This window comes from Paramormyrops kingsleyae, chromosome 21, assembly GCF_048594095.1.
Source record: "Paramormyrops kingsleyae isolate MSU_618 chromosome 21, PKINGS_0.4, whole genome shotgun sequence".
Taxonomy (NCBI): Eukaryota; Metazoa; Chordata; class Actinopteri; order Osteoglossiformes; family Mormyridae; genus Paramormyrops; species Paramormyrops kingsleyae.
This window is the reverse complement of record NC_132817.1, coordinates 16,993,346-17,115,241: the sequence shown is the minus strand read 5'-3', so window position 1 is coordinate 17,115,241 and position 121,896 is coordinate 16,993,346. Positions and strand designations below refer to the sequence as shown.

Below are 121,896 nucleotides of genomic sequence, written 5' to 3'. Positions count from 1 at the left end.
GCAGGAACTCTGGTGATGACCGACTGGTAGAACAACAAGAAAAGTGGAGCATGAATTGGGGTTCATTTTCTCCTCAATTTTACACCTTTTTGCATTCTAGTGCGAAACAATTTTCAGCATGTTAAATTGCAGCGCTTAATTCACCGTTTACTTAATTTGTACTAAATTGCAATCTATTTTTTCATTATGTCACTTAGCCTTGCAGTTACAGCCAACCTAACCCCCGAACATAATCGAGTTTGGCAGCGGTGATTTCGAGGGATTCATTATTTGAAAGGGATCGGAGTGGGGGTCAACCATTGGGTCTGGGGGACTTTGAATTCTCCGGGGGGCTCTTAGGGGAGGTCGCACGTTATCAGCTGTCAGAGCCTCTAAGAGTGCGCCGGCTCCAACTGCGCATGCGTAGGAAGAGGTGGCGGAGGAGAGCGAGGGAGAGAGAGGGGAAGAAGGAGGCTGATAATTACAAACATGGTAAATACAAAACATTTATGTTTCATTTTTTTGTGTTTCGTAAGTTTACATTTAGGCACTACACCTAGCGTCTTAAGCCCGTTATATAGACGTTCAACATGAGCGCCGTGTTTTGCAGGGGGTAGGTTGAAGTTCCTTGCAGCTGGCTTCCTCGTATGAATTCATTGAGCTAGCGCGTTAGCCACCGCTGCTAGCCGGGTAGTTGAAGTCGAAATAAGGCAGGAGCCGGTAGCTATGAGGGCTCGCAGCATCGGCGCTCAGGGGGTACCGGCCGCGGCAGGCATGCGCACTGCGAGACCGCGGATTGACGCGGCCTACGTGCGCCTCGCCGGGAAGCGGCTCTGGAGCGGACGCACCACGTACGGTTACATTGTAACGCAGCGCCGTAGCTGTTAGTCAGTTATTTAGATATTGTTTGCCGGTGGGTCTTTTATTTGACGTTGACATCCGTAAGAAGAGCTACTGCAGCTGTCAGTGTTTTCTTCCTTAAAATGTAATTGACTGGTTAACAATATAAAAATGCAATGGCCAGCAATACTCCTTTACTGACAGTAAAACGTCAGCCGGGATCTCGGCCGACTGCTGGGATCCACATTGATTTAAAGAGCTGATGACAAGCAGATGCGCTGCGAGAGGAGCCCTTTAACTAACCGGTGGCCTGTACTACGAAGCGGGGTTACTGGCTTTTCGGGGTAACTTGTCGGATTTAAGGTACCACAGTTTAAATGGACTTCATATTCATTCACTTACATTTTGCCCAGACTACCTTAAATTCGACAAGTTACCCCGATAAGCCAGTAACCCTGCTTCGTAGTACAGGCCACAGGTATAATGGCCTGGATACTGGCCGGCGTCTGTCATAATGCCTGACAGCTGCCTTCTTGCCTTTTATGCAGTCTGTCCAGCTTTTTGTAGCAACTGTCTGTAGACTTTGGACTAATGTGGGCAGTTTTGAATTCACTCAACAATATTGCACTTCCAGATTAAATGGCAACATTTCTAGATTTGTGGATGATTCTGCATATACTGGGTGGAGTGTGGACTGAATTCTTCCACTTGTGTGTCCCCTGCAGAACAAGCTGAAATCCTCACAGAAGGATAAAGTTCGCCAGTTCATGATCTTCACACAGTCCACTGAAAAGACAGCTTTGAGTTGCCTGTCGCAGAATGACTGGAAATTAGATGTTGCCACAGACAATTTTTTCCAAAACCCAGAACTGTACTTACAAAGTCTAAAGGGGGTTTTGGATAGAAAAAAGTTAGAACAGCTCTACAACAGATACAGAGGTAAGTAAGTGACACAGGTGACCAAACAACCTGCCATTCAGCAAGCCTAATTCAGACATAATCTTACTACATGAACTTACTCAAATATACAAATGGCTGGAATTGGTCCAGTGCTGTATAATACAGTCAAGTCATGTTTACTTGATATGATTCTCTACTGAACCTAGTGATTATTAATTTACAATGCAAAGGTGTCCTCTTCACAGAAGGAAAGCATTTGGGTTTATTTCAGGAGGAAGCATCCATCCATCTTTTAATCATTTACCCCGGTCAGGGTTTGGGGGGGTGTGGGCTGGGGGGTTGGAGCCTATCCGAGGTAGCATAAGGCACAGTGCTGGAGTGTGCCCTAGAAGGGATGCCAGTCCTTCACAGGGCACATACCCACTCATATACTGTGGGCCATTTAGGGATACGGATTAGCCTATCGGCATGTTTGTGGGTTGCGGGAGGAAGCCTGCGCCTTAGTGTGGGGGGAGGGGGGCAGGCATGTAACGTCCACACACAGCCAAGGCAGGATTTGAAACCCCCAAGCTTGGAGGTGTGAGGCCGCCAATGCTACCCACTGTGCCACAACAAGGAAATGGCTCCTTCCAGATTGTCAGCAAATGCTTCACGCCAGGGCCGTGCAAAATTCAGAGGTTATGAATTGTGTCGCATTATATTCATGACCTGGAATCATAATTTGAATTGAACTGGCCACACTACACATGATTTTGAATTGGAATGACAGGAGGAAAAATGTAATTCATTTAAATTCAATATGATCAAATAACACAGGAATGTCATTTAATCCAGCAAAACACAATTAATTATATAATAGATTTATGTTGTTGTGGGTATATAGTATATACTGACCTTGTGGATGTACATGTGGGTAAAGCGTACTTATGTTCGCACAAACAAGTGAGAAAATTTACATATAACTTCAAGCCTATTCTATAAATATACATTTGGTTTCTGTTGGCCTGCTTAGTCATTTTCCATAGGCACATATCTATCGTTTATGCATATTTCACTGCTTGTGTGTGTTAGCATTTGTGAGAAGTCTGTAGTAGTTTTTCTTTTGAGTGTTCGTTGGGTTGTCAGATGGATAGGGCGGTGACCGGGTTACTCCGACGGCTGTACTTTCACATACCTGTAGTGTTCGGTGAGTTGGCAGATGGATAGGGCGGTGACCGGGTTACTCCGACGGCTGTACTTTCACATACCTGTAGTGTTCGGTGGGTTGTCAGATGGATAGGGTGGTGACAGGGTTACTCCGACGGCTGTACTTTCACATACCTGTAGTGTTCGGTGGGTTGTCAGATGGATAGGGCGGTGACCGGGTTACTCCGACGGCTGTACTTTCACATACCTGTAGTGTTCGGTGAGTTGGCAGATGGATAGGGCGGTGACCGGGTTACTCCGACGGCTGTACTTTCACATACCTGTAGTGTTCGGTGGGTTGTCAGATGGATAGGGTGGTGACAGGGTTACTCCGACGGCTGTACTTTCACATACCTGTAGTGTTTGAATCAAGTATGAAATGTTTCATCTTTTGTTATTGCTTGCTGATTAAGTGAATTTTTTAACATTGAAAACAAATGACCACACACAGCTGTCAAAAATATTTCATTTCACACACTTTATATTTATTTTCGTATGTGTAGAACAGTCTTTCTATTCAATCTTAGCACTATCACAAAATGCAAAACAGTGCTTCACACCCACTTTCAGATGACTGCTGTCTATCTGGTGTATGGGGGTACTGTGCATGGCTTAGCACGTAGTGCCTATGATCAGAAGGTGGCTGGACTAAATCCCTGAGCTGGCAGAGTGATTTCATTGTGGGGCCACTGTCGGGCCCTTGAGCAAGGCCCCCAGTAGTTCCAGGGACCTCACATACTGTCTCTCTGCTGGCAGACCCTCACGACGACAATAAGATCGGGATTGACGGCATCCAGCAGTTCTGCGACGACCTGGGCCTAGACCCGGCGAGTATCAGCGTGCTCCTCATCGCCTGGAAGTTCCGGGCGGCTACACAGTGCGAGTTTTCTAAGCAGGAGTTCATAGACGGCATGGCTGGCCAGGGGTGAGCACACAGTAGAATGAGATCGGCCATGTTAAACTGAATGCCAAATGTTGTTGCCACATTGTTGCCAAGTGTTTACTTGTGCAAGGCTTTGCATTGTGACATCACAAAAGGTACATTACTTCCCTTTATAAAAGTATGTTGGTGTTCTCAGTTTATTGTACATAATGAAGCACTGGCAATTTTTTTTTTTAACCCAGGTGTGACAGTATAGAGAAATTAAAAGCACAATTGCCAAAAATGGAACAAGAGCTGAAAGACCAAGGGAAATTTAAAGATTTTTACCAGTTTACATTTAACTTTGCAAAGAATCCAGGACAGAAAGGTCTAGGTATGTACAGGTTTACTGCTCTGTCATCTTGCGATTTTCAAGAATTTTGAGGGCTTAGACCTCTAAGTGGATTTAACTGATGAATATATTTTTTACCCATGACTAGTAAGTGGTCAGAAAATGGTTGGATAGTATATATTTGTAGGGACACTTTCCTAATGCTCATATGTTTTGCAGATTTAGAAATGGCAATTGCATATTGGAATTTAGTACTGGCTGGAAGGTTCAAATTCCTAGACCTTTGGAACACATTTTTATTGGTAAGTCTATTTTTATAGAGTTTGAAGCATTTTCTGCATTGTTGTCAAGCACCGGAGAATTAACCATGTTATGAATTTCCCTGATTGCTAATTTGCAATCCAGTTTAGTTGAATATCATTTTGGTTTTGATGATCATTAATAAAATAGACTCATATGTGATTTATTTTCCTGAAGGATTTCACAGTGAATATTCCTTTTAATATTTTTTAAACATATAAACATACTAGAATGTCTTAGCATGAGTGTTGTGAAACTATGTTTTGTTGTTCCACAGTATTTTCCTTTCGACTTACGGATGTTCTGAATCGCTGGAAATAAAAACTTTGTTTCATGTTCCCTTTCTACCCAGGAACACCATAAACGATCCATACCGAAAGATACCTGGAACCTTCTGTTAGATTTCAGCACAATGATAACTGATGACATGTCCAATTATGATGAGGAAGGTGTGTTTTTTTTGTCAGCTGTTCTCATTTACCTTGTTCATTTTTCCCCATTGCATATAACTGGAATGTGGTTACAACATAAAATGTGATGCTGAACATAACAACAGAATGGGATTGTACCAAACTGAGCACTCAGGCATGTAGCTGGTTAATGTTCTCTAGTGCGGCGTTTCCATACTCAGTCTTTGGGGACCCCCAGAGAGTCCGCATTTTTGCTCCTTCCGAGCTCCCAGCCAATCAAGACACACCTCTACCAAGTATTCAGTAGTCTTGATTGGCTGAGAGCTGGGAGAGATCAACAATATGCACTGGCTGGGGGTCTCCAAGGACTTGTTTCAAAAACACTGCTCTAGTGTATTCTGAAGACAGTTAAACAGGATTACTTTAAAGTCTTCCAGGAGCTGGCTACAGACCACGTCTGGCTGTAACCGGCACTCTCCCCGTCCCTTCCAGGAGCGTGGCCTGTCCTTATCGACGATTTTGTGGAGTTTGCACGGCCGCAGGTCGGGACAAAAAGCACGACGGTGTAGCGCTGCCACATCCTTCAAGAACACTGTACATACTTTGTACAAATAATAATAATAATAAAAAAAAAAAAGAAACCGCCGCAGAGAAGCTGGTGAGTGATTGGCTGGGGACCGGAAGGCACAACCAGCGATCCCATCTTACAGACTGCCGAGATCAAGATGGGTTGTGAACACGACGCAGAGGACGTGTCTTCAGTTACCTGGGGCAGTCCGGACGTTTAGACTTTAGGGCATTCTTTCCTGGTCTCTCCAGTTGTGTGGGGGGCCACAGCCTGTGGTGGAACACTCCCATCCCAGTGTTGCGGTCATGCCCACGTATGAACAGCAGTGGGGGGGGGGGTCTGTTAAAGAATGTCAGCGTAGTTTCTTTTTAATACTCAGAGTACGTTCCTGCTTTCCCTTTCTTGTGTTTTAATAAACCTTTTGGGTGACAGGCCAGTACGGAATATCGATTTGTAATATTGTTTGAAACTTGTCATTCCAAATTGACATGAAGAATCGTGAGTCTGAGGCATTCAGTTTTAATTTGACATATCTAAAAGTGACGTTATGGCTGTGTTTGTCGCTGTACCATAATTTGTGCTCGTCTGAACCCTAAGTTTTTGTAAACGCTTTCGTAACTAAAGGTAGTATCGTGTTTCAGTTTAACTTACTTGGTATGTACAAAAAAAATGAATTTGTATCTATTAGGATATCAAGTCTACTAAAGATGACATCAGCATACTGTTTTAATACAGCGTCTGCTGTTAAATGCACAAAACTGAAATACCGCCTATGGATCAGAAGCAGTGCATCGGGCCGTCTAAGGCCAGCGTGTCCACACGAGACGGCGCGAACATGCTGGTTTTAAGTTCTTTTTAAATGTTTTTCAAGTTTTATGAAAGATGAATAAAACTTGGTTAAGTCGATTCTTTGTTTCAGTTTGTGCTAATGACGACTAGCTAATTCAAAGGACTGGGATCCGTTTCTTCACTTAGCGATTTGTGCCCCAATCAACATGCGCATCAGTACCATAGGTAAAGGTTTGGTTATTTAAACCGGTGCACGTTTCCCTGCTGTTAATCTGATGTTAATTTTTCTCCCCCTTGTACCAGAGAGGTATGTCAAACAGCAGCAGAAATGGACTTTATACTTTAAATCATCATAATTAGACTCATCTTCTTCAACTTTTTATTCTGTAAATAGCATAGTCCTCACACATAAGCAAAAAATGCCTTTGTTGACAAAAGGAATACAGTAAACAGACAAAAATAAGATTTATTTGAAAAACAACACAGAAATAAAGTCGATGCAACAAAAACGATGTCTGAGGTCCTTTTGGGGTGTTATTGCTAATGCGTCACGAGTTCTGCCACTACGTAGAACAATTAGGGTCTAAAGCTCACTGTTTGGGACGGACGGACGCTGCCGCAGGGCAGTAAAAATACATCTGAAATATCACAGGAGACCAAAAGTACATTCAGAGGACCAAAAACCAGGAGAAAAGCAAACCACAAGCAACTCCATGACGGTCCACAGTTCCCAGTCTGGACCTGCAGCTATCTCCATCGCACAGCTTAAAAACCTCTAAAATTCCCCGTTCACGTAACTGGCGATGTGACGACGAAGGGGGTAGAAGAGAAATCACAGCTGGGGCAGCATTGTCATGTATCTTCATGTCTACGCTGTGGAATCCAGGTATCTTCACGAGTTAGGAGATCAAGTCCAGCCCATTTGCAGTTATCCTGGAGGGCAAGCTTCTGCAGGATATGTCCTTCTGGGATACTCGTCTCCCCCAAATATCCTTTGAGAAGCATTCACGTCTCGCAGCGGTAAGTTTAAAACGGTTGTCTTGTTTACCCCCTAACCCCTGCCCTAACGATAGGAATGCAGGTCATCGCTGCCGGCCAAGTGATATGCGTGGGCTACCACATTCACTTGCCCGGTGCTGGAAACACGCATCATGTCACAAACCAAGCAGTTAGTAGCAACATAAATGACGGCACACAGCAACGAGGACGATTACGTGAACGTCAATGACATGCTGGTGCGAAGGTGACGGACGGCATGTAGAAAAAAAAAACCAAGATGATGGTACACAAGACTTCAAACGAGTGAAAACGGTCATCTTGAAACCATTTTCGACATTCCAGGAATTCTTCAATAACTTCTTTGTTAAGCTAAGCAGACCATTCCAGACATTTATGCGTAATGATTTTGGGAAAGGGGAGGAGAGGTATCCAGTCATTCAATAGACATAAGTACCGATTCAATGTAATTCCTTAAATATCAGGTGCACCAAAAAAAAAAGAAGGGATATGGCTTAAAAAGGACACCTGTTTTCCTCAGGAAATACAGGCCCTCCAAAACAGTCTTAAGGTAAAGCAGCAGATATCTACCAGAGCAAAGCAGACTATTCTGTACTAAGTGAAGCCTGACAAAATCCATCACTGGACTGCTCATCTTTGGTGTAACTAAACCTTTATTTACAGAGGAAACGCGAGTTAGGCGGGTCCCGGGCCAACCGGCTCCGCGTTCCTCCCCGTGGTGGCACTAAAAGCAGGGCGGGGGGTGGGGGGGGCTGCTTCTGGGTGTTTGCAAGCGCCTCTCCGGCACCCTAGCAACGTGTGGCCTCCACTGTGGAGTGTGTCAGGATGCTCCGGTCATTGGAACAGAAGGGATCCGAGTCTCTCCACCATCTGCATGCAGCAAGAACAATGGATAAGAATAGGGATTGGCTGTCTGGAAGACTGGGAGACCATGACTGAGCTAGACAGACCCCGCCCCAGTCCCGCCCACCACCACAAACCCCGCCCACCACACTAACCCCACCCCCACACCTTTCAACATCCACCTACCATCTAGCAGCAGAGGACCTGCACCGCGCTGGGAGCTGCGCAGTTGCTGCAGTCCTGCTAGACTATACCACCTGAACATCTGGACATGACTTAACACAGCCGTCGCACACAGACAGGCAGGAGAGCAGCCATGCAGGACTGGATGAGGTGCGGCAGATGTTAGTACCAGATGACTCACGTGACGCACACAAGAGGCAGCAAAAACCTACAGTTTCCTCATTCTCAAGCTATTGCACATTTTTGAATACACCACACATGTACAACTTTAGTGTTACGTTTAGTAGTATATTTGTTACCTGCCTTTAAATGCAATCACCCAAAATCACTTAAATATCAAACTGTACAGAAAAGAAACAAAAAATAAAATAAAATATGGCTTCTCTTGATTTAACGAATCTACCCAGCGTAAAAAAATATGTAGCATTCCTATTGAGCATTAATAGGAGCCCTTGAAATACGAGAAATCTTTACACTGTGGGAAAGGCACACGGGCCTTGGTCTACAGTACCACTAGAGGGCGCATGTGTATGCCACAACGCGATTCACATACCTGTTTACCTTCTCATTCTCAGTTCACATTTTGACACATTCCATTACACAGATATATGAAAATATTCTACTTAGCTAATTATACTTTATACTCAAATAGATATTTTTAGATAACTGAAGTATTACATTTTAACAGACTTTTAAAGCGCTTTGTCATAAAATGTTCGGATGCTCCAACAGACAACCGTTTTAAGATCTTGCCAAAAAAGCAACGCATATCCAACCACACAAACAGAAACAGTCACCGCTCAAATTCCAGCTATTCCTGTCGGTTAGACAAAGTGTCTCACCTGCAACTAATATGGTTGACAATTTAGGAAAAACACAGACCGGTACATTAATATTTGGATGAACATCACATCACTGTGAAATACCATCCCCAGATATCTCACAGCAACGATAGATATACTTGGGCAATCTGGAAACATCTTTTCCTCCTATCTTGTGTGGCCCCCCCAAAAAAAAATACAAAGAATTTTCAGCTACTGAGGAAGAAAGGACCTTCAGACAAACTCAGAGAAAACTAAAAATCTTCTGCAATATACGGCGTTTTCAAATAAAATATCAAAGGCAGTTCCCATGCGATTGAGACTTTCCTCAATAAGGCTTCATGTTTAAGGTAAGAGTCACTAAATATGCAGTAGTACTTTTTGAAACGCGGCGGTTTCCAGATCATCGCTTTTGGTCCCGTGACTAGGCCGCCGGATAAAGCCTTCAGCAGCCCGAGGTGGTGACCCACTGTCGGAGGGGGCGGAGTCTCGGACATTCAGCGTTTCCTGCCCTCTCCCTATTGGTGGCAGTGCTGTTGCATTAAGACGTAGGCGACTAGCAGTCCGGGTTTCATGCATTATTTTTTTTTCTTTAAGGGAGATTTGGGGGAGATTTAACTTCCCCAGTTTAGGACAGTAACAGCCAAGGTGTAAAGAATTGACAGTGGAGGTGAAGACAAGGAAAGGGACTCGATACAGCATCACAGACGCATGCTACCATTCCTTTTTCCACTGAAACAAAACACTTCGGCATGTCAAATGTCAAAAAGAAGTACAAAACAAGGCCTGGACGTTACAAAAAGGTATATCCTAATAAATACAAATCTAAGATATCTGTCAGAAGGGAAACGGGTTCACAACAAGTTCACAAGTTTGCTGTATATAAAACCGAGGAAAACAAAAAAAGATTAACCCTGAAGAGAGGGATACAGCATAGGACAGAGTCTGTGCGGATGCCCCACAGGGCGGCCGTCAAGACCAGGCCACCATGACCAACTCTGCTCAGCTCCTCAATGCAATTACATCAGAGAGCAGACAATGAAATTAGTCTCCACCATCAGAAGAGAGTAGGCTGGTTGGTGTGGGGGGAGGAGAGCTAATGAGATTTGCAAAGATCTGATTAATTGACTTGCGCTCGTCAAAATAACCGAAGGCGTATACCATTAGTGAAGGCAATCTGGAGAAATAACATGTATCCCAGCAACCGTGACACACACAAATACCAGACGATGTTTCCAGGGAAAAAGGCGACCAAGACCAGCAAATGCTACTCCTGCCTCCTGCATTTTTATCTTGGAGATCCAGGTATGAGGTTTCCATTCTTCTAGCTGCCCTACTCACACACACAGACCTTCCTACCACCTCCTCACGCAATACGGCAGGCTGATCCACCCTCAGCCCATGGGAGATGTGGCGGCGGCGGCGTCAGAGGCCCCGGGGGGGGACAGTGTCGCACCTGGTGACCCGGCCGGGCCCGTAGCGGCTCATCACTCGCTCCACCAGCTGGCCCAGCCGCTCCCGCCCGTCCTTCCTGCCGGAGAAGCAGCAGGCCGAGTCCATGCAGCTGGTGCCCGGGTAGGTCTCAATAAGCTATGGAGAGGGGGTGAGGACAGAAAGAGAGAGAGAGCGGGAGAGCGAGGCAGGGGTTAGGGAGAGAAGGAGAGCGAGAGGGGTTAGGGAGAGAGCGAGAGAGAGAGCGAGAGAGAGAGAGGGGTTAGGGAGAGAGCGAGAGAGAGAGGGGTTAGGGAGAGAGCGAGAGAGAGAGAGGGGTTAGGGAGAAAGCGAGAGAGAGAGAGAGAGAGGAGTTAGGGAGAGAGCGAGAGAGGGGTTAGGGAGAGAGCGAGCGAGGGATTAGGGAGAGAGAGAGCGAGCGAGCGAGAGAGAGAGAGAGAGAGAGAGAGAGAGAGGGGTTAGGGACAGAGTGAGAGAGAGAGGGGTTAGGGACAGAGTGAGAGAGAGAGGGGTTAGGGACAGAGTGAGAGAGAGAGGGGTTAGGGACAGAGCGAGAGAGAGAGGGGTTAGGGACAGAGCGAGAGAGAGAGGTTAGGGACAGAGCGAGAGAGAGAGAGGGGTTAGGGACAGAGCGAGAGAGAGAGAGGGGTTAGGGAGAGAGAGAGAGAGGGGTTAGGGAGAGAGAGAGAGAGAGAGAGAGAGAGAGGGGTTAGGGACAGAGCGAGACAGATAGGGGTTAGGGACAGAGCAAGAAAGCAAGAGGGATAGAGTGAAAGGGAAAGGTGGGGAGAGGGAACGAGGGGCAAGGAAGGATGTTAGATCACAGCTGACTTAAGGAGGGCATGCTCCCCCCAGGAAATGATGTCACAAGACCAGGGAGAGACACTGAGTCCACTTTATGTTCGCGAGCAACATGAAGTGTGCGACTATGCATGGTACCTGACACACACAATGAGGTGGAGAAGCTCGGGGGGGTGGGGGGTGGGTGGAGGAAACGGTGACTGACCACGCGGTTTCCCGCAAGGTGAGCCCCCTCAGTCCCCCCCCTTTGTGGAAGACGGGGTGGGGCTCAGATACCCAATGAACTAATGGCTGCAGCAAACCTTCAGTTTGTCAGGACACTGTCTGCCTCTAGAGGAGGGGGGGTGCATCATGAAGTCAGCTTGGCATAAATAATGAACTATGGAGTCATAATGGGGGGGGTGGTGGTGGCTGAAAATCATTAACCTGAGACAGTGACAAAGAACAGGATGTTTAAAATATTTAAATAAAAGTGGGGGTGTTCAAAAAAAATCATAAACCCTCAGTTACGAACACATCGATTTTTATAACCCCTGTACCATCCTACCGTAGCAATTCAGTAGATTTTGCCAAGATAAACAGAGTTTTTAAATAGATACAGAAATCCAGTGGTTAAATTTCACACTCTTTAATACCTTTTTTTAATACTTTCTTAATACTTTTTAAAACCCGCACGGCATTGAGTTGCAACCGTTTTTAAACAAGTTTCAAACTGATTTAAAGATTTATAATGTTACACAATTTTGGCCTGTACTACAGAATTTAAATAGGGAACATGGGTCAACAGAATAAATTTAGTGACTATGATTTTGAAAACATCTTGCATTTAACTTCTTCAGTCACAAGTCCATATCTTTATCCACTAGGCTATTCATGGCAAGTGCCTTAATTGTTTGGCTTTTTCTTCAATGAGTTTGTCGATTTGCACCAGTTGACTAACTGCTCTCATCCATGCATTCCTGATTTATGGAGTTGTGCATCGCATATGCGACCAGAGAGCGCTAACCCCCATCCAGGTGATATTTATGTTTTTTTTTTGCAAACCGATCAGTAACCCTCTCGATATTTTCCTGCTACCGGCCTTAGCCAGTCTTTAAACGCCGGGTCCTCTAACCACTTGTGTGCAAATTTGCACTTACCCATGATGACTATGACTTAGCTTTTCTGAGTGTAAGCAGCCAACACGTACTTCAGCGTGCAAACTGTTTAAGATGTCGCTCGACCACCGAATATGACGTCAGCATCACAGAGATCATCTATGAATGAAGGAATGAGCCTAATCCACATTTAAAATAATTTGCGAGAAATTTAGCATATAAACTTTAAAACACAAATGGACAATTTGTAGTTTAAATTTTTTTTTTTCTAAAATTGAATACCTAAATTTGCGTGTAATACCTTTTAATACTTTTTAATGGCTTTAATTTTTGCTTATGTGATTTACTACCTTTTAATACTTTTTAAAACCCCGCGGACAATACTGAATCTCACCTTGAGCTACAGAGCAAAGACAACAGAAAAAAAAAAAACCCATGCCAAATGCAATTCAATCTGTGGACTTGCAAAGCAGTGGGGGGTCATACTAACTACTGACAGTCTGTGCTAAAGGAAGAAGCAGAGCAGGACTACAAAGGCTCAGAAATGAGACCGTTTATCAGAGGGGAGCCGGGCCTGTGTTTACGACACAGCAGTAACGGTTTAGCATGTGGTTGACACAGTTCAGTAGGGAGCCACTCTCCACGTCTGGGAATCAGACCCGGCGATAAACAGAGTCTACATGCTGGAACAAAGGGCCGACTCCATCGTTTCTTGGCTTGATTCGTGGGGGATGGCAGAGAAGCTAACAGGACTTACCACACTATGCTCTCTGCTAATTGAGACTTAGCATCACGTTAAGCTCATGGAAGTTTTACTTACACGTGTTCTGAGGACAGAAGGAAAAATGATTGGTTCAGAGACATAACCAATCAGATTATAGAGGAGGTGGGCCCAAGCAACTAGAGCAGGCTGGACCAACCAATCAGATATCTTGGTCCTGCCTCCTCTGGTTGCTTGGACCCACCTCCTCTACAATCTGATTGACTGACTGGTTTAGTATAATGACCATTTTTCCTTTGCCCTCAGAACATTTTTGTGCAAGTTAAACTCCCATGAGCTCACACTAAGGCTTAGCTGCTTTACAAAGGTAAATGCTGAGACATTCGACAGCGCTTCACCTCAAAGGGGTCCCAATAGTTCTTGAGGGTTAAAGCGCTACCCTGTCCAGGCGTGTGGAGCACAATACGGGGGCCGCGTGAAGGAGTACCTCACTGAGTGAGCTCATGCGTAAATAAGGGTTCTTGACATCCCTCCCCATGAGACTGCCCCCCCCCCCCCCCAGGGCCATACTCACTCAGAACTTCCCAAAAGTGAGAATGACAGTTCGTTCGGAATAAAACATGCACACCAGTCTCTGCCAATGGCAGTGTCTACATCAAACAGTATGGTACATATGATTACAAAAATATATTGTATGAAATTACACACATATACATCGTACTCATGTATGGCACACATTTCATACATATATATTTCAGAGCATTGGCAGAAAACAGCACAGAGAAATTAAGGAAAAGCAACAGTGAATTATAAAAAAATGACAGTCCCGTTGGAAGTGGAATGGTGAACTCACTGTTTGTGTGTGTGTGTGTGTATATATATATACACACACACACACACACACACACACACACACACACAAATCTAAGATATCAAACAGACTGTTCTGATACGATGAGGCAGAACTTAAAAGACCATTTGTGAATAAAATAAGTCTTTATTCAAAATATCAGTGAACAGAAGGAACAGCACAAGCAGCAATACTGAATGACTTAGAAAAAATTGTGTAATGTGTATTGTAGCAAAATAGAGATTCTCGTAAAATTTCAGACTTTATAGAAAACTAGTGTTATGTTCACACGCATGCATCGCCAAAGCTAAGCTAGAAGTTATGCCAGTCAACGTAGACCAATTAGCATTTTAACCCCTCCCTCTTATTCTACAGGTTGACAGCAAAGGTGGGCGGGCTTAACGAGAAAGCGACACCGACTGAAGCTTCAGCAGTCCAGCCCAATAGATGCATTACACAGGAGAGTTTCCTGATGTATGCGTGTGAATTCAGCACGGAGGGCCTCGTGCTGAAAATGAACATGAACGAGGAAAACAAACGAACAGGTTTGGCACAAAATAGTTCGGATGTGCAGGCAAATGGCTGGCCATGAACGATATCATGGAGGGGGTGGGGGGCTGTGATTTAGTTGAGGGTGAAACTGTAGTGGGGTGCGGGGGGGGTTCACGAGAAAAACACAGCCCAGTGTTCTCCGACGGCTGTGGAAAAGGCCGCCTAATTACCTCGGGCTATGTGGGAATGGGTGTGGGGGTGAAAGTGACGGGTGAGCGGGGGGGATTAAGACAGTCCTGGCGTGGGGGGGGTGGGGATACTACCTAGCGGTCAACAGGCCTGCCCCACGGGTGAGGAACAAGCACCTAGCAGCTGCCAATTATCCTCCCCTCTGCGCCTGCTTTGAGCAGAGTCATATCGTGAGCTGACTGAAACCTTTTCCTCTTCCATCTGGAAGGATAAAATACCAGTAAGTCTCCGGAATGAGGAGGGAGGGGGGGTGGGGGGGTGGGGAGAAAAAGAACAGATTTTTGTCTGCATAAGGAGGAATACAGAAAGCTCTCAGCGCCGGAGTACATTTACCATTTCCTTCAACGAGGCATATAGGCCAACCGGCTTGCCAAGACAAGCTCGGCGACTAGTGATCGAAAATGATTTACCAGGGCTTTTAGAAATGAATATGAATCAAACTGTGCTGGGCGTTGGATTAAATGGATTGGAATTGTGACCCGCCCGTCTTAGCAACTCGCACGCTAACGAGAACCAGCACCACGGCTTGCGGGTCTTTGGGACGGCAAAAGCCGGGCGATGGGAGCTGAGGATGCTTTCTGAATGCTTCTTAGTGCTTCGAGTAACGATCGATTTTCGGACGCCGTCAGGCATGCTGGTAACGGTCCGGGACGGCGCCGACACACGCATGCATCTCACGAGCACGACACGGACGGCACTGCGAGACGGCTGGAATGAGTGATGCGGCGGTGAAGAGACGGCAGGCAGGCGGGGCGGGCGGGCGAGCGGGTGGGGGCCGCAGCCGGACGGGACGAGCACGGTCCACGGTGTTAGTCAGAATGCCAGTGACACCGGACGGTGACCGTGTGGGACAGAGAGGGTGGAATGGGAAGGAATTCGGAGCAGCGTGCAGACCAGCATGGGAGGCGGTGAGGCTGCATAGGAGGGTGGACATAGAGATACGTGCCAGAGGAGGGGCAGCATGCTGCGACAGTGGGCAGGGCATTGCTCATGCACTGGCCCTGGGTCCACAGTGTGCCCCCCTCCCCTCTTAAAGGTTAGTCTGCCCTCGACATGCAGGGCCGGCTGCGCGCGTCGCTTTGTCCTACTCTACCTAATTCTGCCCAGCTGGTTCTTGGCTCTGGACAGTGGCTGCAGAGCGATGAAGTCGTCGCCTATAACGACCCTGTTGGTATACATCTACAGAGCAAACGGGGAGGGGGGGTCAGAAGACACACGAGCTGTCAGTTGGGTGGGGGACACACACACACACACAAACACACACATGCCTGCACACAGACGCACACACACACACACAGACACACAAACACACACGTGCGTGCACACAGACGCACACACACAGACAGACACACAAACACACACGTGCGTGCACACAGACGCACACACACAGACAGACACACAAACACACACGTGCGTGCACACAGACGCACACACACAGACAGACAGACACAAACACACACGTGCGTGCACACAGACGCGCACACACACACACAGACACACAAACACACACGTGCGTGCACACAGACAGACACACACAGACAGACACACACAGACAGACACACAGACAGACACACAGACAGACACACAGACAGACACACACGCACCCACGCAGACGCACACACACCCTTCAGGAGAACGGACAGTGGGAAGGAGCAGCTGGAGAAGGATGACAAGCTCTTCTTCAGTGAGAGGCAGGAGAAATGTTCCACAGGAAAGATAAGCACTCAGAGGACTAACACTCACCAAGAAGTCAAACTATGGTCGACTTTCCACCTGACTACAGACAAAACAAAGAACCTACTGCATCCACCAACATGTCAACAGAATACATCTCCCAACCTTTAACCTTTATAGACTTAAGTTCACAGGAGTTTCATCAACATTAATTTCAAGAAGCTCAAGTATGTTTTGAGACACGGGTATGAAAACATTCCCAGCACAATCGCCGGAGCCTGCAGATTAGCGGCAGAGCGCCTTGAACGGCAGCATGACCACCATTAGATGTGAAGGACTATGACACATCCCACACAGCTTGTTACAAATCCTGCTCACTCACACACACCAGGAGGGCGGCGGCAGGGTCAGGCTAATGAATATTAATTGATCCATACATTTTATCCAATGAAATTAAGTCTTCACACACAATACATTTAGTAATAAGTAAATTACAGCTCAAACCAACCAAGAACCAAAACCAATTCTTCACTACATTGTGGTCTGATCTTAGCACATTGTCCGGTTTCTCTGCTATCTACGGCACCTACCAGCTGACACGTCAAATCAATTTTCCTGAAATAGAAGGCTAAAGACATCTTCCAGGATTCTTAATCTTAAGTATGGTGGCTCTCTTTGGGGGTATGGAGACCTTTGTTCGTTCACACGCCGTTAAGTAAGCAGGTTAGCAGCTGCTAGGTCATGGCATACAGTGAGTGTGAGAGACATGCAGCTCTTCAATGGCTTTAGTGAAGCCAAAAGCATCTCTGTGGGACTCGGCTGCACGGATGACGTCCCGCAGAAGCAGTGCTTCAGCCATCGTATCCATCGTGCGGTTAGATTCCATCTCAGCTGACAGCCCGTTAAAAGGCGGCAAGGCGTGGCTTCATTCCAGCTTCGTGACGGCATAGAGAGGCCCTGCCGGGTGACCTACCTGGGATTTCTGGGTGCTGGTGGGCCGCAGGTGTCGGTAGAAAACCTTCTTGACCATGTCCGGGAACAGGCACGTGATGACGACGATGATTATGGCGAACCAGGCTGAGCCGCTGGAAAGCAGCTGTACGAAGACGAAGTACATGTCCTGCGTGTGCAGGAACGGCCTGGGGGGGGGGGGAATCAGACAATCAGCCTTTCTACCGCATCCCACAAAGCCCAAAGACACCCCGAAGGCCGGCTGGAATCAAAGGCTGTGGGATATGTGCAGTTCTGTAATGAAATGCCCTGTAAACTCTGCAGAGGAGAATCCCAACACTTTTAAATGGATGAAAAGGTCATTAAAACACACATTTAATATACGGCGGCGCTATAAAGTTAATTGGAAAAACAGCGCACGGGACCTTTGCGGAATCAATCGATTCTGTTCATTCAAGCTACACGCTTCCGTTCATCTGTCACTGCAGCGTGCCATTTATCCTTCAGAATTAATACAAACAACGTTAGCCTTCAGTACCGGCGGCAGCGGCCATTCCTGCAACACCACACAGACTCACCATATGATTCCCCCGTAGAAGAGAGAGAAGATGAAGTAGAAAGCGATGGAGCCCCAGGTCACAAAGTGATTCATCCACGTCCAGAAATGAGTCTCCAAAGCCAGCTGCAAGGGGGACGGCAACAGGAGTGAATGGACAGATAAAAGAAAAGGTGAAATAAGAGCAGACTGTCGTTTCTCGTCGTCGTAGCAGGAATAGCAAAAAAGGGAAGGTTTTATTATCCATATCTCAACGATAGACTCTTTCTAAAATTAAATGCGAGATAAACATCACTTTCTCTACTCCATATACCATATCTTAGCTACAAATCAAACCACAACTGCACCTTTAGAATAAGACAGAACTTTACTGATCCCCGTGAGGAGATGGTGAAAGACAATCTTGCTCTCCATGAGACACACAGACATATATACAGGTGAGAGACGGTTTGTGGGTCACAGCACAAGGTCGGCTGGCGTTTAAACAATGTAATATATTCACACATTGCACAGCTTTTGTCAGGCTATTTGAAATGCCTCACTGATATAATAAAATAGTTCCCATGAATACTAAAGACAACTTGGCATATATTTTATTTTAAACACCCAGAGTTTTACTCTCTGCCGCTGAAACATTCTTGGGTGTGTGTGGTGATATTTGGCACGATATACTTACAATACACAGGCTAATCAGTGTCCCCACGATACACAGGCTAATCAGTGTCCCCACCACGACACACACTGCTTTTCTGTATGTGATGGATAAGTTGAAATGCGCTTACCTTCAGCGTAACAGTAATGACCATCACAGTGAACACGAGGGTGCCAAATGTCCAGTTTCCAAACATCTAAAAACATAAACACACATTGCTCCATTCAGCGTAACTGTGCTGAGGCCAAGTACAGTGAAGACGTATGCACGCACGCATTCTTTGTGGGGACCATCTAATTTCCGCGGGAAAAACCCTAATCACAACCTTAACCCGTACCCAGCCCTAACCTTAATCATAAGTACCCAAACAAAAAAATAGGTGTTTTGACTGCAATTACAGATTTTTATAAAACTGAGTTTCCCCTTGTGGGGACCGAAAAAAATGGTCCCCACAATATCAAAATTATCATCACATTGTGGGGACCCAAATGTCCCCACAATGTAATATATACACATTACACACACACACACACACACACGTGACAGAAGTGGACACCTAATAAAGCTCTTGAATAATGTCAGTCAGTTAACAGAGACTAAGACAGAGCACTTGGTAGTCAAATATTGTCCCCTACTTTCAAGTATAATTAAACAACTGGCTGCAGAGAAAAATTAATATCAAACTAATACTGCACAGAGTACAATATAAGAAAACAGTAGAATAAAACAGGATAGAATAAAACAAGACAGAAAAGATTAAAGATATGATGTCAGGTAATAGACCCAGACCATATATCTAATCTAACACAGTCAACTCTTACCAGTTGCCTGTTGGCTCTCAAAATCTGCAGGCATGCACAGCGTGAAGAGGAGGAGAAATGAAAAAAAAATAACAAAAAGAAAAAAAAAATACAAAAATCAAAAGAACAGACGAGAGGCATGAAACAGTGAGTGCCTGAACACAGCCTTAACACACCCTGAACACAAGATTCAGCCAGCACAACCCAGGGGAAGATCTCCCAGCAGGAGCTACCCTTTAAACTGGGATTAAAAATGTATAAAAACACATGCACCCGTACACACACACACACACACACACACACACACGCACAGCACTCATCCAGAAAACTCTGCAAATGCTACCTTCCAAACAGGTGGATTAGCTCATGCGCATCTGCCACTCAGGTCAGCTGCGATTCACCTGGTTCTACAGCACAAAATCCGACAGTCAGCGGCTGGGGGGATGAGGCCATCGGCTGGGGAGATGAGGCCTCCACCAGAGGCTTTAGCACCCTTACAGCAGATCATCATCGCCCTGCTCACTGCGAGTTCTACAGCCTCGCTTTTTACAATCCCTGCGACTCTTCCAGGTTCACTTTTATAGAACATAACCATGAATCATCATTTTAGGGGACTGCCGCGATTTGAATCATAAGGCTTAAGTTACAGGCATCTCAGTGTCCCACCAGAAGAGATAAATACGGGGGGGGGGGGGTTATATATATATATACATACACTGGGAATGCCTGGACTGCAGTCCTGCCCACAATGAACAAGGCACCAACTCAGGCTAAGTGCTTTAAACACTAGGCAAGCCCTGTCAATCCTGCTCATCCTGGTGAATATAGTTATTCTCTTCCTGGACAGAACTACTGTATCATAGGGGGCGCCCTGTCCGGCTGTCAGCCTAACTGATGGAGGCCTCGGAGCAGATGCACAGGGAGCCATAACATCCCAGAGTCACCAACTATTAAGCTGCTACAAGGAGTTCATCAATCCACAGAGCACACAGGAGACTGCTGTTGGGTGGGGACTTCGAATGCAGTTGAGCACACCCCCCCCCCCCCCCCCAACTTGACATGGTATGCCCCGTACGCACCTGCCCGTTGCCCATGAGGGAGGTGTCCTCGCCCATTAGGATGTAGGAGCCAAAAAAGAAAACAAAGGCGTGAAAAAACCCCAGCAGTGTCCAGTACAGGAAGGTTCTGAAGGACAGGAGGGAATTTTTACTGATGTCTCTGTCGGTGGGGGAGGAGGAAAATGAAGAGTGTTAGTTACTCACTTTTATGCAAAATGACACAAAACTTTACAAATGACAAGCTCTGAATGTAGCAATTCAGCTTAAATACAATAACAGCACAAGAACGAAACAGCTATTAAGTTACAGTCTGGTGCCGAAACGTCAATGCTGCTAGCTAGCCCTGTCTGAGAAACCATTTTACCCACATTCATATAATATAAGGGCCGATAAATACGTGAAGAGCAGATGATATTTTCTGTTGCATACCAATTTCTGCGCAAGGTCTTCATCACATGCCTATTAGTGAGATATTACATTTAGTGTCCCCTATGGTGGGGGCAGGGGAACGGCTTGTCTTACCTGTACAGACCTGGCTTGTTCTGCAGCACGTGTGGGTGAACCAGCTGCTCAAAGAGGCTGTACACCAGGACGGGCAGAGACGTGAAGCAGATATTGTACAGGGTCAGATAAACACTGTCGTACAGCGTCTGAGGATCGGAGACAGGAAGGGCTTGTCAGTCGCTGTGGCGACATGAGAAACCAATAGCATCACTGACGACCGTGACATATGACACGACGGAGGGAAGTCCCAACTCCTAGCCAAGCCCACAATCAAATGATTCCAAGTGAAAGTGAATGTTGAGCCTCTTTTCCATTCACAGACCTTACACCCAATGGTGGCATTCATAGCTGGGGATCAGGGGTCTACAGTCAGCAATTAACAGCTCACACAGAAACAGGACAGCGAACAGAAACAGCAGACGGAACAGACACAACTTACTTGTTGTGAAAACAGACAGAAGAACTGGTACAAAAACTGGGGAGTGATAAAACACACATTCTAAAAGAAAGACAAAAAAAGATGAATTGACATTTACTCAGGTAAAGAATATACATATTCAGTGCTGAGAACAAATTTTTTAAATCATCATCAACGTGAGAAGTTTCTTGAACTTACCTTGTAGAAAAAGTACTGTACAAGGGTTGCTATTCTAATATAGTAGAAGTGGCCGTGGACCAGGAGTAATTTGGCAAGGAACCTAAACCTCGCTATTGCATAGTCACTGTTTCGCACAGCTTGTCTCCCCTCTTTGCCCATGATGCCTGAAAAGAATTTAATTCAATAGATCAATTCTTGAAACTCAGCCAGACACTGTCGCAATATTAACCCTCTTAGTAGATGCATGAGGCCCAACTCCGCTGTTCTGACCCCAATAAGAGGTGTCAATGGCAGAAGGTAATCACTCAAAATGTACATTTTGAACCCGTATATGAAAAACAACATTACAAACTTGAGTATTTTTTTTCCCCCTCAATAGCCCAGAACGTTACGATAAAACACTCATCTGAATCAAGGTATATGTAGGGAAGCAAACGATAAATAAATTAATTCAAGACACAAGATAAGACAGGAGGTGAAATGAGACCGTTAATAGTGAACATTTACCTATAGCTGCACTGAAACGCACACTAGTGTGACATACAAACTTAACAAAAATTATCATTATATATTTATTTGTATTTAAAACAGGTCTCTGATTTTAGAGCCCTTCAGAAATAAATTTGCAACGGTTATGTCTAAAAATATGCACCGACAAACTAAAAAGACGCATCACAGGTTATAAAAATGAGTAACACACTAATAAAGTTAGAAGTAAATTTTTAATAGATTGTTGAAGACACTTAGTGCTCCTATATTATTCTGATGTTGAACAAGTGGGATGGAATGATTACTTCAGATTTTGGTCAGATCCCTTGACATAATTATCATCACTGCAATCCCAAAACTCATTTCTGCATGCTGCAACAGGTCCACTAAATGCCACCTTTAAAAGGACATCTGGTCTCAAAGAGTAAAAATAAATCAGATTTGGACATGGAGTTCTTTCATATTAAAGCAGAAATGGAAGGCAATAAACCTTAAACACAGACGTTCAAAGGAAGCCGTTAATTTCATTTGGTTCTGTGGTTACCGATGCCGACGTTGGCCTCCTGAATCATGCTGACATCATTGGCTCCGTCTCCGACGGCTAACGTGATGGGCTTCTCTGGGCAGGTCTTTATCAGCCGCACGACCTGTCAAATTAATAGCGACAGCTGTTAGCCTTAGCGTCCGCTCGAACCCTTCTAAAGGCCGCCATAACTCACCAGGCTAAATGGCACAGGGGAGACATCAGCCGTCCCTAAATGGCACTACGGCAAAATACGATTATATTTACATGCTGTAATGCGTTTAGCGTCCTATTCGTTACAGTGCAGGAGAATTTAAACTAGGGAGCACTATGGGGAGGATTTGGTGTGGAGTTTAAGATTAAAGGGAAGAGACTGGGTAGTGGTAGATTGTAGGTTCGAGGCCCTTTAGCTGTAAGTGCAGTACCAGAATTGTCAGTGAAAAAGCTTTATTGATGTGAAGTAGTATCAGTAAAAGCAATCCCTAAATGATGAGTGTCTTCAGTAGAGTGTAGGAGGGCGGCCTCACCTTGGCTTTCTGCAGGGGTGCCATGCGGCAGCAGAGTACAGCCGAGCAGCTGCGGCACACGTCCATGAAGAGGCGCTCGTGCTGCCGTAGAGCCAGCGACAGGCTGGCGCCATCCACAACCAGGCCGTGTTGAATCACGTGGTCTTCCCGGATCCTGTGGAAAGGGGGGGGGGGGGGGGCACTTTACTGACGGGTGTGTACGCGTTTGCGTGCAGGCGTGCGGGGGAGGGGCCGCGCTCAGGTTTCACCGGGGGTCGGTCGATTCCTCAAAGTCGTCGACTCATGGGCTTCCTCCACATAAAATTCTGTCGCAGGTCCGATCGGGTCGATGGCCCATGTTTTATTCAGATGGTGCGTCGCTATCCCAGCACCGACGACGGACGCCATTGCTGGCAGAGCTCGCGTTCCCCATCGAACACGACACGTTTAGCGTTCAGCTTTCAGCAGGATGTTAAGGTGATGCCGTTTGGCATGATGAAGGCCAACGGCAAAAAGCTTATGATAAAGACCTCTTATTTGCGGTGTTACAAATATACAAATATTTTGTACATACATCTGTGGAAAAACTTTACCACTCTGTATTTTAACCAAATCTGCATTTTTAAATCCTGGTTTAATCCTGGTTCTGCTGGCTCAAGGCTACGCTGATTTCAAACTGGTTCAAAATTTCTAAGACAGCAGCACAAGAATAAGGTGAAGCAGGAGACACTGGGAACGACCAGAAACCAGCCAGGTAAAGGGGCGGCGGAAGCAACTTTCTAATGCCAGAGATGACCGTTAACCTATCTGACAGTTTCTCATGAACTGAAGTCACCTTTAAAAGGAGTGAGAAACATTAAATGCCGGTATGAAGTGCTCTGCTAGGACAGTTCGTATAAGTCCCACAAAGCAAGGAAGGAGTCCTTCATTAATGAGAAACAGAGAAGAACCAGGCTGAAGTTTGCAAAAAAAAATTATTCAGATGCACACCCATGAATTGAGAAATGATTGAAATAAAAAATCGTGCTGTGGTCTCAATTTTTTCTGCTGTGTGTATGTATATACGGGTATGTAGGTGTGTCTATATATATACACATAATTTAGTATGAAGGACTGCAAAGATCAAACTAAATTTTCCCAGCAATACTGTAAATAAATATATTTTTATTTCACAGTTTGTCTCAGTATTTCTATTCTGGCCCTACATCAAATTATATGGTCCTTTACTGTATAAAGCACATTTTTAGATCAGTTTTTGCCCACCCAAAGGAATGAGGGCAATCCCAATATCCAAATATCCATAACATACCATCCTAATAGAAGAATTCTGACCATCTTCCCTGGAGTATAGGATATGCATCATTTAACTTGCAAAGTTTGAGCAAAGCTGTGAGGCAATTATTTATTTATTTGTAGTTTTTGGCTATTTTCCCACACTGGTGGCGATAGCCTTCGAGTCCTGCAGCTGACTTAACTGAAGTTGGGAGGGTAGAGCAAGGGGGGGGGGGCCTTGGCCCTTGGCCTACCTCCTGGCCAGCTGCCGCAGCTGCTCCGCGCATTCACTGTCCGACTTCTGCTGCACCAGTTCCAGGATGTTCATGGTTCTGTGAAAGTGTCCGCAGGAGAGGCTGACGCTCACCGCAGTCTCATGTTTGTCTCCAGTCAACACCCACACCTTGATGCCAGCCAGTCGCAGTGCCTCGATAGTCTCCTGCACCTTCTCCTGTAGCCTGCAGTGGGTGCGGTGACACTCAGCATGACGTCGCATACCCCCCCCCCCCCCCCCGGAGGTCAGCCAAGTCAACAACTCATTAACCCCTTTCTCAGGAAGCCCTCGGTTTCACAGTTCAATAAACACAGTGGTTTCATCTGGAAATGGCCCCCGCCCAGAGACGACTCCAGCGAGACACTGGCCACCTCAAAACGAAAGAGTTACCCCCCGCCCCCAACCCCTGCTCTAAAGAGCAACCTCGGAAAATGTGCTTTGGATCGACCTCAAAAGAAAGACGAAACACAGGAAGACGCAGTGCACTTGGTCTATGAAGTCGCAGGCCATCAAGGCCAAGAAAAGAAAACAGGAAGATACGCGTACATGAAGGGGATTAATGCTGTTCCATATTTGGGGGTGAAGGGTGGGGAGTGGGTTTAAGTTCACGCCCCACCCCCAAGCACCGACTCATGAGTGCTTCTCTGCAGTCTTTCACAGCAAGCCACCAGCCAATCAAGAACGATGACTCACACCGGTGACCCAAAGTGGATTATCGGCGAAGGGTTCAGAGTGGACAAGCCACCCAGGGAGCTGAAATGACTCAGTCCCTGCTGTCAGATCCAGTGCACCACTGGGGATGATCTCATCTCCTGACCTGGAGTCGGGGGGCCAGTCTTGGCAGCGTCCAGACCACGGCCAGGGTGAGTGAGAGGGGGAGGTTTCACTAAACCTAATTCTGTGTCAGTTGACGGCCCACAATGCACCACATGCCAAAGCCTTAAATGTCACATGGCACTACAACGGAAAAAAAAAAATTGAGCAATAACCAGCTATCAGTCACTGCGAAGCGATTACTCAGAAGGGGAACGATGTCAGCTACACCCTGTCAGACGGCTGGTGACACAGGCGAGGCTCAAACAGCAGTAAATAAAGGAAATAACGTTCTTGCCGTTTCAGGCAGACTGCGCTCTATTGCATCAAGCTACTCTACGTGTGAGGATGCAGCTGGAGCATCGCGGTGCTGACTGTGCAGCCACGTCGCACAGGACGTCGCACAGGACGTCGCGCAGCTTCGCCGCGCAGCTTCGCCGCGCAGCTTCGCGTCAACCTACTTGTCCTCTACGCCGGTGGCCCCCAGCAGCTCGAGGTCCTTCTCGATGAAGCTGAAGACCTCGGCCAGGCGCTCCTCGCGCTGCTGCAGCGCCGTGCGGGCCTCGTGGAGGCGCCGGTCCACTTCCTCATACTCGGCGGCGCTGAAGCGCCGGCAGGCCACCACCAGGGTCCTCAGGCCTTTCTGAGAACACAGACCAGAAGGCACATGAGGGATTTGGGCTCATTTGGACAGAGAGTAGCCAAGCACAGCATGTCAGAACCTCCAGCAATTGGGAATTTCATTTATAACAACCAGTATGCATGCATCCACCCACCCACGCACGCATGCATCCACCCACCCACGCACGCACGCACGCATGCATCCACCCACCCATCTTCCAGTAATTTATCTAGTACAGGGTCACAGTGACCATAAATCCTTTTGTAGTCCTACACTGACGATGTACCTATTTTTAGTGACATGCCAGTCCATCACAGGACACTCATATGCACACAATATGAACATTTCAGAGATGCAATTCCCTAGTAATAGGGAAATAAATTTACCAAACACGACACAGACTACAGCATGGTTCTCGGGGATGATGAGTGAAAAGCACAGACAGTGGAAACCGCTTACAGTAATCCTGTCTGTCTGGGCAAAATTGATCACTATATGCAGATGATCATTATAACTGATTTTTTTTTTTCTTCTTTATGTTTCAGGCAGATATAAGATATAAGATAATAAAATGGACAGTGCCGCTACTTAATTTTCTTAATTTCAAAATACGCTACAGCTGTTTCAAAACGACAGTACTGTACAAATGAAATTATTGAACTCAGTATACTTCATATACGGTATAATACAGCACAGTACTGTACATGAAATGTAGCTTATTGTAGATTCGCTGCTGCATTTCGGTGTCTCGTTTTTGGCAGTTTATCATAAGCTTCAATGAGTCTATATTTGTCATTGAGGGAAATCTTTTTCCTGTTGTTTTCTGTGCACAAAGCATTAGCCTCAGGTAGCCTAACTAGCCAGAAGCGGATGGGTTACCGTAAGGCAAAGTAGGGCTATCAAAGTAAAAAAAATAAATAAATAAAAAATAAAAATGCAGCAGCAATTCCATATGATGTCATGTTTAAAAAGATCGCTAATGAACAATGTAAGCGGACTACTTGATTACTATAAGCTAATTATTTAAACAGTATTTGTACAAGAATGATTCTGTCCCAAGCTTCTTGATCCATACAAGAAGTTGATTAATATAAGCGGTTTTCACTGCACTTGCATAACTTTGCAAGGAAGCTCAGGGTTATCAGAAAGTCAGGGTGTTCCTGGGGGAGCGACTGGATGTGCGGGGACGTGACAGAAGCAGATCGGGATGAGGCCCCCCCACCCCCGACTCACCAGAGCGAACTCGTCTACGTGCAGACGGGTCTTGTCCACCTCGCCGGATTTGGCGTGAGGGAAGATGGACGACTCGGCTCCTTTAGTAAACAGCACCTTCTCGCCTGAAAGAGCGAGTCGCCAGGTAAGGAAAGAGAGCCGCCCCCGGTTAGACGGATGCAGAGTAAGAAAAAGAGGCTCGCTCCGAATCCCCTTTACCTGTCGGCGTCTGTAATATGACGCTCATCCTCCTTCGGTTTGCGTCAAACTCTAAAACGTGCAGCAGCTTATATCTGCAATTTAAGAGGGATTCTAATTTCTAAAAGGTACATTCTTGTCATTTAAGTCACACAGAGACATTACAGACCTGTTTGAGGAGGAGTTAGCCTCAATCTAGACCCATGTAGCTGTGACCCTGTGTGATCTTGTTGAGTGGTACACTATTTTCTTCCTTTATTATTCCATTGTTCTGTATTTCAATTGTTGTTTTCTAAACTTTTCTCTTATTCAAAAGTTCTTGAAAAATACCAGAATCACGGTAAAAACTCAGGTATACATTAACCAGAAACATTCAACATATGTACCTTTCAGGAAAGGGGCTGCAAGAATACACCCCATAACAAATTAATGTGGGGGGGGGCATACCTCTCTGATTTACCAAACGTCTTGATTTCCATGATTTCCCCATTGTTCCCAGTGAAGGCAACGCCCATTCTGTGGTGGTAAACCGAACAAATGCAGTCAGACTGTGATTAAGCTATTAATAAATGAATGAGTCATGACCCTGCTTGTGGAATCACGCTACGTGATTAATTAACACTGACCTATTAAAAGGACTGTTATTACATACTGTACCCATTTCCGTGCTTCTATTATAACTGTGAGGACTGAGAGGATATCACCATCAATCCTGGTCTGGGTAACTCTAAGCGACAGATGGAGTGAATGAACCTCCAGTATTTTTCCTAGATGTTCATCTTAACACATCTGCACTCTGCAGTTTACGGCAGGTAAGGTCTTTAATTTCGGAGAATTGCTGTAGCCTCAAACTGAAGGGATGATTTATAGGCTAGCCAGGCTTCAAGGTACGTGGGAAGAGGGGCGTGGCTATTTTTGGTTGCCAGGCAACAGGGGCGTGGCCTGCAGGTGCAGCCCCACCTCTTCATGGCCTCCACCAGCGCCTTCTCGTCTGGGGATGAGGCGTAGTACTCCATCTGCAACGAGACACCATTGGCGTGGTGGAAGGAGTCGCGGACACAATCCGGCTCTTCGTAGTTGATCTGCACCGTGTGACAGAGTGACACGGCCTTCAGGAAAAGCTCCTCCTCTGTGCTCTGCAGAGGGCGAGGGGTCGGGAACCAAGACAGAGAAAGGGTTTGCCAACTAGGTAAATGGGAACGGATTTATTAAATAAACACAGGCTTCCAACATAACATAAACAAAGTGACATATGATTCACAGGCTCTAATGTTACTTTCCCCTGCATCCTGAGATGAGCTCATCCAACTGTATACAGTGAAATAAGCCAGGACAACACAGAACGGCCTAAGGAAAAACACCAAAACACAGGCTGCGGAGTTTACAGATTTCTAGTATTTCTGTATTTTTACGATATATTTAATGTCATTTGGCTGGTTTTCCCTTAAAATTTAATTTTAAATGTGGATCTGAGAAGCCCCCTTCACGCACAAAACGTGCGTGACCTTTTACGGCAGAGATCGCTAATGTTTTGGAAACACTGGCTAATCAGTATGCATCAGCATCGACCTCAATGGCCTGCTGCACTAAAACACACTAAACTGGTACCGTGACACATGTAAAGTCAGGTGTCTTTTTGCACAAAGGACATTTACCTTGATGCCCTGGGATTCAGGCCAAAAGGCATCAGGTTCAGGAGTGAGGCTTGATGGATAAGCTTCCCAGGCAATTCCCAGCCCTTGATTAGCTACTTGATCACTATCAGTAAATATGTACCTGATAATGTGCACTGATGAGGAAATTTTGACCAAAACTAATAACCGAAATATCTTTATCCAATATCACACATATCGATAACTGGCTAACAGTGTTGGCCATTTCAGGTCAAGAAACTACAAATTGTTGATAGAAACAGAATCTTGGTCTGGATTTTTACTTTCTGGACCTGAAATGCCCAACACTGCTAGCTAACCCTCGAGCCCGAGTCCTTTTACAAGCGGTGAATAAGCCAATGAAATCGCTCATCCTCCACGACAGAAAATGGCTAATCGTCCAATGCAATCATCTATATTACTTAGGCAGTTGCTTCTTATGGTCCGGTGCTGCAAAGTTTGAATACTGACTAAAGTCTAAATATTGCCCCGTAACATTGACCAAGATTGATTTTTATCAAATATTGGCCACTATTGATATGTTAACGAAAACATCGTGCATATCTGCCTACAATAACGTTAAACTAGTAACTTGGGGTTAAAGTCACTGCAAAGATAAATGCAAAATCAGAGTTGGGGGAGAGGATTCCTCCTACCAGGAGTGGCATACAGCCGTCTGGGGCATCGTCTGTCATTCCCTCTGGTACCAGCTTGCCATTAATCTCCTGGAACTTGACCCCGTTGATGGAGCACTCCCGGAAGTGCATCTCGTTCTCGGTCAGGGTGCCCGTCTTGTCCGTAAAAACGTACTCCACCTGCAGCACACAGAGTGCCATCAAGCGGCGCCCGTCTACACCCGCAGAAGGTGCCACACCGAAACACGCCGCCCCCACCTGGCCCAGCTCCTCGTTGAGGTCTGAGGTGTTGACCTGGGCCTTCTGGTCGCTCTCCATGTGGTAAAGGTCCAGATCCCAGCCAATGAAAAAAGAACCTAGGAACTTCTGCATCTCCACAGTCACATACAGTGAGATGGGGATGATGAAATTGTAGAGCACCAGGAAAGCGAGGAAATCAGAGATGAACTTCAGGATCTGAAATGGAAAAAAAGAGCACAAAATATCAAGATTCCAAGTTGGATGCCATTTCAAGCTTCTTCTCAGATTCTACCTTTAAAGCTGAAAAAAAGAGAAACCAACATTTAAAGTCTACAGAAGGTCCTTGTGATGGCCAGCAGAGGTCTCCTAGTTACCTGGCTGCTGTTCCTCTCCTGCTCCGTCTTCCTGTTGTAGAAGGGCTCATCCCACTTGAGCTCAGACTGCCAAGCGTACTTCAGGATAGTGCTGAGAATGGCCTCGAACAGCAGGATGCCCAAGTAGATGATCAGGAAGGTATTCATCGACCTGAAGCGAGATGGATGATGACCTTGGTAAAACGGCGAATACCGAGCTAACAACAGGCCATCTAGATGCCAGACGTACTTCTCCACAGCCGAGCGTTTTTGCGATTTGCACTTGTAGTTCAGAGCCATCTTGGACTCCATCCCCGTGTAAACAGCCACTCCTGTAGGAATATAACACGACCATAAACGCTTAAGACAGCAGACAGGAGAACTGGTAAAGAGGGTTTGCAGGTGCAAGTCCAGTGTATCTTCAGTCTTGTCTCTTCCGGCAAATTTTCAATTCTATTTCAATTAATTTTTAAATAGCGCCTTTCACAGATCGCCTCAAGGTGCTTTATATTGGTGTAATAAATTAGTACATTATTTGTACACAATAATTCAAAAACAGGGAAAATTTAAAGAGAAACAAATAGAGAGCGAGAGAGAGAGAGAGAGAAAGAACCAAAAACTCCCAAGTGGGGAGAAAAACAGACCTCTGGGGGTCCAAGGTTAACTAGCTGCCCCCCCCCCCCCCGACATGCTAACATTACTGAAAGGGTGCTGTAGGTGTAAACCATTATGGCAAAACCGCATGAGTCGATTTGCATGAAACACCAGCTAAGCAACTGTGTCATTAAGGGGAGACATTTTAAATTAATAAAACAATATGACAATCAAGAATACAGACACAAGAAGGAAAAACACACAAGAAAGACTGAGAGACAGAACCCTACCAAAAATTTCCTTGGTGTTTTTCAGTCTCGCCCCACGAAGCAGAAGGTTTTCTGGTCCTAAGGGTCTAAGACAATCAGTAGAAGTCAAAAGAGGGCAAATATTTTGACAATCCAGTCCCCTCCAATTAAGCATCATCCCCAAGAGTGCTACGGTCCATTTGTGCATTTCCATTCAACGCCGCTATTGAGATACACGTGCCTCTCAAAACAAACAGATAAGACAGCAGGTGAATGGAAGAGTCTTTGTGCTCAGAAAGGCCCAGAGCTGAATTTAAGCACCGCTCACAAGCAGCGGCTGACACACGATGCCGATCCACGGGCGAGCTTAACCGGGCAAGCGATTCAGCAGGACGACAAAAGGCAGACTATTACCTTACGATCTCTTCCCCCTGCTGCGACACAGTGATCCGGCCAACGAACCTGAAAGGAGAGAAGGCCCCGGTGAGGGACGGGCAGGCTGACGGGGGGCCTGAAACACGACTAAAAATATAACCGATTCCAGCAAGCTGCAAGGCACCGCCAGCACTTAGTCTCAGTACCTGTACAGGTCCGGCTCTGGCTGCTGGCACTCTACCACGGATTGGAGGGCCTCCAGTTTGGACACGGTCTGGGATACAGCCGTCTCTGGGACTGCAAAATGTGTCTGTAGCGAGGGAAGGGGTGAGGTACACAGGTTCTCTCACATACCATGTTGTACAAGTGAGTACAAGTGGTCCTGACAAATGCCAAAAACTCAAACCTTAAGCTTCACAAATTTATTAAAACAAGGTCATATAAAAATAATAATAATAAAAACCTAGGTAGCATTATTAGGATCTACCAGTTCCCAGAATTCCCAGGGAGTGTTTTGGTATCACCCAGAATATGGTTTACTGCGTCCTTTAATGGGGACTCTCGGCATGGAAACTGGCTGGGGGGGGATCCTGCATTGCTAGCGCCACACTGTCGCTACTAAAACACAGCAAAACATGCAGCTTTACACTAACACAGGTCAAAATGGAAATCACTGCTGCTGACATCAGCGGCCAAAATGCTTCCTGAAAACAAAGGGATACTTTTATTTCCCGGTAATATAATTTCCCTCAGACATGTACGACACTGTCTGGCGACGGCGGAAAACAGAATTTAATTTTTGGGTGGAATTCCCCCCCTTTAAAAAGGGCAGCCAACGATCAGTGGTCGCATTTGCCGCATGCCGTCTGATTACCCTTTCAGAGTATAGAGGATAATCGAAAACACGAGGCTCGCTCTCTGACAGGCGAAGCAGAGTGACGGTAAGGTGAAGAGACACCAGGAACAAGGGGCCATGCATCCTACCCATCCTTAAAGGTTAAAGCCCTCCATCCTACAATGTCAAACTTTCCATAATTCTGTGTCAAATAAGATCACCCCGATTCTGAAATGGGGGTGTACAATGATGTCAGAGATTTGCAGTGCACCAGGTGCACACGCACACCCCCCACCCACTCGGGAAGGTTCACTGGTAATCCGTTTAGCTGTGGCAGTCAGAAGCCATTAAAAGCCCACCTTCAGATTGGTCTCCCCATCCAGGCTGGCGGTAGTGATGTGACACGTCCCCTCTTCTCTGTCAGATGACAGGAGGACCAGATCAGCCGGGAAGGTCTCATCCTTGGCCACTCGCACGATGTCGCCCACCTGAGGGTGAGAAATTGCATAGGTTCCCCTGTCAAGATGCCGTAAGCGTGCAGAAAGCATGCAGTGTTATATACACCGTGAAACGGCAACCTCAAACGGCCACAGCTGGTGACCAATCATGGCAGCCAGCTGCATCCTCTTTCAGGCCCTCAGCCTGTGCTCAAAAGCAGAACGAGGCGGCGGCAATAAAGCAAAAGGAAACTGCAAACTGGTCTTCCTATAGCACATGGTGTGCCAGGACCCCATCTAGGAGCCCAGCACACTGCCTGATTTTTGAACACTTCTTTGTTTCCTTTTGGGCTTAATAAATCATCTCCCATCTGATCAGAATCTCATTTCACCACAAAACCACCTGATATCAGCTCTGGTGACCAGCTGGGGCGAAACAAACCTGTTTGTTGAGATGTTTATCGGCTTGCTTTTACTAACACACACCGCAGAGCACAGAGCGAATAAATGAGCACCACTTAAGAGTTAGTGTTTCACCCCTCAGGCTGGTGAAGCCTCAGAGATAAGAGGGCTGCCACCAGCTCCTATAGTAGGGTACAAAAATCTTAGGCAGTCAAAGAAGACAATGTTGGTGTAAAACTACAATGTAACATCTATCAATGTGTGTCAAAGCTTAACCATTTCCAAACCTCTCCTAGTTGCCCTAGTATTTGCAGCAGCCGTTCAAAACACCCATGTATTTTCTGACTCGACTACCACCCACCTTGTTTGGCTAATCAATATTTCAGTGAGTCATTTAATTAAGAATTAATTAATTAAGTGAGCTGGTCGTAAAATGTAACAAATACATGGAACGGCTGGGGTGCCCCTGAGGAGAGGTGTAGGAACTGAACTGTGTCCTTCAAGCTGTCCAACAAGATATCAGTAACTTTTCGGAGAACAGGAGAAATTATTGTTCGTTTTTATCATGTTAGTGTTAATTTGCATATCGTCTATTGCAGGGACGGCGAACCTGACCTATAAAGAGCCAGTGCGGGTTTTTGGCATGACCTCTCAATCAGCCAATAATAAAGCAGAGGTTCTCAGCTCCAGTCCTGGGGACCCACTGTTATTGGCTGATCCCAAACACTCACCCCCACACCGGCCCTCCATGGATCATGTTCCCCAGCCCTGGTCTAATGTGAATTTCTTCATAGCAGATATACCCTTAGTACCCAAGTAAATAGCGAAACATTTTCTTTGACTGCCTAAGACTTTTGCACAGTGCCGTACATCACCCCCCTTACATCACCCCCTTGAGACTCTGTAGCCCTCCATGCACCCCCTCCAAACCTCCTTCCCCTGCTCTGGCCCCCATCCCCCCCCGTAAGGACCCCAGCCACTCACCCGGATGTTCTTGGAGCGCGTCTGCACCAGGCTGCCACTCCGCACCACGAACACAGGTGCCCCGTTCACCTCGTTGTCGGCCTTGTGTCTCAGCCAGTCCTCATAGCCCTGCCGCGGGAAGGGGAGGGGTGACGGCGGCAGGTTAGATTAGGAAGCATGGGACTGCCCCCCCCCCCCAAGCTTAGTGTGGATCGGGCGGCCCGCCAAGATCAACATTTACAAGTGAGGGCTGAAGGTTCGAGGAAAGAGGCACTACGTTTCTGCTGAGTTAAAAGGCAAACCAACTGAGGCGTGGCGTGTTGGACTCAACTTAATCACGTTACAGTTTAAAAAGCTTTTTAAACACGACAAATTCTCTAGTTCGTCACTCAGGCTATGGCCTTATTTTGATCTATTCAGAAAACAATGACTGATGTCTCCAGGGTGGCGGTTCAGGGGCTTAGAGAGAATTTCCTTTCTGGGCTCTTATCAAAGGCAGCAACCACAGCTGGGGATGTGGTTTGTTAGTGACGTGGAGAGAGTGGGCAGGCTGCTCCGCTCTGGGGGCCTTACCTGCTTAATGGCCGTTACAGTGATTACAAAGAAGAGGGGAAGTCCGCTGGTCACAGGAGAAGTGGGAGTGTCTATCATCAGCTGAATGACAAAGGGGGGTAGGGCGGACTTGTTACACCAGCTTGTAGCATCGACACGTAAACGACACCCTAAACAACCAGTGGGTTTAAACTGTACCCCCCGAGGACAAACAGCATAAATAAAAAAAAATAATTTCACAGGTGGGGGGCAAAATTTCCCAGCACGAGTTAGGTTCTGGGCAAAGAACTGGAGGAGCGGGTAACGTTATCTAGTTAGCGGCAGAGGAGGCGGGCCGTTAGCGGCAGGCAGAGGCTGGTGAAGTGGGAAATCAGAGCCAGGTGAGTCAGAGCCAGGTGAGTCAGAGCCAGGTGAGTCCAATAGCTAGCGACATGCACGGCGAGGCCTTACACACAACCCTCACAAGCAGGCTGAAGAAGCCCACTTACCTGCACCAGGAAAATGATAAGAAAATAAAAATTGGCTATTCTTCTAAATTGCTCAAATAAATTCTTCGGAACGAAATTCCAAATAGTGTACTGAAAAACAGAAGAGAGAGAGGGAAAAATGTATATTTTTACAATCACTTCTTTAGGGCAGTGCACACACATTTACTAGAGAACAGAAAATTAGAACTGAAAATTCCGGTCCTGGAGAGCTACTATCCAGTAGGTTTTCTATCCTACCATGAGCCACATCTGGCCCTGGTATTTACCTGAGAACAGGTGTGGCTCATCAGAAGCCGGGTATGATAGAAAACCTACTGGACAGTAGCTCTGCAGGACCGGAGTTGGAGACCCCTGCTCTATCCTGTAGAGAGAGAGCCCATGATCTAGCCCCAGAATCTGACATTACCTTGGACGATATGATTCTGTTGTCGGCAAACTTCTGGGGGGTGTAGTGACCATGCTGGGGAAACCGGTTGGCTATATAGACTGTTCTAGTGTCACTCTGATGAGGCGGGTCGAAACCCTAGGGGACAAGTTGGCGGGGGCAGAGAGGTCAGGCGGATAATCTGTCACGGGTGCCAGACAAAACATGTGCTACTGACTGAAGCTGTCAAGTGTGAAAAAGATTAACAAAGAACAATCAACAGCCATACAAGGTACTAACCTGTGCATTATTTAACCAGGTTTTTATACACCAAATCCATTCCACAACAAAATCTCCCTGCACAGTATGACAACAGCTGTCCAGCTTCCCTCCTGCTTATCACATGCTGAGCTATACAACAAAGGCTAAACATTTAAAGGTAAATTAAAAATGCTAGATTTCATAAACTGTAGAAGCCAAGCGCATACAAAAAAAATCCAGTAAACAGGCAAAAAAAGTGGATTATTCCCCTCAATGGCAACAACTAACAAAGTCTGAAGAAAATACAAGAACTCTAATGATTCTTAATAGTGATGCCAGGCTTACAAACCCTAGTTTTGGCCTCGTGGATACGGCTTGTTAACTCGATCATTAGCTTGATCGTGATTGAGAAAATCAGAACTGTAGCAATTGCAGAAAACAAATGCAGTTGTTCTTTCCATGCTGCCCTACCATAGTTGTGGGTGCTTCCAATTACAAAGTGCTCTCTGCCAAAGAGTCATTTACTCTGCGGTTGGGAACATCAAACACATAACTGCCCTGCATCATATATTGACCTTCAAGGTCAATCGACAGTAACCGTCACTAGGTGTTAACAGAGGGCCCAAATACCCTCAACATTCTGTGTTTCACATTATACCACCAACAAATGATAAATATCGAATAATTTAGATAATGATCAGTTTGTTTAATTGCTTGATTCAGGTGTGCTAGTGGTGGCAGAGAATATGGCAAGGCAGAACGTCCCTCAAATAATCTAATAATGAAATAAATTGGTTCTTTAATATCATTAATGCAGTCTGACCCCTTACCCCATTGTGAAAATTATATTTTTCAAGGGTCTCAGTTCCTCTCTGTGGCCACAATGTGAGACTGTGCTGAAACAGCACGAAAAAGACACTAAAAACCAAGAACCCAGAGCATCTCAACCCAAATCCCACACTCACAGAATGCACAGGAATCGGCTCAAGCGTAATCAAACACCAGCACGGTAAAGCCACATGATCGCAGTAAACAACACTAATCTGGCATCGGCATGTTTTATGAGCCAACAGACAGCAGTTATCAGACAGCCATCTCTCGCAGCGCTGGCAAACACTTCCCCCTGCATTTCAAAAACCGACTTTCATCACTGATGCAGTTGCCTTGATTCTGCCAACAGCTGGAGGTTGCCAGTGGGTCTGGGTTCGTAGCCTAGCTTAACTGGTGAGACAACGAGGCTGGGGAGATCTTACATTTCAACACTAATTCCCCAATGTTTTCAGCCAAAGCCATGCAGGTGCGCTAGGCTGGAGCCCACCGCACAAAATAGGCAGCGAGATGTTTATTTACTACAGATTATTCAGCGTATGAGTCACCACAATACTCCTTTCACATCCTTGCACTTCAAGGGTCGGCATTTCCAACCCTTTCAGGAGTATAAACACAATTCAGCAGCCACTTTACACCTTGAAACGCCTCCTTCCTCTCCAAACAACAACACGGTAATTAATAGCTGGGGTCAAATGAACGAAAACAGCACAGAAACGTTCTCTCTAGGGGTAGAGGTTCCAATCCCTGTGCTCTAGGGAACCAAAATTACACTTAAAAGGGTGGGAAAAAGGTCCTATCAGGTAAGCAAATCAAGAATCCCAAGCATTGGTGTTTCCCAATTTCCTGCTCCTCAACGTTGCACAGGTATTTCAGGCACAACCAGTATCTGACAAGATAAACACGGGCTGCCTAAGAACCAGGGAACAATGAGATGACTTTCTAAGTGCAACACCTAATCATATTATGTTCCAAGTCTGCAGGCAGCATTCAGGACAATAAACCTTTAACGTGAACAAAGAAATATAAACAAGTGTACTAGGATACAAATGATTCAAAGCGGAGGTCATACAATGTGAACCGTTACCTAATACACCAAAGGCAGCCAAGCGGTCTACGGTAAGTTTGTGACAGGGCTCGCTTGAATTTACAAGGTCTAGCTGTTGACATGAGACCATATTAGATAACCCCTGTCACTTTTGTGGACCTACCTCAATTCCCGGGGGAGGGTTCGTGAGTAAAATGACAATAAGGGAACAGAAAACTCCAAAATGGGGAATCTACGGTCCCACAAAGCACAACAGGCTGTCGCACAACGGCATTAAGCGCACCATCTGTTAACAATATGTGGACCTCTGGCAGCAATTTCAGACCCACCTCCCCATGGAAAAAATAAGAGCGTAAATCAAACAAGGCCCTATTCAGCCAAGCTTTCACATTCCAAGCTTCCAACAAGTAAAATCCTCCTTGCACTACACAGATCTGGGGGGGAAAAAAAAAACAAACTTCATGAATGAATGACTTTACTAGACCCCACACCCAAGCCGCCTTCTGGATCCAAGAGGAGGGTACCTAGGTGTCATTCTGGTTTCCCAGAAACACCCTGCGCTCCCACAACCCTAACCTCCATAACACATTCCTAAGCGAGAGCGTCACCGAAGAGTAAAACACCACTTCGGCTGCAGAAAACAAAACTCCTGAAGATGACATTTTTAGCCCCCGAATTTGAGTTGTCAAAATCTGCCACTGTACATCAAAAGGACAGTAGCTGAGATCACATCTCTCTGCTACTGGTTCGAAACAGGTCAGCACATGCCAATAGACTTAGAATTCATTTACACCTTTACATGGCTTAGTTCTTCAAAACTAGAGACCATCTTTTGACTCAGGGCTCACCGATGCCATTTTAAAAAATCACCTCGTACCAAAGACATGTAGGAAACAAGAGCATCTTTTAAAAATCTTAATACTAAATAGATAGGCGCAATCATGTTAATGCACTATACCTACAGACATGATTTAATATGACTGTAGATTGTAAACAAAGCTGCAGTTTCTGAGAAGCCATTGCCATCCCAGAATCACCATTTTGAGCCACATATTGATACTTTCGAATAAACTTTTTAGGTTACGTTAAAAAAAAAAAACCGCAGGAACCCAAAAATACAAAGAGCTTAAGCGAGCGACAAACGAATGCACTTTATTTCCATTAACCGGATTTAAACTTAATGGTGTTTACAGTATTCACAATACCTTTATCAGCTAAGACAACACAATAATCAGAGGATTCAAGTACTCTTTGCAGTTACTATTTTATAAAATCCAAATTATAGAAAAACACAGGGAATATTTATAGTGAAGCTATTTTGTAGTTTAATTTTGAGACATCTAGCCCGCTTTGACACGTGTCCAAATACCACATCAGAACACTGTGTGGTATTTGTGTGAGGGGAGTGGAGACTATAATATGCGATATTCTTTTTTCTTTCCTGTGTGTTATTCCCGGATATATATTTTTATTTTAACTGAAATTCTCCCGGAAAGCTGGCGGCAGTACGGCGCACACAGCGCACGACCAGCCGGCTTACGGGAGGAGAGGAGCCCCTTCCGATCGGCCCGACGGCGGGCAGGAAGACGGCATCATCCCGGTTGTGCTCCGCAATGCCACGTTACGCCGCCGAGTCTCCCCCGGTCACGGAGTCCTCGACGCCACGGGGAAAGCCGTGCACTACCGGGTGCCCTTAAAACTAACTACCCAGCCAACTAACCGCGTCGCTGGCACAACTTTTCCAGAATGTCGCACAATGCGCAGAGGCGAATTACTGCTAAGAAAAACAAACAAACAAAAAAAAAACTAACAACAAAAAAAACCGAAGAGGCCTAATGAGTTTCACAGACACGGAGGCCAGGCGCCGGGCTCCATGCATAAAAGGCACCAGACCCGGACGCCGTCGGAAACCCCCCCGCCCGCCTGTAGTATGTCGCCGGGACTCACGTCCACAGCGAGAAGCCAGTGGAGCCCAGCGCTCGGCCGCTTACCAGCTGCTGTCGTATCCAGCGCAGCATCCCGGCGGTCGCGCTCAACTTCACAAAAACATACACGACGCCCCCCCACCCCCCCGCAGCAGTCCAGCGGCTGACCCCCGCGGTGAAGCTACCCCCTGTCTACTTTATTTTTTTCTTTCTTTTTTCCCCCCTCCCTGTTCAGGTTCTCCTCTTCTTTCTCATAACTGCGTGAAAAGGATCCCGCAGGCCCGTGGTCGGCAGCGTCGGTCTCAGACTCGCTCCCTCCGCCCCCGACCTCCCCTGCCTTCGTCTGCTGCCCTCATCGCCCGTTAGCCGCAGACTGACAGAGCGCCGGAAGTGACGACGCCGCCTCCCCTGCATTCGTCCCAAGAGGGTCTAGCTGCCCTCATCGCCCGTTAGCTGCAGACTGGCAGGGCGCCGGAAGTGACGCCGCCGCTTCCCCGTGCTCATAGATATATCTATCTGCTTCCTCTCGCAGTAAAAAAAAACCCCACGGGGGACTCTGCCCGGGCACCCACGAAATAGAAATTATAATAACAACAAACTTTGACGGATGTGATGCGAAGCCAGGAATGACAACGGGAAAAGCAGAAGGAATCTGTTATTGAATAAGACCGAATGACTGCTTCTGTTGCAATTTGTGATGCAACCGATAGGTGACGCAATGAAGCCATTACAAAGTTGAGATGAGCCAATCTGACATCCAAAAATACTACATTTATCATATGTGACCATTATAAGATTAGTTAGCTATACAAAGAAAAGCGAAATCCTCTGTTAGATGTAGGATGTATTCCTCATAACTACTATGGCAATAACCACTAAAACTTGCCGAAGAATTTACATCGTTAATTTCAATGTAAACTATCCTCTTTCCAGTACACGTAACATTTGAAAGTATGTCTTTTGAAAATGCTGGACATCAGCGAAGGCATTAGAGGTTGTATTCGTGTGTATTTGACAGGTAAATGATATTTGAGTTGCTGAGTCAGCCATCCATCCGGAATGGAGCTTTGGTTCTGGAGCATGTCATGCAGATAGTTTACTGAAAGAAGATCAATTTGTGACAATGTGGCTTTTGTTAGATGTTCAATGTTCACTGTTTGTGTTGTATGTGAGAACTATTTTTGAGTTATATTCTGTGAGATCTGTATTCCACAGCATCAAGACTATTGGCCTCATCTTACATTTCATTCCTGAGAACTGTAATTAGTTTTTTTTTCTTTCTGTGACCATAATTACAAATGTACATTTGCATTTTTACCAGATCATGCTCTCTCTCTACTTTGAAAAAGAAGAAGTGGAAGTGAATTTTCACTGTGAGCAGAGTTGTTTAAATTGCTACACTTCGCATCGGATGTGAGCAAGAACCAAGAATCGATAGTGGGGAAAAAATACATTACGGAGCTACTTTTTGTTGTCTGAATTGCGATTCTCCAGATTTGATCGGTTAGATAACATGCAGATTAAAAAAACTACGGCTGAGTTTCCATAGTTATATTAGGCTACTATAGTCACCATGGCCTTAATTGTCACGTTGGTGAACTACAAAGCACTTATAGAAATTTGGGCTGTTATGCGATAATAGTATGATACTCCACTGCGTGGTGAAGCCGGGCTAATCCGCTGGAGTAAAGGTTGCGTAAAACTGGCACTGTGTTCTTATCTTCTGAGCCTGTTAGATCCTTCGGATGAAGGACCATTTACAGGGTCTTGGAATCAGGCTGGTTGATACACCGTCCAGGGAGGGGGATTAAATGTTTGTTTAGTTTCCTGAACATCTGGGAGTTGTGCCGCTTGCAAAAAGTGTCCCACAGGAAGAGGAGACTCAAGATTAGGCTGCGGGAGGCTGTGCCGCCTGTTCCGCAGCCGATTTGGGTGGGACAGATACCTGTAAATGAGGAACTTTTTTCAGGTTTCTGTGTATGAATTTTTATTTTTATAATGGAAATATTCCACGCATTTTACCATCACCCTGTACTGGAAAAGCAGTTGGAAGATGGACGGGTGAAATTTTAAAATGTACGTTTATTATTATTATTATTATTAATAATAATAATAATAATAATAATCTGCTGTTTTAGTTTAAATTAATATAAACTGTATATCAGATTTACATTTTTATATAGCCTAAAATTATGTAGGCCTAGGCCTATTTAAAATATCCTATTAATTGGTACCTGTAACATATTGTTTTTCTGTATCTGTCAAAGTATTCAAATTGGTTACCTAATTGAAATGATATTTTAAAATGTATTTTATTTAGGTTTGCATGCAAGCTGTATATATCCTTAATGCGATCGCATGTATTTTTTTTGCATTTTGATTTAGCATGGAGAGCAAGAAAACTCCACTGCCGTCTGGTACATTAATTTAGGCCTGGGCCTACCATAAAATAAAAAAAGATGACAGTTAAGTGCTGAAGGGTTTTATTATAGTATGTGACGGGACAGTACACCTCTCAAAACGATGCACTGGATTCCGGGTGTATTCACGACCGATTTCTAAAACTGAAATAAGGGCTCTTTTATTGGGCCTGAATCACGTCGTGATGTGGATGGATATAATCTCTGATCTAATATAGGAGCTATTCGATCTGTTTAACCAAATGCGATCCTTGACTTGGTAGTTGGGGCAGGGTGACTCTCTCCGAGGTGAAGCGATTAAAAGAGAGTCCTACGGGCGCCATGTCTCGACGCGACCGGCAAGCTGAATTAGCGTTAACATCCGTAGCACGGGACGGTTCCCGGCTGCTAACCCGCGCCGCGGGAGCCCTGGGATTTATGCAGCTATCTATCCACTGCCCTTGGGTCCCGATCGATGCAAACCACATATGTACTGGACACATATCCCCCTTGTTTTACATTTTTAAATATAAATAAACTGAAAGTTTATATTAGGAGACAAAACAGTAACCACAATTGAAGTAAAATTATAAAATTATATAGGCCTATCTGGGTCGGTACTTTTCATTACTGTTAAGTATTTCCCATTGTAACATACATAATTATTAGCAATGCATGATCATATTTAAAAATAATATTTAATTCACTGTGCAGTACAATTTTTTCAACAAAATCAGAGTTGCAAAAAAGAATGATGCAATGTGGCAATGTGAAGGCTTTTAAACGTATTTTTCATCTTCACATTAAAACAACTTTAAAATTGTTTGGCTGCAACGCTGGAAAAGGGTAAAAAAAAATAACTTTCATAACAATAAATAATTATAGAGTTTAAGCTTTGTTGCATTGACTAGAATAAAAGTCGGTTGAGAGCGAATTATGTAGGCCCAGTCTTGCAGCGAGGGTACGTTGGTGCGTAGTTTCATAGCAGGGTAATTCTTGTCGGTGATGTCCCTCTTGTGGATAAAAAGGGAAATGCATAAACAAAATATAGTAGGTTCGCGTTCTACCCGAGTTAAAAAACGTCGTATGCGGTTCTTTTAATTACGTGGCGAGACTCACACGAGTCGTATATTTTAATAAGGGAAATGATAAAAAAATGTTACCAGAACGCAATTCGCTTATCATCAGAATCAAAGCCATCACGTGAAAATATGATAGTGCTAATGCCATATTTAACTATTCATAAGTTTTATCAGTAAAATTAAATTATACACTCTAGCCAGGGGTTAAATCAGAATCGGAGAAGAGGGGGTGGCCTGTCAGGTGCAGAACGGGGGAGAGATCCTGTTAGATCCGCTTTTTATATTTGTTTAGTAGTTATACATATTTATGAGCACAGTCTTAAAGATACAGTACGTTCATTTGTCGGCATGTTGTCGCCACTTTAAAGCGATATAAAATAAACTAAAATGTGATTGAAAGGTTATTTTTATTTGGTATGGGTATCGTTCATAACATAACACAACATGTAAATGAAACTTTTGAGAAAAAGGTCTGAAGTAGTCTTTGTCACAAGTTGCAGTTTTAATCCACCCAATGGCCGTTGCTATGTACAGTCTGTGTTGCCATATGCTAATTAAATGCATTACAGTGTCACTGGATTCAGTTAATGTCACCTCACATGCTTTTCTTGACAGGAGCACTTTAATGATATAGACAGCGTTGGTTGTATTCACTTTGTGTGGTGCAGGCAAAAATGTTATTTTGTTATTTAATACATAAATATTAATAGGTTTTTCACAGTATACAATACAAACATCTTACATAGGGTTCTGTCTAGGTGGACACTGGGTAATCATGTAGGATGTGTCTCTTTTTCTAAGTGGTTAAAGCTCAATATAGTATTCCTGTCTGACGGAAACCATGTATGTCCACATTTTTGATGATTGTGACCTTTTTTCTAAGATGGAATATGCCCGTTTTCCACTGTCTACTGATGGTGTTTAATTGACCAATGAAACAATGTTTTACGAAGTCATATACTTCCCCTCCAGTCAGCCTTGCCCCCCAGTTACCCTTCTGGGGGGTTTATTAGTCTCATAACTTGTCCCTGCCCCCTAGTTAAATGCTCCCTAGTCCTGTGCTGGCTAGTCTGGTCATGGTTGGTTGTCTGTGCTTCTGCTGTCTTCATGAATAAAGTCCCCTACATGGGGCTTTACCTGCAAAGTGTTGCATTGTGGGTCGTCTCTTGTGACATTATGTTTGTAGTAATTATCAATTATTTTCATGATGGTCACTGGTATGGATTGCTTTATATCACCGATTTTAACAAATTAACTTTGATAAGTCGTTATTATCATTGTTAATTATGAATATATAGAGATTAGTTTGTATCTTGTTGACAGTGACATATTTGCCTAGCTGACAACAATCTGCATAAGTCCATTTAAAACATTAAACCATTCACTGATGGGTGTGTAAAGACATTTGTGGTGCAAACGTCTGTAGGAATTAATAGCTCAAATAAATTTTAATATTCTCCACCAATATGTTTGAATTAATTAAAGTTTAATTAATTATTATTTAATGCTGATTATTAATCAATTGTTATGCCGAATGGTCGGCTCCTCCAAACTCAATTGCGGTATCCCTGTGAGTCTGTTAATGTGAGACCTAAATGGGATTCACTAATTACCAGTATCGCTCAGTAACCTGGGTTAGAAGGCTCGTCCAGCGAGCTGCATCATCAGGTAATGTAAACAATTGGTAGCGAAGCTCCCCTCACGGCCGATGAGAGAGAGTCTCGCGATGTTTCCGGTGAGTTTGAGGTTCAGAGCGTGTAGCAAGATCGCACAATGGCAGGAACTTATTATGAGACACACAATGACGGAGGCTAAAGTTGTGTAAAAGACATGCATTTATTCCTAACTAACACTACAACTAACATAAGACAGACATTACACCTAACACAAACAACAAACACGAAATAACGGAATAAAACAAACAATGTAATTATGAAAATGCAATGACCGGATTTAAATGAGTAACCTTAAATGGGAAATACTGTTCTGCAAAGCAAGCATAGTTTGTGGAAACACGACCCTAAAGTCTTATAGCAGGTTAAACAGAACAGCTTAAGTTGTTAGAATGAAAGGAAGTTGGTTTACTTGGTTGAAGAGTGGGGGGGGGGGGGGTCTTGGCAGTTGATGGCTGAGCTGATGGCTGAGGGCACTCAGGAAGGCGCGGCGTTTGGAGCAGTGGAGTGGAGTCCCTTTTAGATTCTCTCTCCTGGTGAAGCTTTGTCTTGGGTGCTGTTCTCTGTTCAGCTGGGCCTTCACCGGAGGGCTTCTTGTGGGTTTCTCTTCTCCCGGGCTGATGTTCTCCTTCGGGCGGATGGTTTTCTCTGCGCCGGCTGGCGGTTGTTCTGCTCTGCTGCTGGTTGTTCTCTGCTCCCCTTTGTTCTGAGGTGCTAGATTTTTATGGTCTAAAGTTCATGAATAGGGATGACCAGGAATTCGACTCCTGGCCCAATGGCTGGCCATCCATTTGGCGGGCTTTCGGAAGGGGGTCTGTTTCAGTCCTTTTGGGATTTATGGCCCGCCAGATTCTACCTTTACTGATGATTTTCATTAAGCTGTTATAACTTTTGATACATCCACTTTTATGGTAATCACTGACCAGATTTGGAATCAGGGGTGATTAACAATCAGTTTGATACCAAATATGCCATACCAGCTTCACAGGTACATACCTCATACCATCTGCATTAATTGATTAAACAATTAATTATTGTATCTATGTGACTGATTCATATCAGTATAGGATACAGGGGTTTTGGGTTGCACCTCAACAGATGTTACACTTTGTGCGGATATTACATCGAATATTCCTATTACAAACAGCACATCTTATCCATAGATAGGCGTGGCCGTTAGTTTGTGGTAATATCAATAGAAGTTGCACATCTGGAAACAACATATTTTGTTTGGTGTGGCTTGTGCCAATTCATCTTCTCCAGAATGGATAAGATACACCTTAATTCAGTTCTTTTAACATAGCATGGTAGAAACAAAGAAACTTGGTGAGGTCCACCAAGATCAGATAAGGACCACAAAGGAATGTTGGAAGAGAAGGGGGGGTTTTTAACACAGAAGACTCTCTAAAAGTTAGGACACATACAAACATAACGTATCTGTATATTGAGACTAGTAGTCGTGAGTAAATCAATATACAGGGTATACAAAAGCCAAACTTAAATGAAACTTCCTTTAGGGTGTTTGTCTGTTGGGTGAGTGAAATGTAAGGCAGAGTGTATGTGGAGGGGGTTGGGTGCCAAGTCGAGGGACCCCTGTCCGGGAAGTCCACTCTGCTTGTCTGTAGGTCCCTAAATCTTTGGGCAATAAAAGTTGGAGTGCTAGCCTCCCTGGTTATCTGTGTGTGTGTGTTTGTGTATGTAACCCCCCTTTGGTGCCTCTCGTACCAGGCTCGGCCTTGTCTCAGGCCACCTGGAATTTAGGCCCTGTGATATGTGCATGTGTGATCCTACATATCCCCCCTTTCGGCTGATGATGGCATTGCCATCATTCAGGCGACGGAAGTTGAAACAGGATCACCACCATGCAACGAGGCATTGTTGACATCCCATTGTTTGGCACTCTGGGTGGCACAGTGACAGGATGGACAGGGAGGAGGCGCAAGGGCTGGCGCCTGGCTTCTGGGACCGCGAGGAGTGGTGAATCCTATGGCGAACAGGGTGCCAACGGCTGCTGCAGCTCCCAGCCGGGTGCTCAGGAGCCTCTTGGGCCATCGATTGGACTCAGCTTGGGTCACGGTCGTTGGGTTACTGCTCCAACCTGTGGGTAGTGTCAGCGGCAGCATGATGCAGGGCCTCCTGAGTCCATCTGACACCTGTCCCACTAGTTTGGGGTCTCTCGTGCAGGTAATGGGCTCGGTTGACATCGTCAGACGAATACTCTTTCTGTGTGGGTACAACAGTTGGTAGTCACGAGACCGGGCTGTCCCCGGAAGATGGTGCCAGGTGGAGGCCCAGGGAACGCCGTGTCAGACTGGAGCCTCAGCCTCCTAGGCAGAGTAATGCTAATAGCGGGGGCAGCATCATCCTAGTAATAGGGGGTAGAAAATAAAGACCAAATTAGGATTGAGGGGGTGAGTCGAGACTCTGAATGTTTTGCACACCGGTGCAAAAGGAAACAGGAGAAAGAAATAGTGGGCAACAATTCTCGGCCAGAGAACAATTGCAAAGAAACAAACAGGACAAAGAAAATTGCAAAACCGGATCCTCTTCAGTAATTTCCCGGGCACGCGTGAGCCACCCCAGGTCCTTACCAAAAACAACAACCAAAATAAAATGAAAAGCTATCAAAAGAAAGAAACAGATAAGTACAGCAAAACTGAAAAGGTCACCCAGATATCAGTAGTCAGGCCCACCACCTTAATCTACCCTATCTGTGACCATCCTTCCTCCCCTTTCTCTTTGGTCTTTCTTGTTGAGGTTTTGGAGGAGATTTCGGCTGGAAAAGTTGTCTTTCTTTTGGTTGGAATGTGGTTTATTCCAAGCTGCTGGCTTCGTCTTGAGAAGACTGGTTGGTGGGTGTTTCAGGCTTTCTCTGGGCTTGGTGTTTCTTGATTTGATTCCGATGAACCCACTTGAGGCATGTTTCGTGGGTGCCTTTGTCGGTTCGGATTCAGTAAGCCACAGGTGACAGTTTGTCCACGATCTCATGTGGTCCCGACCAGCGTGGTAGAAGCTTCCTGGAAAGTCTTTGTGCTGAGTTTGGTTGCACAAACCTATAGTACCAGATTTTGTCTCCCACTTGGAGTTCATCTTGTGAGGTTTTCTGGTCATAGTAGGCTTTCCTGCCCTCTGCGGTTCTTTGCAGGTTTTGTTGGGCGAATGCAAAGGAAGCTCTCAAATGCTGGTGCAGGCTGTCCAGATATTGTTGTGTGGTGTAGGCTGTGACGAGATTGTTGTCACCAGGTTGGTAGAGCAGGTGGAGAGGGAGTGTCATTTGTCGTCCTGTCATCAGTTCGAAGGGGGACACTCCTGTGGACTTGTGGGGTGTGGCTCTGATTGCCATGAGCACCAGAGGCAATTTCACATCCCAATCTTTCTGATTGGATGCCACATATTTCTTGAGCATACCGACGACGGTTCGGTTGGTCCGTTCTACTTGGCCGGATGCCATAGGATGGTGGCTGATGTGGAACTGGGTTTTGATCCCCAACAGTTTCCAGATGTCCTGCATCACTTCGGCTGTGAAGTGGGTGCCTCGGTCTGAGTTGACTTTCAGTGGGAGGCCAAACCTGGAAAACACATGGTTCGTGAGCAGATATGCCGTTGTCCGGGCTGTGTCGTTGGGTGCCTGGAGGCATTCTACCCACTTAGTGAACTGACAGGTGACTGTGAGGAAGTATTTGTTTGCGCGAGCTGATCTCGTCAGGGGTCCTACCCAGTCAATCTGTAGATCTGACCATGGGGAATTGATACCCCGTCGCTGCAGAGGTGCCTTGTAGGTTGTTTTGGCATTGCGGTGTCCTGCACAGGGTGCGTCGTGGGCGTACAGTAGCATGACCCCCCTTTGTGCCTGAGGGACCACGAGCCGTGGTGAAGTGTGGGCATCAGGGACATCAAGAGGTACGCCCTCGGCAAGATGAAGAAAGGGTAAAGCCATGATCAGGTGATGGATGTCAGGAAGGGATGCCTGATCAGTTGTGGAGATCGTATGTATTGTCCAGTCCTGAGAGTCTGGAATGACAGCTGACCTTCTTCCAATAGATCTGCATGTTTCGTGCGGTAATCAGAGCATCGCACGTGTGCAGGAGGTCTTGGTGTTTGACTGGCTTGTTCCCTGATGTCTTGAAGCCATTCTGTGTCCAGTGAGGGAGATGGCACATGAAGTTGAGACGTGCATAGCTGAAGTCTTTGCAGATCAGCAGGTCCTTTACTTCACGTTCGGAGGCCATGTCCAGGGTGATTAAGATTGCTGCCAGCTCTGCGTACTGTGACGTGTGAGGACCAAGCTTGAGCTGTTGTGGTGGGACAGGGTCGTCATTGAGCCACAGAATGCCAGCTCCAGCTTTCAGGGTCCCCTGATGTTTGAATGAGCACCCATCTACATAAATGGTGATCATGTCTTGACAGACATTTTCATCAAAGTAGTGGTGTTGCGACGGTTTCATTGGTGTGGGCGTGTCCACAATGTTGGGTGCTGCTGGTCCCTCCTGAGAATAGCTGTGGCAGCTGGGTGCCTGTACTGTGTCAGGCTGGGCAGTTATGGCATGGATTGTCAGGTGTTGGTCGTCAGCAAGCTCCACGTGACATACAGTCTCTTTTGTCACTGGTGACTCTTCTACCTCCATGGTCATGACCACATCTGTGACTTCCATGCCTTGGAGCCACATGCATTTCCCGATCTTGTGGCAGAAGGATCCCGGGGTAGGGTCCAGTCTGCACAGGAAGGAGTCATGATGCTGGTATGGGTCTCTTGTGTCAAGACACTGATCTCCAGCTGCGTTCTCTCCATGGTGTGGAGTGAGGTCTGAGGAGACAGCCAGGGTTTGACATTCCCATGTGGCTGTGTCAGGTGTCCACAGTGGCAGCGGTTCTTTAACTTGAGCCCAAATTTTCTGACGTTGGAAGTCTAACAATGGCTCAAACCGGTTCAGCAAATCTTTCCCAATGAGAAATGGAATGGACTCAAGTTGGGAAATGTATACAGGGTGCATTACATTCATGGGGCCGATGGACAAATTGAGGGGGATCATGTGATCCATCCTGGTGCCCACTGGTGAATATGCCTGCACGTCCAAAGAGCATTTCCTCGGCTGGAGGGTTTTGTTCTTCTGGGCGGCTAGGTGCTGCACCTGGTAGAAGAGACTGGCTGACATGAGGGTGATGTCTGCTGCAGTGTCGATGAGGGTCTCGAGGGTGAGAACATCTTCCAGGGTGATGGAGAGGTAGAATTTCTTGGCTACCCCCCTTTCCATCAGGTCACCCAGAAGCTGTGGCACAGGGGCCTGGCCAGGAATTGGTGAGGCGTCGCCACAGTCGGATTGGTGCTCTGAGTCAAGGCACACAACCAGGACAGTGCTGCCGGGCACCAGCGGGGGCTCATCCCCTTGATCAAGCTCTGTGTTGGTGACGGCAACATCAGGTGCTCTAACTGGGCATGAGTCAGTAGCACTTTCTAATTGAGGTAGGACTTCTTCAGTTGTTCCAATATCTCTGGTAGGGAAGGCCGATGACTGTTGAGTGTCATTTGGGGCTGACCTCTGAGGGAGTTTGTAGGCATTGTCTGGCGTGGGTTCAGGTGAGGGTTGTGGGGTCCTGCGTGATTTGTGCTTCCGTCCTAGTCATTTTGGATCTTTCTTCCGAAAGTCCTCTTGACTCTTGAGGGGATGCTGAGTAAAGAAATCACGCAGCAACTGTAGTAGATTAGACTCTTCTTCTTCTTTGGTTCGTCCAGGCCTCGAGTCTGGATCGTAACCTCTCCTTCTGTCTTGCCAGTTCTGTGGTGGATTCCGTCGGGAACTTGGGGGAGAGCTTGGCTTAGGAAACTGGTTTCCCTGTCGGTCTCTCCGCTTGTTCCATCGCTCCATTGGTCTTAGCTTACCCTTGTTAGGATAGCGCCGTGTCTCCCACCAGTCTGGCTGGGTCTTTGACTGCTGTGGGGGCGCACCAGGGTAACGCTCACTGTGGCTTGCTGCTCTCCAACCTCGGTCATGGATTGGTGGTTGATGAGGAGGGTGGCCACCTTCCAACGCTAGGTTGGGATCTGTAGTGCTAAGGTTCAGCACTGCCGGAGCCTTGGTTGCCTTCTCAGCTGCTGCTCTTTGTTTGTGGTACGCCTTGATCGCCAGGTCTCGCAGTTGTTGACTTGTCATGGTGCGGGGACAAGCCATGAGCCCCAGGTAGTGGTTAATGGTTGGGTGGAGGTTCCGAAGGAAGAGAGCCTTGAAGTTCGCATCTTCTTCCATGTCTGGCTCATTTCTGGACCCAAAATATGCCCGACGAAGGCGATTGTAGTAGGCTTGGGGAGCTTCTTGTCTGCTCTGTTTAACATCAAAGGCGACGGCGATACCTTGTTCTGACTCAGGATCAGCAAACTCCCGAGTCAGTGCTTCGTGTAGCAGCATGGCGTTGGCTTTGATTCGACTAGGTTGTCGATCCAAGAAGCTGCGGACCTCCAGGCTAGATGTGATCCTGATGAGGTAGACTCTGTCCTCATTGGTCACATTGTCCAGTCTTTGGAGGTGGAAGTCAATGTCTTGGAGGTAGGCATGAATGTCGTGGCCTCCTCTGGGATTCGGGGTGAACGTGTTGATATTCCGAGCTACTTTATCAAGCTCCTTTGTGGTAGCACGGTGCTGGTGTAACGTTCGCTTTGGTAGGCCTGTTCCATCTGTGGTGTCTTCTCTGAGAGAGACCTTCTGGGTTCTTGGTTCCTCAAGGTCTGGTGATGGGCAGGGAGTTACCTTGTCCCGATGAGAGATCCCCGTGTGCCTTGGGAGCGACCGCACTGTTAGAGATGACGTCGGTCCCATCGCTGATTCGTAGGATGTTCCAAATTCTGACTTCACCTCATATGCTTGCTTCAGTCCCCGTCTCAGCTGGTCAATCTCTTCTGTGTTAGCCCAATGTTTCGTTCTGGCATCGGTGAGCTGTTCCTGGGAGCTGATCAGTTGGTGATTCATCTTGTGCAGACATCTCTGTGCCTCGTCCAGATGGTTTTCCAGGGCCTGGATCCGTCCATCCTTGTACTTGAGCTCCGTGTGGGCTCTGTCCAGCAGGGTGTCGGCCTGGTCCAGTCTGGCTTTGAGGTTTTCTCTGGTGGCTCTGGCTTGCTGTTCTTGCTGGTCAGCTTCAGCTCTGAGCTCTTCCAGGGCATGTTGAAGCTTTTTGCTTGTGTGAGGCATCTCGCCTTCTTCCGTCTCCTCCTCCTCATGGGGTGGAGAGCTTCTCTTTTGGAGTTCTTGCTCCAGATTCCCAATGTGATGCTGGGCCTGGGCGGCATCTCTCTGTGCCTCTGCCAGTAGTCGTTGGGTGTTTTTCTCCTGCTGTTGGAGTGCTTGCACCCTTTGCTGGAGACGGGACGTTCCCTCTTCATTCATCTTCAGCCTGGCTAGTAGTTTGTGTGCGAGGGAGCCGAGTATTTTGGTTAGCTCTTTACTCCCGCATTTCTGAGTGGGTGGCATGTCCATAAGTTTGGCAATGTCGTCCTCAATTTGGTCAGCTTCTTTGGACCATGTGAGATTGACATGACCGGGCGAAAAGTTGGGAGTCACATCTTCAGACCAGATACCAAAATCTTTCCACTGGTCCAGTGGGCTTTCCATGTGGGTCATTGTGACTCGGTCAACAGGAGGGTGGCCGCAGATATCTGTTATACTCAGGCTGGCTGTTGCCTAGGTGGGAGGCCTAACACCTAAATCTGGGCGAACAAATAAAACCAACAAAATAAAATAAAGTAGAACTGGGGCCTGTCAATGGGTAACTGGAAGGGTGTAGTGAACCACGGGAATAGTTACCCACGACAAAATAAACAAACCAAAATTGTTCCCTGGGAGAAGTTGTTGCAGGTTAGAACAGTGTGAGTTACTCTAGGGCCTGAGAGATGCCCTAGTGAGGGGGAAAGGATAAAGCCTTATCCTGGAAATTGCAGATCTGTGGCTACTGACAGTGTCAGAAGACCACAGGAGAAGTTGGGAACAGGAAATGAGAAATAACAGCTTCAAACCAATGGGACTGCATTCAAACGTAGCTTGCTGTTGCAGATCAGATTATCCCTGGGTTGGGCTCTGTTGTACAACTCCGCTTTGACCAGAAGGGGGACCACTAGCAGGTTCTGCTTTATGTGTCCCTATATGAGGTGTTGCGGTGTTAAGCTAGTCATGCAGTTAGAGAGGTTTGAACGCTGTCAGGTGTCCCTCCTGAGTAGGGCACGTCCCACAAGCTCAATCCCAGCCAAGCAGGCCCAAGTCCAGCTCCCACTCCCCCGATCCCCAGCACTGTCAACTTGGAAGGGGATGTTCTGTACGCACAACTGAAACAACCCAGGTGGGGCTCAGCTTATCGGGCGCACTTTTGGCCCTGACTCGAACAAGAGACGGCGCAACGGCACTCGGGTGTCACCCAACCGATTGAGAGTCCAAGCTAGGGCTGTTCTCCTGAACTTCGCCCTAGACGAGGTCCTGCTCAAACTTGTAATGACCTCCCGAGATACCTGCCAACCTTGCCCTTAATGAGTCAGCGGGTGCAGCCCAGCTGGCGCGCTTTTGGGCGTCCAATTGCTGAGAACTCCCTTCGGTTCTGACAAACTGTACGATCGTAAGCAGTGACAGCAGAGCTACAGGTAAGCTCAACCAACAGAGAGCAAATGGTAAGCACTCAGCACAGGAAAAGCTCAACCGATCACGTCCAAAACCTCAATGCCTCCCTGATGTGTAACTGGTTTACTGTTATTAATAATGGTTGAACTTCTATGCAAGTCTCCTTGTTGGGGGAGAGAGAGTGAATGAAAGCATAAAATGAAGTAAAACCTAAAATAAATCAAAAAGGTAAAACAGAAATCAAACCAAATTAATTGTGTCTTATTGTTCAATTGTAAACATCAATTAGTTATGCAGCAATAACCTAATTAGATGTTAATGTGTTGTGATCTAATCGATTTGGTCTGTGAAGTTGATTCCTGCTTTCAGGCAAGAACCTGTGTGTCCAATTATGTGTGTTGGTATGACCGGTGTTGACCACTAGAGACCCAACTCAGATGTTGTTACACTACTATGGCTGACCACTAGAGACGCAATTTCGAAATGGAGTGGTAGTTCTATGCCTGACCACTAGAGGCGCACTTTTGAAATGGAGTGGTAGTTCTATGCCTGACCACTAGAGGCGCAATTTCGAAATGGAGTGGTAGTTCAATGCCTGACCACTAGAGGCGCAATTTCGAAATGGAGTGGTAGTCCAATGCCTGACCACTAGAGGCGCAATTTCGAAATGGAGTGGTAGTTCAATGCCTGACCACTAGAGGCGCACTTTTGAAATGGAGTGGTAGTTCTATGCCTGACCACTAGAGGCTCAATGGGACGTTGCTCCCTTTGTGGGGGGGGGGGGTCCCAGGTACGTGAGCCTAAGGGGTGGGGTCACTGGTGACCCAGGAGAAAAAAACAAATGGCGTCAGGCAGGCCTTCAGGGCTCTGACCTTTAAGTGGTTAGAGTGGCGTTCGCTGACTGCACTCGTAACCAAGACGGTTGCTAGGCGATTGCCGACGCTAGATGAGTGACATACACTTTTAACGTATGCACACGCCGCTTGCGGCTAACTTCTGCGTCTTGCGCAGTTTAAAACCCCTTAAAATAATTGCTGAAGCGAGACAGCGCTCGCGTTACGGCGACGGATCTAAATAGCGAGTGCACTATATCTCGTCGCAAATGGTGCTTAACCACAGCGGGTCTCAAGCACTGGAGACTCCCAAATTCTAAATAACACACACACTTGGCTCACAGCGCAAAGTGTTGTTAAACTTGCTTTGTCTAAAGCAGGCACACACATACGAGAAAGATCCTGATAGGTAGCTAAGCTATCGGTCTTATCTCAGGGAGTCCTAGCAACAGAATTCAGGTTAGATCCTCTTAACAAGAATTCCTGTTCGCTAATAGAAAGAGAGATCTCTGCCAGGATTTATAGAAAGGGAGAAACTCGTCCGAATCTATCCTGGAAACAACGCGCTATACCTGAGAATCTCGTCAGATATAGGGTTTAAGTTTACTGCAGTCTAAAACGAATGAAACCTAAAATAAAATAACCGAAAATAAAACAAAAGAAAATAACTACTAATAATAGAAATAAAAATAATAAGCCCGTATAATCCGCTTAAATGCCTTCGGACTGCCGTGAGTGCAATTAATCCTCAACTTTGCAACCCGTTCACAGTAGCGCTTATTCAACTGCACGTTCGGTCATAAAAAGTTTAAATTGTGTGCTCACAAAAAGTTTGAACCTTGTGCCCGCATCCTCCACCATTAATGTAGGAATTAATAGCTCAAATAAATTTTAATATTCTCCACCAATATGTTTGAATTAATTAAAGTTTAATTAATTATTATTTAATGCTGATTATTAATCAATTGTTATGCCGAATGGTCGGCTCCTCCAAACTCAATTGCGGTATCCCTGTGAGTCTGTTAATGTGAGACCTAAATGGGATTCACTAATTACCAGTATCGCTCAGTAACCTGGGTTAGAAGGCTCGTCCAGCGAGCTGCATCATCAGGTAATGTAAACAATTGGTAGCGAAGCTCCCCTCACGGCCGATGAGAGAGAGTCTCGCGATGTTTCCGGTGAGTTTGAGGTTCAGAGCGTGTAGCAAGATCGCACAATGGCAGGAACTTATTATGAGACACACAATGACGGAGGCTAAAGTTGTGTAAAAGACATGCATTTATTCCTAACTAACACTACAACTAACATAAGACAGACATTACACCTAACACAAACAACAAACACGAAATAACGGAATAAAACAAACAATGTAATTATGAAAATGCAATGACCGGATTTAAATGAGTAACCTTAAATGGGAAATACTGTTCTGCAAAGCAAGCATAGTTTGTGGAAACACGACCCTAAAGTCTTATAGCAGGTTAAACAGAACAGCTTAAGTTGTTAGAATGAAAGGAAGTTGGTTTACTTGGTTGAAGAGTGGGGGGGGGGGGGGTCTTGGCAGTTGATGGCTGAGCTGATGGCTGAGGGCACTCAGGAAGGCGCGGCGTTTGGAGCAGTGGAGTGGAGTCCCTTTTAGATTCTCTCTCCTGGTGAAGCTTTGTCTTGGGTGCTGTTCTCTGTTCAGCTGGGCCTTCACCGGAGGGCTTCTTGTGGGTTTCTCTTCTCCCGGGCTGATGTTCTCCTTCGGGCGGATGGTTTTCTCTGCGCCGGCTGGCGGTTGTTCTGCTCTGCTGCTGGTTGTTCTCTGCTCCCCTTTGTTCTGAGGTGCTAGATTTTTATGGTCTAAAGTTCATGAATAGGGATGACCAGGAATTCGACTCCTGGCCCAATGGCTGGCCATCCATTTGGCGGGCTTTCGGAAGGGGGTCTGTTTCAGTCCTTTTGGGATTTATGGCCCGCCAGATTCTACCTTTACTGATGATTTTCATTAAGCTGTTATAACTTTTGATACATCCACTTTTATGGTAATCACTGACCAGATTTGGAATCAGGGGTGATTAACAATCAGTTTGATACCAAATATGCCATACCAGCTTCACAGGTACATACCTCATACCATCTGCATTAATTGATTAAACAATTAATTATTGTATCTATGTGACTGATTCATATCAGTATAGGATACAGGGGTTTTGGGTTGCACCTCAACAGATGTTACACTTTGTGCGGATATTACATCGAATATTCCTATTACAAACAGCACATCTTATCCATAGATAGGCGTGGCCGTTAGTTTGTGGTAATATCAATAGAAGTTGCACATCTGGAAACAACATATTTTGTTTGGTGTGGCTTGTGCCAATTCATCTTCTCCAGAATGGATAAGATACACCTTAATTCAGTTCTTTTAACATAGCATGGTAGAAACAAAGAAACTTGGTGAGGTCCACCAAGATCAGATAAGGACCACAAAGGAATGTTGGAAGAGAAGGGGGGGTTTTTAACACAGAAGACTCTCTAAAAGTTAGGACACATACAAACATAACGTATCTGTATATTGAGACTAGTAGTCGTGAGTAAATCAATATACAGGGTATACAAAAGCCAAACTTAAATGAAACTTCCTTTAGGGTGTTTGTCTGTTGGGTGAGTGAAATGTAAGGCAGAGTGTATGTGGAGGGGGTTGGGTGCCAAGTCGAGGGACCCCTGTCCGGGAAGTCCACTCTGCTTGTCTGTAGGTCCCTAAATCTTTGGGCAATAAAAGTTGGAGTGCTAGCCTCCCTGGTTATCTGTGTGTGTGTGTTTGTGTATGTAACCCCCCTTTGGTGCCTCTCGTACCAGGCTCGGCCTTGTCTCAGGCCACCTGGAATTTAGGCCCTGTGATATGTGCATGTGTGATCCTACACGTCTCATTGGCTTGTTTTAGGTTCATTTCGTAAAAATAATGGATTTTTGGAGATGTGTGTTTTCCATTGGACAGAGACGATATATTAATGTGGTTGGCTGTGAGTTATATCTAAACATGCTAAATATGATGTATAAAGAATGCATTAGTTTGGAAGACTTCAGGTTGAAGGCGTGAGAGAATCTGGAACTGACCTGGTGTAATTGTATTTTCTTACGCCATGGAGACTACGTTGTTGGTCTTGATGAACTATGCGTAGACTGTCCACTTACTGTGACTGAATTCTTCGACATAGGATTCAAATGTCCAGCCCTGGGAACCATAATACCCACTCAGCTACCATGATGCCCCGATAATGGGATTGTTTTTCAAATACATCGACTACTATTAGACATAATCAAATGAATATTGATTAATTGGTTATCTGGTACTGATTTGTAATCTAATTATGCATCTTCCTGACTTGCTTTGTGACGGTCTTCTGGACGATGACCTCACAGCGGCTGTGATATAATGCTTAATAAAAATTTCATCTTGTTATTGCACAGGATTTCAATTTGGTTTTGTTTAATTGTTTCTGGAGGAGTTTAATGAGTACCATCTTTCATTGTGCTCTACGGGAGCTAATCTCCTTCGCTTCAGCCACAGTCATGATTGGCAGTTAGGTATACGGGTCCCCATATACACAGCAAGACTGGCAGGTGTTAATGTAATGTTAGGTACTACCCTCTCAATCATGCATGTATATTTGTATGTGTCTCAAAGGAGAGCGTGATATGCGGAAAGAAGCATTCTGATGTACCTGCATTTGTACGAATGGCGGATAAAAAAAGCACAATTTAGTGCAGGGCTATTCAAATCACGGCCCTCAAGGTCCGAGCACTGCTGATTTTCCTGCATTCCTTTACCTGTGAGTGGGGTATGAAGCCTCTGTGGCCAGTCAGAATCAGTAATTATTAAACTAACTACCTGGGAGAACTGGATTTTTTTAAAGTAATTAGTTGTCATTGTTGACACAATATAGCACACAGTGCGCAACAATGAATTGTGTCCTCTGCATTTAACCCATGTCACATCGTAACATAGCAGGGGGCAGCTAATTCAGCACCTGGGGGCAGTGCTCGGGGGCGGTACCTTGCTCAGGGTACCTCAGTGTTACTTTGATAGTCAGGGATTCGACCCAGCAATCTTCCGATTACAAATGCGCTTGGAATTGAGGGCTAGATTTGAAGAGCCCTAGTTTAGTGTTTGGTGTTGTCCTGCAGATACAGGATGCATTTCAGCAGGATGTGGAAGAATGCAGGGAGTGTGTCACGTTGCAGCTTGGGGAGCAAATCGTAATCCTGCCCAGCCACCAAGTTATGCGAGAGGTAACCTGGGAAAGATAAGACGAGGAAGCAGAGAGTGTGATGACTGGGCATACATATGAAGACATATAGCTATCTTTGGAATCACATGTTGGGGGTGGCTCAGTGGCTGAGGACGTTGCGCTTATTATCGTAAGGTCATTGGTTCAAATCCCATGTCGACAAGCCCCTAGGCACAGCTGGTACAGCACCGTGGCAGGCCAGTGAGGCCTATTTAAGCACATGGCACATAACACGTTCATACACAGGTAAGCAGGGAGAAGATGGAGTGGAGGTCAGGTGGTGTCACTGCCTTCACAAAGCTGTCACCCCACCCTGGAAGAAGTGTGGGAATGTCTGGGCTGCCCGCCCGACTCACCTTGTTCCAGGCCTGAATTTGAGAGGAAAGTCAGAACGGCCCCCATCTCTGTGGAATTTATGTCACGAAGCACAAGCAACAAGCTCCGATGGAAAAGAAAACAAAGAGAGTTGCTGCATAGCAACCAGTATGCGCCCGGCAGAAGCAAAAAAATCACCTGAAGGACGATGTTGCCTGAAGCCTGCCTTTCTGCAGGCTAACAGCAGAGACGGGTGACGGTTTTATCTGCCGTTGTACCTTTCTTAGGGTTTGAGCCACTCGGGTGAGCAATGCTGTAACAAAATCGGGCGGCAAGCAGAACTAAATGTCAGCAGAAAATCCCAATGCATCGTATTACCGGTTTGGTTGTGGGGAGCGAAAACTGAGCCGCCGCAGGTCTTTCAGTGCATAATTACGGTAGCGGTGGAGCTCATACGTCTTGCAGCTATAAGCACGTGTATATTGCGTTTTTTTAAGCACGTCTTTAGATTTCCGGTGTAGAGTTATTCTAGAGGACAAATGCAGGAAGACCACCTAGAACGCAGGCAACTGTTTGATGATGGTTCATTTTAGACCTTTTTAACGAGTTGGGTTTCTGGTTGACTTAGATCTAGTCAGAGCTGACTTCATCGAGCAACGGCTGACGTCCCACCTCAGTCCAGGTGTGCAGCTGAGAACTTTCTGGACCTCTGACAGCCTGATCTGATGGCTCTCCCCGATCCCGCTTTTCACTGCTCTGGTGTCACGGGTAAACCCAGACAAGTTCAAGGCAATAAATCACCAGAGGGCTTGACAAGGTTTTCATTGACATACGAACCTTGTCCCACACATAGGTCAGCTACACCAGTGCTTGGTTTTGTGAGACCAACTCAGATAATTCGACTCGGAGATTAAGGCGCACTGCAGAAATGCAGAAAAAGCTTGCTGTCTTACATCGAACTCCACAGTGTCGTCACAAGTTGCAGTTTTAATCCACCCAATGGCCGTTGCTATGTACAGTCTGTGTTGCCATATGCTAATTAAATGCATTACGGTGTCACTGGATTCAGTTAATGTCACCTCACATGCTTTTCTTGACAGGAGCACTTTAATGATATAGACAGCGTTGGTTGTATTCACTTTGTGTGGTGCAGGCAAAAATGTTATTTTGTTATTTAATACATAAATATTAATAGGTTTTTCACAGTATATTAACTGGAGAACATAACATACTTTTGCTGTGCTTTTAAATCGGCTGTTATCGATTTTTGTTTATTTTCTCCGTCTTGCTATCTCTGGTGACATCATAGGACACCTCGCCAGGAAGGCTGTGAGGAATGTTACGCCAAATACCCCCTTGTGTCTGTTAGTACCTGCATGTGTCTTAAGTCAGTCCATTTTGTGCTGTCTTTCCGCTTAAGCGACGGAGATGAATGCGGACGGGATGCCGGGCTGCACCTGCAGATCGGTGACCCCCCCGGAGCAAGCCGCCAAAACACGGCGAGCGAGCTGGCGGACGGGCGATAGATACATTCCGCTGGGTGGGGGCCAAGCCTGGGGGTTCAGTGTAAGGTATGACCACCAATGGCAGATTTTCAGCTTTTTTCCGCAAGCAAAGTTTAAACATTTTAAACACGACTGACACAGTAAGTGAACGTGAATTACAGGGCTCCATAAATTGCCCCCATTCTCCACTATAGATTTTGCATTATAGCACTTTTAAGCACCGTCCAGCGCTTTCTTGTCCGATCTACAATGTTCTTTCTATGAAGGAATGGTGAGTAAATTGCTGTACAGCTTAAGACCACCGTGTGTGCTCTGCTCTTTTGAGCATCGTGGAGATGCAGTTCTGGTGAGACTAAATTTGGGCTCTTAAGACATCAGAACAAACAGCAAACCGTCAAGGGTTAATGAGGATTGCTCTAATTCAAGCTTAGTACGATCAATACGATAACACGATTTTCCCCTGGCAATCACAGCAGAGCTTCTAATTGGCTTTTGTTAACATTTCATTAATTAAGTGCAATACTTAAGTCTGTATTTGTGTTTTCTTTGATGCTTCTGGTACAAGCCAATTTGTCAAATTTTGACCCTCATCAGTGAATATTTTGACGTGTGGGCCTAAACGAACCCAACCAGTCATGTGACCATCCGCACATCGATGACAGTAAGCTGAACCCATGCAGTTAAACCCCCGACTATGTCTTGGAGCTGATTTAGTAAAGTAACCTCAATAGCATTGGCATGCTGAAGGCTACTTGTTTAACTAGTGTTAGTTCGAAACAACGTGACTTCTCGTTTAGAACCTTTTAAATCAGCATATACAACTGTTTTTGTATAGGATATACGAATGGCAATGAAGATATATTCATGCATATCCATTTATCCACCTTCCAACAATTTGTCCAAATCTGATGGAAAAATAAAAGAATAAGTTAATGATTTTTAAAAAGGGATAATTTAAAGTGCGGAAAGTATATGGAGCGGGTGATACCGTCCTTTCCCAGTGGAGGGCACTGTGTACTCATTGATTAACTCTATGTCACTATTCTGCAGAACTGAGCAGACAGGCCAATAGGTTCAGAACTGCGTGTTATGCAATATTGTATTACAAAGGAGCACTTCTGCAGTGGTCTGTGGTATTTTCTGGACAGTATATGTGGAGATATTATGAACATTTTCTGCCATTGGCTTGGAGTTTAAGGGACACCAACCAAGGCTGATGTTTCCTCCAACCTTTGTTCAGAATTCACCATATCCAGTACATAGGTTTGCAATGGCAGTGCCCATCCAAACTCTTTGATAACTGGTCCTGCTTAAAACCATCTATATTATCAAGTGCCATTCATTAGACAAGTGATATGGACACACAATGAAATAATTACCCAAAGTACATGACCTAGCATGTGTTCATAGCATGTGATCAGTCCTTTATAGTCCAGACTGCAAGAAAAACCAAGAGTCTTTTAATTCTGAATATCACGTCGTAGAAAACCCTCATCCCTCTACGGGTGAGCTTGACTTATAAAGGAAATGGACCCCAGAACAGTCTTGTCTCAGCAAACGGGCTGATTTTCAACACAGGTAACCCCCAGAACTTTGTGCACTCCTATTGGGAAATGTAACACATGTCTTATGTAGTGACCATTTTCTTGTTATATGAGACACTTTTCCGTATCGTAAAGACTACGGTCAGCATTCTAGCTATGCTTTAGCCTGTTAGTTACGCTCCAGCAGGCATATTGTGTGAAGACAGAGTAACGATGATGCGGATATGTCTTGTTTTAGTCGAACACTGTGGTTTTGTGGCCCTTTGTAAAATTTCGCCTTCTTAAATCAGAGTTTAAAGAGTTACTTTCCGGAGTTGCGTAATTAAAGATGCGGTGCAGTGAACTTGGTGGGCAGGTTGGTGAGTAATTCCCTTCGATGTTCCAGGTCACTGCGTAAAGGGGGGCGGGGGGGGGGGTAATGATCCTATTTTACACGCAGGTGTGTGATAACAATTGGTGGTGAGGATTGATGCAGGCCGCAGACAAGTTGTGGTTTCATACATTTCGAATATCTCTCCCCTCCTGCACCCCCACCCCCCCCCCACCCGCTACCGGTGAGGTCTCCCACCAGCCAGCCCATTAGAAATTACTCGACTGTCTTCCTTTCTCAGCTGTGGGTGAGTGGTCCCTCTCCTTCGGGAGAGGTTAAACCCCCCGGAGGGGTGTTGCGGAAGCCCCCCCCCATCTGCGGGTCGTACCTTTGCTAGTTGGTTTCGGGATGGAGGTTTTGTTTTTTCGGCAGGAAGCACACCTGACATGGGAAGATCTCCTGTTTGTTACCTTTCCTACATGTAAATATTGAGTTATAAGCTTCAAAAGCCTTGATACAGGGAATGGGAATCCACTTTGTCAACATGGGCCTTATACAGGCGGGGTGCTCAGCATTGACTTGGGAGGGGGGCCGGAGGGGAGCTGGAAAAAGGTTTTGTTTCAGCTTGTTTACGATTTAGCGGTTCCTCTCTCCTGTAATATTTCTAGACAGTCTTGTGTTCCAAGGCCTCTGTTAGATTCATCCTTTAAGAGCGACCGCACTCGGCATGAATGAAGAGCAACCCCTCCCCCGCAGAACCCCCCCCCCCAACCCCCAAGCACCCCCCTCTTCCTGCGACGGCATGTTTAGTTTAGCACAGGGCTGACGGCCTACACAACAGAATCAAAAGGATCAGAAGGTGCCCAGCTGGGCTGGGGGGGGGTGGGGGGGGGTGGTGGGTGTGCTCCAACAGTGGATCTGGAGCGCAACAAAGGCCTGTGTGCGAGAAATCCGGGACGTCGGGAAAGGGATGGGTTCCAAACAGGCGCATTAAAGCCAGGCCGTGTGCTTCAGGCTGTCTTAGGATTAAACCTTTGTCTCTGCAGTTGAAATAATGGCCAAATCATTTACAGTGCAGGTATTTCCATGGGTTAGTTCCTGAGCTTAATGGTGATCAAACTGCAGGGTATACAAAGAATTCCCTTTGGCGATTTCCAAAAGAAAAAAAAAAACATACAGAGAGAGAGAGAGAGAGGAAAAGAGAGAAACGTACGTATTGGCAATAAGCATACAGTAACGGTCTTTGAATATATGTGCGTTCAGGTTCCGGAATGTGTCTGTTTTTCACAGTTATGTTTGCTAACAGAGGACAGTCAGGAGCTCGGATAGGAAATGACGGAATTTACGATGCAGCAACAAAGACCTCCCGTCGTGCCGAAGTGCGTTGTGCTGCCGTGGCGTGCAGATTGCCTGTACATTTCTGATGAAGGATGGAGCTGGACAAGAAATACTTGAGAGCTATCCGACTTCCTGTATGCCGAATACACAGAGATGCGTGTGCAGCTATAGTCTGAAATAAATGCTATCAAACTAACCAGACACTGAGCAACATGTTGTTTCTTAAACAATTAGAGAATGGTGATTTCTAAGAAACACGTAACAGGCATTTCTTTTCCTGATTCCAATAAACGTTTATCGGTGACATATTATAATAAGTCCCCCCCCCAGTGTCTGATGGTATGGCCCAGCTCTGCGACTCTGTTAGCGGAGAGCTGAGTGGACACGTGTCATTTGAGGTTTAAAGTTTCTAAATAGAGCCGCTTCTGTTAGCAAACCCTTAGGTTAGCCACAGCCTGAGGAATTCCAGGGGTAGTTTTGACTGGTTTGTCTTTTTTTTTTTTCTTGACGTGTGTCGAACGCATTAAGGCTTTTAATAGCCGTGTTTCAAAATGAAAGACCCAACAGGTGGGACCTGAGAACCGGCCCGTCGCTGGCAGTTATCCTATCGATTCATCATCTTCAAAAAGCTGTCGCTGCGTCTTGGGGGCAGAAAATAAGCACTTCCCCCGAGCGTAACCACACTCACGGCCTCCGGCTGGATGCAGCCCAACGCCGGCACCCTCCCCCCAGCCTTGGTGTTTCAGGCCGTCCCCCCCTTCTCCGAGAGGCCCGGACATTAATCATGGCGCAGAGAGAGACGGCCCAGACGGGCCATTGGATGTTGTTAGGCTTGTCTCGCCACTGGGCAGGTGAAGGGAGTCGCTTGGTCCGGAATCTTACTTTGTTGCCGTGGTGAGGTGTTGGTTAGGGGGCCGCGGTTCCCACAGAGAGTTCACCCACCAAACACCCACCCCCCCACCCTCCCTGACACCTAAATAGAATGAGTAATTAGATGCTATAATGAAAGATTAATGGCGTCTAATCGATTTCAGTTTTTCACGGTGCCCCGCTCTCGCCTATCTCCCCCCCCCCCAAGGTTCCCGTGAAGGTGGACATCTGTGTTTTTGTCAGTGTTGTTTTTCATTCCCTTTTTTTTTTGTTTAAATGCTAGTTTGCCTGGTAAACATGCCTGTTTATGTATGTGCTCTCCCGCGTACGTGCGGCCAAATGAAAGGCCTTCTGTCTGAGGACGTGTGGACGCTGTCCAACTCAGCACGCCCCAGCGGCGAAATTAATCAGAAGCCGCTACCAGAGATGGGGGAGAGCGGCGGAAGGGTATTGAAAGACAGGGTTCATGAAGATACAGCTTTCTATTTCTCCATGTAGAAACTGTTCATTAGTAATGTTGACATTCTGAGAAACTTTGGCTGAGAAAATTAAACTACAGCAAGGCCACTTCTGATTATGAAATTACAGTCTGCTGAGAGGCCTCACTGATGCCTGAATTGACTGGCCTTGGCGAATAAATGTGCTTTTTTTTTTCCAAACGTATTTCGTTTTTTGAGAGATACATTAATTTTCTCCAATCTTTTTTTTTTTTTTTTTTTTTAAAGTTTGCTCGCCAACTTTGGTAAGAATTATTATTACTTAGCTGATTACACATAAAGGAAGAATCTTTAGAAGTCTCTGATTTGGTCCGGCTCCCTTGTCTCTCTGCTAACTTTTAAGGTTTTTGAAAAGTCATAGAAAGTTGTTACTCGCCTGTAAACGAAGTACTTCGAAGTACTCACGTTACTGTTTTGTGTTCCGCATTCTGAAAACTGTAAAAATTAAACCACATCATCAGCTTGATAGAGGCTGAAGCTGTACAATATCTTTGACAGCCTCCAAAGCAATTAAATTCCTCGTTAAGGTTCTCATTTCAGCTGTATAAATGGTGCTTGTGTGGGGAAACACGTTCACAGTTTATTGATAAAAAGACCATCAATTATACGTAGTTATAAACTCACCAGATGCAATACTGCACAATGCAAACAAGCGTCTGTGCTTAGTGACTGGGCTATCTTTCTTAGCGCATATGTTTTAGAACATAGCGTGGAGAAATGGTCTTTCATCCCTCACTGGAGAGTGTGCCACTCAGAAGCTGGACCCGGCCCAACATTTCACGTAGCCTGGTTCTTACTTAATTCTTACCGTCAGCTGTAATTACAAAAGACAGCTTGTTTAATTGGAATCAGTATTTATGCCCTTGTGTCTTCCGTTCACCAACTGTACAACCTATATAACTTATAAATGAATCAGAAATGCAAACCTGGTCTGGCTAAGAACATGGATGTGTAGCTGAGATGTTATAGGTTCGAATCCCAAGGGAAGGCTTGTTGTTATCCACAGAGAAGAGCGTTAGATTTCTTCATGGAAAATCATAAGCTAAATCAATCTGTTTAAATGCTTCAAATTCTCTTTTAGAGGCTTGTATTAGAGTTCAGAAATTTGTAAAGGTAATTTTCTCAATGTCTAACATACAAAAGAAATTGTGTTACATGTTCTTTAAATGCTAAACTGGTACTTTGGTTTTATATAAAATAAGCTCCCTTCTGATGTCAACAGGAGACATTTCTGCCTCAAGGTGTACTGGGAGTCTAGGAGGAGCACGAATTACGCACCTTCGGTACGTATCTGTTCTCAGGAGCACGACCAGCGTGATTATACGCTGTGGTTCCCCGATGGTCAAACGAGCCACCAAACCACATCCTGTCATCGGACTCCCTCTCCTCCTTCAAGAAATGTCTCAAGACCCATCTGTTCCATGAATTCCTCTCAGGCTGATGCCTGATTACTTTCCCAGAATGTTCTTATGTTGTTCTTCTGGCCCTTGAATAGTCTCATCAGGTTCTTACTCTTTAAAAAGTTGTTGTGTAGCTCCTGCTGCAATACAGCTTGCACTTGTACCTGGGCTTTCATTGAAAGCTCAGCCTAGCTGCACTTACGGTGCAATTGCACCCCCAGTAAAATCACCTATAGCGGGGGAGGGGGGGCGGCATCAAAGGTGACATGCACACTAAAAGCAATACAGAGATGCTAATTAACCTGGCTGCATGTTTTTGGACTGCGGGAGGAAACCTGAATGACAGACACCCAGGGACCGGATTCAAGCCCCCCCCCCAACACTGAAGTAGTAATGAAGCAGTGCTGTCCACTGTGGCACCTGTTAATCATTCAGTTTGAATTTACTCTCTAATCTCCAGCTTTCTCAGGAATCCAACGTGATAAACTGGCCCATTTCAGTGCTTCTCAGCCTGGAACCTTAGATCCTCACAGAGGGTCTACAGTTTTGTTCTACTTCACATCTGCACACCTGAGCCAGGTAAGAAAAGCCTGATAATTAGCTCAGTAATAGAATGAGGTGTGCAGGTGGTCTGTGCATCCAAAATGTAGCTTGGCTGGGTGTAAGAGGAGGGACCGTCTTGAAAATCTTGGAAGGATCGCTACTAGCGTAAAGGATTACGTTTATTAAGTATTTTTTTAATAGAATACAAAAATACAAACAACGTATGGAATTACAGTAGAAATTACAATAGTCTGGCCAACTTTGGTCAGTAAGATTTTCAATTTGAGATAAGTCCGCACACCCATACACATTCATTTACATGTACGTACAATTTTATTACCTTGTAAATAATCTGTATGGAAGTACAACCTACCCTAACACTTTTGATGTAGGCCTAAGTAATTTTAGGTTAGTAATGGAATAATATAGATTTCCTGTAAAATTTCTTAAGATTGAATTTCTCTTAGGTGACCTAGTGTTTCACTGCATAATTTCTATCCAATCCTGCCAGAAATAAATGTGCAGGTTTGTTCACACAGTCTAGATATCAACATATACAGCAGAACCATACGGAAGTAGAAGATAATCTCGATAGCACTGTATTGCTATATTGTATCTGCATGTAAACAGAAACTTGATACATAGTCAGTGACTGTGGATGTGGTTTGGGTGCAGGGCTGTCAATGCATGTCATTCATCCATCCATCTGTCGCATCCATCTATGTTCCGTATCGGTTATGCTGCATAGGGTCACCATGAGCGCGGTATGTACGTCATAATTTAGGTAACACTCTGGAGTGTGTGGTGGTGAATGCATATCAAGTTTAAATTACTCGCCATCAAATTTTATGTGGGTCCTGTTACCAGTGACAGTGTGATCAGTTTCTATATGTCTTATCTAAAACATTAATGTCCAGAAACCATAGAATAGCAACGTTTTCTAATTTGGGAAATGTCTTTCGGTTTCGCCTGCTCTCGTTTAATTGTACCATGAAGAGCTTTGGTTAACGCTGACTTGGTGTAGCAGATTGTCAAACATTCCTGTTGCCTAATTAGAAAATTTACGTCTGAAATTAGGCCACAGAAATGGTTCCATTCATGCCTGACAGCGCTGAAATGTAACCAGGCGCAAATCTAAATTTTTCCTGCGTAATAGGCCGTCAAATATTTTGATGTTAATCATAATTATATTTCTTAATTCATAGTCTCTTTTAAATGAAAAAAAGCAAAATTATTCGTTTTATGTCTCATATTCTGACATATTTGTGGAGAATGTAAGCGCATTGGGTAAATCATTCAGTCAAATTACTTCTTGTAAATTATGTACAGTGTCAGGCATTATACACGCAATAATGTTAATAATGTTAAGTCCCAGCATGCTCTCTTCTCTCTGTATGTTATTTCAGTGTCCACCAACGCATCAATTAATCAGTGGAAACGTTTAATTCGTTTGCATTTACACATTGCATGTGTGATCTTAAGAAGAGTTTCCACTTTGAAATTATTGCTGGATAAATATGCTGAAAATCCCGTCTCTTTAAAGCTTTGTGTGGCACAGCTGGGACCCCGAAAGCCTCCTTTAGACATAAAAGCAGCCAGTGCCGTGACAGGCTACGATTTCCGTATGAGAAAGATGCCGTTCCATCGCAATGAGGGATCCCGCTCCTGTTTGTTTAAAACGCAGAGTTTTGCTTTTAATGAACCGTCAGCATTCACATGGGCTAATCTGTTATTTATAGCATGACAAGCTGTGACTGATTTATTTACACATCCATTATGTAATTTTGTATAGATATCCCGGCGCTTCAAACCTCGCCGACTTCAGAAGCTCGCGTGTGTGCCGGCTCTGCCTTCTCTGGGTCCAGGGTTACGGCCATATGGTGTGACAATGAAACGAGTACGGGGCAAGCCACGCCCCCCCGCCCCACCCATTCAGCCATATCAAATGCACTCCATTTGCTCACCTGGTCCCAGGTTGTTTCGGCAGCCTTGAGTCAACAAAGAGGAACTCCCGCTAACAAAAATGCACGCCGGCTTTTCATCACGCTGCCTGACTGCGCAACTGGGCTTGTGGTGACCTGCCTTCCCCCCCCCACCCCACTCATCTGTCACCTGCGCAGAAAACAGGACAGCCGATGTGAGCAGAAGCACCGAGTCACTAATTTGCCCCTTAATAACCCTGAACTTGTCATTCACTTTCCATGCTTTCCACGCATTCACTTTCCATGCTTCCCATGCATTCACTTTTCCATAGTACAATTCCTTGGTTATACTACTATACTGTTCTGTATTCAGCATTCAGCAATACTCTAGTCGTATTACTTCACAACTAGAATAAATTAGTACAAATCTGTTGCCATAGTACTGCAAAGATACAAAATAATACTACGATACTGAAACTATATTACTACAAAACGACATAATTATACCACAATACTGCAGCCAGAGTACTACATGGCTACAAAGAAATACCACAATATTGCAGGCATAGTACTACAGAACTAGAAAATAATTCCACAATACTGTAAAAGTAGTACTACACAACTGCGAAATAATACCACAATACTATAGCTGTAGTACTACACAGCTACAAAATAACACCACAGTACTGTATCCATAGTACAATACAGTTACAAAATAAGGTAGTACTTTGAGGGGGTACAAATAATTTAGTTCCTCAGTTACTACTCAAGAACAAATCATGAACCAATATAGTTCCTGGATGACATACATGAACTGTCATGACTGATTAATGATGAAGAAACATGGGGTCAGTAGGTAACTAACAGTTACTGGTTAATTAACTAATTAACTGGTTAGTAAAAGTGTACTACTACATTATTTGTGCCCTCTCAAAAAAGTGTTACCTAAAATAATTCCACCAAACTGTAGTCATAGTTGACACACCAACAAAATAATACATCAGTACAAGTCACAGTACCATTCCTATGAATACCAACTTTTTTACCGTTAAATGACCCCCTGTTCTACAAATCTGTCTTTTTTGTAGTTTTTCTTGTAACTTTATTTTTTCCTTTCACTTCTTACAATGAAAACAACTGACCCAAGAAGAAGATTTAGTGCCTAGTTCTAATTAGCTTTTTATATCAATGAAAATGATTGAATTATGTCAAATATCATAAGCCATCATGTGCCATATATGTGCCTGGAGCAGTGAGCTGTTTTACAAGGAGCGGAAAGGACATCACTAATGGATGTGTGTAATTCTTAAGTTCAAATATATAATCAAGCTGTCAAGTTGTGTCTATGACCTGCTTTCATCTCTTTATTTATTTCCTTCACACAAGCAGGGCTGTGGTTAAGGTTCCTGATTTTTTACATATGGCAGAAGGACCTGAATACTGTTCCACACTCGCAATATATGAGGTGTCTTGGTCTTTGCGGCAGATCGAGTTGTGGTAAGGGTGGATGGACCTCGGAAGACACGGCGATCGATAAAGCACAAGGTCAGTCTCTTACTTACTGCGACCTCTTCCCCCCCCCCTTCCTGACCCTGGAGTTCAGGAACACACCTCAGGAGGGAAAAGGTTACAGAGTACATTCAGAGAGAGGGGGGGCGGATAATTTAATTGAATTTGTGTCCAATGTCGCACTAGAAAAAAAGCCAAGGGAAAAAAAACAGCCGGCAACCCATGTGACACAGATGCCAGTTTGCAAGTTAGCGTTTGTTGTAAAACCAGTGGCTGATCCAGTAGCAGTTTTGGTGGCCATTTTGGCTGCGCTTGACTTCCCCTGACAATAAGGATGCCCTGTGCACCCAACCAGCTGCGGTAAAGATGCGGGGAAGCCTGCTGGAGTTATAGAAGCCAGTCCTTTGTGCGTCTCAATGCGTTGAGTCATGTGCAGCCAACCAAGAGCTGCCTTGCACATTATATTTCAATGCATCGTTCATTGCGTTCATTGGATTTAGCGTTAATATTCAGTTACAGTACTTTCTCTGGAATCTTTCAACCGAAGCGATTTCCATTCAACTCCACTACCCACAGCCACAGCCAGATCATTTATTTTTAAGATAAGAACCTTTTTTGTGTTGACAAGAAAGACCTTGTAGGGAGACTAACACTGTGGTCCGTGTCTTCTGGTTGGACTCTGCCAGGTCGATGCGCGTGGCCTGATGGGCGGTGGGGACACCGACAGCCAGATGTCATGTTTCCACTGGAGAGCCAAGGATTGCAGTGGCTTTTCTGACCGGTGAAAAGGCATGGTGTGGATCCTGACTTTGCTTATTGCGATCGCCCGTTTAAAGTGTGTTTTGGCAGAGCAAAGCCGCCACAGTGACCCTCAGGGCCTGTCTCTGGCGGCCCCCGCCAGACCCTGCAGATGGGGGCTTTAAGCGATTGTTACATGTTCTCTTATCCAAACTCTTCTACCCAAAATATCTGTTCTCCATTGTCAGTGGGTCACACTGCTTTCTGAGCCAGTGGAAGTTAAACAGATGAGAAAGTTGGAAGACCTTCAAAGCGTATTGGAATTAGAGCAACTTCAGGGGCCTGTTTTTGTTTGCTGTCAAATGGGCCTCCATTCAATAGAATTAGCCAAGCAAAACTGCAAAATAAAACTGGTTTTCAGTATTTGGTTGAATTTATATTTACAGCAATCGATTCCTGTATTTCCCACCAGATGTTTTAATAGATAATATTTCAAACCTTACTCTGGCATATTCTCCTGTTATACTATATATTTGCTATATATATGTGTGTCAGTTATGAAAATGTAATGGGCGATGCCTGTTTTATGTGGTTATTTTGTTTATAAATTTCAGGGAGTATTTATTTAAAGCACTGTCCGTGAATTGCTAAAATAAATTAAATTTAACGAAGCAATGAAATAACGCCTCTGGGGGGTGTGAAAGAATCAGTGAGGTGGGGGGGGGGTTGTCTGTGGAATCATTCATCTTAGTATTTAGGAGAAGAAAATAAAAGCGTCTCTGTGAGTGAGGGTGCAAGGCCATAACCAAAGGTGTTAACTGGGTGCGAAAAGCTACGTGGGGCCTGACAAACTGAGTTACGTGCCCCCAAACTCCCCCCCCCCCCCATCAAATGACTCCTCCAGGCCATGGGCTTTAGACCCAGAACCACTTGTAAAGACCATCCACGTGTAAAATTTCCTGTCTGGGCCAGGCTTAATGACGGGGAATAAAAGCAGGGGGGGTCGTGAGGGGGGGGGGGGGTGGTATTGATTATTTTTAAGCTGATCTAAGCACCTGTTGGCACAAAGAGTGTGTACCTTTCCCAGAGCTAGTTTTGGTGAAATGACGGCAAACTCCTCTAACCGACATGCAGACTTTTAAGTGAGCTGGTCATCAGCGATTGGCCGGACTCGCCAGTGAAGGAACTTGGTCGTAATTCTCGAGGATAATTACGACGTCACCTTTAGAACTGTGCCGCGTGTCACCATACACATTCATTAGCATTTAAAATAGGACAAAAGTTCCTGATGTCAACACTATGCATAGCTTTCCTGCTTTTCCCTCATCACTGTAAAAGTGAATTTCTAAGTTGGGGGGGGGGGAAGGGTGTGGGGATGAAAAGTAGAGCTACTGGAAATCGGAATTTTAATTCCCAGTAGCTTAGGTAAGTTTGTGCATGATGTTGCCGCAGAGTCTAACAGGAGCAAGCAAACGACACACTGACATTTGAAGCCTGGTTGCAACGTACTATCAGAATTGCTGGGTCTGTAACTTGAGTACAACAGACATGGTCTAAGAATGAGGTAAAGTTCACAGGTGCTTTGCATTTGCAGACGGAAGCTTTCGGATTTACTATTTTTATGCATTTTTTTGGTCTTTTTTTCCCTACATTTGTAGTTTGTTTTTTTGCATCTCTATTTGTCATTTTGTTTTGCTGTTTCTGTTTATCCCCTCTCCCTCATCACTAAGCGATGCACGGCCGGCTAGGCATATGCCGATCAGCAGAACTTGGAACGTGTGCGTGTGTGTGTGTGCATGCGCGAGCTCGTTTGTGTGTGGTTTTTTTGGGGGGGGGGGCCGGCTGTTGCAGTGTCCCCTTCATTTGCATTGAAGCGTCGCCAGTCCCAGCCTCGGCTCTGTTTGTAACCGGGGGCTGATAAACAACGCGGCGGTACGGAATGTCCCCCCCGAGCGACCGGCTCCCGCCGCCCTCGAGGGCTTTCTGAGGAGACTTCACTCTTCTCCTTTAGAAACTTTGATGTGGCTTTTTTTTTCATGTCTCCTCTCTTTAAGAGACAGTGGAAAAAGCAGAAAGAGAAAAAAGCGAAAGAGAGAGAGACAGAGAGAGAGAGAGAGAGAGAGAGCGTTTCATCAGGAGAGGAGCGCGGTCTTAAGAAAACAGGTGCACAGGCCCTGGGGAGATGATTCTGGCAGAAGACGTGAAGCGTTTTCGGCCGTCTTCACCCGCACCGTTCAGTCCTCCCACACCATTTAACATGTGATTCTTCAGCTCCTTCCGCCGGTGACCTCGGTGGGCGTCGATGCGCCGGGTGGGCTGCCTCTTCATCCAGCTCTCCCCGGTTCCCTCATTGTCGTCGCCGGCGTGCGCATGCGGCCTTTACGAGCCACCCGAGCATTCTCTCTTCCCTCTCGGCCCAAGGACTCCGGAATCGTCGATGGCTGGGGGCCTCACTGTCGTTTCACGGATCCCTCGATGGGCCCGAACCGGGGGGGGGGTAGAAGTACTTGAGGTGAACAGCGGTACGAAGGCTGCCGTCAGAGACGGTAACCGGCTACAAAATCGCTATCTGCCCCCAAGGCCTCAGACCGTGAAGTGATAATTAAAGCAGGAGGATGAAATGTACAAATCAGGGCAAAAAAATTTCATCGCTGACAAGCAGGCCTTGATTTTAGTGAGAAAAGAGGTAAAGGAGAGATGAACCGCTTCACGGTCTCCTGTCTCACTGAATGACATAGATTTAGCAAAGGAGATATTTCAGAATATTTTAAACAAAAGCAGGTAATTAAGGACTTCCAGACCTAAAGAAATATAAAATAAATCCACATTTTACAGACATCTTATATTGTCCCGCTTTCCTATACTGTACTTATGGGCAGTTGTGTTACTAAAAGCTAATCCTTTGTACTCTAGTACTGAAATATGAATAATTGTGTTTTTTGAAAAGTTGCCGTTTCACAACGTGGTTTAGTACTCACAGAACAGAATTTAAATATGAAATACTGAATTTATATGAGCTGATGCGGAAATATGCTACTTTTCAGTATTTTTGCTTCTAAATTCATATCCGTCACGTCCTGGATTGACGAGCAGTATGGGAATTGCTGGAATGACATGGGTTTTGAGACGAGCCCGCTACAGACGCCGTCCAAGCGGCCGTCTCCCTCAGAAGGCCTCCGCCACATTTTTAAAAGCGTCTGTGCTAATTGCCGTAGGAGTTGGGCCTAAAAAGACAAACTTGGGTGAAGGCGTTCTCTCTGCAGCCTCAAACGATTTATGGATTTAGCTTTTCTCCAAAAAAAAAAAAAAGTTAAAAGCAGGGGGCCATATGAAGGAATTAAGTTGCCCCCCCTCCACCTCCCATTAGAGCAAATTCTTGCACTCTTGGCAAGGTCCCTGTTGCCCCTACGAAATCCAACCAGGACGACAGAGCTCATTGATACATCGCCCCTTAACATTTTATCCCCTCTCCTCAGGCCTCCAAGGCAATCCATCACAAGAGGACGCAGGAATGAGCCCATTTATGTTAGCCTGAGCTGGTCAGCACACCAGCGCTCCTCACACGGTCACTACCCAGCTCCAATTGGTAAATGACATGCGTAGCATCTGAATACTAAAATATGCTAATGACGGAATTTCCAGAGCTCTTCCTTCAAGCTGAATATGTATAGTGTTATGTGGCCCTGTACACTCCTTGGTGTTAATGCATCACATGACACATTGTGTTTCATCTGACCAGTTACTTTACTTTACTTTTCTGCGGTATTATTTATTGTTCACCAAGTTTTATTAATTTACCGGTAAAAGTGCTTCACCATGCTGAAAAGGTTTTCACAATGTTTCTTAAGTTAGTAGTTATTTAATAAATTAGGCATTTTTGGAGTCCTTGATGTTACGTGTAAATCAGTAGAGATTTTTGACTGTGGATCACTCAGCCAACATTTGCATATTTATTTATATTTGCAATATACTTTTTGCTGTCTAATTTGTTTAATGAATATTGATTTTGACCACTGTGGATGATGAAGAAATTACTTATCAAATTTAAGTGCCATATCTCAAGGAGAAAATAATCACATTTGCATTTAAAAGATTTTAATATTTTAATCCTGTGTTTAAAAAAGGATGAGCTTATGCACCACTGAAAGATAAAGCCATCCAAAACAGCCACTTTCACAAGCCAACTGTAGTGGACCCTCTTGGTAAATCACACATTGTTAATGATCATGGAGAATTATAATTATTAAATTAGTTACTGAATTATCACATCTTTGGCAACTTGACAAATAAATGTGATTAAAAACAATAATGTAATATAGGTGTAAGTTACAAGGACTGTGAATGATTAATTTTTTTTATTACTTTTCCTATATTTCTGCATGTTTTTGTCCCAAAAGTCTTTATGGTGAATTTGAAGCTGGATTATTATGCAAATAAATTTTTAATCATCCCGGGAAGGAAATAAACGTGGCTGCTTTGGGCTGCAGTGACTCAGTTGCTGGGCAGGTAAGTGAGAGATAATTCTCAACTTCCTCCTTCTCTGCATTCCCTCATCTCCGACTGTCGTCTAACCTTCCTCATAATCCATCTCATCTTGAGCTGATGGGAATCGCTTTTATCCCACCACTTCTGGAGGTACCCGGGGTGGGAGGGGGCAGGGGGGCACAATCTCCCCATTCATGGACTCTCCTTGGAGCCCGCGCTGCACGAAGCCCCCGCCGGCCCTGATTAATGGCCGCTAATTAGCAATGTTAATGACCAGGTGTCCGGGGGCTGGCCCCCACTCCTCTCAGCATGGAGGGGCTTCTCGTGAAGAGCGCCCCCCTGCCCCCACCCCCACGGATCCGTTCCCAGAGACCCCCGTGCCGCTCAGCTGCCCATCCTAGAGTGCCCCTCACTCGTTAAGGGGAAGGAGGGGGACTGGAGATGGGGGTGGTGATTTTGGGGGGGGGGGGGGGGCAGAGCAGTCCCTGTTCCTGCTTTCACTGGAGTAATTAAGGTCAGCACTGGTCCCAGTGGCATGACACGCACCAGGATGGGGGGTAGCGTTAACTCTTCCCCTGCTGCCACAGTGCATTATCTCCCACCCCCCCACGGGAATGCGTGGGACAAAATCAAACACAGCCATCCGGGGACAGGAACCTAGCGACCCTGGAGCTAGACAGAGGAAGGACAAACGCTGTTCCCCCCCCCTAGAGCTGCGGTTAGGCTCTGCGTTGAGCTGTCCGTCTGGGCCCCCGAGGATGGGGCCGTAATGAACCACCCGACACACGACGGCGTGACATCTCATCTCCCCTTCACGTGTTTGAATGTATCGCACCTGTTGCTGCGTCTGTTTATTTTAGGCAGATTTCACTCTGTTGACTCGGATGGCTGCATTACACAGTGGAAGCTCAGCATTTAGTGCTTGGGAGAAGATCTCAAGGTTTATTCTTCCTCTGCAGATCAGTTTGTGAAATACTGAAGCCAGGATTGGGGACTAAGTATAAACACTAGTTACTTTGATGAGAATGGATTACAAATTAAGATAAGATAGTACAAATCATTTGCAAAAACTTATTTATTTATTTTTTACTCTTCTGTATATCACATGTGAATGTATCAGACTGTTATATTTTGATCAGCATCACAGACTCATTGCTGGGGTTTAACCTGTTAGCAGTCCATCGTTATGAAGGGATTAGCTGAAGTTAGCAAGAGCAGGTGGTTGTTGTGGGACAATGGGCCACAGAGGCAGCGCAGGGCTTTGGCACTGAAGTGGTACCACTTCTGTTCTCGCTGTGTGTTTTGGGACACAGACAAAACAAACGCTGGAAGATCTCAGGCAGGCATCAGATGCCATATAAATAGATATCAAATTAATGAATTAATGCAGAAATTCCCTTGAAACCATTTACACTGGGGTCTCCTTTAGTGTTTTATTATTATTTTTAACTATATAATGAAGGTCCACTTGGACCTCTCATTTACTGTGCTAAATTGGTTATTTCGAAACAGGGCTCGTCACACGTGTGTGGTGGTGGTGGTGGTGGTGGTGGGGGGGGGGGGGGTTAAGAGTTGTTCAAAGCTCAATTAAATATTCATGGAAAAAAACTGAAGAAGGCCCGGTCCAAATTCATTTAACGAGACAGATCTTAAAAATGAACCTCTAGTGCGCAGAGTGGGGGGGGGAAAGCAATTAAATTCCGCAATAATAACGTGGGAAAACGAAGACGCTTATGAGGCAGAATTATTGTCCACCAACATCTGGATGCAGGCAAGGGGAGACAATGGCTCTCTTCGCGCTTCAGCTTAATCAGACCCACATAATTGACTCGCACTGGGAACCAGAAGTGCCCGGTGAGGATACCCACTAATTACCGAGCCGTTTTCTCCCTTGGCCCCTGCGTCCCGGTCCTGTGCGCCGGTACTTCGCCCCCTTTATGCCTCGGACTCGATTCACGGGAGGAAGGAAGCCTCATTACATTAGTAAAAGGGGGTCTGTCTGAAGCACCCGGGCTACGAGAACAAGCTGCGCAGGACCGCCGGCGGTAACGAGAAGCGGATGTTTTTAGTGCTTACCAAAGACGCAGACTGCCCTAAAAACAAATGTGTGTTTTTTTTCGTAAATAGATTTCATTACTCGACCCATTTCACAATACTGCACGTTTTATTGTGCTAATATTTTTAAAAGAATGTGCTAAAAATGCATGTAAGCAGGTTGATTAGTGTTATATAACGATAATTGCCTAACCAAGGTAACTCTTGTTCATGTTTAATTTAAATGTGGTCAATAATATGACGTATACAGGTTCTTTTTGGGGATATGTTTAATTGTCGGTATAATTTTTGGTATTGGTCCTCCATTATCTTAAGAACAAATAATGGACTGTAGTTTTGGTAATCGTAAGCTTCTCCTTATAAACTCTCTCCAGTTAACTGACATTGTTTTCAGTGCCTAAAATGACTCTTAAAGTCATTCTCTTACTCCATGATCACCTGGTGGACTTTCTTACACTAAGTAATTAGTAATTACATATTTTAATGGAAAATACCTTGTTCTGGTCAAATAAAATTTTTAACATATTTTATTGAAATGATAGTAAATAATAAATGACAACATTGAGTAAAAAAATAATGAAAGTAAAAAACAATGAAAGAGATGTCAGTAGCCTGCACTAATCCGCAAATCGCGTGTGATAGGAGCTGTTCCCATTGCTGGAACGGGGAGCCCTGAAAGCACACGGCTACAGAAGCGAGCAGGTTGGATTTCTCGATAACGGGCGGCCGGGACGAAGGCTGGGGCGGCGGCGGCGGGCCGCACTCGCATGCAGCCCCGTCTCCGGGCTTGGAGTGGGAAAGTCGCGTTTATCACACAGAACCGCAAGGCGCCCCTGTTCCCACACGCTCCGGTTACATCATTACTGAACCTGGATGGCAGGCGACCAATGGGGCCCCAGGGCAGCGGTCAGCTGACCCAGGCTACGAGAGCGCGCCGGAAACCCAATCCCGCGGATGCGGTTTCAGCTGGAGCCCTGCGATAGTTGCCTCCTCTGTGGCCGCGTTGCAATTTTCATATCTGGTTTCACCTTTGCTTTCAAACTAAGCCGTCGGAGCTCGAAAGGTCGATGATGTGTGAGAGGTGCCTGGAGTCGGCATTGTGCGCAGGTGCTGATTTTACACCGGGCTTCTTCAGCGCCTTCCCCGTCTGCGTTTAAACCCCCTTTACATGTTATTGACCTCCATGCGATGCCTAACCTGCGGGGCCGCCCATCACGCCGAAACGAGGGGCTTGAACTCGGGGATCGGCGTATCGTTAAAGCGCTGGACAGAAGAGGGCCCCCGGAAAGCTCCGGGAAAGGCAGCGTGTGCTGTAATTCACTAGACGGATCATACTGTAATCCTTTACAGTACAAGATCAGATTCAGATTTTCTGCATCGTGCTTTGACAAAGTTCTGACAAACGTACTTAAGCAGGCGTTGCCTTTTTATTTTTAAATACGTTTTAAGCAACAAAGAGGAAAAGAATTTTAAGTGGCCCAGAGATATATTATTTGTCTCCTTTATTGGTATAAGGACAGATTTTAAGGGAGGATAACACAATAGGCGATTAAGTATTATTTCCCTGTGTCTTTGAAGTGGGATAAGAAAATCTCCTTGACTTGTTGAATCATTCAGGGACTTTGCCTGTAAGACTTTTCTGTAGTTGCACTACTAATAAAGAAGGCTGAAGAATATACTTCTTTTGTTAAATTGCTTTCAAGCCCAATATCTTTTAAAATAGAAGAATATAATATTTAATCGCGGTTCTGGTGATCCATTAAACCCGTTGTTAACAGAACGTATTTAGCATGTGTTTGGAACGTTGAAGTTCATGGCCAGTAGAGGGAACCAAAGAACAACATAAGCAAGATATTTATATATATATATATATATATATATATATATATATATATATATATATATATATATATATATATATATATATATATATAAATATATATATATATAAAATTTAACCTACTGTAAGCAGTGAGAAACTCATTTGAAACCTGCCTTCAGATAAACTGATCTTTATCATAGTAATGTGTAATTCACAACAGCCTGCATGCTTTAATAGGGGGTATTAAGCAAAAGCTGTTTTTGGGAGATAATTGAATAAAAATGCACATAATGGGGGAAATATAACGGGAAAAGTAAAAAAATATAAAAATGTAGTCCTCTGCCCTTATTCCAATAAACAAAATCATCTTGGCCAGAAAATGCACAACATCTAAATACTGGTAATCAGTAAAGGATAGATGAGGTGTGCTGTACACAGATATGGCTTAGCATAGTAAATCCAGCAGAGTGTCCAAAAGGGGTCCCAAGCACTTTCAAGGTTAATCACGAAGAGCTTGCAAACCGTGTCATATTTGTTCCACAAACTTGGATACTCAAGCCTGAGAGTAATATTAGCGGCTCCTAATCCTCTGGTAATAACTCAGAGCTCAAGAGACTTGACACACGGCATAATCACAACAGCCGTTATCAAAGAGTAGCTAAGGATTACACAGCATGTTACCGCAGCAGATATTAGACAAAAAGTCCAGTGTGGAAGTGTTATTAGCTGCCAGACTGTCAATGACCCGACTCTGAAATCCTCTCCAGGCTCAAAGCCCAGTCGACTAGGTGCAGAGGACGAGGAATCATTCCAAGGCAAGCCGGTGCATCTGAAATAATTAAATTGCAAACGAGGCATAGTTGGACAATTTAATTTTTGGGCCTTACTTGTTTCTTTGCTCTCTAGCTTTGCCCGGGTGCTCATGAGACGAGTGGAGAGGCGTGGGATGCTGGGTAATGAAAAATACATCTCGCAAAGGGGTAAAAATACCAGTGCCCTTCTCTCTGGTCACTCAGTGCAGTGTCAGGGCATGAGTGACAGGCCTCGCAGCAATTAGAAAGGAAACCCGATCACAGCCTTTTACCTTAACCCCTAGGCTATAAGTTCAACTGACCTTGATTGTTCATTCTCATGACACTCTGACCCTAGGGAAACCATATAGGCCTATGTGTACACACTACTGCTGATCTTCTTAATAGGAAATTATTTGGACTGTACTTCACCGCCATCTCCATCTTATTTTGAATGAGCCGGACCGACGTGCGCATGTAGTCCATCGTACGTCATGCTTCTGCTGATATGACTTCTGTTGTTGATTTATATTGCGTTGCTTGTAAGTCAAGCAGAATGTGGAAGAACCTCGGTCAGCAGGGTAGCTTGTAATTAAATGATTGCTTAAGTAACTATAGGAGAAGTACAGCATCTTTCTAACAATGGCATGGGGGAATCGTGTATCTAGAGAACGGGATAGTGTTGTCTCCGTTAGATATGGTTGCATGCCGCGAACTTTCACACCGTTCAAACGGATGGTAAGCCAATAAGGTTATTGCGGCCATTCATCCCTGGAGGTGTTGCACCCTGTTCCCATTACGGTCTCCTGGGGAAGGGTGGTGGGACCTCTCCTTTCCGTCTGGGAGGCCCAGCGAACTGCTGCCGTTGTCTCCATCCCCTCCCCAAGGGCCGGGGGAGATGACAGTGGCGTTCCCGTCCCATTGACCTGACGGAAGAATAGTGCCATATGAATGCACTGAGCTTCCGTTTTCATATTCCTCAATTGTTCCCTTGTAACCAATACGTAACATAAAAGCTTAGTGACAGAGAGGGAAGTCACCCCCCACCATGGGGAGAAAACACAGCCTGGCACCTAATGCTCTGATAGGGCCTCAAACGAAAAACAAATCAGAAGTCATTAGCTATTTACATTCATTTATATTCAGATAGTTCTCAGCCGGGTGATTTTTACATCAAGTGCGGAGGGATTCGGGAAGGCAGCTGGATTTTGTCGCCGAAGTTGATGTGGTCAGGAATTGGGCTCTGGGCTTCAGCGGGAAGGTTAATTGCATATTTGACCCCAACATTACATCCTCGGAGATAAACCTGCTCCCCGTTCGATGGTCGTGCCGCTGTCACTCACATTGCACGATCGGGGCAGCAATGGTTTTATTTTTACATTTTTTTTTTTTTGGAGGGGCTGTTCACAGAATAGCCTGTTGGGAGATAACGCGTAAAGACTGCAAATATATTGCGTGCATTTAGATTTTTAATATAATTTGGAATAAGGACTGGAAATATAATTTAATTTCTACCTTCCAGACCTAGTTGGGGTGCGGGGGGGTGGGGGGGGAGTTGATAAGCTTGAACTGTGACTAGCCACGCTGGTGTTACCTAAATTTATGCACTATAGGGTTTTATTAGTTTTTTAAATTAGGCTTATAAAGGACAGCCCCTTAGAAGGGCTTAAACGTCATAGCTTAATTAAACGAGCAGGCTTTGTGCCTTACTTCAAAGATGGTTACGAACCCTTGAATAATGCAATCATTTGACCTCCTTATCAACAAAATGATAGTATTACGATTAAACCAAGTAGTACAGGGTTCTTTTATTATGACCGTTATTGTTGATGTCAAACCGTTAGTTTTATTACTAGAGAGCATGACTGCCGAGAATACTGGGTGGTGTGGCTGTTATTTTAATTCTTGTTCAGTTATGATAAACATTTAAATTATTCAACAGCAGAAATTACTTGGAAGACTGTTTATCTAGTTGCATATGTAGGGCTTCATCTGTTTGGGGTGAAAAGTTAGCAAAATTAGAATAGAAAGTGGGAAACTGAAACTTGCGTTCACATTTATCGTAATGCCTTAGAAAACAATTCTCCCTAAGTAATATACAACTCTGTCACATGACCAATGCCATCGCTTGACTGCTACAAGTAACAATTACTGCCAGGATGCAGGACATCAGTAAAAAGAAAGGAAAAAAAAAACAAATTCATCAAAACAGACATGATAAATATGAAGTGATGTTGGAAAAAGGTTAGGAACCAGACAACATCACATGACCCAAGTTTCAGTCTCCAAAGACTCCTAGTGCTGTTAACATCAACATGTAAAGGCCATCTTTAGAAGACGGGGTAGAGGGATTATGTAAATTCCCCAAATAAGGACCTGCTTACCATATGGCAAACATGTTGGTGCTTCCCTTTCTCGCCCTCCCTAAAATCTCCCCGAGGCCTCAAAGATGATAGAATGTCTCTGTCTCATTTAGCTGATTTTAACGCTTGATATGGGTGGGGGGGTGGGGGGGCTTTAACTGCTGTGTGTAATCCCGGGCGATCAGCAGGTTGTTGTCGACGGCGTTTTAGCTGCAAGGTTTATGGTCTACAGCCTTGACGTTTGCTCGAGAAGCTCTTAACATTTGTTTGGTGTTGTTTCAAGCCTAGCTGCAGATGGCATGTTGCTGGCAGGATTTGGGGTTTTTGAGAAAGAGACACTGTTTCCCATGGGAAGCCCGTGCCGTCGGGAGGGTACTCCAGTACTGATACGCGGTGAAACAGTCAAAATCTGTGTGAACCGTCCCGGTATGGCTGAACTGAGGGACGACGTTACGAGACAGTGTGATTGAAGAACTATTCAGGTTTTTTGTTAAAATGACTTGTGTGATTAGTTCAGTATTTTCTTATTCACTTTGCAGTTGAATAAATTCCAGAAAACTATGCTTCATGAAATTCTAGATTTTTTTTGGCCATTTTACATTTACATCTATCTAAATGGAACCTACTGCTTTCGTTTCTGGTTCCTAGTATTGTAGTGCCACGTCAAAGGAGTTTGCAGTGGAATACAACACTTGCCCTCAGGGCAGTGTTGACTCTGTTCTTCTTGTCCCTCAGTGTCACCTGCATATTAGATTATGAATAATTTAGGTCGCCATGGAGCTAACACCTGGCTTTGGTAGAACTGCACACCTTAATTATTTAACCTGAGAGGTCTGAGGCAAGCTTTCACACAATGAGATGTTAAGAACGCAGCGGAAGTCTGCCTGCCCGCCACATTTCACTATTTTTGTTAATACTTTGACCACATGAGTGACCGGTATATTTTGATCACATTTTCTCTGTTACCTCAATTTAAAACTGAAAAATAATTTTGAAATATTATGGTCACAACTCCTCTCATATTTCCAATCCAGGTTATAAGTTGTTGTCCTTAATATACTTTAAAAGTGCCGTGTTGTCTATCTTAAAAAAAAATATGTGGCGAAATTTGTCTAGACGGTAACATTAACCATATAGTAATATATCTTTGTCGATTTTAGGCAAAATGTTTGCTGTTTCTTACCTGGGGTAACTTAGAAAGTGATGTATGTAATTTTGCATGTGATTTATGTTAGAGGATGGATGTTACACATGCAGGGTATATGGCATTATTTTTCAAAGGATGTTCACTTCTGGAAGCGTGTTGATGTTCCGGCACTAAGCCGAAGGGGAGGACTGACAGGATAATGGAATACAAAGCCAATCCCACTCTTGAAAGACCATCCCTTAGATATCCGGTGCCTGAGTCGAGCCTTGGTGTCCACCAGATACCCCCTGGAGACCTTTCTGGGCTGAGGGCAGCCCCCGCCACTTCATTGGACTCACAGTCACCTGAACCAGGATCAAAGCTCAGCTCATCCTCCCCCCAACCTGCTGGAAGGAGATGCATACACGTTCACCAACATCCCTCGAGCCACACTCGCGGGCCCCTTGGGACTTCAGGTGGGAGATTAGTCCCTTAACACCAGTGCGAGAAGCATCCGATTTTATATCACAGAAGTTCTTCCTGGTCGAAAACCTGTAGTTACAGAGACTGTCCTGGCAAAAGCAAGGAATAAAACTGGAATGACAAACGTTTTGGGACTTAACAGGAAATTCAGGCTTGATATCTATTTTATGTGTCTGCACTTCATGTGATATTACCAGAGCATATGTTCATTGTGAAATGTTACAACAAAATTTTCCAGCCACCCATCCATCCATTAAACTCAGCTGTGTTTTCTTTTCCTTTTTATTTGTGATTTCAATGGAAACGTATGTTGCTCTTGTTGATAAATGTGTAGTTAAACTGACATTTAATAAGGAATCACAGAAACCTTTGGAGTTATTTGTCCTAGATTGTGGGGTATCTCTAGGTTCAGTTTTGGGTCCTACTCAGGTGTATTAACAGATTAAAGCACTGGAAGTTTGAACTTGGGAAAAAGAGAAATTACAAGTTGCCTTTTAAAATTATATTTAGTTTTAGAAGTTGTGTGCTGATTTGAGTTTAGCAACTTGCCATTACAGAATTTTACTAATCGCACCCAACCCTGAACTGATGTCTAAAAACAATTATATGAAAATACTGAAACCGGGGTGATTGATATACATACATTATACACAGCACAGAAAAGGATATTTCTGAGGATGGAATTACTGACCCTGGCTTGCAGTCATTTAACCAATGAGGAGTTCAGCATGCTTAATTTCAGGTGCTCTGACAGTCAAGTCAGTTTGGCTGGGCCAGTCATAAAGGGGTTAAGGCAGAAGAACTCAGACAAAGGTAATGGGGCTATCAGGTCTCAGGAACAACACAGGGTGTTATAGAAGACCCAGAGGAGAGGTAGCGTGCGACATCCACTGCAAAAAAAACTCTACCACTGGGAATATATTTTACAGGAATGCCCATTAATTTTCCCTGCAAAAAGAAAATCCAGCCTTGAAGCGGCGATGACTCATTTTACACGGTTTGATTTATCAGAAATCAAACCCTGAGCCACTGGATGAGGAAGGAAAAGTTACATCCGCCTTATGGGAAGTATTAAATTAGCGGCCTGACAGGCTGGAGACAGCGAGAGGTACACGGGGCATCCCGGTGTATCTCACGGCCCGAAAATGTGTCAGTTGCCAGGGGGATTGGCAAACAATGCGAGGTGGGGGGTTCAAGGCTTGGGTTACCGGGTGGGGTCTGGCCGTGCACCTCAAGTGGCAGCGCTGTGAGAACTTAAATCATGGGCGGGAGTTGGGGGGGTGGAGGATCGGTAACAGCCACACCACCAACACCCCCCCCGCAAGCCCCAGACACCCCACATCCATGGCGCCCTGCTGTCAAATTGGAACCCCACCCCACATCGAGATCCCTACTGACCAGCCGCCCTCACTACCTTCACATAACCACCCCCCCCCACCCCCCGCAGGTGTCTGAGTTTGGGTCCTATTACCATCAGACCTGGCCTTTCCTCATCACAGGTGGAGTATAGAGATTTGCCTAGAACAGTAAAGGGTTGTTTAACGTCATGTTTATTCATGCAGTTGTTAAGGTTTTCTGTAATATTTTCAAATTTCTATTGATCTCTGCTTGAAGGTGTTGTATTTTTTTAATCTCCAACAAAAGGAACATACATGCTTTATTTGCCATTTGCACGAGTACAGGAACAGGCTGGGGCTTGAACCAGCAACCTTCTGATCACACTCACTGCCTCGCCTCTCTAATTGGTTAGTTCTTTAAAATTGTGGCGAAATCATAATACTAGAAAACGTTTTTGTATGTTAAAAAATGTTAAATCATATTTTTCCTGGTAGCTGTCCTTAATCATTAACTTGTTTCATACTTCTGACATGTTGACTCTGCCACTGAACTGAAAGGCACAAGCTGCCTGCGTGACAGAGGTGCAGATGTGTCCAGAACTGCGAGAAAGCAGCGGCCCCGTTTCTGGATGACAGTGAGGAAGCAAACGTGATTTTGGCAGCTTCCTAAATGCCACACCGATTCTCACCAGAGGGCTGTCTTGTATTTAATCAGTCATGGAGCCAAGGTCAGTAGAGCGTTCTGATGAGATTTAAATGTCATCGCTTTCGGCACAGTGTGATCTTAAGCATGTATGATGTACTGATAGATACATTGATATATACATGTGGCAGTTGAATTCGGACTTGCAGCACATGTTCCTTTAAGGGCCAGCATGGCTGGCTCAGTGGTTCCTCCTGCTGCTTGACCCCGTTGTGGGTTTGAATCCCAGCTTTGCTTGCTGCATGGAGTTTGCATGTTCTCTGCGTGTTGTGTGGCTTTTCTCCAGATGCTCTGTTTCCTTCCAAAGACATGCAATGGGACTAACTGACAGCTCGGGGGCGAATATGTGCGATTGTGTACGTGCCGTGTGAAGGATTCGCATCAACAGGCCTGACCAGCTTTAGTAGCTGGAAGGTGGTTGATGTATCTAAAACTGGTGGGCTATGTGCCTCATGTGTCCCACCGTATTTTTTCCTTTCACATCAGATCCCCATGATTGTTTTAGGTCCCCACTTCAGATGACGAAATTCAATGTCGTTTGTTACACGATTATAAATGGAGATCGAGCCTTCCAAAACGCCTCAGCTGATGTTTCTCCAGGAGTTCAGACAATGGCGGTGGAAATCAGAAGGTCCGCAATGCTGACATGCCATAAAACGCAGTGAAGGGAGGTGCTCTTGTTTGTTCCGAGTCGACACTTGCCATTTTAATTTGATGAGTATGATGTTTCATTTCATTACCAGCACTGGTCTATGTTCTTTGAAGCTTTGGACCAGTACCAAGTGATATGGTGAGAGGCTGCCAAAGGATTATGCGTACAAATGGACTTGGTCATCTGGCAAAAAAGCACTCACTAATTTGTGAATGTAGCATAATGGTGAACAAACTGGGTCTATTTACCATAAAGCAACCAGACTTGGACTGAAAAGGTCAGATACAGACCAGAGAAATAAACTGTTTATATATATATACACACACACACACGGTTCTGGAAAAAATCAAGAGAACAATCCATTAAAAAAAATCTGCATTTTTAAATCCTGGTTTAATCCTGGTTCTGCTGGCAGAGGCTACACTGAGCAGCAGGTTGTTTCCAGGCTGAAAGTTTCTAAGACAGCAGAACACAAGAACAAGGTGAAGCAGGAGACACTGGGAATGACCAAAATCCAGCCTGGTAGAGAGCAGAAGCAACTTTCTAATGCCGGAGATGACTGTCAAGTTATCGGGCAGTGCATCATAAATCGGTGGATGACCTCAAGTGACCTTCAAAAAGAATGGGAAACATTAAGTGACTTGAAGTGCACTGCTAGGACAGTTCATATCAGGCTCCTAGAAGCAGGACTGAAGACCCATAAAGCAAGGAAGAAGCCCTTCATTGATGAGAAACAGAGAAGAACCAGGCTGCAGTTTGCAAAAAATGTATATTTCACACAGATGTGTGTGTATGTGTATGTGTGCGTGTATAATTGACACACCATGCACAGTGTTTAAGTTTTTTCCTGACAAGTACATTCAGAAATGATGTTAGACCTTTTTAAGACTAAAGTTAAAGTAACTGTCAGTGAGTCTGTCTTCCTTGAGCTGTGTACAAAAGTGGGTTGTTTCTGTAAAAAAAATGATAGTGATGCAGCTTAGTATTTTCAAAGCAGGGTTCAGTTACCCTGAATTAAGGTTAAGTATCCTTATAAGCTGATTATATTTTGGAATTGTTCTGTGGGATGTTGTTTTAGTATATAGTCATGTTAGTTTACGTTCATATCCGAAACCTTTATGTAATCATTTTTTTTGGTTGTTCAAATGAATAAAAGATGGTGTCCCTCAGTGTGTCAGCTCATTTCATTTTGTTTGTGAACCATCAAATCTGGAGCAGGAAAATACTCCTGGCTTTTGTGTGCGTTAGTTTCTTTTGATAATATCGCTCGTGTCTTTATATACAAAAACCATGTGAGTGAATGAAGGTACAAAAAAAATAAAAGGGCTATTTATCTCACAAGGTGAAAACAAGATATGGCAATGTCGTTGTCTCTATTTGGTTTCTCAGCTGTAATGTAGAATTACTGAGCTCTAACGCTGACAGTTATTCCAAGGATGACTGGAAGAGCCAAAATGCAGTTTAGAGACGTTAGCCAAAACACGGAGTTGCAGCTTTCAGTGTTAGCTGTCCTGAAAGCAGCTTAATGCAGTGACCATGCTGTATACTTCCAGGTCCCTTTTGATCAGCATAACCCTGACAAGATAATAAGTACATATTAATTAGCACACAGACAAAAAAAATGTGAGGGATGTCAATGACAAATGCACAAACCGATTTACAGTGTGAGTAACACCTTGCATCTATGTGCATTTGTACCTGCATGTAATATTCATTCCTGCTGTATGGGAACAAATCTTCCCCTGGGAACAATATTTTTTTCCATCCATCCATCAATCCATCCATCCATCCATCTATCTAATCATCTGTGATGAAAACTAGTTGCTAGTTTAAGACTATTAACACTAAAATGGGTCCATTCTTGGAGCTAGCTCCTCCTATGAATCGTGGCCCCATCATCTAACTCTTATAGCTCAGAAAGGACCTGCATGGTTGAGGGTGGGGTGGGGTGTGAGGGTTTGCAGTGATCCATGACTCATCACTTTTTCACCGGTTTCTCACGTGGTCACTGTGTTTTCTTAGTAGCCCTTAGTTTATTGATGCTCATTCTTCGCACTGTTCACTGTGAGTTAAGTATGTTTAGTATGTCGGATGCAGTTTATTCCCCAGCCCCCCCAGGTCTGCCCTGAGCTGGACTCCAGTGCTCAGCACATAATTTGCTCAGGCCACAGTGGGTCCACGGTGGTGTCCAGATCGATTAGGGAAGTGTTTCGAGCAGCAGGCAGAGCAGAGAGAGGTATTGTGGGTAATTAGAGATTCATTACAATCCCGTCGCTTGTATCGCGACTCTGGGTCGACCGCGGGTCAGCGCACACGATGGCCCCGGGGGGGGCGGAGCCAGTGAGCGGGCGCCAGTGGAGTGGAGCAGCCAGGCCGGGTGGAGCGTGCTGACGTGTGGTGCCAGCGAGTCAGACCGTGGGGGGGCTTAGTGGCACTCAGGGCCCACGTTGCATTCCACACCTCATTGGTCACTGACCCACTTTCTACGCCTCCTTGTTCCCACCCCCTTCCTGCCCCCGCTTACAAAGGGAAGCATACATGTGGTCATGTGTTCATGTGTTCATAACATTCACTTTCATTTTCCGACATTTGCGTGCAGCTCTAGTCACCCACGAATTGATTGGTCTGAAAGTATTAATTTTATTAAACCCCATAAGTTTGTGATGTCACAAAACCTTAGATTGCCGTCACTTTTTCAAAAAAAAAAAAACACTGAAATTTCTTGTTTTTCATAGACTGTAGAGATGACAGCTCATGTGCAATGGAATTATGGCAGCGTTATTGTGTTATAAGCTCCAGACTGCAATATCAATATTTTAAAAGCAATTTCCATGAATGAATGGCCAAATGAGTTGATAGCTGTCATTTGATCAATCTGTTGAACCATGAGGGTGAAACCAGAGACTGAGATCTCTATTGTACCGGAGTAATTAGGCTGTCCAGTCACTAATTACCTGTGAGTATTACAAGGGTGATTGATTGTCATTTATGCATTTTAATACGGAGAATTGATATTTTTGGCAGGGACTGCCTCCTGTGTATAGCAACGTTATTGCCGGGATGCATTTTCCCCAGGTATGTGATTTCATGACATACTGCTACAGCTGTGTTCTCTGGCTTTCTGTATATCTCATTTGCCACAGACTGTCACTGGAATCCTCCACCTTGTTTCATATTATTGATGAGAATCTAGCGATAATATGGCCACAGATTGGCTTAATCAGTTTGTAAGTGTAATTTTTCAAAAATTACATTTCTTTACCTTTACTGAGTGATTTAGCGTACGTTAGTGTTTGCGTCAATAATTCAACGGGTTTTAAATTGCGACCGAAGAGATTAACCCATCGCTGACTGGAGGGTTGACTGAAGTAGGCAGTTTAGCGCGTGAAGAGAGGGTCGATGGTCAGGAGGCTGGAGTTTGCTGCCAAATTAGCTTTAACTGCCCATGAACTTGCTGGAAACAAGGTGTTCCGCTTACGGGCCTGTCCCCAGCATCCCTGCCGGCTAGCCAGCTCGGCGCTCGCTAACGGAAATGCGATACCCCTGAAGCCATTTGTTATGTCAACAGCAGAGTACCGACAGACTTGAATGGGATCCACCCCCCCCCCCCCCCCCATCCCCCGATGAATGATTTCACCAGTGTGTAAAAATCGGGGCGATAATAGGAGAACAATCTTTGCAAGTTGAGATAAGGTAAACCCTCAAGTCTTGCCAAAACCAAACATTCTTGGTGTACAGGCCCACACCTTTCCATTCTGGGTGAAACATCATATGCAGATGGATGTTCATCTGTCGTTTTTATTTTGGTAGCTAGCTACACCCTTAACCATATTAATTCCAGTTCATTATCATGAAGTCAAAACAGGTCAATATGTTTGTCATGCGAGCTATGAACACCATTCATGGGACATGACATGTTCTGAAGTGTTAGGGATGACATTTTGACAGTGTCGAAATGTTTCGTAAAAGCCTAACAAGAAAATCAGGTAAGAGTGCTTGTTTTTGGCATTCATTTGTGAAGTCTGTGTGGAGATTGGGGTATGTGTTCTAAAAGGGGCGTATGAGACAGGGGAACGGCAGGATATTTACCCCCCAATATATAATTTGGCTTAATGTGTGCAAAAAATAGACCTTTGCATTTGTAATATTAAGTTGTGTTACCCAATATCAAACTAAAGTCCTTGAAGGATGTCCAAAGTCAGCACAAAATCCTTTGTGATATTCACTAATCTGTACAGTTTATTTTTGTGAAGCATCCACAAGCTTTGGTGTGAAACGTGTAATAAAATATATGTATATTCACAGACTGTATATCAACAAACAGCGGGTCAGCTGGAGTTCAAAAGGAGCTGAAGAGAAACAAGCAGGTTTCCTCTCGCTTTATCTGGTCTCCAGCGGCGTTTGACGGAGCGGTTTGCCAAGTTGCCGGATTAAGTTACATTTTTTTGCAGGGTAGGTATCCACCATGAGCTCATCTGAAACATCCGAGAGACACAGAAACGGGCTGTTGGTAAAAGCCGGCCGCACCATTTCAGAAAGGTGTGTCAGAAACCGAAATGTTGCTGAACGAATACCAAGCTGCTGAATCCCTTTTTGTGACTTTAAACACATTATCATACCAGCAAAATGCTCCTTCAACGTAGACTTAGGACTAGTTTGTGGAAAGTTATATTATCAGTTTTTTTCTGAGAAACTTAATAGGTGCTACTTGTAGATCGTCTTAGAGAGAGCCAGGAACGGGGACCTTAATCGGAAAGAACGTGACAGTATAACGTAGTCTGGATCGGGAAGTTTGTGAGAAATCCCAGACGCCGAGCCCCTGTCTATGCCTTCAACACACTGTCTATGTACCTGGACACACACAGAGACAGAAACGCACACCATGTCGCTCGCTCACCCGCGGTGATGTCACAGAGATGGAAATCCACCTCGCTCTCTTGAACGGGGAGTGGCAGCCTTGTGGCAGGAAGACGTCGCCAATCTGTCCACTGGGCGCTGCCCTATCTGTGACTGGACACTGTTACCGACTTAAACTGAGCAGCCTAAATCCCTCCCCCCCCCCCAGAATGAGATGGACTCCTCCCGCCTTCTCCTTGGACAGACTTTTTTCCAGAGACGCATTCATTCATGTGAAATACTTGAGGGCTGTAATGACACCCGAGCTATTAATTAATTGCATATGTAATTGCAGAATTAAGTTTTGGAACGTTGGTAATGATGTGTGGAATTACATGATTGGGCCACATTATTGGGGAAAAGACAGAGCATGGCAAACATATTCTTCCGACAAATAGCGGAACTAGAAGACTCCCAGCGTAATCTCTGCCATAATGTTCCCTGCGTCTTTACCGTCTTTCTCTCCCCCGGTAATCTTGTGAATTCCCTGTCATGCCCATCAGTCACTCCAGACCCTCAGTTCCCCCCGGCCCGGGACAGAGACAAATCCGCCTTAATTTAAAGTCCGCCACTTTAATTAACTTTCGGCAAGATAATGGGGCTCCGGTGGAAATTTGGGGAAAGTTCTGATGCTGAGCAGTGAGCTCCCAATTTATCTCTGTCAGATTCCGCCGGAGTTCTGGGTCGGAACGTGAAATTGGAATTGTTTATTGTCGCTGTAATATTCCGGAACAGACGCTAAGAATTTCTACAGAGGCTTGACATACTGCTGTTCTGGAAAATTAGTTTTTTTTTTTTGCTTATAGGGAGACACAAGATTCTTTGATAAGCAGAGATGTGACAGGAAATGCAGGGAAAGTGCTTGAAGCGCATTGAGGATGGGGAAATCTGGCAAAAAAGTGACAATATCTTTCAGTTGAAAAGCTTTCAAATTGGCCTGAGCTGTACTGACTTTAGTTTTTGTAGTTTGGCACTGAGGATTGAGCTGTGCTGCTGACAAAGGTGAAATAGATGAGAATGTAATTATTGGTACACAGATCATTCTGGAAGTTGCTGGCGCACAGGTGATTTTTGCGTGCATATACACTTCAATTATATTTAAAATAATCGCAGAATGAAGACTCCTTTTCTTGGGGTTTTCTGTATTTCTGGAAGGTAATTTATATGATGAAATTAGTTTTCATTCATCCCTCCTTTTTTGTTGCCGCAACATCCACGGGTTTTTGCAGATAATGCCTGTTGAACCCTTTCCAAACAGCACTGCAGAAATTCAAACACGCGAGAACGCGTAAATGAGTTCTGCACGTGTGCTGTCGGGGCGGAGGGAGGAGTAAATTAATATTCACAAGCGTAAAAAAAGCACAGGTTGGCTGATTTGCATCCCACTTCCACTTCTGATCCTCGTTGTGTTCGATTTTTTTCATACCCGTAGAGAAATGACATACCTAAGATGGTCAGGCCTTCATGTCGCACGTTCCCTATATGCCTGGCTCTGGCAAACTTTATCTTGGCACAAACCTTTATCAGTGACGGTTTAGGTGAGGGTTAGCTGCATAGGGTTAAACACAATGGTCCTGGTAGGTACTGCTGTTTGTCATGCAGTTTTGTTTACCTGGGAGTAAGGGAGGGGGGAAGGCGGGGGCTGGCTGGGGGGGGGGGGGGGGGAGGAGCATTCGCCCAACACTCACAAACAGGTTGTTTCCCGATTACAGTCTGACCCCCCCGCTCCCACCCCCTGTAAGCAGTGTCGGCATGGTGATGAACCTCCCCATGTCACCCTACTGCTGCTTACATAGTTGGGGTTAGACTGGGGGTTGGGGGGGGTTCTGTGTGAGGTTTGGGGGTGTTTTTTTTCTTTACTTGTCCCTGGTGATCTGGAGCTGGTTTTCCTGAATGATAAACCAATTGACCCGAGAGACGGTCTGTGATGTCATCCGCGGCTCACCTGGACAATCCGGGTCGATATTGTATGACCCATATGGCCGGAACTCGTGTTCTGCTTAAGCGGCGAAACAAAGCCGTTTGGCCCTTTCACCCCCGCGGAGAAGGAGTGAGATTATCTGGCTGGTGGGTGGGTGGTGTGTGTGTTTGGGGGGGTGGGGGAGAAAGTTAATCAGGGTCGCACCCTAACGCGCAGGTCGCATTTATTTACCGTTTACACCTGCGTACGGCGGACTATTCAGTCGCATGAGGGTTGCGTTTCCAGCGTGGGGGTTGGGTGGTGGTTGGGGGGGGGGGGTCCAGGCCCTGTGCGGAAAGTGAGCTGAGTGCTGACAGCTAAATGCACTAATTCTCCCCTGGAAACAGCCTTTGTGCTTACAGGGACTCCCGGTCGGACTGGAGCAGGCCAGGCTATGCTGGACCAGCCCGGGGTGGCAGCTGGAAGACGGGGAGTGGGGGTGCAGGTTGCCACGTCCCACCGGAATCCGAGCTGTGAGGTAATTACAGTGACGGGACATCGATGACCCCAGACGGCATCGCCTCACGCTAACGTTTACATTACTCATGGATACTTAGCTGGTGCTTTTATCTGATGCAACCTTAACCTCTATCCCCCCCCAGGTATAACCCCCCCCGCTGGTAACAGTAGGATATTTTACCAAAGTGGTTTAGGTTAAGCACCATGCTCACTGGTACTGAGGTGGAAAAACTCCTTGGGATGTGAACCTGCAACATTCCGGTCAGAAAGGTTAATGAAGTGTCTGCGTCTTATTTGCTGTCAAGAGGCAGTGGAGCCATGGGTGGCAAATAAATTTGCAAATATAAGGCACTTCCTGTGCGAAATAAAGCAATTGGGACGCCATGGATTTCAGGTTTTTCTTTATTTGGTTAGGGTGCATGTACTCCGCATTTGGCAAAATATTTTTTTATTTCTGTCCATTGTCCAAATTCTGATTCAATAAAGAGTTTGGGTGAGTTATGAGCCTATCACAGTCAACGTAGGGACAAGCAGGGGACAGCATCTAAGGGATGCCAGGATGTGGAAGGACACACATCACGTTTAGTGATATTTAGTCCTCATGACAACCGGTGCTGCTGGAGCATAGGGGTCCCAGGATATGGAGGCCGTCTGTTTGTTTATTTAAAAGCAGGTTTGCAGCTTGACGTTGTTATTTTAAAAGTCACTTCCACCGAAGGGAAAGGCGTGCAGTGCTCACGCAGCTCTGGGAGCAGGGGCAGGAAAAAACACTGCCGACGTTCAGTTTTGCGTCAGTGCGTCTGAGAATTATCGTTCATAACGAGCGCTGATTTCTTACCCCTCCCTGATCGATTCCAACATCATTTAGACACCTTCAGGTCTTATATCTGTAACTCCGTGTCAAGACTGTACAAACTGCCTGATAATGATCTCCGCAGTCTCGAGCTGCTCAAAAGAGCTGTTCGAAATTCAGAACCTGATCTTAAGAGAATCCTATCAACCCTAAGCTTGTATCACTAGAGGGCAGTACCACCGCATAGCCTTGTAGTATAAGAACAGCACAAAGCTAAATAACTGATTTTTTATGGTTTTTTTAGTAATCCATGTAAAAATAATCCTAATATCCTAATTATCCCTATTATCCTATAAAGACATACTATTTCCTTGGGTGTTACTGATGAAATAAGGTGATCGACTTTACATTGACAAAGTTTTAATTTACACTTAAAAGTAAACCAATTATTATTGTGTGTGATGTGGTTTTCTGGTTATTTTACTCCATACTGCTGATAAACAGGGGATACATTTAACACAAAAGCAAAATATGTACAATATACTTATTTAAAAATGAAGGAATTTGGTTGTGTTTCATTGTATAATACATACAGAACATCATTGTTAATAGTCTGTAATATATACTTTAATTTGTTGGAATAAGTGACTATAAACTTCACTTTTCAGAATACAATGGTAGTATTATTAAATAAAAGTTTATTATTATTATTATTATTATTATTCCTGAAAATAAATGTGTCTGCTTATTACTTTAAGGCATCTTTGTTATGAAATAACAAATTTGAAGTTTATTGTACCTCTCAGTGAAGTTTACTAAAGTTATGTGAAAAAAATAAATATTCATGAAGTAATTAAAATGGCCATCTATTCTAAGGCAGTTAGCGCACAGCTAGGTACCGCTGAAGAGAGAGAGTGGCGACTCGCGTTCCACCTATCAGGCGACGCACATCAAAGCAAAACTGAAAACTTCGCTGGAAACTTCGCTTTAATTCCGCAGCACAGCCTTGCTGTGTTTGGGTCCCCCTCTACCTCCTCCTCCTCCCTCTTCTTCCTCCTTCTTTCTTGCCTGACACCTTCTGCGGTGACATCACTCTAGTCACAGATGTTTTCTCTGTGCGAAGAGAGCGGGACAAAACAAAGCAGTAAACCAGGCCAGCTTGTGGTCAGGCTATTACCCACAAGGCGCGGAAAGGGCCGGATAGTTCCCACTAGGCTCTGGTTGGCCTGGAAACGCCAACTTATTAATCTTGTGATGAAGGGCCAGCTGCAGCAGTGGCCCTACCCCTGCTTCCCCACCAGCCTGCGTCTCCAGGGGTTTCGCTTATTCTCTCTTTTTTTTTTGTCTATGTTTGCTGGCGTCTTGTTTAAAATAATTTCAAAAAGTGATCCGAGGAGATAATCGCCAGCCACAGCGCGATTTCAAACTTGGGTGAAAATGGCTAAACTTTGCACAAAGGGGCCGCGCATTGCAGCGTCGCTTCAGACCGGCCCCCACCCCCAATGCACTTTTTTTTTTTTTTTTTTTTTAACCGTGGTGATTAGGTTTACTAATTCAGAAAGAGTGCTTAATTTTCCAACTTTAATGATATTCACCCAGCATATCGCTGCGGTTGCCTGGAGACCGGATTTGAGCTAGGCCCCATTCGATTCCCACACATCGGGCCCTGAAAAGCAATTTTTTTCTCGCCGAGCTTTTGATTCAGGCCAGCTCTGGAAGTCTTTCCCCTGCTGTGTCAGTCTGGGTGGGCAGAACGCTGGCGGAATAGGCCAGGGGTGAGAGGAGGCCCGTGGGCTTCTGGTCACACATCAAGGCCTGAACACAAAGCTCCCAGAAGCCCCCACACTTATAGCCCCCACCCCCAGCACCCACCCTCCCAGCTACTAGTAGAAAGGGGTGCATGTTCCCCTCTCTGTCGCTCGGAAAACAAACGGCATCCGCTCGCAAATTTCTGTAAACTCTCCATAATTCCCAGCACTGATTCCATGGCGTAGAACAAGTGGATCTCAGCTCCGACAGGTTGCAGGACCAGAGGAGACGATAGAAACCGACCTTTTCAAACCAGTGCCGCCTATTTGCAAAACAATGCAGAATGTACAGATCATTCTGGAGTAATTTATTACAATGTCTATACAGTAAAACACACATGTGTGTATATATTACATACGCCTGGTCAAAACATTAAACCGTACACCTGTAGTATAGTTGTATTTTATGATAATTGATGTAATAGTTAAATAGTTCAGTGCATCTGTTCATTGCTATAGATTTGACATTCTGTTCAACGTTGAAGCTTAGTTATAATTTAAAAGAATTTTGATTGAAGTAATGTTTTACCCTGATAAGAAAAATGAAAGACAAATTCCAATATGGCCGTTCTTTTTTTGATCTTGGGAGGTGTTGCAGTGTAGCACAACCAACAAGCAGTAAGATGCTAACTGCTGCACCAAAACACAGGACGAGATTCTTTTCTTGCTACACAGTATCCATTATTAGGCTCTTCATTCATAAAAACCCTCTGCCTTTTCTCACAGAATAGCGATTCCATCGAGTCCATCCCGCCTTTACGATCTGCACTAAGAACAATGAGTAAGAATCAGAAATATCATCGCGGCAGGGTGCATTAGGTGTGAAGTTGTTCCTACAGCGATTACAAATACGCAGCCTTCCCACGCTGCACGATTATGTGAACGCCATGTCTTCCTGGTCGAGGTCCTCACCAGGTCGTATGTTGGGCCTTTTAAGCGAGAAGTTGAGATGCATGTTTAGAACCTACAGACCTACCACCTGTGCCGTCAAAAATCGTCAGAACACAACTCGGTGCAAAGGGATACGTAGCCTCGCTACTAAATTTTGCATTATGTTCACTACATATTCTACCACTTCAGAAGCCATCTGGTTATCTGCCGTTTTTAGTATGTTGATTCATCTTTTATGTATGAGCCACACTCCTGAATGTTGTACCTTTTTCTGAGGCAATGAGTCTCTAAAACACAGGTGAATCGCAATAAAAAAAAGCAGTATAGCTGTAGTGTGGAAACATTCCTATCCAGAATGTCTCACAATCGTTACAAATGAGATTTTTCCCGGTTTTCGTGTCGTAAACTTCATGACGGATAGTCATGAAATTACAGTCAATACATCACAAAGTGGAAAACAATGGAAGCGAAGTATACATACGCCCGTGTGTGTTTGGGGTCAGATGCGGGGCTGGATTTACCAATATGGAACAGGCTTGAATCTCCTCCCCCCAGCATTGCTGAAGCCCGACCTCAGGATGCTTACGTGCTGATGTAATTCTCCGGCAAGCTTGCTGAGTAGGGCTCGGATCAGCCTCGTTGCCAAGCACTGGCCACTCCAACTGCTTTCCGCCCCGCTGCTCTGAGCCCCTTATGCTCTCAAAAGCGCCATTTCAAATTAATTAAACCTTTTCGGATTTGCCACCAAAGCTCTCCTCGCTGGGCCACTTTTTTCCGCGCCCCGCGGCCCTCCGATCCCGTCGCGAAATGACAGTAACGGGCATTTGTTGAACATCTGCAGGAAATAACATTTTTTTCCCCACCCTTTTAGATGTGTCTCAGTGCTGATACTTATGAAATGTCTCTCAGTCAGGTGTCCTGAAAGGAGGTTTTCAGAAAACTATTCCGAATGACTAAGACAAGACTTATCACTGAGAAAGTACTGACTAGATACTTGAATTGACTGAAGAGGCCCAGCCCTTTCTCAGAGGAAATGGGTTCAAATCACATTTAATTAATACTTAAAAAATAATTTTAAAAACTGCTAAAGATACTTTAAGTGGAGGTGCTTGAAGAGATCTATTTTTATATCCAAATGAAAATTCAGAGTGATTCTCAAAGATTTCCGATATGCAAAACCTAAAAAAAGTTAAGAAAGTGAATGTTGTTAATTCTAAATACTTGTTGAATACCCCAGTAAAACTCAGTGATCCCAGAGATCCCACTACAACCTTTCTGGGATTCCTCTGGAATTCCTCAGATTTAAGTTTTTGCCTGTTGCCTTCTGCGGACGTGGATATTGCATCCACTGTGCTTGGAGAGTAGCCTGCATGCACTATAATCACTGTAAATAATAATAATGTCATTTCATTTCAATTTACCATGTGGAATTACCATGACACTATATCAGATCAGTTAAATCATAACTGTATTTGGTAGGCTCTGTGGTTCACAAAGTACTGCTTAAACACCGAAACAGACGTTTCGGGCAATGTCTGTTTTTTTCTCTCCCAATATATCAGCAATTATTTGGTCAAATTTGTTGTTCTTTGTTATTGGTAATTTAACCCTGGAAGGTATGCAAAAGCTCCCCCGCTGCTTCTGGACCTCTGCCTTGGGTACATGTGGAACCACGTTTAATTAAATGAGCTCTTTCATTAATTACTGCAGACATCCACTATCTGCTGCCAGACTGCCTGCTCGCTCCCTGCTTCCCGTCGCATGATTCAGGGCCCAGTGACCAGCCGAGCCCTTACTGGCTCTTGTCATCTGTAAAGTGTGACTGTGAGTCAGCACCCCCCCCCCACCCACCCACCCCAAAAGCCTGTGAGTGAAAATGGTCACTGTCCCTGCTTTAGCGTGGACAGTGACAATATCCTCTCGGTCGCTCCAAGACAGATTTGCGGATCCCGCATTGTACTGCTTGTTGATCGCGAAAGATGAAAAAGCATGAGGAAGATGACTCATTAATCATTATGATGAACTTGCTTTTCGGAAACCCACGTTTCCCTGAGGGTGATCCGGCTCACAGGATCCTCAATTGCTGAGGACCCAAGCGGCTGGACCAGGCCAAGGGGACGCCCACGTAACCCCAGGCTGTGGCAGATAGACGGTCATTTCCAGGAGGTGGGACTGGACCGTGTTTCGCCACACATGCTCCGTAACCTGACCTGACCCGAGAAGACACTTCTAGCTACCTACAAAGCTAATTAGATGGTTGCGATTTCACGTTCATCTCCCTGAAAACAGCTGCTCAGTTAGATTAGTACTTCTGCAAATTTGTTGCAAGTTTCTCCGGGTTCCTGACAAGGGTGAGAACAATAATGCGTATATTTTAACCATTAATCATCTACCTGGATGGTAGCGAAATCAGATGATAGCGGCACATCAGATAGCCAACCAGAATCACAACTACCTATATCTTTCATCATTTCCATGGAGCTGGTGCACCTGCATCTTCACAAAGCATCATGGTCGTTTTGATGTCATCCCCGAGAAGCGTTAATTTGCAGCATACATTGTTTGTGTTTTTTTGGGGGGAGGGGGCAACTTTCTTTCATTAAACTGCCATCGCAGACCTAAAAAAAACAGATATATATTCCGCTGGGCGAAATATCAAACTTTTCTTTTAGCGCGTCCAGTGCCTTTTGAGTCTTTGCACGGTTACTCTGAAATAGTTTAATTGTTCGAGGTAATTAATTTTAATGTAAATTATAGCTTTGGGTCCCAGCCTTAATGTGAATAAGTGTTGTTATGACTACGTAGCATGCCGGTTGTCTTTAAGCACATTTGTTTTCCTCATTTTAATGACAAAGATATCATGCGGTGGTGCTTTAACCATGACATTGACATGTGGTTGTTATTCAGTCAAGTTTGGAATGATGAAAATGGCACTATATGACACTCTATTATTTCATATGATATAAACGTAGGCTGCTAATGATTAATAATGCGTTTTTGTCAAGATTTACTCTGGCTTCCCAAAGTCAAGGGCAACAATAGAAACAAAGACATAACAAAGAGCCATTGTGTATTTACAAATTAAACGGCACTTCTTCGCCGTTATGGAGTGAGTCAGTCAGGGGGGGCTGAACGGTGTCTAAAAGACCAATTTAATTCAAATTAAATCCGATCTCCATCTGAAACAATCAAATAGGCATTTGATGTGTTTATCGTCAAATTTAGTTTGCAGCCGCAAAGTTTCTCCCAGCCAGAGAGGAGGATTGAAAGGGAGGTGCGAGAGTTTAGTTTGGGTGTTTTTTTTGGCGGAGTAAAAGGTCTGTTGGTTCTCTACCCAAAACCGCCGTGAAAAGTCACCTTTCCGACTAACAAAATGAGCAGCTGATAACACACCACGGCAGCAGGTGGCGTTGCGGTTAAAGAACTGGATTAGTAACCGGTAAAGGATTACAGGCCGAAGTTACGTACGAGAGTCCATCTGCTCTGCCCCCAAGGATGACTCATAACGCAAGAAGCGTGAATGAAATATGTAAACAGGTCTGGCCAGACTGACGCTCAGTGCACTATGGTGACGTCGGGGTTAAAATTCTCTGTCAAACTAATAAGTCTCAGCTGGATACTGTAAGTTTAGTAAAATGTCAATATGTCTTTAAAGTTTAACGCTGTTTTTGTTCTCAAATTTAATGTTATGGGTAAGTGATATTTTGGAACAAGACAAGTTGACATTTTGCTGGAAGTCTACATAACTTTCTATGTTGTGGATGTCGTAATACATACATTTTTGAAAAACCCCTGATAATGCTTTGTAATACTTCAATGGAAACCGTGGTTTGGTTTGTTTTAGAATTAGAATCAGAATGTTTATTCACCAAGTACCAGCGTTACAAAGAATTTTTCTTGATGCAGGTGTCAACATAATATTAATCCAATTAAAAAATATAGAAAAAGATAAAAGACACACCATATAAAAACAAAAAAATAGACTATTCACAAACAAACTGAAAATAAAAGAATTTGCAATGCAACACTTTAAGAACTGCACTAAAATGGTGGAAATAACTACATTTATAACTACTTTATTAATAAAGCTTACTGGACAAAAGCAACATGGCTCTCTAGGAGAGAGCAGCAAGGTTGCTACATTCTATAATGTCTGCAAGCATCGTAAGTCAAAACCAAACAGGAAAGCACAGATAACTCCAGTGATGTTAACAAAGGACAGAATGATACCAGTGCTTTGGAATCACTGTTGGTACAATGGTGATGTCATTAAACAACAAATCATGTCATATTTGTCTTTGACGTTGCAGGTACAATAAAATACAAATATAACACTGCACCGAATTTCCATGCCTGTGTCTGTCAATCCATATGACAAATATTTGTCTTTCTTAGTTTATTTTTTTACCGCCTTGAAAAGAATCTGAACCCTGTCCTGTCATTGGTCAATTTTCTCTAATACGACCATTAATCCATAACAGAAAAGCTGAAGAATGGACAGAAGATGCAACAATGTAACATGCGGAGAGCCCAGTGATCACTGCCTAGCCTGTGCAGATATGATCTTCTGGACACTGCCCTGAAGTCTCATGGGGGGGTGCCCAGGCAACTAGGTATGAGTCTATTAGGTTACATCATGTTTAAGAGTTACTGTAACTCCTGTAAATCAAGATCTGCTTGATCTTGTTGAAACACATCCGAATAGAGAAGGTGTGTAGATTCCAATATATTTTCGCCTTGGGCCCCACTACCTTTTGCCTTTGATGAGTCTAAATGTAATTCCTTCCAACCCAAGACTCATTTTACGGAATGGAATCATACCAGAAGGCTGTCTGATTCCAACAGGGCTATGAAGAGTGCTGTCCGTCATATCAGACCCATCAGAGTCATTCCTCAGTGGCAAGAAGAGACCGGTGTCACAGCTTAGCAAAGGACCAAGAGTGATTTGCTTAATCCGAGGGTGTAGGTGTTTCTCCGGAATACTCACCTCACAAATATTCACCAGGAGCACTTTCAGAAGTCCTGTAGCACATGTTGTGAACTTATTGTCATCTCATGTTAGGTCACGTATATATGTATGTATGTAATAGTTCTCAGTTCCTTGTTTCGGTGCTACGTTATACCATTAACTTTTTCTTCATGTTCTTAGATTTACAGTCAAAGATAAATTCTGAAGAGAAAAGAGAGAAATCATTAGAGGGGTGTTTGTTGAGGTATGTGTGGTTCAATGGGTTAGTGAACTGAGCCGTTGATCGGAGGGTTGCTGGTTTGAATCCCTAGATCAGCAGAGTGGTTTGCTGGATGGGTTCTTGAGTGTGGCCTGTAATCCTTCCCAATTGCTCCTGGAGTTACTTACCTAAGCCTGCTTTCTCAAAAAAATAATTTCTATCATTCTGGATGAAAGTGTCTAAATGTAAATGCATCCTTCTCACCTCTTGTTGTACAAGCTTAAACTGAAAAACTTCATAGAGGCGGGAACAACAGACTTGGATTTACTTTCATCCCAAAGTCTCCTTTGTAGTTTCCTGGTATGCTGTGGATGATGCCAACAATTACTTATGACCTGGAGTTATTACTTGGTAAATTGGCAGGTTTGCCATGACAACATAAATTTGACACTAGAGAAAAATCTGGTTGCCTTGTCCTCTCCCACGATTTATGCATTTTCAAAAGTTTCTACATGGATTCCATTCAGTATGTCTGAAACTGGTCCTGGAACAGCAGAAGTCAAACATTCCAACTGGGATATGCCCATATCTGGTAAGTATCACTGTCTGCATAAATTGGCCGCTGTTGCTCCAGCCCAGTTAAATTTCACCAGTGTCCATCGTGTGACGGCTCTGTGCCAGAACGTAAAGCCGCTTCTGTCAGCCTGAACTATCTTTTCGAGCAAACCAGCGCTTCACTGGAGCTGCCGATATGAAAAGGACGGAGGTGCTGTTTTTTCTCTCTCCATCGTTCTTTCTAGTCCGTGTTTTGACACAGATTGCCACAGTTACAATCCCACATCATCTTCCCTGACAGTAATTTTACATTTGAATCTCCAAATAATTGTGACTGTGTCTGACTAGTCCCCCTTTTGGCTGTCTAGCTGTGTTTTGGTCCTTTTCTTCCTCGCTGCACTACTTTTTATTTTTGTCCCCCCTCCCAACCCCACCCCGTATATTGACAGGAACGTAACAGACAAGCAAAGCTTGATATTCAATTTCGGAGCCAAAAAAATCCATTTGCGTTTGCTGCACCCCGTCCTTGCATTATGTCGCCGCACAGGAGCGTGTCTCCATTGAGCTCACTTTTGTATTTTGTTCCGCCATCCTCCCAAAAAGCCCCAGCCCAAAAGGGAGGTATTCGCGGGAGAGCTGTCCGCAAGTTAAAACTGTTATTATGACAACTCTCCCGCGATGATTCCAGATCGCTCGGAGCCACTTAGTTAATTACGATAAAATTAAATTTGACATGACAGGTATTTTAAACCTTTAAATTACCTTTCGCGACCAGTTTGGAAAGATTATACTGTGTTTCTTGTTTTTTTTCTCTTTCCTCCAGACATCTTCTGCGACGTGATGAAAGACTGCAGTTGAAGAGCAGCTCCCCCCCCCCCCCGAAAGTATGTTGATTCATAAATGAAAATTCATGCGTAAACAAAATTACTGTAAAAGAAAATGTGGAGATGATGCAAGAAAAACAAGCATGAGTTTGGGTGGCACAGTGGCTCATTTGGTGGCACTGTCACCTCACACCTTCTGGGGGTTCAAATCCTGCCATGTGTGTGTGTGTGTGTGTGTGTGTGTGAGAGAGAGAGAGAGAGAGAGAGAGAGAGAGAGAGAGAGAGAGAGTTTGCATATTCTCCTGTTTGGTGGGTTTCCTTCAGGTACTCTGGTTTCCTTCTGTAATCTAAAGACATTGGCTCCTCTTATGCATAATTAAGTATGTATGTATAATTGTGCATGAGTCCTGTGATGGACTGGCATCCTGCCCAGGCTGTACCCCAGTCTTGTACCCTATGCTGCCTGGGATAGACTCCAGGCCCCCTACACATCTCTAGCCAAGATAAGTGGTTGGAAGATGGATTTATAGATGTGTACATCTTTGTGTTTAAAGTACTCAGTTCTGATTGCAGAAAGCCTGTGATAAAATGCAGTGTACCTGTGCTTTCTGTCATGCAATACTGTTATACATTTGCTTACTGATTAATGAAAGACTTCTTTATTGTTGATGTTTAGTAAAGTAATTATTAATGTCATGAATTTTTATTTAATAGAAACAATAATTGGCAGTTTTAAAGTTCAAACCCTGTTTCCATAGCACAGATGTGGCAAATAACGATACTAAAGGTACAGAAAGTTCTGGAGTTCAATTCTGATCTCTGCTGCTGCATGGTGTTACAGGCTGCGTGTGAGAGTTTGGCTTCTAATTGCATGCAACACATTACCGGCAGAGTTTAAGCAGTGTAGTTTACCGAGATGCTGCCAAGTCAATGTTTGGGGGTTTACGTCATTCAAGGTGGTTCAGTTTTCTTTCTGTTGATACCGGACCGTTGCCTTGGGCCAGTAACTACACATGTCATTTGTCATTTTTTTTTTCTCCCTGGGAAATACCACCAAGGTTTGTTTTCCCATCGCTGTCTTTTGTGCGTCAGGCCTTGACAGTCGGAGGTGATCGACGCGGGTTGCGGACGGGAAGCCATCAGGACCGGGGACGGCCTTCAACTAAGCTGTGATTTGTGACATGCTGTGCTGTCATGCGCTTGACAATAGTCTTATATAAGCATTTTTTTGCGCCGTGCTGTTTACGAAATTGCCTTTTTCTTTTCCAAAATGGCGGTTTTCGGTAAATATTATAAGAGCAAAAAAAAAAAAAAGAAAAATTTGCGTGCTAAGTACACAATTCCAGCCATTTACCCAGTCATTTATCTTTGTTAGGAAACCGGGAGACCAAGAGTCATCAGTCCAAAATGAAAAATGTCTCATGTTTGCACACTACATCCTTTAATGCTTTGTACCTGTATAGTTAGCTGTGTTGTATTATTTGTGAATTAAAAATCCATTGGCTTTTGGTTGACGCAAACGCAGGGAACAGATTCGTCAGGCCACTTTTTATTTAGCTGATGCTTCTAAATATAGCTAGTGTTTGTGCATATTTTTGTATTAATATTTCATTGCTGTTTTTACTTGGTGGTATTAGGATACTGTGCCATGAGATTAGATAGTACTACAGTAACAAAACATCTTAATCATGTTTTGCCTATGGCTGCCATTGTTTTTCTTTTTTTTCCTAAGTCATCAAATTACAGTCAGCACCATGGAGAAACAAATAAACCCAGCCTGTGTCATCCTCAGGTGGAATTGTGGGTAGTAGCCAGTGCCTCCAGGACTGAGGGTTCGATTTCTGCCACAAGCTGGGCGTGTGGAGCTGGCTCGTCCTCCCTGGGGTTGTGCAGATGCTCACTGGGTACTCTGCTTACTTCCTGCTGCCCAAAGATATAGTGTTTCTAAATTGCCTATAAGGTGCCATTAAGGTGTATTATGAGCGCGAGTGTGTGCCCCAGTGCTTTCTGGGATATGGTGGGCCTGCACAGAGTAGGTCGTTTTAAAGATGTTTCAGTGGTTGTTTCTTCCCCATTTGCTGTCATTCTTGCACTATTGGGATGTCATAAAATGTCCCTTTGCTAAGTTTAACTTAAATAAGAATAGCCATTCCCTTCCAAACTGTAAAAACCATCTCTCCCACGAGCAGTTTGTCCAGCTTTATTTGCCATTTTTAAGGTGAACCGTGAAGCTGGCATGCCTCTGAACTGTGTTAGGAATAACATAGTTCTACCCCTCCCTGTGCAAATGCACCCATAATAAAAGCTCCCCCAGATGCTGACCAAGTAATATCCAGTCTTTGCAAAGCCCATCTCTCATCTTTTTGGATTACATAGACATTGCAGGAAAAATATCAGCTTTCGTGTGTATAGCTTTTTAAAAGATCTCCTAACATTTCCCCCCTGCATTCCCCTGTTAGGAGAACCGAGCTCCCCCCCCCCACCGCCCCCCCAAAAAAAATGCAGGAGAGTCTTAAGTGGAGCAGAATGGAGCCTCAGCCTTGTGCTGCCTCCTTTTAACATGCTGAGATATTGTTGCGGGCAGGTGTGAGAAGGGGCGGGGCCCGTCAGCTACCTGATTGGCAGTTGGTTCTACTGCCTGTTTTTATATGGAAATTCGGCCCTCGTTCTCCACTGAGTGCACAGGCTCAAACAGGGGCCTGGCGATTCCCAGCGATTTTAATAAATCCGCCATTATCTGCCTCCAGCGTTGGCCAGCTTCTCTAATCCCGTTTTTTTTTCTTCTCCTGATTTGCTCAGGAAATCGTGCTTCATCACGAGAGAATATAATCGCTTATAGATATGGTATAACTCTGGGCCGAGAGTTAGTGTACAAGGATGACTTGCCATCTGAACAGGCCATCGTCCTCCTAAACAAGGTCCCATGAGAAACACACCGGCACCAATGGGTCCCATCCATGCTTAGTCACACACTGTACTTTATACTCCCATTGACTCCAAGCTCATTTGCACATGTCAAGCCCTGCATCTCGTTGTGTCAATCTTTCATTCATTCACTTATTCTCTGCTGCTTATCCAGGGGCCGGGTCTTGCTGTCTTACCATTATTCATATGCCTGCACATATTCATTTATTTTTCTGATAGCCGGGGGGTACGCGGTGGTGCCCTGGTTAGCATAGTTACCTCTGCAGACCTCGCTCAGTGTGTGGCTTTTGCATGTCCTCCCCGTGTTGCATGTCCTCCCCATGTTGTATGTCCTCCCCGTGTTGCATGTCCTCCCCGTGTTTTATGTCCTCCCCGTGTTGCATGTCCTCCCCATGTTGCATGTCCTCCCCATGTTTTATGTCCTCCCTGTGTTGCATGTCCTCCCTGTGTTGCATGTTCTCCCCGTGTTCTATGTCCTCCCCGTGTTCCTCTGCATTTTCTGGTTTCCCCCCACAATCCATCCTTTGCTGACCAAGTAATATCCAGTCCACAATCCACATTTGATCCATTGATCAAATGTGGATTGATCTCCATTGATCAAATGTCCCCCACAATGGAATAAAAAACAGTTTTTTGACGTTGTGGGGACCATTTTCCAGGTCCCCATAAAGATCTACTAATGCAATCCAAAAAGTAAAAATGCAAAAAGTCTTGTATTTTGTTTGGTTACTTATGGTTAAGGTTGGGGCTGGGTAGGGGTTAAGGTCGTCATGCTGGGATTAGAGTTTTCCCCATAGAAATGAATGGAGAGTCCCACAAAGGTATAATTACACATGATTTTCTTGCAGTATTTTCCCCACCTGTTTAGTTGCTGGGGTTTCAGAGAGATATGGTTTCTGCTTTAACGAATGGCATCGCATAGTTTCAGAATTAAGTCGCTGAAGATACTTCCAGAGGGCCTGATGTGTTAGTTTGAGCAGTCAGATTTTCACAATCACGGGTTGTTTGCTTTCCCCACACTGTGAATCAGTGGATGCATCGTGCCTGTCTCCTCCTTTATCCGGTATCAGCGACATATTTTACCGGAGTCGCTGACTGAAGAGTAAAGATGCAGAGATTGCACGGGAATTATTGCAAAAGAGCATATTATTGACTTTGACTTATGTATCCAACATCCTTCACAGACAGCAGACACCTGACCTGTACTGTGGGAATACAGAAAGGATTACATCGTAGGCCTGCCGAACGATTTATTTGTTCATTTGCATGTTTGCGTAAAGCGTGTTAATCTACTGAATTCCTGTTGCCACGACAATGTAATATGACTACCTAGTCTGTGCTTGTTGTTTGTATGTGAATTATTGACGCTGTGTGTTCCACACTGAAAACGAACCTCCGACTGTAGCTCCAGCGACTGGATACTGCAGGGACAAATGGTGTCACACGGATACATTTTGTGGAAGTCGGGATCAACTCTTATTCAAAAGTCAGAGCTTGGAATGGGAAATAAATTCAGAAAGCATATGATTCGCCTTTGGATGGCCAATCAGACTGCTCACTTCACAATACACAGGAAAAAAACGAAACACAGAGGGAAAGTGCTCACAGAAAGTCTTGGAACGCTTATTAATTTGGTAAAAATACTGCAAATTTATTGGTTTTATAACAAAAATCATTGCTTTATTCATTTGTTTACAAAAATATCATGTATATCACATTAGAAATAACCAGCAAGTAAAACATTTATTTCAAGCAGCAAATTGAAACCCAAATTATAGTTCTAAAACAACTAAGTTAAAAAGTTCATTGACAAGCAGCCTCACTGGGTGCTTTTTTAATTAGTAACACCTTTGCAATAATAGGAAACACCAAACATTTGTGTTTAGTATCCCTTTGGGAAACAGTGACTACAACTGCAATTCATAACAGAATGACAAAAACAGAACTGAAAGAATGGGCCAAAAAAATTATGACACTTGGTAAAAAGAAAATGACTGCGCAGAAGATATGTACAGATATGTGAAACGTTGCTTGTCAATGGACTTGTGTTATGAAACCATTAAATTTGCAAAATCTTTACAGAATTAAGCAAGTATCCCAAGACTTTCTGTGAGCAGTGTATAATACGGCTTAGTGAAAATAAGGCTTTGTTGTGAATGGTCTGTTTACGTCGCAAGAGTGTGAGAGTAAACAGACTGGAGATGCTGTTATCTTTGCCATGATGGCAAGCAGTGGTATCTCCGTCTTCTGATAGGCAGATAAGCCAATGGATTGTTCCAGGATTAAATTATTAACCTTTGCCCGAAGCCAGGGAATAAATGGGAGTTTCTTTATATGTTATTTTTTTTATAGACAGAATGATGTTACATTTAGATATATGTTGCTTAGCCAGTGTTTCTGTCCAAAGGGCTTTACAGTTGTACTCGTGAGTACAACCTGGACCAGGTCCGAGAAAGTACTTTCTTTGAGAGGGCAACATACCCCTCTGGGGCATAGGGGGGGCCTTGCCCTTTACCAAAAATGCTATACTTACTACTCCAGGTGTAAATCTGTGCCTCGTAGTGAGAATTGCTAGTACGGTGTGTTTAAACTGCGGCTTTCAAATTCAGCGATTGATCCAGGACTGCTTAATGCCCATTGCAGTACCTGCCCAAGTGGACGATATCCCAAAAGAATAGAGTGTAATGCAAGGACGAGATGAATGTGCATAACAGAAGCACATCTAACTAGTCAATGAGGACTGATGACGGCCTATTTAATAAAGATTTATGCAATGTGTGGTGTGATAAAGGATTGTATGACTTAATGGTAGGAAGTTTGGTGTGACTAGATTGTAGGAAAATACTATTAAGCCTTTTGGAAAACGTGAGAGTTTCTAAATTGCCCGTAGGTGTAAATGGTGTGTGAGTGTGTCCTGCGATGGGCTGGCACCCCATCCTGAGTTGTTCCCTGCCTTGCACCTGTAGCCTCTGGGATAGGCTCTGGACCCCCCGTGATCCTGGATAGGACAAGCGGTTTCAGAAAATGCATGGATGGATGGATGGATGGATGGAAAAGGTGAGTACTTTAAAGACAACTGAATACAATGTGATATACTCATAGAAAACTGCGAGTTCGTTTGTGGTGTAAAACACATGGAACATGTAGATGGAGGTACACAACACTTATACGATCTTGCCTGACTGACAGCTGAAATGATAATGTCGTGTCCGTGAACTGAAAGCGAAGGAGATTACGGTGGAGAGACAGATGAATAAACAAGGCCACTGTGCTTTTGTGGATGGCGCGCTAAGTCGGCTTACCCTCCACGCTTAGGAAGAGTGTGAATGCAAGGCGCACCTATATATGACAAAAAGATTATTGTCGGACGAGTATTTGTGTGGCAACCTATTCGACAAGGTCATTCTCCTCAGGGCTGGCGGGCAACTAAAGGCTTCTGTTTAAAAAGCGTCTGCATCTCTTCGAAGCTGTCAATAGAAAATCCTTGGGGGGGGATAGTGTCTCTAATGATATAAGCTATTTTTCAACACGTGTAGTCCTTTTTCTTGTTTGGCCTTCGGTTCTGTCTTTTGTTAATTTTTTTTTCATTGTTTTCTGCATTTTCTAGACCACTATGTCTTAGTTTATTATATGTTCTGTCTTAACTGGCAACGTCTCGTCACTTCGGTAAGAAGGTCTTTAGCCACCAGAAGGAACAAAGGTTGATATACCCAAGAATAATGCATCTAACAATTAGAAGGTGCCGGAATAAAATAGCCAGTCAATTGCTAGATGTCCCCCTGTCTTTGCATAGGTAACTGAAAAAATGGTTTAGGGTCATTTCTTGTGACTTGGAGAGAATGAGGTTGTATGTGATCTGAGTATGACTATTAGCCTTTTGAGAATGGCAGGTATAAAGAAAACATCTGCAATGTCCACATCTTCGTCACTTGGAGTGATTGAAGTAGTTGCTGGCGGAGCAGAATCGGCAGTATAATTTAACACTGAGAGTGTTAATATGAAGGATGCGTCTTTTGTGTTAACACCAGCGGTGTTAAAATTAGCAGGGCTGATTTTGCGGCGAGACTACGGGAGCTACAGTCGCGCGGATTCCGGAACATCGACTGGGCTGAGCTGCTGATGAATCGCTGACCTCGGCGATTCACCGCCGATTGCGCAGGCAGCCGGCCTTCGCAGGCGGGCCCTCGGTCAGCGGGGCTCTTTACCCGCTTTACACATCAAACGCCGGCAGGACCGTTGCGCCAGTTCCTGTCCCCGACAGTCACTCTGAAAGACGAGTCGTCTGAAGTCGAGCCGCAGAGTTACAGCTTCAGCCTCAAAACCTCAGATCAGTGGGTAGCCCTGGAGGCATGATTACCATTTAGCACGCCCCCACCCCCCCACCCCAAAAAAAAAAACCCAGCCCTCGCTTCCTGTGGGGGTCAACTTACCCTTTTTAGCTTCAGGCCTGTGTCCCCATGTCCGTATCTCTTTGTAGGATCTTGTTTGCCAAAACAGCCTCTGAATAAGGACAATTATGATTGGGAAGCTTTTTACAGCTTTTTCTCTGTGAGCTACTCTGACCCCCCTCAGCCCGGCCCCCACTCCGAAATGTGATCCTAAAAGGGCTCGGGACCAGCGGCTTGCGCTCTGTGTTTCGTTGTTTGCCTCCTTCTCATTAAGCCTTCGCACACGCTCAATAGAGGCCCCGGGCCCCGGGCCCTTTGTCATCCGAATGTTTCTCTTCTCCTCTCTTTGGCTTTCAAAAAAAAGACAGACATACAGTAGACTGGGCGTCGGGACGGCCCCGCTATTCGTATGACCGTAAAACAACTGTTAACCACCACATATCAGCCATTTTCTAACAAATCCCAGGTGTTTTCGTTTCTTGGAGATCTTTTGTCTAGAGCCGCTTTGAGTTGTACCCATTTATACATCCTTCCATGTTCTGTAACCACTTATCCGGGACGGATTCACTATGAGCCTTGAGCGTCTCCCAGGAAGCACAGGGCATCAGGCAGGGGACACCCATCAAAGAGTGCGCACTCACGCACACAATCGCACACAATAAGGGCAATTTAGTGAACACCCGTTCACCTAACTGCATTTATCTTGGATTCTGGGGGGAAATCGGAGTACCTACGGCAACCCGTACAAACACAGGAGGATATACAAATGTCAAACAGACACACTCAGCCCGTGGCATAAAATGATAGCGATCTGTTAAAATCTTTTGTACTGTCATCTTTTGGGAATCTCGCTATAGAAATGCCTGAGACTGGTAAGCTGGAGGAAAGGTGCCAAGTTCCCATGTGATGCCCTGGCTGGCCAAGGATGTGCGTGTCAAAAGACGACGTGGGCAGCGCAGGAGCAGGCAGGCGCAGGAGCAACGCCTCGCACACGCTGATCTCTGGGAAAACAAGTCTGACATTTACGGCAGAGGTGCATTCTGGGTATCAGGAATGTGTCAGGAATGAAATGTGTTTGTTTTCACAACCTTCGGGGAATGAATCATCATTTTTTGTTTTTCTTTTTTATTACAACTTAATGCTTTTTTTGAAAGAAAAAATGCCAGAATATTTTGCCTTATTTTAAATTTTCTTCTGGTCTTCCATCTGTAGCCACGCCATGGTATGCTAATAGCGGAAAATCAATCAAACATAGCACTAATGGGTAAGCGTCAGAGAGATGCGTATATGTGTGTGTACGTGTGTGTACGTGTGTGTGTGTATGGTTGCGTGTGCGTGCCTGTCTGCGTTCGGCCTGTCGCTCTGACTTAATCTGCTCCCTGAAGCTGTACTTATCGGCCATGTGTGCTTCTGTATCGTAGCGGCTCTGCGCGTTTAAATATGCACATGTACGCCGATGGAATAAACCGTAACAGAATCAGCAGGGCTAGCTGCACTGTGTTTTTACGCCGCACACAGAGACAGCGGAGTGGCGGATCATAAAGGGGGGGTCAGCGGGACTGCTGGCTGGGGCGGGCCCGTCGCGGCGGCCATCTTTTTACGGCACCCCCCCACTCTTCCTTCGGCCCCCTTTTGCTCTGCGCCGCCTCTGCTTTCAAACTTTCTATTGTGGGGTCTGGGGAGGAGAAGGGGAGGGGGTGATTTCCTATTGAGAGTCAGTCACTATACATTAATTACCACTTCCCCAGTGCGCTGGGGTTTTCGGCGGAGAGGGAGGTAGGATCCATAAAGTGCGGCCTGCTTTGAAAGGGCACACTTCCCTCCCGCCTGCCTTTCGTATGCGGCCTACTGCAAGTCCCTCCCCAGGCCTCCCCTCTTACCCCCTTCCTTTGGCTGGGGGGGGGGGTATATTCATCAGGTGAGACAATAGGGCCATTCCTGGGCCACCTTTGCTTTTTGTCCTGGCCAAAGGTGCACCGCCGTTAGCCCCGCCCACCCCCAGCAGGCCTGCGTCAGGTTTAGCATCTGCTGACTGGCTAAATGCTGGGGCAGTGTCTCTGGAAGAATGACGGAAGGGCACTTCGGCCTCTTGTGAATGCTTTAGATTAAAAGATCCACATTTAAATGGAGGGGAAAGAGAACAGAATAAGCCTGGTTTACTGAGAAGTATTAAACCTTGCCACTGTTTCCAATAAAAGTGCCTTTTTATCCTCTCTGAGCGTCGCCAAATGTGGAAAATGAACTGTGGCCAGTCGTCTTCAGTTTCTCCGGCAGATAAGGCTGCGTCTCACTGCGTGACAGCCTTCCCTGGATTTCTGCTTTGTCTAACATCGCTGAATCCGCGGGAGTTTTTGGCTCACCCCGCAGAGGCACAAGAGCGGCGGAATTAAGAGTCTGAAAATTTTGCTCCTGAAAGGCAGTATAAACAAAACCGGCTTAGAGCCTCAATGCCATTTCTGTTCTTCCAATTGTGGTGGGAAACGTTGGTGTGTGTGTGTGTGTGTGTGTGTTCATGCGTGTGTCTGTGCGTGCGTTTCTGAGGGCAGAGACATACGTATGTGTGAACGCGTGCCAGTCTATACGCTCATGCATGTGTGCGAATGTGTCCGTGCACATGCGTGTATTTCTCCATACGTGTGTGTGTCCCTCCATGTGCTGTGCCTCTGGTAGGATGGTTGCTTGTCCAAATCCCATGAGTAACCAAGTGATTTCACCACTGGCCCCCTCAGAACCAAAAGTCCCAATTGCTCAAGGGACTCTACATTTTCCAAAAATAAATAAATGTTCCTTGCTTTAATAAAAGTGTCTGTTAAATTAACAAAACGTCAAATATTTGTGGTGAAGCGAGCAGTGGGTATGAGCTCTTCCCCTTGTCCTCAGCCATCCCCTCACCACAAACCTCTCCAAACGCCTCGTCACAGCTTGTCTTTTAAGATTCCAGCGAGGGAGGCGGGGCGTGGGGGCTGGGAATGTCATGTTCACTTTGATAAAAAAAAATATACATAGGATTAAGCCTCTTGGCACTGAACCACTACCTCTGCACAGTGAAATTACCCCAGACATTTGCAGGACGGGCATTCTCTTCTGAGCCGGGAGTTCTAATGACTTAACTTCCGTTGAAAAATATCCCATAAGCCCTGACACCCCCCCCCCCCCCACCAAACATGATACGCAAATTTAACTGTCTTCTTACTTTAAAACCATAACTGATGTTGTGCGGGATTAGAATCTTAATTTTAAAGTAATTCTTAAAATAATAAAGTCTCTTTTTTTCTTATTACATTTTATGGGTTGTCTTTCGGGTTTGTATGCTCTGCACAACTTGTATTGTTCAGATATAATATGGGATAATTTCCTTGGTAACATAACAACAGTGTGTAGCTGCTACTCCTGTGTTGGGATCTGCTCATTGATAAGAAAAGGAGCCCTCTGCTTGTTTCATTCACAGCTTAAATGCTACTTATCTTGCTTCACAGGTTTTAATGAACTGGAAGTATAATTTTACAGATCTACATAAATATATAGACAGGTTTTAATATTTAAAATAGAAATTTACGACTAGAGTGGTTTATCACTGACATGATTCCTCGTTATTTTAGGTCTTACTAAAATCCTTAAAATAAAAACGCCTAAAATAATTACTTTAGGTTTTACTATACTTTTTTTTTAGCAATGTATAAGGACATCAGTAGATTTGTGTGTAATACTGATACATATTCACAGATGAAAGTTTGCAGTGTTTGTCGTGTTTGTTCCTGAATGGTCGCAGGCGTCTTCGGTGTGGATGGCCCTCCCTGAGCATGAAGCTGCCCCCACATTAGATACTTGATAGAGGACCAATCACAGTCGCTGGTTCCAGGGTGGGGCCTCACTGTGGGTGTTTGATGTGGGTACTTAGTGACGCAAGTGGCACGTTAAATGTGAACGAGCAGAACATCTGAGGCTACTGGGACATTTAATAGAGGGAGGTGCCTCGATGTCTCTGTGTGGTCAGTGGGTTAGGACACTGTACTTGAGATCAGATGGTTGTTGGCTCGAATCTCAGGGTCAGCTGAGTGATTGGGCCCCAGAGTAAGGCCTCTGGCACTGTTTGACCCTGCCTTCTCAAATGTATGTACTTTGGATGAAAATAAATCAAATGTAAAAAGATCTGCTTCAGGTGCTGCTGCAGGTGGCTTCTGGAATTGGGGGGTATGGCACTGATGTCGGCAGAGAGCGAGAGAGATATTGCTGCCCAGCCAATGGCAGCTGTCAAAGCCCTAATGAATATACTGAAGCAATTTAACCCAGCACACCTCACCATTGTATATTGAAATATCCATGGTTTTCTTAATTTAGGCACCACATGAGGAAGGAGCTATTTTTGCCCGGCTGCCTCCATCCCACCAAGCTGAGAGCAGTTCCGCTCCCAGACCTGTTGCCTTTAAGAATCAGTGTGAGCGCTGGGCTCCCTAAGCTGTCTGCAATTAAATCTACTTATTCCTGAACTATTAATCCAGTAAACCCCCCCCCACCCCCCACCACAGGCAACAAACTGTCATGAAATGTAGTCTGACACCATTCAGGTTCTCAGGTAAACATTTTGCAGGAAAAGAAGGTATGTATACTAAAGTATATATACTGAAAAACATTTTTGAAGGCCATAAAATGTAGGTTTTTGATGTCCCTGGCTTGCATGCTTCTGGGTCGAAAGTCCATGTGTATCATCTCTGGGGAGTGACTAGTATTGATTAATCTCTACTGATGCATCTCAGGACCTACAAACACAATGTGAAGTTTCGTCATCAGCTTAGGCTGCTCAGCCGTGGGTCCAGCCGGCGGCCCTTAGATGCCCCGCCCACTCACCTGTTGAGCCCCGCCCCTTCTGTGTTTCGATTGGCTCCCCACCACAGTCTATCACGTCACTCACCCTCTCAGCCCCACGAGATGCTGGGGGTCCCCGAGTCGACACCCCCCCCCCCCCCCGCCCCGCAGTTACGCATGGCGGGTTTCTTGAGCGATACTTGCCCACCATGACTGCCTGCTAATAGACATAGCAAGCCCGAGGGGGTGGGGCTTCACTCTATACCCACCCCCCCATTCCAAAATTGTGGCCAAAACAGCCCACATGCTACTGACTGACTTTCTAGTTGTTTTACCCTTGAGGTTAAGGACTAACAAAAGCAGAAAAGAACCAATACCAATTTGGGCTGGAAGAACATCAAGGTTTTGCTTGGCTTTGCAGATGCCGTCCAGCTCAGTGTCACAAACGTGGCCGTCCTTTAATATTACGTAATCCGCATATCTCTTCAGAATCAGGGCAAGAATTTCTGGCAGGCTCAGGGTTTAATAAAGCCTGAGAACGGCAGCTTTTAATAAGGTCTTGCATGACGAGCCGTGTCTGCCTGGGGAATGTGTGGTATAAAATTTATTACTGGTGTTCTTATTTGGCATATGTTGTGCAGGCGTGTGTGTGCATGCATGTGAGTGTGTGTGTATGTATGCATGTATGTGAGTTTGTGTGTTTGCGTGCAAGTGTGTGTGTGCATACGTGTTGTGTATTTGTGTGCGTGCGTGCATGTGTGCGTATGCATTCTAGTGTGTGTGTGTGTGTGTGTGTGTGTGTGTGCGTGCATGATGGCAGCCCTGTGCAGGTTCAAAAGATAGTTAAGACGCTGTGCAGGAACCTCCTCCTCACTGCAGTGGGGGGGGGGGGGGGCATGTGGATTGGGGGGAGGGGGGGTTTCACACCTTTTTGGCACCCGCTCTCACTAACAGCAAGCCTCTGCTTTGGGACAATTTAATAAAATTGCTCCCCCCTCCTTCCTCTTGCCTAAGGGTTACAACATATCGGCACAATGGGGGAGCCTTTTCTCCAGCCCGAAGCTCGCCGCAGTCTTCCCTTGTATTTACCGCCGTGAGATCGCCAGCAGAGATAGAGCGGCTCCTGCAGCCGGGCCTGACAGCTCTCTGTGCACTCTCCAAACACTGGCCGCTTTAAATTAATAAACATATCTGGCAATCTCGCGGTAGCCGGAGGGGCCTGGGATGGCACTGTTTGCAAACCGCTCCCCATTCACCCCCCACCCCCCCAAAGGAACCAACCTCATTTAATGATTCAATTAGTGGATGAGAAGCCGAATGCTTGTTCTGATGGGAAAGATAATTGATAAACATTCTAATCCACTTCTGAAATGAGTCCAAGTCTGTCATTTATACCATTTATTGAAATTTATTTTGAAGCTATGGGTGATCTTTTTTGGGGAGGGGGGGCTAAGGTTAAAATGGCAGGAGATGTCAGAAGAATTAGTGTAATTAATAAAACTAAAATAATAATAATAATAATAATAAAAACAGAATTGACAGAAATTGTGTTTCCGAGCCGTGCCATTTTATGTGCACTTAAATTGCATATTTTTGGTAAATTGCTTAATATTTAAATGATTGAATATTTAAATTATTAAATAATTGTACATGTAACATCTATATATTCGCATTAAACAATACATAAGGCCGTGTATGTATTCCCACCTGTTCATCTGTGTGATGTCTACAGAACAGGCTGAACTTCCGGAAACCACGGGGCCCACTAAAATCGGAGCAATTATGGCATAAATTAACATCTTCTACTGGCCACTTATCACTGTATATAGAAAAGCATTTCAATAAAATCGAATTTATCTCATTTATAGCCGGAGTTGTAAATTTGCTCATTCTGAATTGCACCGGTAAATCACCCCAGCATAAATGTTTGTAATCTGATTGCCTATATAGTGTCATTAAGGGCGTGATGTAAAATGGCCCAAACCACTGAGCGTGGTTGCAGTTTGGGCAGCCTGTTCCGTATTTATTATTAAACCCACTGTTAATGGCTGCCCATGCCTCTCTGCCATTTCTGCCACATGTATTTCTAATCTTTTGGCAGTGTGGTCTCCATGACGATGCCACCACGTTTTGTTTCTTGCCGTCGTCGTTTGTTTTGCGTGCCTCTCTCATCGGCAGACGGCTGGCGGCTGAGGCGTGAGGTGGCACTCTGCCCTGAAAGACCGGACCTGTGGAGACGACCATCTTTAGAGGAGGCGTGATGAGACGCCTGCCGCGGGGGGGTTCCTGTCATCGGGCCGCGTGGGCACAATGCTTCCCGGCCTATTGTTGTGCCCACAGGGGAGGCCACTTAAATCATTTAAAGGCAGGCAAACAGAGGAAGGCCACGGGCCCTGAAATGACTTTCACTTCCTGTGTCTTCCTGCATTAACGCAGGGGATTATGGGTAAAACCCGCAGGTGACTGAATTGCAGGAAAAATGATATTAAGAATGTAAAACAAATCATTTTATATTTAGTTTTACACACATATATCCCACATATAATAAAACAACATAGACCAGAAATTACATAAAAATTTTATTTAATGTTGTTAGTAATGAATTTTTTTTATATATATGGTTGTTAAAATACATTTATTTTGTGCACAAAATCTAATGTCACATCGGTGTATTTTGCGTAACACTTAAAACAAATGCTAATTTATTAATTAATTAATTTAGCAAACACTAATCATTACATTTTTCTCTAGCTGAGCAAAGTAATTTTGAAGTCTTGCTATCCTCTTTATGTAGTAGACTATTCCAAAAATATGAGGAAAGCACACGATGATTGGCCCCGTACTAAACAAAGATGGCCCTATCTGACCATTAGCACGGTTCAGACTGGGCTAGGGTTAGCAGCCGGGTATGAAGAGTCATTTCTGTCATTACATGACTTTGAAATACTCTGCTCTAAAGGGCTTCAACCTTTAAAATGCCCCAACTTAGCCTTTTGATCTGAATTTTGTACTGATAATGCCACCCTCATAATCCTCTCAGCCATGCAGGTCCCGGGAGATTGGGCGAATATGCACTCGCTAAATTAGGCTGCTCAGGAGTAATGAGAGAGGGGGGGGGCTCAAAAATATGCTCTTCCCTGCATTCTTCATCCTCCTGTTTCCACACCGCACGTCGCAGAATCGTCCTAATGCATTTTTCTAATAATTCTGACAATAGTAGCGGCTCAGCGCTAAGATAAGACGGTGTTACTGTCTTGGCGTCTGAGAGGCCTTGCGTCCGCATGCGTGCTGCTTTTCCGCTGTGTTCTCTCCCGCGCTTCGCTCGCGAGCGGTAATGTATGCTAAAAGGGCTAGTCTGGATGGGGCCAAGCTATGCGTATGCGAAGTATGAGGTGAAGAGATGGAAGAAGTGGCCTTTGAGCTTTTGTGCATTCCACAAAAACAAGGAATAATATCTGAAATATATGTCCTTTACATAAATGCAGATATATATATATACTGTAGCTAGATTCAGTACTGTGTCAAAGTCAAAGAAAATGTTTAAGGCTATTTTTCTGGGTAGTAAGTATATATTTGCTCAGCAAAAAAAAAAAAAAAAACATAATTTAACGCAATTAGAACATATGCAAATTAACGGTAACAAGAAAATAAACAAGGATTTCTTCTGTTTGCCAAAAAAATTACTGATACCTTGTTGGATGAACACCGCTTTGGCTCCCAAACCTCTCCTCACTGGGCCCCCATTTTTTCGGATAACTTTAGGTTTACAAAAGTCTGTGACTGCAATCAAAAAACAAAAAATGCCAAAAGTCTTGTATTTTGTTTGATTACTGATGATTAAGGTTAGAGCTGGGTAGGGCTTAAGGTTTCAGAGTTTTCATATTTGGGATTAGGGTTATCAAAAATAACACTTAGCTTTCATTCTTCCACCTTTAATTAATTTTCTTAATTAAATTAATTTAATATAACAAGGTGAAGATTGCATAATATTAAAAATGAAAATGGATGACAGTTTAGTTCCATAACAATACCACAAAATGGACGTCAACCAACCGTTTGCTGCGCCTGTAACGCAATTTTCATCGTAAAGCTGCGTTTCTTCATATTCTGACGTTAAGGCTGCAGTTTTAATTCCTGTTACCGTGCTGTAGTCGTATTAATGTGTTGTAATGAGAGGTTCGTGTTTATCCAGTCATTTCTTCTGACAGGTTAACCGGGTTTTGTCTCAGTAAATGTCTGCCAGGTTTTATGTTGATATACAAACAGATCACGGGCCACTGACACTCGTCTTTAGCGCTAATAATGTAACCTGAGCTTATTAAGGGATTTCGTGAAGTGAACCGGTCACCCAAGCAATGAGAGGTAAGCAGATGGGATTCTGTAGCATTTGCGTTAATGAGGTTAGCACAGGCTGCCGATATAAATAATCTAATTGCTACAAATGACTTCTGGGCACCACCTCAGGTGGAGCTCGCTCTCGAAACCGCTGACTTTCTCGGCGTTGCACAGCAGATTGAAACGCTGCTTCAGAACATCAAATTCCGTAATATTTAGGTTGTGACTGATCTGCTGGCCTCATTTTGATGGAAGTATGAAGGAGCATTTTCATATGAATAGAAGAGACACAAATCTTTTTCACTGTGTCCTTACTTGTTTTCCTCATGGTGCTAAAATGATTCCATTAGCGCTATGCTAAAAACAGCTACTGGTTCATGCTTTTGTCTTCATCTTCCAGGAGCCATAATGAAGTCAGAGAGGCCATTGTGGAGGGGAATATTTTGGAACAGGTACAGACAGGATGTGGAACACAGTTTGGAGGGCATTTTGCACAGGTTCTGCATGATGAATGGGTGATTTAGGGTGATGTCACTCGTAAGCCGTTGAGAGTCCTGGGTTGTCTGACAGAGTCTTAAGAAGTCTTAGACCTGACAGCAAGATATCGGTAAAAGGAATTTTTCAAGAATGCCCCAACATCTGTATTTGAAAATCTACAAATTCTACGCCCTGTCTCAATAAAGACGCATTGCTTCAACAGAATCTATTTGCTTTTCAATGCATTTCACTTAAAAAGTGAGCTGGTATTAATTGCAAAATGGGACAAAAATATATCTTGCGTAATACCGTAGTATAGGTAGCTACAAAAACTGTCTGGTTCTCACCTTAATTGGCGCTAGCAAAAGAAGCTCTTGATAGCTCATGATTTAAATTAAGGGGGGAGTGTTGCGTTTTTTTGTTATTTATGTACAGGAGGGAGGTGGCCATTGCATCCCCGTTTTAATCTGAATTGAGTTGCCCGTCATTCTGATGTAGGCCACCAGGTGGCATGCTGGTTAAGACACTAGACTTCGGAAAGGGCTCTGCTGTAGAAATCTATAATGGAACCATTTCTGCAAAAATAAATATATGACTAATCATATATAAATGTGCAAAACTTGCTTTAGATTAATATAATTGATCTTTCGATAGAAGATAGAAGATAGATAAATGACATAACATCCACTTTGTGAAAGTGCAGGATGTGCCCTGTGATGAATCTACTGCGACGGTTACGTGTGGGTGAATTTGCAGTGGGGACATGCCAAGAGACCTTTGCCATCGTAGTCATTCAGGGGTTAAGTGCAACTGGCTGCTGTTGCCAATGGTATTC

The 121,896-nt window shown here is 44.8% G+C and overlaps 2 protein-coding genes and 1 long non-coding RNA gene across 12 annotated transcripts; 2 read left to right on the top strand and 1 right to left on the bottom strand.

Annotated features, from left to right (window-relative positions):
* Positions 1–348: 348 nt before the first annotated feature.
* Positions 349–6,302, top strand: LOC111854672 (DCN1-like protein 1). Of its 2 annotated transcripts, XM_023832906.2 has the most exons (7): positions 349–471; positions 1,545–1,758; positions 3,661–3,829; positions 4,030–4,160; positions 4,338–4,420; positions 4,771–4,867; positions 5,321–6,302. In XM_023832906.2, the coding sequence occupies exons 1-7, from the start codon at positions 469–471 to the stop codon at positions 5,395–5,397; spliced, it is 774 nt and encodes a 257-aa protein (XP_023688674.1). In that variant the 5' UTR covers positions 349–468; the 3' UTR covers positions 5,398–6,302. The 2 variants fall into 2 exon arrangements, with proteins under 2 accessions (XP_023688674.1, XP_023688673.1); XM_023832905.2 differs by having other exon boundaries at positions 4,771–6,302.
* A 248-nt stretch (positions 6,303–6,550) lies between these two features.
* Positions 6,551–40,076, bottom strand: atp11b (ATPase phospholipid transporting 11B). 8 transcript variants are annotated; one of them, XM_023832900.2, is made up of 32 exons: positions 39,680–40,076; positions 35,594–35,710; positions 35,188–35,277; positions 34,721–34,801; positions 34,169–34,276; positions 32,705–32,833; positions 31,717–31,820; positions 31,550–31,597; positions 31,178–31,242; positions 30,544–30,625; positions 30,315–30,465; positions 29,959–30,156; positions 29,722–29,880; positions 28,374–28,549; positions 27,861–27,929; positions 27,435–27,508; positions 27,237–27,340; positions 25,843–26,024; positions 24,549–24,752; positions 23,044–23,197; positions 22,538–22,640; positions 21,523–21,668; positions 21,346–21,405; positions 20,925–21,052; positions 20,424–20,562; positions 19,366–19,389; positions 18,675–18,740; positions 17,915–18,018; positions 17,359–17,524; positions 15,805–15,890; positions 10,506–10,639; positions 6,551–8,072 (listed from the first exon to the last, which is right to left on the bottom strand). In XM_023832900.2, the coding sequence occupies exons 1-31, from the start codon at positions 39,704–39,706 to the stop codon at positions 10,537–10,539; spliced, it is 3,447 nt and encodes a 1,148-aa protein (XP_023688668.1). In that variant the 5' UTR covers positions 39,707–40,076; the 3' UTR covers positions 6,551–8,072; positions 10,506–10,536. The 8 variants fall into 8 exon arrangements, with proteins under 8 accessions (XP_023688668.1, XP_023688667.1, XP_023688664.1 ...); XM_023832902.2 differs by lacking the exon at positions 6,551–8,072 and adding an exon at positions 14,786–14,912 and having other exon boundaries at positions 10,522–10,639; XM_023832899.2 differs by having other exon boundaries at positions 6,551–10,639.
* Positions 40,077–66,067: 25,991 nt separating this feature from the next.
* Positions 66,068–71,546, top strand: LOC111854660 (uncharacterized). Of its 2 annotated transcripts, XR_011984521.1 has the most exons (4): positions 66,068–66,133; positions 66,711–66,829; positions 70,202–70,260; positions 70,911–71,546. It is a non-coding gene; the product is annotated as an uncharacterized lncRNA (long non-coding RNA). The 2 variants fall into 2 exon arrangements; XR_002840732.2 differs by lacking the exons at positions 66,068–66,133; positions 66,711–66,829 and adding an exon at positions 68,889–68,930.
* Positions 71,547–121,896: the final 50,350 nt, after the last annotated feature.

Bases quoted from the DNA above. Each gene is read 5' to 3' on its own strand.
- LOC111854672 (XM_023832905.2), top strand. The intron at 1,759-3,660 runs GTAAGTAAGTGA...CTCTGCTGGCAG, and splicing joins GCTCTACAACAGATACAGAG to ACCCTCACGACGACAATAAG. The intron at 4,421-4,770 runs GTAAGTCTATTT...CTTTCTACCCAG, and splicing joins TTTGGAACACATTTTTATTG to GAACACCATAAACGATCCAT.
- atp11b (XM_023832896.2), bottom strand. From the start codon at position 39,706: ATGCTGCGCTGGATACGACAGCAGCTG. The intron at 34,277-34,720 runs GTAAGGCCCCCA...TTCCCGCGGCAG, and splicing joins CTGTAACGGCCATTAAGCAG to GGCTATGAGGACTGGCTGAG. The intron at 21,053-21,345 runs GTAAGTTGTGTC...TCCGATCCTCAG, and splicing joins TCTGTCTGTTTTCACAACAA to ACGCTGTACGACAGTGTTTA.